Source organism: Thunnus albacares, chromosome 3 (genome assembly GCF_914725855.1).
Source record: "Thunnus albacares chromosome 3, fThuAlb1.1, whole genome shotgun sequence".
Lineage (NCBI taxonomy): Eukaryota > Metazoa > Chordata > Actinopteri > Scombriformes > Scombridae > Thunnus > Thunnus albacares.
Window position 1 is genome coordinate 19,779,547 of NC_058108.1, and position 144,179 is coordinate 19,923,725.

A 144,179-nucleotide genomic window follows, 5' to 3' on the forward strand; every position below is an offset into this window, starting at 1 on the left:
TATTGGACCCTGATTGGCTTCCAAACTAGTTGTGATGTCACAAATCATGCTCATAGACCCACCCATGAGCGCAGAGAAACTTTCCCCCTTTGGCAGATAAATGTGAAAACAACCTTCTAGTGTCAAACTCTGCACATACATCATTCTGCACAGCGAAGCTCAAACATCCAACTGAAGGAACAATAAGCAAAACACATTTTTGAGTGGAGAAAAAACAGTCTTTATGTTATCGGCCCTGTGAGGCTCTAATGTTAAAGTATGTATCCATCCACTTTCTGGAGAAAATATGCAAGGAACAATACAGATGTGCTATTTTATCACAAAGATTCAACAAGCTAAATACACTTATACAGTGACACCAAAATGTAGGAGAGGATGTAGTGAGAGCTATGCCTCTTACAGTCATATTTTTTGGTTTTACTCAATATTGAAAACATTCTGGGAAACAATATTTTCAGAAATTTTGAATTAGAGTTTGTGTTAACGGACAGAATACTAACTGAAATTTGTTTAAGAATGATACTTAAAGTTTTACAGATTTCTACTATGAAACTGATAACTAAATAAAGGTTACAAAAAAGAATTGCCAAGCATCCAAGATGGAGAAAGTGGTTTAATTATTCGAAACAAACAGGTGTCTGAACCACCCTCAGACATAACAGCTCTATTATGAATTAAGGTGTATCAGACTTTCGGCATCATCTCCTTTTTTTTTCCTTTTCAGTGTTGTAAATGTAAATGATATTGTAAACTGTGTTGTGTTATTTTGGTCTTTTTTAAATGTGTTGTTTGTTTGTTTATTCTCATTTTAACATGTATGTTTTCATAAAAGGTCGTCTTTGAACTCATGTGTATTGCCATAAAGAATGCTTTTGTTTCTCTTTTTCTTCAAGATGACAATAATTCTTTTTTTAAAAGTACATATAAACTAATATGTTCATGGGTTTAAGAGGTACATACTCATGAACTCAAGTAACTGAACATTTTGGCTGGTCAATAGCACCACCAGGATTCATCCTTCGAGGACTTCAAGATGTCTGCAAATTCCATGGCAATCTGTGACGAAGCTGTAAAGATATTTTTCAAGTTTCTGTAATCTGTTATGTGTCTTTAAGGCACATGATGGCTGTTTGTGCTTTTGTAATGTCCCACCTTTCATTGACCCAGCTGAACCCTCTTTGCCTTCAGTCCAAACTGGACTCTATCAATTCACATTTCAACAAGTTTAAAGAGTTATTACTTTGCGGTTTTGCTCATTTAGACTAATAACAACAACAAATTATGTATACAGTGTTACCAATTATTTTTCACAGCAGAAGCATGGTTGACAATTTGTTTAATTGCTTTCCTTCCTTCCAGGCACCAGTTGCTCCCCATTCATTTCTGTATGCTATTAAAATCAACTTGCAGAGACTTGAAAGTTGCTCAAAGGTAATCTAATTATCTATCTCATTTGTAACTCCAGAATAGCCAATAATAAAATGCTTTACACCGTTTAAGTGTTCTGGGACTCTATCCTGGTGGGATCTGATGCAACACTATATTCAGCAAGAGGAAAGGACGACCTCGAATGTGTTTTTTCATTATAAGTTAAGACCATTTTATTCAGTCTAGCACTCTCTTAACCTCTCTGCCACTACAACACTGCAGTACATGTCTTTAGAAAGTCAGTCTGACTCTTTACATTAAGTTATCATTACACTCTGGTCGTGATGTATTTCTGTTGGCTGATATTTTGTCAGGTTCCTCCACAAGTGTTAATTAATTGATGGCAGCACTTTGGCTTTTGTACGTGACAATAATAATAATAATAATGACATTGTCATATTTATTCATCTTATTGTGTTTTTATAAAAACCCACTTTGAATGTTTTGATTTAGGAAACAATGAATGACGAAAGAAATTTCAATCTGACATCTGGCAGATCATTGACTACTACTAGTGGTTCTCTGGATATTTTGAAGCACATTTTGTTAAAAGATGCAGAATATAGCAACATTATTAGACATCACTGTTCTTATGGCAGCTGATCAGTAAATGCATAACTACTCTACTACCCCACTGTGTACAAGTATTATTTTTATACTACTGCAGTACTAATATATGCTGATGCTACTGTGACTTATGCTGTATTCTGTTATTTTTAATATATTGCACATATCAAAATTTTAAAATTTCGTAATATTATATTTATATCATTTTAACATTATGTTTGCTTATCGTTATTATGCATAAATACAACTTTATACATATTTTAAGGAATCAAAGAGGAAATTTATAATAAGCCAAAATTAAGAAATTACATTCAAATCAAAGAAGATTATCACACAGAAATTTAAATGTACATAGAAAGCAAAGGTCCTTGTGTGCTTAGTTAAGAACTGGTTCTTTACCAGCAGATTTGAATGTTGTAAGTCTGAAGAGCAACATCTATGCGTTTTTGTGACCTTGGTGTTGTTGAAGGTGAATTTCATTTTGTATTACGTTGCCCTTTTGTTTAGTGACTTGAGGAATCATTAGATTTGAAGTGATTCAATCGAAGAATCCTGATTTGTTTTGGTTGTCTGAAGATGATATGTTGAGTTGACTTTTTTTTTTAAATGTGGAGATTTTTGTTCAGGCGAGATTTATAGAACAATGCATGAGACAGAAAACACTGTATCCATCACAACAGGACACTGCTGTCATGTAAACTGAATATTTTGAAATGTAGCCTATACTCATCTTGAATTTGTGGAACTGTAACTTTGTCATATGGCCATCCTGGTTATTGTTGATGTTTAGTATCTTGTAAGCCCATATGGACTGGGCACCAGAGAAGATGCAGGACACTGAAATAAACAAATCAAATCAAGTTATCTACTATGTCACTTTGATCTGTAATATCAGGGAACTGCACTATTGAATTTTGCACATATAGTAGTCTACATTTCATTCATACAGACCGGTCTAAGATAGGCTATTGTAGCTTTCTGACTAGATTAATCTGCTATATTTTTTCTAGACATTTGTATCTTGTTCCTTCTTGTCTGATTTGTTTCTTGTGCTGATGTAGTGCCAAATTTCCCTCATGTAGATCAATACAGTTTATCATCCTCTTTTGTATATAATAGCAACTAGGAAATTATTGTCATTAAACTCCATATAACAGGTGATGAAAATCTAGGTTAAAAAATGGTTATTTTTCCTGGGAAAAAACACATTGTAGTGTGCAAATAACTTCCTGCAATATAATGACAATTTGCTGTAAGATCTAAGTTAAAGCTGTGACTAGAGCACCGCTGGTTAAAGAGTAGGTCTATTACTTTATCATTATTCATTAACAGTAAAAGGAGTTTTTAAAAAAAATCACAGCAACGGAGTGTTTGCTTCCGGAGCAGCGTCCCCCCGTTCCCCCTGTCGGAGAACAGCGGCATCTGGGAGGGAGGAGAAAAGGAACAAGCAGAGAGAAAACGGAGGGGAGGAGAGAGAGAGAGAAAAAAAAAAACAAGACAGGAGCGCAGCGAGAAGGACGTGAACACACTGGAAGAGGAGGTGAGTGATGTGGTATACCGAGCATTTTGGCTTGAATACGGGGCGCAAGTGGCCGCCGCGGTGCCGTTATAGTTTCCCTCAGCCTTTAAACGACTGCGGACGTGAGTAACTTTCCATATTGTTCTGGGCGACGCGTTGCTTTGGCATCTCAGGGGCCCGCTGTGTTGCGAACAAGTCGGGAAGGTGGGGGAGAGGAGACTGGGAGGCTGTGGCGGCAGATGGGGGGACATTTACGGGACCCAGCGTGTGTCCCTTTGAAGCTTTTTGACACTGATTTTCGTTGTGCCTGCGATGACCGTTGAATGACTTCTGACGTGGTGTCAGGAGAAGCAACGGTTGTTTACGAAAACAGCCGTTAATGGAGCGTTGTCGTCAGGAGACAGCCGTTGACCACCGCTTTGCTTTAAGGTTAGCTACTGCTGCTGCTGCTATGGTCGGGTTTTTATGGGGGAAACGCATAAATATGGACACGACAAGGCTGTAAAATAACATATCTCAAACCATAACACTGTTAAACTTGTGGTATATTTATGTAGAAGGCCTAGGAGTGACTGGTAAACTGACCACCAGTCAACTATTCATCAGAAGTTAACCAACCAGGCAAAGCAAAAATCTTGTAGAAAAGCGTTAAAGTATTGCTCATCCCATTTAATCTCATTAACTAATCAGTTTGTTACGTCTTTCTGTTCTGTCAGCTAATAATTCATGTCAAAATGTCTAAAATCCCATCCATCTCCACCAAGTTTCTGCCAGTTCTTACAAAATACAGTAAAAACTGAACAGACTGGTGACACCAACATCACCATGACTTGGCACTAAGTAGGGTCATGAATTTGTAAAACATGCTGAACTGTTAAAGTATGCTGATTTTTATTATTGAGTAATATTATATTATAATTATATTTCTGGTTAATCATTGAAAGTAGTTAGTAGTGAAAAAAATGCCCATTGCACATCCCCAGAGCCCAAGTTGACATCTTCAAGTTAGTTGTTCTGTCTGACTAACAAACAAAACTCAAGCATATTACAGTTTACAATGATATAAAACAGAGAAAAGCAACAAATCCCTTAAATGTGAGAATCTGGAACCGGTAAATGTTTGGCTTTTTTGCTTGATAAATGACAATTAATACAATGAAATCACGTATCAAAATTGTTGTCTATTCATCTCTGTTGATTAACTGATCTATTAGGGGATTAATCATTTCAGCACTAGAAGCCTGACAGGTCAGTACATCCAATCCTTTAGTTCCTATCCAGAGATGCTCCAGTAGGGCCTGACTTGCGGTTGTATGCTGTGTCCTGTGTCTTGTCTCATGCAAATGAAAGTAATAAAGAGGTTCCTTGTGAAACAAACAGGCAACAGAGGGTATTCTCTTGACTTGTGCACATTATGTGGAACAGTCTGCAGCTATAGGGTATGCAGGCCCCTTGGGTGGGGGGTGGGGGGGGGGTGAGGCTGAGACCTGTATCGGTGCACGGTGCTGGCTGGACACAACCAGCTAATCGTTTGCAGCCTTTCTCTGCTCGTTTCTGCCAGGCCCTTGAGATAATACGCCTGTTTGTTTTACACAAACATGGAGCCATTTAATTGCTTGTTTATGTTGTGTGATTTTTAAGGGAACTAGAGAATGATGTTGAATAACTTTCCTGTTTTTATTTCTCGGAGGTAGGGCAGGGCAGCGATAGAGTTCAGATATGTTATGATTGTGCAAAGAGGAAGAAATACTGTTGACTTTGCCTTTGAGAACCGTTCATTCAGGTGAGTACTGTGTGCCTGGATTTCTGGTTGCGTAATTGCGAATGTAAGAATTTGTGAAACAGGTCATAGAGGTGCTCTGGAGAGAGAAGGGACACTGAAGTTGTTGACAATAACATGAATTACCAAAGGACCCGTCGGCTGTTTTTGGAGTGCACCACTGAGGTTTCCGTCCCTCTCACTCTACCCCAGTCTCCCTGCCTGTCTCTCCTGGTGACACAGCCTCTCACGCATTTGTTTTGCATTGCATTTTAACGACACGTGCTTTCCTTTTTCTCTCTTTTTCCTTATGCACATTTCGAAGGTGTGCTCGTAAAACAGCATAACCTGTGGGTGAAACTCAGGAGAACGTCATGTTTTACAATGAAAGCCATTATATTTAACTATTTTTGTGTGCACGCTTTGATAGTAAACACTCACTATTTTAAGGAAGTGGTTATGCTGGCTTTATAAGGTTTACAGTGCAAGCATCGGTTCTGGTGAGTTTATTTGTGTAAAACCACAAGAGTGAATGTGTCACTGACTGTACCACCATAGATGAAATGGTGCACTGTCATCCTCTCTGCTTCTCCGTCACTCCCTGCCTCCCTCCCCTCCCTCTCTATCCCTCCAGCACCCTTGCCCAGCCTGGCTTGATCCAGACCTGCCCCTAGCCTGCAGTGTGTGTGTGTGTGTAGGAACATGATGTCATTGCTAATTGCTCAGGAGTCTTGGGCTGTTAAGTTATATTCTGCCCCTCTCCCCCTTTTTTTGCTCCATCCCTCTTTCCCTTCTTCGTTTACTCTCTCTCCCTCGCTCTCTCTGTAGCATTTCTATACAACACCGGAGTTGCTGAGTGTGGAAAAAGTGACTCGGAACATTTATGGGCTGAGTTTCGGGCCAAGCACCGCAGGCTGTTCTTGTGCGCTTGTCTGTGTGTTTGTTTTGCTTTGGTATCTTTATGAAAGTGCCTCAGTTTCAAGATGGCCCCTCCTCGGCTTAAGGTAGCTTCTGTCACTTCTTCTGAGAGGTAAAATAAAAAGGGAAGGGAGTCAACAGACATGGCATTCACACATACTGCTCACTGTATGGACAAAAATAGCAATTCGGTAATGTAAGCAGTCACCTTGTGGAGCTGGGAGCACTCGAGACACCCAAAATACTCCCTGATATCTTCGCTAGCCCTGAAGTACCCTGCAGACTGGATGTAATTATGTTGGCCAGGCTATAATGTGTGTGCCTGTGTGTGTGTGTGTGTGTGTGTGTGTGTGTGTGTGTGTGTGTGGTGTTGGGACTTTCTTGCCTTGCAGCACCAACCTGTTAGTCTGTGTGTGGTCGAGGTCACGCACAACAGCTGATGAGAAAGGATGGTGAAAGTGTGCATGTGCGTACATGCTCGTTTCTGCGTGTGTGTGTGTGTGTGTGTGTGTGTGTATGTGTGAGCAATCAGATAAAGAGTAGGGAGATCTGCTATCGCCAGCCTGCTTCCCCTGTGAAACAATACCACTGGTCCGCCCTTGACCAAACAAGTGTGTGTGTGTGCGCAGGCATGTGCAAGTTTGTGTGTGTGTGTGTGTGTGACCAGATTGGACAGATGAATGATGAATTAAGGACAACAGAGAGTAGATTCATCCCAGGCTGTCAAGTTGGCAACATCACCACAATGCGGTTTGTTTGTGTGTATTTATGTGTGGAGGTGGTCGGGCAGCATGTACGTGTTTATGTGTGTGTTTTGTCAATCTTTTTCTCCATCTCATTCTCTTCACTTTCTCTGTGAGCCCCCCTATCGATGCCTCTCAATAGGGTTATTGTGCCCACTGTTAGGCAGGCTGCAGTGTGTGTGTGTGTGTGTGTGTGTATGTGTGTATGCATTGTTGTTGCAGGGAGCAGACAGCCGTGAGGTGTGTTTGAACAGAGAAGGAGCACAGAGGCCCTGTTCATCCTGTAGGGTGTGAAACTGAATGATAGGGCCCCCTTTCTCTCTTTCCATCTGTCCCTCTGTCTATCTGTCTGTCTCTCCTCTTTCTGACAGTTGTTCACCCACACACTCCTTTCTCACCCCCCCCCCCCCCCCCCCCTTTGCTCAGTTGTACTTTGCGTCTTTGTTTTCTTTTTTTGTGTGTGTGTGTGTGTGTGTATGTGTCAGCTCCTGGCAGCCCTCACTGATCGGCTGTCTTCTCGCTGTCAAGTCTGCCTTGTGATTGGCTCGTCAGTATGCATGTTATTCTGCCTACAAATTACCTGTGTAAGTTTTCCACATTTAATGGAAACTTTGCTCGCAGATACATGAGCTTGAGTTCACGCACACACACACACACTTTCCCACTCTTTTGTTTATATGTTTCTGTTTCTGATGTTGTCTTTTCCACATCACTGCACATTCACACGTATACCCCCATCACTCCCAGTTCAGCTGCATAAGGGTTTTCTGCTTCTCTCTTTGACCTTCCTCTCTCACCCTCTCTCTCTCTCTCTCTTGACTTTCAAACACATCGTCATACTCCATGAAAGCCAGAACGTGATGAAAGAGACTGTAAAGGCCAGAGCCTCAGGTGCCTCTGCAAACTGGCCTTTTTACGGCGAGTTCAAGGATTTCTGCTGCACTGTCTCAAAACAAGGATGGACTCTTATCCTCCATCCTTGCTGCATTCAGCAGGAACACTTGAGCAGATATGCAGATGTTCAACTCTTAACAGGCTACTCTAATACAGAAGGAGGAACTATGGTAGCAGAACATGCTTAGTGATTTGCTGATAATTAGAAAACATACAGGATGCTATTTAAACCATCTGACACGCAGTTACTGTCATGCTGTTAAGGATTAACGTCTGGCTGATGTATGGCAACATATCTGCACATATTCTGCTGATAATAGACAATAATCAGCACCAGAACATGTTAGAATGCATAAACCTTAATTGTGATGCTCTTCATTCCTCACATTTATCTTTGGACTTATATTTTGGGTGTTACTTTTGTACTGTAGCTACTTTTGGTGTTCCTTTGTAGTCTAAATAAGGCGATGATTGTCTCAAACCTTTCATGTTGACATTGTCTTCAGCTCACTTTCATTTGCCATTGCTTAGATTTTGTGAGGAGTACAAGCTTGCAGGATAATTTTCTCATAGGCATCATAAGACATTAGGGCTGCAACTTATGATTATTTTAATTATTGATTAATCTGTCAATTATTCTCTTGATTAAATGATTACTCGCTTGTTGATCACCATTTCCCATATCCCAAGATTCAACCTAAAATGTCTTATTTTGTCCTGACCAGCAGTCTACAACCCAAAGATATTCAGTTTATTATCATAGAGGACTAAAGAAACCAGAAAATATTCACATTTAAGAAGCTGGAACCAAAGAATTTCAGCATTACTTGCCAATTAATTTTCTGTCGTTCGACTAATCAAATAAACAACTAATCATTGCAACCCTATAAGATATACTGTACATAAGTGCATTTTGTTTTTCATCGGTGACGTCAATTCTCACCAATTCAGACACAGTATTTAAGGCCTCTGATGTGTGACTGACATCAAAAGTGATGTTAAAGCCATTTTAAAAAAAAAAGAAACCTAAAGCTCAGATGTAAAAGATGAGAACTAGCTGTATAGTCTAGTTGACGTAGCACAAATAAGTGATTCAGTGTATCACTACTCGATCACTGGTCTCCTGCAATACAGTATCAATACTCTGGCACTAATGCAGATTGCAGCTTACTTTACTGCATACATTTTAAATCAGGAACTGTTCTGCTTTCTGCCTGGTCAGCATTTCTGCCACTTTATGGCTGTTTTTACATTTGGATGGCAGCACACTTATACATGTTACTATATATTTATGTTAGAAAGGGTTAGACTAATGCATTTTTACATATTTGTTTGTCTAAAAGTGAAAGCACTTCCTACTGCAGTAAATATATTTAGTATATGATTGACTTACACATTCATTTGTTGTTTCCAAAGATATTATGATGTATTGTTTGTAGGTGACTGACTGCCATGTAATTACTCCGAAAATGAAGAAATGACCGCATGTGTCACCATTATCATTACCTTCTTATTGTGGTAGAAAGATTGGTTTCCATGTGATTCCCAATCCAATGTCCTAGCATTGAGTTACCTTTTCCTGCTATGCTTGACTATAGCTTATAGGCTGACAGCTTCCCCACCCTTCCTTCTGTTGTAACTATTAACCGTCACAGACCAGAGTGAATTGTATAAAACACATTCCTGTTTGATGAATGCACAGGATGACAGGTGATGGGAATGTTGAAATCATGTTCACAGTCATTGTGGTTAATTTGGGCTCCTGACTAGTTTAGACTAGATTCTTGCATTTACATCATATCCTGTGGGAGAGGGGGGGGGAGTAATAATAAGTTAACATCTGTGGTTAGGATGCGATGAGGACACCAACCTTGTCTTCATTTTTTTGTCTATGATTCATAACCCCCCCCCCCCCCACTTTAAATGGTTTATTAGGACTTTGTATTAAAATAAATTGAACACTCTTACTTTGATAAACCATGCAGTGGTGGAATTTGCCTCTTGGCTTTGCCACTGACTTGGCAAAGCATGTGGGGAGGCAATCTTGGCCCTGTGTGTGTGTTTGCTCCAAACAGTGGCGGTGCAGTGCTGGTCCACCATCCGTGGTCAGCTTTGCTTTATCATCTCCGTCCAAAACCAATGTCCTGTCAGAGAAGAATGCTCCGCTAATGGTTGGGGAAACAACAATGATAACTTCCACTGGTAGAAAAAGGAGGGAGATAGAGGGAGAAAGAGATGGCCATTGTATGAGAAGAAGAGAGGACAAGAGCGAGGGAGAGGATGATTTAAAGTGTTGGAAAGGGAGCAATCATTGCAGTGGTGTCTGTGGTCCCTCTGGCAGCGATGGGACATTCCTTTTCTGATGAGTCACTCTCTCGCTCTGATCCACTTTCTTTCCTCACATCTCTTGTTCTTGCACTGGTACCCTTTTTTTACCTCCCCTCTCATTTTCTAAGTGTCTCTTTTTCCATGGTCATTTCTGGCTGACAAATGAAAGCCTCCAACCAATCAGATCAGACTAGGCTGTGATATCAATACAATCTTGTGACATTACCGTGGAGCAGCTCGCCACAGGCGTTCTAATGAAATGTGAAATCACAAGGCTGTGTTGAATGTACAGACACACAGTCTGAGTAAGAGCTGCATCGTTTTTTGTCTAGACTTCCTTGTCCTCTCGGATGTCCTGTCACATCTCAGCTATATATAGGGTACCCAGTCTCTCCGCCGCTTCTGCCCTAGCCTTAGAGCCGACAGGCCTTTTGTGCATGTCTGTCTGCCTGTCTGTCTGTGTGTTCTCACTGAGAGAGAGTGAGAGCTTTTTTTATATACATGGCTTGCCTCCATCTCTACTGAAATAGAAAAAAAGATAAAAAGGGCTGTAATGCAAGCTATCAAGCAGAAGAGAAGCAGAAGCTCTAATAAGAATAACTATGAATCATGCAAGTAGAACTTTCTTTGCTAATGAAAAAGAATGGGAGCACGTAGTCTAATAGTAAAAATAAAATCCTCACCAAAAATATGCATATAACAATTTTATTTTCTTGTCTGATCACAAGAACTTAACTGCCTTAACAACATTTGAAAGTGCAAAGCAAACAGTTGCTTAACTACATATCCAGAGGTTACGTAGCAACATTATTTATTTGGTCTGTCCACTTGATGCATGTGAGTCTGATATTCACTCTCTTTTAGCTCTGTCTTCTATCAACTATCTATCAACTCCTGAGAGAAATATCTGGCTCTTAGGCCGCTAAATGATCCACTATGTTCACTAGCTAGTCATGAACTCTGTCTGTTTGCTCTTTGCTGTTGGATTTTTAGGGTTTTTTTCTCTGAAAAAATCTGCCTGCAGTGGCCAAAACAGATACTATGAGAGCATTTGATACATTATTATTTTTATGCCTCAGTGCCAGCAACAGCTGCGGCCAGAGGCATTGTGTTTTCAGGTTGTCCATCCGTACGTCCATCTGTATGTCTGTCCCATTCTCATGAACATATGTCAGGAACACCTTGAGGGAATTACTTCAAGTTTGGCACAAATGTTCACTTGGACTCAAGGATGAACTTATTAGAATTTGGTGGTCAAAGTTCAAGGTCACTGTGACCTCACAAAACACATTTTTGGCCATAACTTAAGAATTCATACGCTAATTATAACACATTTTCACAGTCTAAGTGAAGACAGCATGTTTTCACTGGAAATGATTTACTGGAATCATACATGTCGATATAGTGATCTTCTATTTATTCAAAAACACTTAAAAGACTCGTATATGAGTCTGGACAGACAGAGAGACATGGACGTAAACTGCAACTTGACTGCTTGGCAGAGGCATACAACTGCAACACAGTATTTCTAGTTAAAATTATTGGTTATAGCTTTCAGAGCTTTGAAGCTTATCACCTTAAAAGCTCTGAATGTTGTTTTACATCGTGCAGGATTCGGGGTTGTGAAGCAGTTCACCTTGTCAGTTGCTAAAAGCTAATGGCAGCTCAAGCAGCAAAAGAGCTGTCAGCAGTATCATTATGTCAGAAACCTTTACACTGTCTGACATGTCTTGCCAGCAGTTTGTCATTACCATAAGCTGACAACAAAGTAACACTATTAGTCCGAAAAATTTTCAGTTATTTTTCCTAAATTGTGGCTTTACTTGTTGTTCTCTGACTCTGCGCCTGTCTTTTCTTGTTGCCTTCAACGTCGCGTCCTCATGTGTGTTCCGCAAGGGAGTAGGCTTAAAGAGGTGAAACGGGACTTCCCTCCTCTCAGTGTGTTTAGCTTGGTGTCAGTGTGTTCGCGGTGTACTTTTTCTCCCCTCCCTCCACCTCCCCTCACCCACAGGAAAGAGGGACTGGGTGAAGCAGGGAGGAAGAGAGGGAGGTGGGGAGGGGTGGGGGGTGGGGGGGGGATCTGGGAATGGGGGAGGGGTTACAGCACACTCGCTCCCAAGTTTCCAAAATCCAGGAAACCATCTCTTGGCTTCTGTTTCAGAAATGTTTCTTTTCCACGTCACAGGATTTCAGAGTCCGTGAATGCGTGTGCGCGGCGATATTTCTGAGTCTGTTACAAAACTCTTTAACCTCTTTCACCCGGGCGTGTTAGCTGGTGTGAATTTATCAGGAATAATTACTCACAGTTGCTCTCCCTTCTTACTCAACAACTTCCTACGTCCCACTCATGGCAGGGCTGAGATTGTTGCATGTAAAGAAGTAACTTTATCTGTGTTTTCTGTCATAGTTGACACATCAGGTATATGCAGTACATAAAGGCCTTTCACTCTAAACCTCAGTTTGTATTTTATTTGCCCTCTGACTGTTACAGACCTTTTTCTCCAGGTTAATGAATGGAACGTGTACACACACATGTGCTCACAAATGGCCATCACTCACCTCTATTCCCATGGTGTATATCTGTGTTGTGTCTGCTCCTTTTGTTGCCTAATTAGAGCTTTTTTTGCCCCCCAGTCGCCCTGACCCACCCACCCAAAAAAGAGACATGCCTGAGATTCTTTGGCACACCCTGAAAATTCCTCACTGCTTTCTTTTCTTTTGTGGTCATTTTCTTCTCTCGCTCATGGAAACCACACCCGCGGGAAAATGACACATTATGAGCTGTACGTACACTGTACATTGAGACATTCATAAATTCACACACACACACACACACACACACAAACAAGGAGACTCTGTAAGTCTCGGAGTGTACTTTTAAGTGTGACTGTACAAGTAGAATTATGGTGGAGCTATTTCAGTCCGTCCTTCACACTCACTATACACTGCTGCTGCAAGGACGATGTATGACCATGGGAACACGCTCAACCCACAGAGCTCTCTGCAAGAAATCCCTGTGTGTGTGTGTGTGTGTGTGTATGTGTATGTGTAAATGTGTGTGTGTGTGTGGGGGGGGGGCACGCGCATCCTCGTATTGTCAATAACGGGAAATAACTGAGACAATGTAACACTTTGACCGAAACTTCAGCCTAAACAAACAGTCTTGTGTACAGACAAACAAACACACTCACATACACATGCGCGCACACGCACACACACACACACACATATTGGGCCTCCTTGGCTTCCGTTGGTATTCTGGAACCAGATCCTGTAGATGGCCATTGTTTCCTTGCCTGCGTCTTCCTTGTTTTAGTGGACACACACACACACACACACACACACACACTCACACACACACACACACTGAGCTTGGAGTCAGGAGAATCTGGACCAGTCATCAGCCTTATGTTGGCTTTGTGCAGGGTTGATTGATGCATCCTGATTTTGTGTTGTGTTGTTGACTGTAGCCACATTCATTCATGACTAGTGCAGTGCCCGTTCAAAATGTGCCAGTTTGGAACGAGCCGATTGCTTGACCTTTGGCTGCTACTTCAACACTTAAAAAAATAATAGAGTTGATGTGAGGTGTGAATGAGTGTATATACACCAACAACACGAAAGAAACTAACATTCTATTATACACAGATGATATAAATAATAGACTAAGTAATCTAATAGTTGTTGTGGAATTTTCCATCTTTAGAGGTTACAAATTGGCTTATATTGGGTCAAGCTTGGCTTTGAGGTCACATTGTAATCAGGGATTAAGATATCTTCTTGAGATTTCAGCTGTCTGTGATGTCTTAGGGAAGGCAGAAACCTCTTTGATAGAGGGTATATCAGCATTTCCATGGTTACCAAGGTCAGAGGAGGCTTCCCTAAACAACACAGATGGGTGGATGACACAGTCAGACACTCAAACCGAAACTGCTGAAATTACACGCAACGTGACTTAAACTGTCACGGGTAAAGTGCAGTCCCTTGTTTAGAAACTAGTGAACCGATCAGACTAATTTTTCATATTGTAGGCTGATAAAGACTAGGACTCAGACCTTCAGAGGGCAGAACAGAAAGAGATAGCATCAGAGCAAAACACTCTGGTGTTTACTGTTTGTGGTTCTTCACTTGGCCAAGTGCTTCAATAAACATTTTCAGCATTAAGACATCAAAAGTCTAGTGTGCACCTTTCTCCATTGCTCAAAATATCCACAATAATTGTAAATAAATGGTCTTTTCTCATTTCAAATAAAAAAAGGGCTGCATTTAAAAATAAGATAATGTGCTTCCTAAAATAAAGTTCTTATTTTTATTGCCTTCAGGTAGGATTTGAGTGAGTATGTTTGCTCCAAAGATTTGTGCTTTGTCTGTAGTGGCGCTTCACAATTACCATGGTTTCCAAGCATATGAGACAAACTGGTTTCAAACTGCCTGTGGAAAGTATTTCCTTCGCGTAACTACAGTCATTGTTTATTGGCTCTGAGCACCTCCAAAACACATGTGACCTACGCTCAACAATGTACCTGAACGCCTCCTGTGTAGTCACCTATATCTGCTAATCGTGCTGCTAACACTACGCTTTCTGTCTAGACACGGGGTAGTAAAAATAGACATGTTTAAAAAAACAAACAAAATATATGCTCTCTGAGATTTCCAGTTTAGGTTTAGTAGCAGGTTGTAATTTAAAAAAAAAAAAAAAAAAAAAGCTGCATCCCCCTTTTTATGACTGTTGTTTTGATCATCTAAAAATCCTGCAGTGGAGAATCTGAATGAACGTGAAGGCACATAAAACAACATGGACTCTGCAATGCTGCTTGGTCCTAAGACATTTATTGCTTTAAATACAATCAAAAGGACCTAAAAATCAATTCTAATTAATACAGCGTTGTTCAGCTAAATATTCTCTCTGTTTTTAGCTGTGGTCAAGAGTTTAGCAGCAGGATTTTGAAAAAAGTTGTAGCCTCTCAAAAGTGCATTACTAAGGATTATATAGTAGTTTATATAGTAGAAAAGATTAAGTTTGACAGAGCTGTCCATCTTTGGTGACATACATCCACCTTTAGCAATGTTGCTAATTTCCCAGCCTTGTAGTGGAAGTTGTGTTCAGCTAAATGTGGAGGGCCTGGCTTATTCTGCAGCCAATGAAAATAAGGCCAAGAAAGCTCTGGGAAGATTGCCTGCTATTGTGCAGCTGGCTTACACGTTCACGTCCTAATCCAAAAGTTAGAAAAACACCCAGTTGCGTTTTTGTATTCTGCATGCCTTGCCTTGTTGACATGAATCCATCCATTTTGTTTTCTATGGCCCGGCCTCTAACGGCGACAGTTTTGCTTTCTTGTCAGTCTTTTTTGGTTAACAGATGGGGTTTCTCACGAGGCGAGGGGTACAAGAGAAGAGGAGGGGAGGAGTGGCTGTAAATCAGGGTTGTAGCGAGAAACGGGTGGTTTTATGAGAGTTTACAGACCTTCTTCACTTTTAATGAGAAAAGACAGCCATTCTCTCCGAGACGAAGGGAAGAGGGAGAGAGGGAGGTGAGAGGTAGAAGATGAATGTAGTGGAAGCCAGGAGAGGAAGAGGAGAGGAAACGGGATAAAGGAAAGAGGTAAAAGTCAAGTGGGATTAGCAGAGGAACTGGAATGGCTTGAAACTTTGAGAGGGGAAGGGCAGGAAGGAAAGATGAGAGGCCTATCAAACTGTTGGCAGGCATCCACTTGGCATATGAATTTAAAAGCAATCTGCATTGCTTTCGTCCAGAGTCTGGTAAACGAGGGTGGTTACATGCGGCACGCACGCAAAAAGAAACAAAGATAGAGAGAGAGGTGGAGTGGTTGCAGCTGCTCCTTTCACTCTTGCCCGAGTCAGACCCCCCAACATACCTATGACACTTGCACACACACATACAACAGCACACACCCGTTGGGTTGGCCAGTGGGTCAGAAGTCATGGTCTTGCTGTGACACATCCTAGATCTGATTACCTACCCCACCCCCCCAACATGTTTGTTTGTCTGTGTGTGTGTGTGTGTGTGTGTGTGTGTGTGTGTGTGTGTGTGTGTTGCTATAAGTGTGTGTCAGTCTGTCTGTCTCAGTTTGTGCCTGTGCATTTAACTGTTAACAAGCGAGTCCATGTGGAAGGTTCACCCTCATATTTACTACGCTTGAGTGTGTTCGTGAATGTGTTTGTGTGTCAGTTCCAGTGCCTCCCTGCCCACAGAAGCGGCCCTGTAATTATGCCTAGACCCCCTCGTCCGCAGCAGAGGACTGCAGGGAGCCCTTCAAGGGTGCTGAGGCCCGACCCAGAACAGCCACTATCACCATCATCCAATTAGAAGCCATATCCAGATAAAGTTAGAGTTTTAGTGCTGCTGAACTGTAGCTCCGCCCAAGTGTGGAGACTTTTTTTTTTTTTTTTTTTTTTTTTTTTTTTGCATTTCATGTCTGTCTGAAAGTTAGAGGAATGATGTGGAAACTACTGTGCAATCTGCAAGTATTCTTTTGGTTTTGCTTTGCTCAAGCACTCTGTATTTGGATTTTCACCACAAAGTGTGGCCATTCAGCCTTAAATTGAAGTTGTTTACATTCATATTGGTTGAACAGCGTAGGAACTTTTATTCTCCTAATTTGATGGGACAAAAACTGGACAAATTGAAATAAAGTAGAAATAAAGTTTGATTTATTTATTTTTTAAAAAATATTTCATTGTAAATCCTTTGTATTCTGCTCTACTGGGCCCAAACTGCAACTTATTGCATGTTCTGGAGGATTTTTGCTTTGATTCTAGTTTTCAGTCAGTTCGATTGGGGTTCAGTGACTGATTGACCAGTCAAGAACATTTTACTGTCTGGCCCCAAATAACTCCTAGTAGCTTTGTCTATATGTTCGGTGAGAGACCATGATTCAATATACTGTTCACTCAATATGAATGTAAACACAGTGTAACAAACTTATCGCTGAAATTCAGCACTTAAACCTCAAAGCCACATTTTCATTTTAAATCCAATCTGTATAGATCCAAAACAACAAAAAATAAATCATAGTCTCAATACATAAACTGCATTGACTGTGCACCAAATTAGTTTCTCTTAACAATAAAGACACATTGCAATGACTCTTGTTCTAATGCTGGAAAGATTGAGGTAGGCCTTTATTACATATACCACATCCAACCTGTAAAGCCAGGTCAGCAGCAACATTTTATGGGGAATGAATGAGTCATACATTTTTTGTGTAGTCAACCATACATACGATACTTTCTCACACACACACACACACACACACACATATTCCCTGGTATGCAGACTTGTTGCAGCAGGATTCAAGGAACTGAGCATACCTTGTAATTTTAATCCCAGAATGCGACATTCTTTTATTGCTATTTTATGATGCACTTTTATACATCACCCATCCTTCCTCGTCTCTATCCTTGGCATACTTTTATACTCTTTATATGTCTATTTGTGTGTGTGTGTGTGCGTGTTTTTTCTTTATGCACATACATTCAGTGGCACCTACGACCAATCTGTGCCTTTACACATCAGTGATTCCTGAAGACTGATGACTGCCAGAATTTCTCACACTTATGATATGTCTTTACATGTCTCTTGATCTTATTGATCTTATGCCTCTTGGTTAGAGAAGACATTACAGTATGTACAGCTGCATTGAGGTCAAAATTATACAGCAGCTCTTCAGATGTTTTTTTTTACCACCATCAGTGTAAGACCTAGTGTTGCCAGATAAACCAGATGTTGTCCCTCTGTTGTCATGTCAGTAAACAGTATTGGCTCAGTGCAGGGCTGGTCCACTGTTTTGTGGCAGATCAGATGCTATTAAGTAGGATAGATACAAGCACCGGTCATATGATTCAGCATTTTTAGTAGTAAGCACTATTCATAACTGTGGCCAGTTACATAAACCTGTGTAAAGATGTTACGCAAGCCTGGAGATTCATTGTTATTTATTGTATCTTAACTGTTTTTGCAAGTTGGGAAGACGAGCGTTATGCATGTTGATGTGTCTGTTGTTCCTGTTTATCTCATTTCTTAATGCCCACATCTTGATGTGGGGCTGCACAGTGGCTCAGTGGTTAGCACTGTTGCCTCACAGCAAGAGGGTCCTTGGTTCCCATGTCCTTCCTGTGTGGAGTTTGCATGTTCTTCCCATGTTTGCGTGGGTTTCTGCTGAGTGCTCCGGTTTCCTCCCACCATCAAAGACATGTATGTAAGGGTTAATACTCCTGTCAGCGCCCCTGACCAAAGCACTGGCAAAAGAACTGGAGTTGGAACTCCTAGTGAGTGCGTATAGGATGGGTCAAATGCAGAGGATCAATTTCCCCACGGCGATCAATAAAGTACTACTTCTTCTTGACTGCCTGACTCATGGCTTGATGTTGCAATTTCCCCACAGGCTTGAAATGGTGTCTTAGAGTTCCTGGCTTGATAGCTTTCAGATGGCCTTTATTTAGTCAGTTTAGTTAATAAATAATATGGCAGATTTGTGACCTTGTTGGAAAATTAACTCTGCCCTGCAAAAATGGGCAGACTCCAGTTAGCTTTAGTAGATATAAGACTAGAATGGTTTCTCTATGCAGAAGATACCGTCCATTGACTAGAACCTGTCTCTCCATCCACAGCTGTATTTACCTTCTGCTCCCTCTATTTTATACAAATTACAACACAAACCCAGCTGCAAACTGTATGTGCTCAATGTTTACTAGGCAATTACTGGGAAAATACATTTTGTAATTTTCAAAAACTGCCTCTATGTTTGTGCACCAATGCAAAGGATGATGCTTAAAAATCTGCAAATGTCATTTGATGAATGTGTGCTGATCAGTTGTTTAAGACTGAAAAAAAAAGAAATATATTTAAGGCTACGACAGCATCATTGAATGAAAAGCAGAGGGAGAAAAAGAGAGAAGATGAAGACAAGTTGAAGCTCTGCCGGCCAAAATGGTGGTGGGTTAGACCTTATGCTGGGAATTGAGGACAGCTGCAAAATCTGCAGAGAAATCTCACACTATGCCAACAAATGAACAGAATCACAGTAGAATAAAATGAACATAAAGAACATGTCAAAAGTGATGCATTTTTGGATGGAGCCCAACAACGTGGCCGGGGTTGGGGGGTTTGTGCTGAGCCAAACTCAGCAGCCAGACGTTTCCTCATTCTCAGTTTACAGTAGGAGTGGCTGAGAATGACACTAAACACTAAAATGAGAATAGCTGGTCCACCTTAAAAGTCATTCCACCTAAAGTGAGCCTGGTCAGATTAGGCTAACCCATTGTCGCTAACTTCAGGGCTAACCCCCTTCCAGCAGTTTGGGAAACAACAGACGTGACTTTTCTTGGTCTTGAGAAGCTGCAGCATTTATTAACTGACACACTTTAGTCTGTACTGTACATTTACTGCCAGGTTGACAACTTACTGCTAACCTTTTCCTCTGCTCCACTCGCATTCACGTCACTACTCTGCCGCTCGCTCTCTGCACTTGCTCAACCACACACTATGTACACCCATTACTCACTGCCCTATTTCTCAAAGCAGCTATACTACTCTTATAATAGTACCTTTCATGTAGATGTCCTTTGAAGAATGAGGAGAGGGAGGATTGTGGCATTTGATGCACTAGTTGATGACTCAAAACAATTCCACAATACATAAGGTGTTATAGTTTTCGCACAGTGTTGAAGTGAAAATCATTAGTACCCAGTGATACTAATGATGGTGTCAAATTTTAGCATGAATATAGGGGAAACACTGGACTGAGTGATGAAGTTACACCATTGGTCGGTCAAATGCCACCACTTCCTATATCTGTTTCAAATTAAAACTCTTCTAGCGTTTTGTACACGGTCCTGCCATATACTAGGTTTTGACCTAGTCTTGTTAAACACACTAATCAGCCAGTTTCAGCGTCTAGGCCAATAACTTTGAAAACCCACCGGCTACTGTTGCCATTTGTGGATTTGCTGCTGACAGTTTGTTACTGATCATCATGCTCTAAAAAAAATGTCAGAATGTTCTTTCAGCCATGAGCACGCTTTTGCCTTTTTTATCCCTGCAGCTGATAGTTAGTGCAAGAGATTGTCTGACTATACTAACAATGTGATTGAGTCAATCTGTTATTATTATGTTAATATTTGTTATCTCTTTGCCAGGGTCATTGATAGTTGTTAGTTGGGGTAAAAGATCTAAATGATGAGATAACAACACTTCATTCAGTTCTTACAATTTTATTCCCCAAAATCATTCCTGGTGTTTTTCCAGCACCTCAGTTAGGGATTAGTGGGATTTTATGGATCAATCTAACTATGCTTATTATCTTTCTCTCCACCACATGTAGAGGTTGTGTGTTGGTGAGAACTGTCCCTAAGTCCTGACTGCATTATGCAGTAATGTGTGTGTGTTGGTTGTTGGAGAGCAGGATGGGGGGACAAGTCTCAAGTCTTACAGGTCTCCTGTGGCATTAAGTTTATGATGGTTCCAGTCAGTGAAGGGTTGGCAAGACTGCACCAAAGAAAGAAATATGAGCTTTATACAAAATGAGCCTTATGTTCTCTCACATGCACACACGTACAAACACATACACCTTGTGTATTAATGTTTGATCGAGGTTGTGAATAATTGATGTATCTTTATTATTTGTCCCTCTGGTGTCCTGCAGTCTTCTTTCTCTCTCTGTACACCCCCCTCCCCTTTCTCTCTATCATTAATCCTGTTTTATGTTTGTCTCTCCCTCAGGACTCTGCTGCCTCAGTAAAGCCCTTGTGATTGGATGAAGAGAGAACCACTGACTACCAGTATGGACGCGCTCCATCCTGGAGTTTCCCATAATCCATAGGTCTCTGGTAAGTAGCAACTGTAAAAGGCTCCTTTCAAGTGGGTATGTTTTTAGCATAAAAATGGATTCTTGTAAACCCTCCCAGCCTTTAGAAATGTGTTGTTCTTCTTGTCATAACTGCAAATGTACTGTAGGTCTAGTTCTGCTTTCATTATTTACAAGCACTGCTAATGGTGTTGTTCTTATTAGAGATGGTATAGGGATGGTAGATAAATTTAGTACATCTTTTCACATTGTCTAAAATCTAAGCAACCTATGCTATGCCAAGGTAAGCTTAGCAACCTCAAGTGCATACAACTTAACAACACTTCCTGTAAATGCTTCATAACAAAAGGCATAATGATTATTCTCTTTTACTGTGAAGTAGCTAAAGCAGAGTTTCCCCTGCGTATCTAAATCTAAAGCGGACAACCTAAGCCAAATTGGAACCTTATTGTTGTTTGAATGAACTTAAAACCCACTAAACAAAGTATCATATCCTTGTAAACAACACCTTTCTGTGTGCCTCGGTCCCTCCATCTGTTAGGCACCACTCTAGCTTTATTGTGAAACATGGAAACACTTCCCTGTAAAGGAAGTGTTTGATTTGTATTAACAGCTGATAAACATCACAAGAATAACTTGTGTCTGCTTCCCAGGCACTGCTTTGACACTGTTGTGCATCGTGTTTTTTTTGTTTTTTTTTTTTACATGGACTTTTTGGCATTCAAAAAATGCTCTGGAGATAAACCTTAGCTTTTGATTGGTAGGGAAAACATTGTCCTCTGTACATCAGGAGCTGTAATTGATGTGCATGGAAGGATTACTTCTTCCTCTACTGCTCTACAGTGCTATGTTGTCTCCACAGAAACCAGCAGTAGTTAGGTACCTTATAGATGAATGTGGTCTCTGAGGGCAACCCAAGAAGTTCTCAAATTCTTTGCATTCTTCTTCTGATCATTGTTTCACTTTTTTTCCTCACAGATCTGCAGCTGAGTCTACTGAACCCTGAACCGTGACCAACACCGGTCTATGACTGACCTCCTGTCAGGTACAAAATACACACAAATGCTTGCACGCACGCTGGCACACATAGTTTCACACATGTTGTGTTTGTGTTCAGGGTTGAGTTGAAATGAAAACCTCCATACTCACACCTCTCCCTGCTGAGAGGTTCCCCATCCCTGCTCTGCACTAGCCTGCATTTTTGTAATCTCTGTAAACCAGACTATAATCCACAGTAATGTCTAATAAGAATGTCTAAAATAAGGCTTACAATATTCTATATTTTTGTTATTTTCAACAAATCCCTTGAGAAGACCAAAACCAACCTTGTGTTAGTCCTCTCAATTGGTTCAGGCTTCTCTACCTTGTCTGTGGCTCTCCCAAAACATCTGGGCACTACAGTTTTTAGCAAATGTTACTCAAACTGGAGTAAATGGTGCATTTGCTGGTAACTATTTTCAGCTGCAGATTTGATGCTCTTGGAAGTATTGATAGCAGCAGGAAAGTGTATGTGACTCAACAAAATAACATAAAAAACATGTCACAATGCAATGGTTTGATTCGTTGTTGTGTTTTTATTAATTTGGAGGTCTGTGGCACAGAGGATTAAGCTACTTGGTAAATAAGGCATTTGCTACACAGACCATACTTGTTAGCAGGATCATTGTTGATTTTGGTCTTTGTATAGAATTTGTTGTCAATTAGCAAAATATAGAATATCACCAGACTTATCTTTTAAGGGGGTTGTGATGCATTCAGTAGGCTCATTTGTTTTGTAACTCTACTCCTGATGAGCCAGTGAACATTTACACACTCATGGACAATATTTATTCAAATCTGTCATTAGTCCATTTGATGCCATTTCTTTATTAGTTATATGTTTAACTTCATTTGTTGCAGTTCTGTTTCAACATTGTTTGTTGGTGCAACGAGGTTGTTTGTGGAACCATTTATTCATCATTCATCCTTATGCACAGCATCTGTCTTTTACATTACAATGCAAGAGTGTAGTTGGTACAATGCCAGTGGCAGTAGTAAGTAAGCAAAGGGACACCCATTCTTTAAAGACATAAAATGTAACTTTTTCTTCATTAAAATGTCTAAAAACAACTAGACTTATGTTATTTATTTTGTTGAGTTGTGTACTTGCATTATCCCAAACATTTCCAACAATGTTCAAACCCATAGAAATGCGTAATTTTAATCAAGGTAACAGTCCGTTTCATTTGTTCGTCTGTAAATGTAATTTCCCCTTTACCGTCCCTCACACCTGCTATAACTTTTGGGCAAACTCTATTGTTGACTACTGTTTGTATTGCTCACTCGTGATGGAGCACACATGATTGCCATTTGCTGCGCGTTCTGTCGCCAAAGCTGTCCCTGTAAAGTGCAAATGTATGGGTGAACCAAACAATCCAAAAAGATTATTCATTAGTATTCATTAGAATGAAATGACATAACGTGAATATAACTTTAATACATTACCTTGTCCATGAACATGATCTTGCCTCTTTTCTTTTCTTCTGTCTGAGTCACGTCAGATCGATTTTCATCGGCAGTGGTGGTTGTTTAACAATAAAGACAACAACTCCCATGATCCCACACTACTTCATGATGTCATCAAACTCCGTCTTTTGTTATTGTTTTGATTGAGAGACCTCTTGCAGCAGAAATTACATACTGTGTGTTTAAGCTAATGCCCTTATTGCTTGCATGTCAATCCACATATGGATTTATATTTATTCCCTTCTTGTTCCCCTTCTCCTCTTTTTAGTTGATCTGTCTTGTGCCATGATGATGTCAGTAGATGTGACCAATCACAATGGCCCCACTGCCACGCCTCCCACTTCACTCAGCCTGCGCTCCTCCCACAACCAGCTGCTCAGCAGTGATGTCATCAAACAGGGCTCTGCCACGCCTCCCAAGTGTCGCAAAAAGTATGCACTTACGAGCATCCAGGCTGCCATGGGCCTTGGAGAAGCGGTGCCATCTTCATCATCACCATCATCATCGCCATCGCAGTCGTCAACCCCCAACAATCCCAAACTAGCCAAGAACGGAGTCAATCAGCTCCGTAAAGCTGGTCAGGATCACAACAAAAACACAACTGACCTGACTGACCTTGAGTGTAATTCAGAAACTATAGCAGACGACCTCAGTGTCAACACACCTGAGGAGCCTGATGGTCACACTCTCTCCAGTAACGAACAAGAGGATGATGTCACAAAGCTAGATTTCGAATTGCAACCAGACAGTAGTACAGATGCAGAGCCCGAGCAGAACACAGAATCAGATATAGACTGTAATATCAACACGACTGTGGAGCTCAAACTGAACAGCAACACAACAGGTTTTGACTTGAACATAGAGACAGAGGAGAGCGACGACATCAGCATTCTGTCCGAGAAGGATATTGTGTCAAAGATGAAGACCGAGGAAGACGGAGATGAGGAGGCGGTGGTGGAGGAGAAGCAGGAAGAAGACGAGGAGAAGAAACCTTTACTGATGATAAAGAGCGAGTCTCCCGTGAAGAGCCTCAAAGTTTCTTCAGGCCTGGAACTCATCTCTGACCTCCACTCAAACCTCAAGCTCCTCAAATCAGGCAAGGACTCTCCTGTGCCTCCTCCCCCCTCGCCACCCAAGCAGGCAAGCCCAGAGGACACACCCCTGCTCTCCGTGGCCTCCTGCTCCTCCTCTTCTTCCTCCTCACCAGAGACTAAGAAGGACAGAAGGACTGGCGCAAAGACAGACTGCGCTTTGAACCGCATCCAGAATCTGAACCCCAGTGACGAAGAATTGAGCTGGACCACACTGTCCCAGGAGAGCAACTCCCCTGAGGAGACAGGTACACACACAAACACACACAAAACATGCTGCAAGGCTGTTATTTAAGCAAACTTTACAGCCACTGACATTTACAGATGTTTGGCATAGTTCTTATATGAGTGTCAGCTACTCTGGTGTGTTTTCTTTTTCTTTTGTGTGCTATGTAGTGGTTTTACTGTCCTCTCTCTGCTGATGACATGTTTCCATTTAGGGTGACCAAGTGTGTGTATGTGTGTGCACGTATGCTGAACTCAGACATTGCTAGAACAGAATAACAAACACTCCGGCCTCCAGTAAATCTCCCAGAATCCCTCTGGGACAGGAAGTGCCCTTGTAACCTCATGGGTGGTTAGCAAGCTAGATCAGCTGCATCCTGTTTCAAGCTTTGTCCTGTACGTGTGCGTGTGCGTGTGCGTGTGCGTGTGCGTGTGCGTGTGCGTGTGTGTGTGTGTGTGTGTGGACAGGGGCTTGCGGGCTAGTCATGAGTTAAACTGAAATCTGTAGCAGCCATTACATCTCTCTTTCTCTTTCTTTTATTTTTTCTCGACCACCATGTGCTCTTTTGTTGTGTCATACTCAGGAGAGAGGAGCTGTTATAGCTGCTTATTATAATCTTCTGTGTGTTCCTTTCTACCCTAATACTTCATCCCTGTTCTTTTTATGAGAATATAAAGGGTTGTACTCTGCAGATATTCGCTATAGGAAGCAGTCTGCAGGCACAGAAACACAGGCATGGAGGATTGCAGACCTTGTAGCATTATAGTTGAGCTCCTCCATATGTACTTGTGGCTGTCTGTGTCATAAGAAGAGCTTTATTTTTATCTTACTCTGAGCCATGAGTATGTGAAAATTGACTGAGTTTCTTAGCTGTTCGTTATGTCCAGGGTTATATGTTTAAAGTTACTCTGTACAGCAGTGGTTCTCAACTGCTCTGTCCTCAGGACCCGCATTTTTCCTTAGTCATTAAGCTGTGACCCATTTTTTAAAAATTTTTGAGCCACTCAGATTTATATTACAGAGAAATATTGCATAAATAACGTTTCATTCCTCTCATTCACTGGCTTTCAAACTACCACTGCTCACTGTCTTCATTTACTCTCTAGCTCCCTCGACCACCGCTGCTCTCTCTCTCTCTCTCTCTCCTCTTCCTAGTAACGTCTTTGTCCTCCCTCATGGCAGGGTTGTTCAGCACTGATCAGTCTGATCGCTGGCTGTGATTTTCCACCACAGCATGACGTTGGGTTGCATTTCTCCAAAAGTTGATTCTGGTTCAACATTCTTGCCGCAGGCTGCTGCAGCACCTCTGCAATTAATCTGCAGATTATTTTGTTCACTTGATCCATAAAATGTCAGGAAATAGTTAAACATTGTGATGTCTAAATTAAATTGCATGTTTTGTCTAACAGTCCAAAAATCAAATATATTTAGTTTACTCTCTAGAGGCAAAGAAAGCAGCAAATCCTCAAAAATGAGAAGCAGAAACTAGAGAATGTAATGAAAAATATCTTAAACAGTTAATTAATTATCAAAAAAGTTGAAGATCTGTTGATCAACTTCTGAATTAATCGACACATTTTAGGTAGTGTTCAGTAATTAGGAATCTTGTATAATTTTTTTTCATAATACCGAATATGCCTTAACTTAAATATCTGTATTCACAGTTTTCATTAAATTAACTCATATTACCGCCCTAATACTTTTTCAGTATTACATGCTACATGACAATCAGGATAAATATAACTTAAGGTGTTTTTATCACTTATTATGTACTATTTGTTGTGATGTAGAGTAAGACAGAACTTTGGGATGTTTCTTAACTTTTTACTAAAGTTAAAGGGGACCTATTATGCTTTTCCTTATTTTCAGTCATATATATACAATGTTACAATGTCGGATGTTCATATTAAACGTAGCCAAAGTGTGAAATAGGTAGTAAGTAGAAGTAATCCCTGTGAGCAAAAAGCAACAGCTTCAGACTGCTCTGAATGATCAGTTTCCAATAGTTTTTTTTTCTACTTCTTTATTTCTTTATATTGAAATCCGTTCACTGCTCAGCTACGCTCACATTATGGCGTTTTTTTTTTTTCCATTGTTTTGGGGTTAGTCACGCCAAGCTATGACTTGAGTCAAGCTGGCAAGCTGTGAGTGTTTTCCATTACACAACAGAGCAAAGTAAAATAAGTTCTTTAACTGTTAGAGGTGTGCTGGTCGTCTGCAGCTCCTCATCAAACATCATAATCACTGTGGTTGTTTCTGCTTGTACTATTCCTCCCTGCATATCCCTGCAACTGATCCGCTGAACAAAGAGCTCCAAATATCTCCATATGTTGTTGTGTTGACCGGTTTTTAGTGCTGCTAACGAAGCTATGCTAATTCAGTGAGAAACATGTTTCATTTCCTGTAAATTCTTCACAATTAAAGTCTCACATTATTTAGTCATTGAAAAGCTTTTAATATAAAGCAGCAAAGCAGGAAATGTCGGGTTTGCATCAGTTGTAACGGCTCTCATACAGCTGCCCCTCGGCAGCCTCTGGAAAGCTAGCCATTCAGAACAGAGTGGGCTCATCAGGATGGGGGGCCCTTAAATAGACAGGAGCTAAGACTGCCTGTGAAGAGACATAGGCTGAACTGAAGGGCTGCATAAAGGGCCAGTGTGAGATGAATAAGGAGTTCTTTTGAACTGTAAATCATGCAAAGCTACGCTAGTGGAATCCAAAAATAAAAATATAGAGCTGGAAATGAGCATAATAGGTCCCCTTTAAGAGATTCTTATGAGTCATCAACTCTGTCGTGGGCCTTCACTGTCTTACACTTACTTGCTGCCTACCTCTGCAGAAGGTCTGTTCGAGTCAATGTATTTCTTTGTCAGCATTATGAAAAGAAGAAATCTGGGTGCTCAATTTAATTGGGCTCTTAAAACCCCTCCGCCCTGTCTTTGTTGCAAGACATCCATCTCCTCTAGAGCGGCAGCCCCGACCTCTGACATGAGCTCAGCTGTAAACCATCCTTTCTGAGAGTGGCTCTACTCCGAGTTGTTGAGCTGTTTTTTTCTCCCAGAGTGCTTTTTCTTCTCCTAGCTCTCTGATGACTCATTGTCCCTCACGGGTTTGAGGCTCAGAGCATCTGTGTATTTCATCTCTCTAAAAGTATGATTATCAGCAGCTTGTCCTTCTGAATTCTTGTGTGTTTCACCATTTTTGCTGTGCTCTCCAGTGGTCCGAAACTGAGTCATTATAGGAGAATTTACTTTCCACATGTTCTTTTGTCCTGATTTCCTTTTGCTCGTCTTCGTCTACATTGACATCCCACAGTGATAATTCTCTCATGGGATGGCCTATGTTTTGTGTAGATCAATGTGTGTATTGATGAGCCGTGGAAAGAGGGCAAACGGTCGACATTGGTGGTATTGTAGACTCTAGTTAAGACATATTGTCCTCTGAGGGTTTGCTGAAGAGTCGATTATCATGATTTAGGCATCCTTCATGTTTAGTTGTCCATACGTCCGTGTCCTCCTGTCTGCCTCTCTCTCTCATATTGACAAAGCCGTGTTGTTTTCCCAGGTGTGTGTCAGATTCCTCTGTGGATGTTGTGGGTTAGAGGGCTAGTGCGACACTGCTTTCACACAGAGGAGCCAAAACACACACTCACACACATGCAGAGTTGAGCAAAGTCCCTCACATTCTCACACAGCAACATGCATTGTAACACTTGCAAGAGAACATTAGTTGAATGTAGATGAGTGCAGTACAGCAACTTGTGCTGCCCAAAATGTTTGATATTTCTTCCTCTTACTCAAAAAATCTTTCCACTCTCATTATATCAGGGTCCTCCCCTTTACATTTTTTCAGCATTTATCAGTCCTATTTTTTGTCCCTCTCTGCTGCTCCTCCTCCTCCTCCTTGCTCCTCCACTGGATATGATACTGAATGAAAGATAATCCAGGGGTTGCCAGGACAACCAAAAGAGGCTAAGAGGAAGATGGGAGGGAGGGAGAGAGAGAGAGCGATAAACATATTGAGACAGACATTTGATGAGGATGAGTTTGTCAAATTTTTAGTTTCTTTCCATGTGCCTGTGCAAATACGTGCGTATGTTTGTTTATAGTACAGGAAAAGGGAGGGCAGGCGTACTTGAGCTGTTGATGTTGTTGATGCTCCAGATAGAGGACGGAGAGACAACAGCAAACATAGCTCAGCTGCAAGTGAAACACAACCTCCCTCTCTCCTCTCTCTATCTTTACCTCTCTTGTTTCTGTACCTCTGTCTCCGTTCTCCCTGCCTCTCTGCCTCGATGTGTCTCCGTGTCCCTTTCTCTCCTCTCTCTTTCTCCTCACCCCCTCTCTTGCAGTCCCCCCCCCCCCGCCCCCCCCTCTCTCCTCTCTCTCTCTTTCTTCCTCTCTCTGTCTGGGGTTCTGGCTTTGGTTACAGCATTAGGTTTTGCTGTATGTGAGAGGCAGCTAGCTAACTATGATGCTGGGGAAAGACTACATGCTGGCCATTGTGATTGTCAATTATGAGGGTAGGTGCATCTGTCGGAGTCCACTTGAAACTACACTGTGGGTTTAGAGTTTGAAAGCTGTGTATGTGTGTGTGTGTGTGTGTGAGAGAGAGAGAGAGAGCACTTTGAGTTTCACTATGAATGAAAGGTGCGGTACAAATTAAATATTATTTTATTATTATGATGTGTATTCGTGCGTGTCTTTGCCCACACAGGGATGAAGTTTATCTCTAATGGTAGTGGACTGTTTTCTAAATGTCTGCAATAGGACTCTTTGGTCTACGCATGCTTTATTTGTGGGTGTGTAGTGAGTAGAAGTGTGTTTCAGCCTCACCATGGTGGTGTGCATGTGTGGTGTTGTTTTCCAAAGAGAACATGTGTGTGTGTTTTGCTACAGAAGCTCACTGCTCTCCCCTCCCCCTCTGCTCAACTCTGTTCTGGCATGGAGCTGCATGCTAACTGAGGCTATGACAGGCTAACTGCTACGTAGCTCTGCTATGGCACATTTCTACAAGCTGCATAGGTGCCTGCTTATGTTTAGCCTTAGTGTCATCATGCTAAGACTTTGCATTGTGATTCCCCACTTGCACCAGTGCTTTCAGAGGGTGACATTGCTAACTTCGAAGCATGACATAGCCCCCCGAGCCAAGCCAGCCAGAGCTCTCTCTCTGTTTCTGCCAGTGTCTCTCTCTCCCTCTTTCTTCTTGTGTACGTGCATGCTTTAATCCACATCCAGTGGTCTGTTCATCTCATACTGACACCCATTCTCTGAGTCACCATCTTCCCTCTCACTCATAGCAGACAGAGACACTCAGGTTCTTTCTTTTGTAGTTTTATTGGCTCTGACCTATTTTTTATTTTGCTCATAAAAGACTGCAACTCCCAGAAGGCACTGCTTCACAGCTTCTTGCTCTAAAGCACAGTCTTAAGTCCCAGGGGATGGTGCTTGTGGCAAGAGCGTTTGTGCACATTTTGCTAAGCTTTACGAATGATTTCTGTTGCATTAAATACACTGAAGCTTTAATAACTTATCGGTGCTTGCCTGTCTGTGTGACTCAGTGTGTGTGTGTGTGTGTGTGTGTGTGTGTGTGTGTGTGTCTGTGTCTGAATTCCATCTCAATCCGGACCGACCCAGTCGTCATGATGACATATGGCCTGCTGTCGTGGCGACAAGCCCATGGGCTGTGTTTCATCAGCATGGTCAGCACTTCGAGAACTCTTTGTGCAATTACACACACACACACACACACACTCACACACACACACACTCACACAGCTCCAGCTGACCACGTCAGAGCTTATATCACCTTTATGAGTTGCTACACCACCTAATGCAGTTTCGGATCATCTTTACTACCTCTGCCAGTATGTCAACTTCACACACACAAGATGCTATCACTAGTTGTGTATGTGTGTGTGTGTATGTGTGTGTGGGTCTGACTTATCCTACTTCTGGGGACACATTTTAGATTAAAGACCAGTTAATTGGGGACGGCTTTGGGGAAAAAAGCCATGTCTCCAATTGGTAAAAAGCTGATTTTGGGGTCAGTGGTTAAGGTTAGGGTTGGAGTTATGCAAGTTGTGGTTAGGGTTAGGGTAAGTCTTTAGGAAATGAATGTAAGTCTTTCTAATGTTCCCAAAAGTGACCTAAGTAAACGTGTGTGAGTGTGTGTGTGTGTGTGTGTTTGAGCTTGATTGCTGCAACCTTGAGATGAGATGACATTTAGTACAGAAGTGAGAGAAAGAACAGTGATATAAGTACTCTGATTCCGTCTTCACACAGAGTCTGTGTGAGTGTATGTGTGTCTTAACTGGTAACTGCTGTATTTCCTCCTAAATGTATTGCTGTCAAATAAATTACGGTAACAGCCATCTGCTCTATGTGCTCTTGCTGTGTTCTGTTAGGTACTGGAAAGTTTAAATCTTTATGTTAGTACGTACATACTGAGTTCATTGAATAATGAATCAAACGTTTTTTTTTCTGCTTAAAGTTGTTCTGGTTTCTGAGTCAGTCAAAAACAATGAGGCAATTTGATTTAAGGTTATTATTCCTCATTTTCACATTTCATTTAGTTGTACATGGAGCCATGGACAGTTTTTTGTATAAAGTTTAAATTGTGTAAGTTTCACTGCCATATTTTAAATTCATAAATTAGTAAATTAGAAGAAGAAAGAAGAAAGAAGAAAAATTTATAGTCAAACTCAGAGTGGAGGCCACTGAAGACCAGGAGCCTGTTTCACCAAATTTGCAACATGGCATCATTTCCCTTTTGCTTATTTTGACACGTTTCACTAATCAAAACAAACAGCTTGTGATCCATGCATGAAGATGTGAGAACCTTTTAAAACACACAAACGTATCTACAATTTGCAAGCAACAATCTTTTGTGAAACATGATGCTGCCACTATTTGCACTCTGCATGTAAGCAGTGCTCACTCATCGCTTTGTTGTTATCACTGTTCTGATGTTGAAGTCAGTGGTTTAACTTTCAACATAGAAAGCATTTCTTGTGACGGGGAGTTGTTAATTTCTTGCCCATGTTAATGTGTGTGTGCTGATATAAAAAGCCGAATATTTCAGTCAATATGGCTTGTCGCATCATTACAGACAGCTGGTGGTCCACCCATTTCCTGATTATAAGTCTTGTATTTAGGACATAACTTCTGATTTATGAACTCATTAAACAAACAAACAAGTATCTATAATTGAACATACACCCATGGTCCTTATCGTGATATGAAACTGTATTCCAAGAAGAAGCTAATGAAATTACTTGAAACAGATATAATAAGCCCTCATTTGTGTCATGTGGAATAAATCATATTATGTTTAAATTCTGCTTTTGGCTCAATCATTGGGACTGCATCTGACATCTGTTATACTGTTCTAAATGTGACAGGAATGCTTGGGTCTGTGTGTGTGTGTATATATTTGGAGGAGTGTGATTTCTTTCATTTAAGAATATGACAAAAAAGCTACAGAATGTGCGTGGGTTTGTTACAGAAATATAACACCAGTGCTTAACAAGTTTTTCTCAGTTGTTGTCCAAGGAAAGACATGGGTTGTTAAATAACAGCTGCAGCAGATGTTGGTAATTCCAGTCAGCTGTTGATGTTGCTTAGTATATGAGCTTGGAGGTGTTCACTTCCACTAATTTGATCATATGGAAGAAAAAACAATATTCTATGTTTTGGTGTAGTCACAGAGATGTGTTTATATGCTTTTTCATGTACAGATGTCTGTCAATTTGTCTAATTTCTGCTTATTTTTTTCCGTTTCATATAAATCATCCAAATGTGTGTTTTTCCAACAGATATTTGGAGTGAGCAGTCGTTCCAGACAGACCCTGACCTGCCTCCAGGATGGAAGAAGATCACAGACATGGCTGGTATCTACTACTGGCACATTCCTACAGGCACCACCCAGTGGGAGAGGCCTGCCACCCGCCCTGCACCCTCTGGACAGACAGAGTCCCAGGCCCTGAGTGACCACACAGCCTCAACACCGCGTAAACACTCCCTGGGCTCACTCAGCCCCTCACCCACTCCTGACCAAGAGGTGAGACACAGAATGACAAACACATATTTTAGGTCTCACACATTATGTTTTTGCTGTAACTGTCAGTTGATTTTGGCTACATTTGCAGATGTTCCCATTAAACATAATCACTTCAAAATGTTCAAAGTAATGGTGAAGAGATTTTTTTTGTGGCTCTGGCAGCGGTCAGGCTCAAATTGTGGTTGAAGCTTGAAGACAATCCAGCCACAGAATGAAGAGGAACAGTCGGAAAAATAATGAAGTCACAGACTTGAATTAATACAAAAAGTATTGAAGACAGATTCAGACTGAACCACAAACAAATATTATATAATAGGCAAGTGTGGATGAAATATAACTTATATTGTCTAATGACTTTGCAATTTATTTGAAAATTAAAGTCCTCATTGTCACTCTAGATTGTGTCATAATAATAATTAGCATGAATACAATTGGAAGCTCCTTAATTGTAGGAAAAAATAAAAATGTTCATTTGAAGTCTCTGATGGCCATAAATCAACAAAACAACATACAGCACAGTGTGAATACAAGAGTGGCTGTAATAAAACACAGATGCTGTATGTGGGAAATACATTTTCTTCTTCAGGCAGAATTATAATCTCCATGATTTGAGAAACTTCAACAGTAAGTGCTATTGTGGCACAACCTCAGTATTATTGTTAACAATATAAATCACATTATGTGACACATGATTTTAAACAAATAATTGTGCAACACAGCATAAAATTGTTATGCTCAGGAAAGAAGAACCATGTGTTGCACCTCCACAAGATGTTTCATGACATCTGGAGCAAACTGTGCCTCTTATAATATCACTGTCCAACATTCAGTATTAGTCGTAACAGAGGAAATCAACCATTTCCTTGTTTCCTGAATAGCTGCTAATTTCTATGCTAAGAGTCAATGACAGGTTGCACCAATGAAGACAGATTAAATAAAGCAGTTTCTCATCACTTTTGCTTGCTTGTGTGTGTGTGTGTGTGTGTGTGTGTGTGTGTGTGTGTGTGTGTGTAGTCGTGCCAGGCAGAGGTCTTCTACAGGGCGTCTACTCGCTCGGGCAGTACCACCTCCGACAGCTCAGTGGAGCCTCTCTCAACACACGAACCTAACCTCCCCACATGTGGATTTGTCAACAGCTGTTACTTTGTGAGTAACTGACATGCTCTGTTTTTCTGTGGAAGAATCTCTGTTTTACTGCACTGTCAGTGATAACCTCTACATTTTGTGAGAATTCATTTGAAGCCTCCATGTGTTCATTTCAGAGGGGGAAGTGTTTTTGTCTGATTGTATATATGTTTTATCTAGTCCTGATTAAGATAAGTGGAAGATTGGCAGAAATATGCAACAAGACAGCTGGATCGAGAGATAGAGAGAGAGAGAGGGAGAGAGAGGACCGTCAATATTCCAGTCGAGCAGCAGAATACAGGAATACAAGAACACTGAGTCAATCAATCAGTCAATCATGCGCAATGATGGAGGGAAACAGAGAGAGGAAAGGAGATTGATAGAGAGGAGCATGGTGTAGATAAAATATTGATCCAGATAGAATGGACTGATGTTGACAGATGGACGTGCCAGAATCTTATTCTAGCACGTCCATCTGGAGTATCTGACTGGCAGACTTCTAATGTATTAGCCGGTGACACAGGAGCCAAAATGGCAGACAGACAAACATGTCCTCTGAATTCTTATTATGGAGGCTTAAGTCATTTTTGTATTTTTGTATCCGTCTCTTTCTTTTTTTTAGCCTCGTTCCACATCTCTGCAGGGAGCGCCTGATCAAGAGTGTCGCTCTCAGCATCACGACGATGAGGAGAAGGTGGGACACTTTACAACTTTCCACACCCTGTCCCCTTCCTCACCCACCACTCTTCTAGTTGCTCTTTGGCTCGATAGCCTTGAGCTGTGCCTTTAGTATTTCTTTGTAATTATGTGTAATAGTCAGTGTGTGTGTGTGGTGCAGATAGAAAAAATTGATTCCTGCGACATCTGTATGTGTGTGTATGTTATCATATGCGTTACCTGTATCACATACAGTGCAGTCAGTAAGTATTTGTTTAGGGACACATTTTCATTTGGTTTGGCTTTGTACTCTAGTGCATTGGAGTAGAATAGGAAACAATGACTATCAGGTTAAAGTAATACTTTGCACACTGGGGACAAAGAGTTTTTTGTGCAATAATATTACAATATCATACAATAGGTGTGCAATATAACAAAATGTTTTCGTCACACAATCCACTTGCATATATATTTTTATAATTCTGCGCTGGTGACAGCCGTGGCCAGAAGCATTATGTTTTCAGGTTGTCCATCTGTCTGTCCCATTTTCATGAACGTGATATCTCAGGAACACCAAGAGGGAATTTCATTACATCTGGCACAAACGTCCACTTGGCCTCAAGGATGAGCTGATTAGAATTTTGTGGTCAAAGGTCAAGGTCACTGTGACCTCACAAAACACGTTTTTGGCCATAACTCAAGAATTCATACACGTATTATGGCAAAGTTTTACACAAATGTCAAAGAGGATAAAATAATGAATAATGACACTTTATATCCAAAAGGTCAAAGGTCAACTTCACTGTAACATCATAATGTTTTGCAAAAACACTTTTCTGGCCATTATTTAACACTAAAACTCAGGAACATAAGGGGAGATTGTGACCATATTTCACATTTGGTCGGATACTGAATTGTTGACATTAATCTTGGGTGCCCACCTTGAAACTGTGGTGCTTTTATCAAATTCCTTCAAAGTCTTCACTACAAATATTATGAGTCTGGACAGACACGGATGTAAACTGCAGCTTGACTGTTTGGCAGAGGTATACAACTGCGAGGCCGTATTTCTAGTTATAAATTACTTCTATTTATTTACTACTGTATTTCAATATGTGTTGTTTTTGACTCTTTATTGATTTTTTTTTTTTACCTTTCCTGGTAGTTTTTCTTTTTTATTGGCTTTCTCTCTTACTTATATTGGTACTCTTGTATTTTTGTTATCTCTCAGCTGACTTGATGCCTGACTGGATTTCCAACTGTAATTTTACTTTACTTTCAGAATTAAAGCTGAAAGTTAGCACATCACCATAATAATCATTTCAGATCCAAAGTGTTGGAGTAGAGAGCCAAAACAACAGAAAAATGTCATAATATTTTCTGACTGTTATGTATTTCTTGTATTGTTCATACTCTACTAATCGAGAATCAATAGATTCTCAGTAGTGAGGTGAATGTTCAATAGGAGCAAGAAACATTTGAGGAAAGAAAGAAAAACAAAGCCTTTATTGATGATCTTGGGCTTTTTGTTGGAGAAATGTTTTTGCTGGGTTGCTCCTTATTGTAACAGGCACCAGTGTGGAGTGAGCTAGTTAGCTAACAGCCTTGTTCTGTCTTTCTCCCCTCGCTCCCCTCCCACCCTTGACCCACAACTTTGTGTGTACATGTGTTTTAAACGCCGTATGTAGAAACAGATGTGGAGTGATTTTGGCGGAAAGATTGATAGTGAAGTGTGGAAGGCAAGTATAATGCACTCAGAGAAACACACACAGAGTCACTGTGTCTTGTTCGTGGTCTAACTTTGTCCACTCTTTGAGTGTGTGCATTTATGCATTACATGCTAGAAATTCACTGCCTGGGCAAAAGCATGTGTGGCTGATGCTTCAACATAAATGTAACTGTACCAACCACAGCAGAAACATCTGTTATTTGGCTGCAGCAACACGCTCAACAAGTTGTTTCTTTCTTTACTTACATGGTTTACTCGCTAAAATATTTTCACCTTTCTTCCTGCTGGCACAGATCTGAATGTTCACATACACAAGTTTGTGTACATACTACATGTCACCTTTCTTTCCTTGATACAGCATGCCCCATTACACATAACACACCAACGCCATTTCTCCATCCAGCGAGGCCACTCTGCCTGCACTTGGATGCATGCTGGCATATACTGTGTGGGGTCAAAACATTTACACTTGGTTTCTGCCAGGTTTGTGTCCTTTTAGCCCCTCTCCCACATGCTCTGTAACCAGTGAATGTTATGGTAGATACACAAATCTGTGTCATGTTGGAACAGGAGTCAAAGTGATATTTGCTTAAGTTGCTCAGGCAGTTAGGTTGTTCATGCCCTGGTAAGATTTCTGCCACAGCTCCAACATTCCTGGGAAAGCATGCCATTTCTGGGGAGTTCTTATACACTATATGACAGCGTCAATAAGCAATGCAACCATCTGAATTTTTCTGTAATAGTAGGAAGCTCTCTCATCTGAAAAGCACCACTGCATTCACATGTTATTTTACAGGAAAATTAAAAAGGCAAGCAATAAGAATACATTGATGCTGTGTGAACAATAATATGAATTTGACATCCTCTTGCATTAAAGGTTAAAAACATAAATGTATACATTCAGATCACTTTCAAATACATTACCATGCAACTGTAGAGGAACTAAAAAATAAAAACAAATATTGCAAATAGATGCCAAGTGTATTTTTTAGGCCAGTCATGTCTGCTTGACAAAAGCAGACAATATTACAAATTACATGTGTGAAAGGGGCTTTAAGGTGGATGTCTTTTGGTCATTTTGCTCACTCTGATGATGTCATCTATGTGCACCAGGACCTGCAGGCAGCCACGGTGAACCCAGACCCCAGTCTGAAGGAGTTTGAGGGTGCTACACTTCGCTACGCATCACTCAAGCTAAGGTGAAATACCTGTACACACACAAACCAAACCACCTCTGTGCATTGCACGCTACCAAAGTTGCAAATGTTTAGCAAAAGTGTTTTTCTTTCTCTTTCTTGCTACTCAAATATCCCTCTCTCGCTCTGTCTCTTCCCCAGTATTGTGTGGTTAGTTTCTCTAATCTTGTGCTCAATCAGTGTCCGACTTAAATGATATCAGACAAAGCAGGAAGTTAGTCCTTACACTCAGGAAATGGCTCCGTGTTATTAGTGTAATGACTGCCTGTTGCCATGGTAAATTCACACAGGACAGGGACCTTGTTAACAAAGCAGCTATTTGTTGCAACAATAATTAAACACTGCTAATCTTATAATCTTATAAAAACATCATGTGTTCCATATTTTATAAACCTTTTTCTTTTTTTTTAAACAATTTTCAGGAACCGTCCAACAGTGGAAGAAGAAGAGTCCAGCAGTATCAACAGTGATCCAGAAGCAAAGGTAAGAAGCCTTTTCCTAAACCGGACTTCAGTTCAGAACCTGCCGAGTCATAAATCACCTCTGATTATTGTAGATACAGTACAGTAACAGTACCTTTTAAAAATTTGAGAATGGTTTACGCTACAGCTTGCAATAACAATACTTAACAGTGCTTAAAATACACTTTGGAATATTTTTTTATGTGTCAGACCAGCAAAAAACCAATAAATATGGTTCTGTGGCTGGAAGAATAGCTCAACTTGTGGAAAATATGTATACTGATCCTAAATGCTGTTAAATAAACAAAACTTGGCAACCCACATCTGAATATAAAGTGTGTTAAGGTGATGATGTTTTTGAATCTGTTTCTCACTCTGAAAATGAGGATTTTTATTTTAGTGATATCTTTGCCAGACTCTGAAGTAACATACTTCAGTCTTGTATTTATGTGATATCTAACCTAACTTTTAAACACTGCAGATTATAATCACCATCTGCAGCACACATGGTGTTGAAATGATTTTTTTTGTTTTTGTCTGTTGATGTCAGCCTGTTTGTTTACCAGTGGTATTTATGTTGATCATGTTATGTCAAAACAATACTGCCACAGAGTGGTGAGACTAAGAAGTACAGTTCCATGCAGCACATTGGTGCATTAATTATCAAGGCCTCTTAAACATCCAAACATAAAGATTCAAATGAGACATTTAAGCTTTTTTAATCAATGAGTCAAGCTCAATAAAACATTAGTCAGGCGCCCATTCGGCTGATATCAGCAAATGTCAGCGCAAGGTATAAATTCAATTTAGAATTGAACTAATTGCACTGAGAAATAAGTGAATTATTTATTAGACATGATACAGAGTCATTGCATTCTGTCAGAAACCACAGCGGATGGCAGCAAGGCTGAAATACGTTCCAAGGTGTGTATGTGTGGTGTTTCCACGGATGGCTGAATAGATCTAAAGCATTGCAGATTAGAGTTTAAAGCCAACACTCATCTTGATGATGTGGTGCTGATTTGGCTGTCTAGAGTCTGTTTCCCTCTGTGTGTTTGTCTGGCAGAAATTTACAATCCTTAGCAACAGTGACATTGTGATGAATACCAGACACAAACACAGACCTACAGTCAGGGCATCTGGTACGGTATTACACTCTGACACGCACACACGCAAACAGCCTGCTGCAGTATCTGCCACTCACATAAATGAACCTGGATTTATTATTGTTATCTAAAATCCAAGCACACCTAATAAGGACAAATATTTATGGTTATTTACAGACGATTTCTACTGCATTAGGTCATTGTTATGCACAAAGAACACATCAGGATGAGCTCAGGTTTTATAGTTTACATTAAATAAATTAAGGCCGCACAGTTTGTTTGCCATGTAGCTGCTACCACCTACTGGTCTTGATCAGCAACACAACTTACAACAGACTCCTTGCAGTAGGGAGGGAGGCACTGTGTGAGAAGTCTGTGTACGCATGTTCACACAAGTGTGTGGATCCATGTTTATTGTGAGAGTGAGCTAGACACTCGTCAGCTTCCAGTCAGCAGTATGAATCCCCACATAGAAGACATCATGTTATGTCTGGCTGTGGATAACTTTAAACTGTGTGTGTGAACATAAATTCAAAAAGGGCAATAAGCAGATAGATCTATTTTTTTTTAACAATACATGCGCACATACAATGCATGTATACTTCCTCTATGCATGCAACAGCATCTGTTTGATCCACATATGAACAAATTTTCCCCCAACAAACTATGATCCCATTAGTTTGTAGGATAGTGACTCACTATATTTACTGTCTGTCTCCTTTGTCTCTGTCCGTCTGGCCTCTTTCATCATGGCTCTCTGTTGTCTGCAAAGTACTTTCAGAATGGTCTGCTGAGGTCAAATGAATACTTGATGAGGACAGATGGATGGGTCTCTCTCCTCTCTTTGTCTCTTTTTATCTACCAAGATGCATTTTTGTCTTCATCTGTTTATTTTTTCATCCTTGTGAAATTCAAATTGTTTGGCTTTACCCCCAAAATCTTTCCAGTTCAAAACCCCCTGTGTGTCATTTTGGCCTTTAAGCCTTAATAGAGCCTTAAAGCAAAAACCTACTTGTCAGTTTACTAAAAGTCTTTAAGTAATGTGCTGTATACATAAAAGTATCCTCACTTTTTGGTGTCTTTCAGTGTTTTGCTGTACGATCTCTGGGATGGGTGGAGATGGCTGAGGAGGACTTGGCTCCGGGGAAGAGCAGCGTTGCTGTTAACAACTGCATCCGACAGCTATCCTACTGCAAGAATGACATCCGGGACACCGTCGGCATCTGGGGAGAGGTGAGTAAGAGATTACAGCGATGTTGTGTTATTCTGGAAGTGAGGAGTTCATAGTTGTTGGAAGTGAAGGGTTTGGAAAGGAGGAGTGCTTGTACAGAGTTAAGAAGATGAATAATAGGTGAGGGCGGAGCAAAGAAAAGAGCAACAGAAATTAGCTGGGGTAACAGTCTCCTGAAATATGTTTCAAAAGATGGAGGGAGGTGGGAGGAATGAAGAGAGAAAAGTAGAGCGATGTTATGAAGCCTCCTCCTCTCTCTGCGGTGGTTGTGTTTAATGTGAAGCGACAGAACAGAGAGAGAGAGAGCTTCATCCCTCTTTCAATAACCTTTCATCTCCCACCCCCTCTTTTTGGGGTTTGATAATTTATTTAGATGCCTTCAAAGTCAGAGGACACATGCAGACTCACACACGCATTATACCTGCACACGTGGGCACATATACTGTATAAGAAAGTAACATAAAGCACCTGACCTTTAAAAGGATCACTTTTATGCAACATCTTCAGCTGCAGGAAATGAGGATTGCATGTTTCTGTGATGAGATTTGAAGGACCTCTGTCTGTGTGTGTGTGTGTGTGTGTGTGTGTGTGTGTGTGTGTGTGTGTGTGTGTGTGTGTGTGTGTGTGTGTGTGTGTGTGTGTGTGTGTGTGTGTGTGTGTGTGTGTGTGTGTGTGTGTGTGCATGTGTTGGTCTAGGGGAAGGACATGTACCTGGTGCTGGAGAATAATATGTTAAACCTTGTCGACCCCATGGACCGCAGTGTGCTTCATTCTCAGCCAATCGCAAGCATCCGGGTGTGGGGTGTTGGCCGGGACAATGGCAGGTTAGTCGCTGTGGCAACCCACACTCCTTTTATTGTTTTCAAAATTGATTAATTTCCTTTTTGTGTCTGATTGATCGATTGTGAGTGTGCACGATGTCATGTTGTGGTTTTCTCAGAAAGCATACTGTGCTCTGTATCTCTGTAATAAAAAAAGTTCTGAGTGATTCCAGCGTTAAATATTGATCATTCAGGTCATGACTCATTGAGGTCATTGTTCTGCAATTATTCAGTTGTTTAGGTTTAAATTCTTCAATTATTACATAAGTTATGTGTGTAAATGAAATCAATGGTGCATCACACACACACACACTCAGTAAAAGGTCAGGGTAACAATTGAGGGCACCAGGCGGGTGGTGTGGTGACAGGCAGAAGAGAAGAGTTAATGATTGATGATGAAGGGATGCTAATGAAAGATTAATTCATCAGTACAAAGGAGAGGATGAAAGGCAAGAATGGCCTTTATTCTCTTTCATCACAAATCCCCACCTGACTATCTGTCCCTCACTTTCACCTAAGCTTAGCTCAGCACAGCGAGGTCCACTAAAGACAAATTCACTTTGTCACTGTGCTTCTAGGTTTTGGCAGCTTCTTAGGTTTGATGTTCCAAAAATGTAAGAAATGTGAAGGAAAAACAAAAAGCAAACGAGAGTCACAAACCTTTCCTGGATACATGAAGGTCAAAATTAAACTTTAAACCAACACAATGTGGTGGTGGTGCTGCTGCTGCTGGATGACCAGCAGAGGGCGCTGTGCAGCGCTGCTGCATGCACACAAAGATACCGAATGTAGGTTATCACCATCAGGCACAGTCGGGTGATGGGGATTGGAGAGGTTGGTAGCTGCTTTCGAGCTGGCACGTGCCTGCACACACACACACACACACTCACACCTACATAGTAGCACGAGTGCACTCAGGGAAAAGGGGAAGGCTAAAAGCTCTTGGCATATGCAGAACTGCAGAATTCTGTTGCCTCAGGGATCTCTCTCCCTCTATCTTTATAACACACACACACACACACATACACACACACACATGCATGGGTGTATGTTACAGTATATTTACAACTATTAGGATCATCCTGCCAGATAAAACAAACGTGTGTTTTCTGCTTACTTAACCTTAATTTCTGCCATCCACATCAACATATAGTGGGAGAGACAGAGCAGTGGGAATACAGCAGAGGGAGGAGGAGAGGAGATGGTTATAGAGAGGGAAAGGGAGGGGAGAGGGGGAGGTTGGCAGGGGAAAGGGAGAGGGGGATGAGCCTGACAGAGGGGGAGGTATGGTTAGTGCTCACAGGGTGTGGAGCGGACAGGTTGAGGAGTGTGTACTTGCATGCAGCATCACCAGGAATAGATGGTGTGAGTGCCTAAAGACGCTCCCGTGCACAGGATTACCTGCTAAAATAGGAGAACAAACCACTGTGAGTATATTTATATAAATTTCTCCATCACTTCTGCTTTTTTTTTTTTCATTATTAAAGAGGAGACAAGAGTGATGAGGCCTCAGTCTGTAGGGGATGTCGCTGAGCACATAGTTTGTGGGTTTGATTTTTACAACCAGTGTGAGGTGTTCACGAGGTGTTCATGTCACAATTTTATAGGAGCTCAGGTGGCCTGTAAAATATCTGATGTCTGAGTGTGTTTATTGGTTTGCATGTGGATGACTAAATTAGGGTAGCACTGCTGATAGATTACCTGATAAATTACTTGCTTTAATCTGAATCTCTTTTTTTTGAGAATCTCTGAACTGAGTGCACAGCTGTTCAACACATTTTCTTTATCATAGGAAACGGGCATCAAAAATTCACTCACAAGCTCATCTTTTAAATATTTATTTTTATTTTTTTTTTAAATACAATTTTCCTGTTATTTTACTTCCTTGTTGGTAGTCAGACTAGTCAGTTTGAAGATATGAGCTGCTGTGGAATTTGAAACCTGGTTGGAGCAGGGATTTTTTTCTTTTATCTCTTTCTCTCTCACACACACTCTTGTACCCTTGCAAATGATTGGAGTGGTTGTGTCAGTACAGGAACAATACCCCAGTGCCTCCTACTCTCTCCCATGTGCCACGAAACTCATTATCACCACAGAGTACAAGATTCCCACAGCAACCTTGACATTTTCAGGGGCATTCCCCCCATCCTCTCCCCCTTCCTCTCTTTCTTCTGACTTTTATCTTTACAACTCATCTGGGTTTTTCATTCTGCCCTCATCTTTACGCTTTTATCTTTATCATGTACATTGTTGCAGTTCACTTCCAATTTCCCTCTCCCAGTATTTAACTTTTTTTTCTCTCATTATATTCGTCACGCTTCCCACTCACTCTCTCAGTAACTTCTTTATTTATGTGGCTCTTAGAAACTCCCAGCCTATTTCCTTTATTTCCTTTAAGAAACACAAACCATCAGCAGCCAATTAAAGCTAATTACTCCCACGTAGAACATCACTGTCCCAGTGTTCACCCCTTCTCTCTTTTCCCTTTTACCGTATTCATTTTCTGTCCATTATTCATATTTGACTTCAAGGTTAAGTATGCATGAAAATTACCTGCAGTGCTGCTTTGACCTGTTCTACACCCCTTCAACCCACACACACACACACACACACACACACACACGTTTCCAATACTACTATTAAGGCTTTTTTCTAGAGGAGGTGACAGAAGGACTGAATGTTTATCTTTATGTTAATTCTGTGTTTGCCACTTTTTCCTGTTGTCCCCAGTAGGGGGTTAATCTGATGGATTTTTTGTCTCTTTTCTAACTGTTTTCCTTTCTTCCCTGGCTTCCTTGGACACAGAGAGAGGTAAACACATTCCTTCCTTTCATCCCCCCCCGACCCTCCTACGGTATCTCTCCATCATTTTTGTCATTCCTTATTGTTTAATTTCCTCTGCGTCTCATTTTTATGCTCTTCAAAGTGACTCTCTATGTACTGTACCGCTGTGCGCACACACTTAGAGACGTAGGAAATGAAGGTGACCTCCTCTGTCTTTCTCTGTCTACAAGCATTTTTTTTTTTGAAGTATGCACAATAGGAATGTTTTGTGGAAAGTTTTCCTGAGGGGCTGGGCTCTGAAATCTTGTTAACTCTCAGGCCCGTGTTTCCTGTTGCATTGCATGGCATATTGAAGGGCACAGCTTGAAGGAAGTTATTTAGTTTTTGTGCATTTCTGAATGACGTAAATCGACATGTGTGCGTGTCCTGGTTGGCTGGTTTAATTTGGTGCAGCTGTATTTCTTCTGCAGAGTGTTTTATGTTACGTCCTCATTCCTCAGTCCCTCCTTTTCTCTTTTCCGTCTTCTTTTCATTCCTTCTATTCAGCGGTGTTAAATTGTTTTCGGCTTCAGTGGGCCCAGGGGAAAGTTCTTCCCCCACTGTCACTCTATTCAACTCCCTCTTGCATCACGCTGCTCTATTGATCTCTGGGGTCCATCGACCTGAGTGTGTGTATGTGTGTGTGTGTCCTGTAGTCATCAGACTGATAAAGGTCAGTTCATCTCTCATCTGTCTCCAAGTGCTGTCAGTCTAAAAAAACTGGACACATACACACATCATCATTTATCTTTCTTGTCTCCAGGTAGAACCAAAAATAGTCCAACAAACCCTCCTCTAGTCTTCACCCCCGTTGTCAGTCTCCTCCTCTTAATCCTGTGTTTTTTTTTTTTCGTTTTTAGGGACTTTGCATATGTGGCACGGGATAAAAACACAAGGATCCTGAAATGTCATGTGTTCCGCTGTGACACGCCAGCCAAAGCCATCGCCACCAGCCTGCATGAGATCTGCTCCCGGGTAAGTGGTTCAGGCTGGGGGAGTGTCCAGACACAAGGCCAAGTTAGGATTTGGCATGTAGACTCAGATGAATTCCAAACCAGACAGACACTTGATGGAAAAAATGTTGCTCTTAGCAAACAAGCAGTCTGGGAGAGATGAAAATTTAGTGCTGATGTCATGACCACAATTAATTGTAAAAACAAACTGCACTAAAATACCAAGAAACAAAAGAATATATCACCCACTCCCAAAGCAAAAAACAACACATTTATACTGAACATTTACTTGCGCTTATCCTGTGTGGTGCCTGAGAAAAAAATATATTCACACAACTACAAATTGAAATGCCCAACTTCAACAGTGCTTGTATTGTTTCATCATCTTTACTATTCCACTTTCTAGGCACACATTTTTATCTTTGCACAGGGTATCTGCAGTCCTCAAAAAGTCCAAAAACAAGATTAAACTCCCTACATAGTTATCAGAGTGCTTTCTCTGCACTGCATGTCCGCTCTTGGATGAATACAGATGAATGCAAACAGGGTTAGCAGGACAGTATTCAAACCACGTTTTTATTGTGTCGGTTTAATTTACTAAACTCACTCTGAATTAATGGGCTTTTGCTTTTGCAGTTGTCCTAATAAAACAACATTTATAGCTTTAGAACTTTGATTTCATTTTGGAAACGGAATAAAAATGCTTACATTATTTATGTAGACTCATAATTTGGTGTGGAATCCAATTATAGGTAAACTTTTATAATGTCTTTTAAAGTGTTTAAGTCTTCAAAAGTTTCTTTCTGGTCCCCACAGATGCCCTGTTCCGACTATTAAGTTGAAAATGTCATTTGTTAGAGGGGGGAAAAAGAGAGGAGATGGAGCCATTTGTCCTTCATATTAATATTAAATGTCCCACATTTTACAGTCAGCCTATATTATAGAACATCGAGTCTTTCTAATACAGACTTGTCACAGATAAAAGGATAAATAAGAAAAGAGAGAATTGGTCACAGCAGGATTTGCTGAGATGCAGAATTGCTGTGACAAACTCTCTGATTAAGGACATGTATAATTTATATGTGGTGTTGGTTTGTGTGTGTGTGTGTGTGTGTGTGTGTGTGTGTGTGTGTGTGTGTGTGTAAGTGATTTTGCATGTCTTCATCTGTCTGGTTCTGCATTTGTACATATGTGTTTCTCCCTGTGAGTTGTACTGCAGGAAAGGCTTGTACCCTGCTTTGCAAAGAGGAGTGTGACCTGGTTAATGCATACATGTGTGTGTTTGTGCACCCCAGGTGAAATTGGGAGACGGTATGACAGTATCAGGGGTGATGCTGTTCTAGGTTTTCTGAGCTCCTTTGTTTTGACTCTTTCATCTTTTTTTTTTTCTCCCTCATCCTCTTTCACTTTCACACATCTTTCTCTTTGTCTCTTTGCCCTCCTCCCCTGTGTCTTTGCCACGGTATACTAATTCTGCTCTGTTTTTACACGCCATTTCCTCATACTCTCTATCTGTGTGTCTGCTTTTGTGACCCCCGCCCTCCATCTCTTTCTTCACCCCCCCCCCCCCCACTCTCTTTCTCTCTCCTCCAGATAATGACGGAGCGAAAGAATGCCAAAGCAATGGCAGGAGGCTCTCTCCACGACAGAATGCAGGCAGGACTAGATCTCCCTTTGCAAGGTAGGCTTCATACATATAGTATCTCACTCAGCGTGTGTGTGTGTGTGTCTGTGAGAGGATAATGAATATGAGAGTTGTTATGCATCAATTGACACATGTCAGTCATCACTTCTGTTGGACGCTGCTTACATTCAAAGTGGTCCTTTGCGAGAGCGCAACATCCCCAAAAATAACTGTGTTTTGGGTACAGGGTTGTCTTGGCTAATGCTCCAAAATCAGAACAAGGTTGGAACAGGAGCATCAATGCAGTTTGATTCCTAAATAAGTAGTTCAAGTTTTGGTACACAGTTTTGGAGCCATTAAAATCAATGGATGTATTTCAAAAGATCCATATCTGTCACTTTGGATAGGTTTTAACAGCAGTTTACAGTTCACAGTTTTATTGGTTATTGGTCCAGTGCAAAGGCATAATGTGCCTATGTTCATTATTTGACTCATTTTATCAAATTTACAGAATAGGTGTGGAGGGAGTTGCTCAATTTTTAAGTTAAAGTTGAAGTAAATTTATTTGTATAGCACTTTTCATACAGTGGTTGTAATTAAAAATAAGGAAAACGTTAAACGACATTAAATAAGTAAATAAATAGTCAGTCAAATGGGAAAAGTCGCCAGCTAAGGGATGTTGGTGGTAGCAAGACAAACTTTCTTATACTCTGGAGAGACAAAGAGATAGGAATGCTAAAAGATGTATTTTTAAACGCACAGCTGTTTCTTTAAAAAAAAAAAAAAAAAGGAACGTTGGTGTGCATCTTTGACTGGTTCTGTCATACAGTCATAAACTTGATAACAACAAGCAGGGTCCAACATAACTGCTGGCCCAGGTCCAGTAAAAGTTTATGCAGGCTAATCAGAGTCATGGGTAAGTCCCTTTCAACAAAGTCTTCCCTGCAGTAGCATCTTTCATCATACTCATTCTATTATCGTATAGGTTTCACCCCATAAGAGCCGTCGCCGTTGGGTTTATCCCCATGCGCATGTGCAGTCGTGAAGATTTCTGTCATGCCATTGTGCCCCACTTTTGCCCCTCTCAGGTCCGCATCTCTGGTATATCAGACCGGCTTGACCTGAGATCTGCTCCCATTTTTTTTTCTTCAATGTTGGATGCAGTCACCTGTGAAGAAAGAAGATACGTCTTTGATTCAGCACCTTGCTGAAGTGGTCTGCCTTTGTCCCAACTGTGAAAGAGCTACATAATGCCTTTCCAACCTCCATGCTTGCTGCGCTGTCTCGGTCATGAGCACACCAGGATAGCTCTCACCCCCTGTGCCGCGTGCGCCTTCTGTGTTCGCCTGCCCAGACTTTGCGGTGCTGCGAATGGAAGGCTATGGATACGGCAGCTGGGCTGACCGTGCAAGTTTCACGGTTGAAGAAGCACTGGACATTTTTGACCGACCCGGCCCAGGAGGTGTGCACGATGCTAGGCACGAGTCCGATGACTCAGCTCCCTCAATCGCTGGCACTCCCCCCCGGCTCTCCCCTCTCTTTAATGCTCTACCTGGAGTTTGACGGTGAGAAGGAGGCCCTGCATGTGCAGCTGTCTCCCACCTCGCCATGGCCTGCCAGGCACCTGCCTGCCAGCATCCCCATGCCGTCTTACAGGGAGACGTCTATGTCCTGGAACCAATGTCCAGGCGCCTCTCAATGTGGCTGTGCTTCTCCATGCTTCGGTCCTTCATCGACGCAACGTTTTCTGACCCCGGAAAGCTGAAGGCACCAGTTGCTTGTTATAATCCCTTTACCAGGAGATACAGAGCATGGGTTTCCTGCCATCCCACTGCTAGAAGAGAGTCTAGCCATCATTTGCTGCCAAAAGCAACATTCTTCAGCAGGCGCAAACCTACGCTGCCTTTTCCTTGTGATCGAGTCACCGACCGCCTCACTGACTGCACTCGTCAGTGTGCCACCCAGACAGCAGCAGCTATTAATAACATTGTGTTGCTGTCCTCCACTGTCTCCACCATGGCTGCACAGCCCAGAACATTTCCTCTGGAGCGACGGACATCGGGAAAGCGATGACAGCTGTCCTGACCCTCTCCACATTGACGCAGGCCAAGATCATGGTGCGGCTGACAGTGCTGCAACGCAACATGTGGCGCCACATGTCCCAGCGCTCAGAACAGATCAGCCCCCAACGGGCTCTTTGGGCCACTCCTTCAGAGCGCCAACACTCACCTCCTTCCCTCCAGTGAGATCTGACATATTGAAAACACCTCGCATTCTGTTGACGGGGGTTCCCCATCAGGAGCGCTGCGTCACTCGTTTCACTGTACAGAGATACAAACTGCCTGGAGCTGTCCACAGTGGTGAAAGTGCTGAAACACTTCGCACCATCGCTGACAGACAAGCATGTGGTGGTACGGACAGACAACATGACAACAGCGGCAAATATACATAGCCAGGGCAGTGTTCAATCAGCTTCAACACTTTTCCCCTGGTCTCCCTGATTCCTCGCCTTTCTAGCGCACATTCAGGAGCAGAGTTTCACAGGCATTCTGGTGGCCTCAGGATACACAAGCGTGTCATGGTTCCTGACTATGATACAGCTGCTACTGGGGAAGCCATGACAACTCCCGTGGCGCAGGGACGTGCTCTCACAGCTTGATGGCTCAATCCTACACTTCTTCCCAGTGATAGGCCAGCAGTTATGGGCATGGCCCCTGAACGGGAGCACAGCCACTCTATGGCTGAATCCCATGTTCATGCCCAAAGTCATAACCAGGTCTTTTTAGATCAAGAGATATTTCCCTGGAAGGTTTCTTCCCTCCTCCTCACAGGAGTGAAAGAGAAGAAACGTCACATTGACTCTGCCTGGTGGGCGTGTTGTCTCACTATGTGGCACACACTCAGACAGACACAACAGCTGTTTGTACATTACAGGGAGCATTCACAAGGGAAGCCCCCGACAAAAAAGCACTTGGCCCACTGGCTGTGTGACGCTATCACACAGGCATATGTCGCAGTTGGGGAAGACCCCCACCAGGCGTCCTCCACAGCTCTTCTCAGAGGAACAGCAGTGGCAGACATTTGTGCAGCAGCATCATGGGCTTCACTGTGTCGGTTTTTTTCGGTTCTACCTGCGACATGTCTGAGTCCTCTCTGACTCATTCAGTATTGAACATGCTCGACTATCGGAGACACACTGTCAGCTCTGGGCACGTTGCGCACACACAATCATCTTGGTAGAGAGCCATTATATGTGCTACAAGCTGGCATATACTGAAACTCTCTTTAAACTTATTTGTACAGGTCTCTGGGACTGCCACAGTGCATAACTGTGGTCCCTTTATGCATCCAACACAAGTTCATTGTGTGTGAAATGTGTGTCTGTGCACTAGCAGTGTGCACCTGCACGTGCAATGGGGTATCCTCTTCTACACACGTCATTGGGGATTGATGAACTGTTTCGCCCTTTCGTCCCTGCTCTGCTTGCGTTTGGGACTCTTTCTCTATGTGATTCTCTCTCACAGCAGCAGGTGTGTCATGTGAATGGAGTATAATGCTTCACTCTGACCATTCACACAGGGCCTAGAACAGAGTTGGGCCATGGCACAGCTTATGTGTTTTTATGTTATTGTGCCCTGCACTTATGGAGTTGTGAAATGGTGTGTGTTAGATGCTTGTAGACCACATCCAGTTTCACCCTTAGAGGGCGAAGTCTGTATGATAATAGAACATTGGTTACATGCTGTAATCCAGATTCTATGAGTATTGGTGTAGCCCTCTAAGGTCCAGGCCCCACTGCTCCACCAACATCAGCTGAAGAAAAAGCTGGCTCATTTTGGAGCAGATCTCTGGTCAAACCAGTCTGATATACTGGAGATGCGGATGTAAGAGCTGCAATCGTGTGGGGCACAATGGCACGAAAGAAATCTTCACGACTGGGATAAACCCAATAGCTCATAGAATCTGGGTTACAGTGCATAACCAACATTGTCATACTTACCCGTACTCAAAAAAATGTCCGTGAAAGAAACATATGAGGCTACGAAAAGAAAGAGGGGCTTTCTACTTTGTTACCCTGGTGAGGAGAGAATGGGAGTTTTGCTTCTCTGTCTCTCTCCTCTGCTCTCTGTATGTGCCAGTATGCAGGAGGGCGGGGCTGAGCTACACACACACACACACAGAGCAGACAGCAAAGTACAGAGTCCACAGTGGAGAATGAAACGGACTTGAGGTTTTAATTTACTCAAGTCAACTACGACTGCTCGCTGCTGTAGGTGCAACAAAATCCAGCAGTAAGGTCTTCCATTTCCAGCAGTCGATTCCTGCTCTCCTCGCATCTGCAGCTGCTATATTTAACAGACGTGATGCTAATAGTGAACTGTTATGAACAAGCTCAAAACAGACGTTCACTGTATGTAACTGCGTTGACTAAGTATCTTAAAATAAGTTGAATTCTTGTAGACTTAAGGCTGACCCTCCTCTCTGCCAGCAGTACCTACAGCAGTGAGTCTCTGACCAGCAGCAGCAGAGGGAGAACAGAGGAGAGGATGAATGATGGCACAGAGATGTTAACCAGTTTATTGTTATTGAGTTTATTATCAAGGTCATCCATACCTCGTTGAAATGTCATCATCATAAATTCTCTTCTCTTCTCCCTATCTATTCCATACTGTCTGGCTTTACACAAAATAAGGAGAAACCTACATTTATACATCATTCATTTGCTGATCCAATATGTGCCTAATTTTATATTTTGCATATTTGTTTAATAAATAAACATTACATATCCATAAATAAAGGAAAACAACCAAATCTAAAGTGAGCTTCACTGTTTCATGTATTATGTATACGATGAATAAATCACCAAAATTATGGAAAAAAGAGTTATTTTCATTTTTTGGCTGCTGGGCCAGTGAAAATATACAAGGGGGCAGTAAAACTCTGATCTCTCTGTCGGGGAGACACAATGATTGGCTGCGCTCTATGTCGCACTATGTCATTTATATACACACAAATGATTGGACAAGATTCAGCAACAGCCAAGCAGACTGACAACTATCCAGCCTGCTGCTGACAGCTTGCCAAATCTAACAGCTGCATTGTCTGTCTCTGCCTAAAATAATAAAAATGATAAACTTTTCAAACATGAAAAACAGGAGATTAAGCGTGAATGTATGATTACGGTCTACTTAGTAAACATTGTTCAGTCAAAATCCCCCAACAAATCTTTTTGTTGTGACATTTAAATATAATAGAAGCCAGTGACACTAAGGTGAATATCCAGCTCTTGGGGAAACTCTGTAAATGTGTATTGTTAATTGTTCATATAAATGTTTATTCTTATGAAGACATATTAAATGAATATGTGGTGGCTTCTCCCCAGCAGAGTTTCCCACACCAAAGACAGAACTGGTTCAGAAGTTTCAGGTGCTCTATCTTGGGATGTTGCCTGTGGCCAGACCAATAGGTGAGTTTGACACCTACACTGTAATGAGATGCAAAGTACATGATTTAGATTAATGCTGATAGTGTAACTTCAGGCATGATTTAATTGTTTTTGGGGGTTTTTTAACCCTTTTTTCCAGGCATGGACATACTGAATGGAGCCATAGACAGTCTAATTGGTTCTTCCAACAGAGAAGACTGGACTCCAGTAGCCCTCAATGTGGCTGATGCTACTGTCACCATCAGCAAGGAGAAGGTGTCTTATGATGTCTTATTAATGTGTTATTTCTGTTTTGGTTAAATCCTAAAAAATATATTTAAATTTTACATGTATGTACTGTACATTGTCTGTAACTTACTTGTCACACTTTAATGTTTCTGACCAGGATGAAGAGGAAGTGCTGGTGGAGTGTCGCGTGCGTTTCCTGTCTTTCATGGGTGTCGGGCATGACGTGCACACATTTGCCTTCATCATGGATGCTGGTGGCCATCGTTTCGACTGTCACGTCTTCTGGTGTGAGCCCAATGCTGGGAATGTGTCCGAGGCTGTACAGGCAGCCTGTATGGTGAGTCACACAATACACAATACAACGCAATAGTCTGGTGCAGAGCTGACAACACAACTCAAATACTCTGAGCCAACTCCGACTACGTTAGTTTAAATGAATGTAACAACAGTGCACATTGATGCATGCTCGAATTTCAAATTACAGTTGAAGTGTAGTGTGGAGTTGTTAATGAGGCTGTGGGAAATGGAGCGTGCATAGTTTTAATTTAACCATGAATACTAATATAATTTGAAATTTATTTTGTAGAAATGAAGTACTTTGGTCTTTAGACTGATGGGAAATTATAAAGTAAACAAGTCTACTACACTCATTCTGTGGATAAAAACATTGAGTGTCTTGTCTTTTTTTTTTTTGTCTTCAGCTATAATGAAGAATTGCATTCAGGACGTGTGTGCGTTCACCTCAGAATTACAAAGTTATCAAGCATAAAACACAAATGACTTTATATGCATTGCCTTACTATAACCAGCTAGCCTTGAATTAAAGTCACTGTATTGGGCCTTGTTTAAAAGGTTCCCTTATTCTTAACCTGCAGTGCGGAACTTTTACATATAAATGAACGTCTGTTACGTTCAAGCCCTTGCCAAGCGAGTTCATACAATGCTGATTAAGCCGATCACCACCAGATAAATCTCTCTGTATTTCACAGTATACCAGTGTTTTTAATCAGGTGTTGGGTTTTACATTTGTGCGCTGGCCGGATGAATGCATACTGTGCATGTTCTGTGGGCAGAGCATGAGCACTTAAGACTTCTGCTGGTTGAGCCGACTTACTTCTGGTTAGCCGTCTGCTAGCTTGAATGGGGATAAAATTCAGCTCTTCTAGACTTTCCAAATGTTATCGCACCGAATGGATCAAATTCTGATAGCGAAATGAGTCATTTCACAGGCGTTGTGTGATGTTTTAAAACAATTTATCCAGCCGCAACATTAGCGACGGAGTAGGTTAATAGTAGGTGTTGTTGTAATTACTCTCACCGCCAGAAGGGAGAGACAAAAACCCCCACGCGCCATCTTCAAGTTCTCTAATATTAATGTACCAAATGTAAAATGTTTCCGTATTGCAATTTTAAACTGAGGTCATCTACTTAAAGTAGAGAGAGGGAGGCATTGACATTTAGAGCCTCTCTTTCTGAGAGTGATTGTCCTTGTCAGTAGTTTAGTTTGGGTATAGTTTTTTCACTCTTGACAGATGGGTGTTTTACTGTCCAACACAAATGCTTTATTCAGGATTTAATGGGGCCTTCTGTCAAAGTGCTGTTGGTGTAAAACACATATTCAAATGAAGAGAAGCCACCTAAAATTAAAATATTAGGTGTATACAACATCAGTTGCCATTGACAGAGGACGTCCTTACAAGTTATCTCGTATACATTTTCTGTTTAACTCTATGTTTTCAATTGCATCCCACTTTGGAACTTTTTGAAGATATCTGCATGATATTAGTAACCATTGTTTTAAAGCTATAGTAGTTTTATTGTATTTTTATTTTATCATAATCACAGCTGAGAATGCCCTCTGTGGTGTTTCTGCTATAATGCAGCCTATTAGTGTTACTCATCTTCCTCTGCAGCCTCTCAGCTGTGTGTGAGTCAGAAGATTAGTCGACTGCTAGCTGTGCTATCGATCACACATCAGAACTTTGGATATATGGACATAAGGGCTCTCACACACACACACACACACTTACACACACTAAAACTGATTCACGATGACAAGAGTCATCAGTCATTACTATTGATCACAGCTTTGACCCTGCACCAGTCCAGCTTTCCCTCCTCTCTGTCTCACACACACACACACACACACACACACACCTCCACAGTTGTGCACTCAGCAGCTGTGACTAGAGGTCGACCGATAGTGGGCTTTTAAAGGCAGATATAATAACAATAGTTTGGAGCAGGAAGAAGGTAATAGCAGATTAACTAGCTAACCAGTTTTTTTTTTCAATTATCATTTTTAAAAAAGAATGAATTCAGAACAGGATTACAAGTGATTGATGTTTTAAATACAACTAAATACTGTTTCTAGAGCAGCAACAGTAATGTTCACAACAGCAAAGTCACAATATAAATTCAATTATATCTCACTGGAAACAAATATAACATGTCAGTAAAACAAATATTTCTGACATCAAAATACTGCATGAAGTTTAGAAAGCATGAAGAACACAAACATCAGTCAGTATCAGTCTTTCCTCCTGTCCTCTGTCCTCCTCCCTCTGCTGCTGCTGTGATTCACTGCTGGTAGAGAGAGGAGGGACTGGTTTGTCTTAGCCAGTGGCTAAGTGTTCAAGAATTTGCCAGATTTTAAGATAACAAGCGCTCTGTGGTTGTGTAAAACATGCCGGGAGCCTGCAGGCAAAGCAGTTGAAAATATTGCTTTTCCACATGTTTATGCTTGTTGAACAAGTGGTTTGATAAATTACATTGATTGGCTTTTTACTCACAAAGGTTTTATTGAACTTACAGTAACAAGTGTAGATGTTGTCAACTCGAGTAATCTTCTAGTTATCTTCACTTCATTGTGTCCTCCGTAGCCTCTCTGCTCTGCTGTTGGCTGTGTGTGAGTGTGCTCGTGGTTTTGTTACCTCATTGGGACCTTTTCCGGTATAAATACTGACTTTGTAGGATCCAGTAGTCCTCGAGGTTTGGAGTAAGGTGTGTATTGAGGTTAGGTTAAGGTTAGGGTTTGGGTTAGGCTTTCCACAATGAATGGAAGTCAATGCAATGTCCTATCAAGGATAGCTGTGCAAACAAACTGTATGTGTGTGTGAGTGACCCCACCCTTGGTGAAACACAGAGAGCAGAGGAGAGGACAGAGAAGGGGTGCAGCCATAAAAATGACCACATAACATGGTAGAGAACTCTCAACATAGTTTTTTTTCTTTTAACTCGGCGTAGGAGCTGTGAAAAAACACTTAGCTGCTGCACCTAAGTCTTATAATAGTAGGTAAAACCCTGATTAACTTGACTTTGTGTGGAGCCTCCATGCAAAACAGTGATGTATGTCCCCGCATGAATGGTGGAGGCTGTGCTGCCATAGGCCACTATTGGAGCCAAGATCCACCATTTCCGCTAGTTTTTAAACGTCTTATTGGCACCAGTTAATCAGCAATATGTCTCTCTCTCTTTCTCTCTCTCGCTCTCTCTCTTTCTCTCTCTCGCTCTCTCTCTTTCTCTCTCAGCTGCGGTACCAGAAGTGTTTGGTGGCTCGACCTCCCTCCCAGAAGGCCTGTGGCTCGTCGCCCCCCGGCGACTCCGTGTCCCGTCGGGTCTCAACCAGCGTAAAGAAAGGCGTCCTGTCCCTCATTGACACCCTCAAACAGAAGAGACCCGTCACAGAGTTGCCGCAGTAACCACGGTTAAGCACTACCGACTTGACTCCCTGCCACAACCCCCAGTCACCATGGTAACTAGTCGCATTGCTGCCAAAACCTGTCGCTACCACAGACCCCTGTAACCATGGAAACACAGTAAATCCCCAGGGTTTGGGAAATCCTGTCATGATTTTTGCTTTCTGGAGCAAATTGGAATTCCACCTCAAGAGTTGATCCGCTCTTGAGCAGCAATTCAAGTCCGTTTCCTCCAAAATAACTGAGCTGGATCAAGACTAATCCCACATCAAGAAGGAACAACCACGAGAAACACCTGAACGGTGACAGTGTACATAGAAGTTAACTCTCATTCCCCCTCAGCACAGAGAAAGAGTGAGGACAGAGAGCAACAATGAAGAACAAAGAAGTAGGAAGTGCTCCTTCAAGCACAGAAACGTGTGACGAGCGAGCTCATCGCCTCCCAAACTGCTGATCTCTCCATGCTCTTGTTGTATTTGTGTCTGTGCCTGTGCTGCCAGCATGACCTTGCACACCTGGCCACACCCCCTCGTCATTCACCTGGTTGTCCTGTTAGTCTGTAGTGGCTTTTTCCCCCCTCTGTCTCTCTTATCCACGGTAGACTGTTGCGTAAAGTGAACGGAAGGAAGGAGTTATGAAAGCCATGGTGTCTGATTTTCGTATCAGTGAGTAACGAATCGAAGAAATAAGGAAGCTACCACAGGATAAAGAGATTCGGGCTTTGTCGTCTACAGCACACTCTAACCTGTTCAACTGATCCTGCATGAACTTTTTATATAAAAGTGACACATTCTAGACAATATCAATACACTGCTGCTGCTTTCAGAGACTGAAGGGATGAGAAATCAGAAGCCACATTGTTTTTCCTGTCTACTTCTTAGCTCTTTGTTTCTCGTCAACTGTGCAAGAATCAGCCAGACTGGACTGGGACGGTCTAAACGAGTGGTGACCTTTCACCCGAAACATCCTTCATGTGCTTCCTGTTTACGTCTTGTTTTTACTCTTTTTGTTACCCCTCGGAAAATGACAGACGATAGCCATAACGGAGGAGGAGGTACGGGGGATGAACGGAGTGATACTCCCTCACTTATTTGCTCCCCCCGCTCTCTGGTGACCAGTACTCATTGCTGCTCCAAACACAGGAGACATCAGCATGCTGCTGCTCTTTGATACACATGCTGGAGGAAATTTGACTGATGATTCCTTTAAATCCCACCTCAGTATGAATCCTCTGAGACTTCATGTCCATAAATATAAAAAGGTCCTGGAGACACGAGAAAGCCTGGAGGAGGCGGAGGAAGAAGAAGAAGACTGGAGGAATGTGCTTTTATACCTGGGTATGGTTGTGATGATTTTGTTCACAGCTGTGATTTGAACTACGAGGAAGTGAGAAGGAAAAAGACTGATTTCATCTCCAGCCTCAGCTGTTTTTTAAGAGGAAAACCAACCGTGACATGTTGACTCAAACTAACAGGACTTTCCTGGGCTGCTATCTATCTGTCTCCAGGGTTCTGTTCACTTGAATGCGCCTTTTCTGTTTTTTCCATTTCCTACTTACTTACAGTACAGTAGGTCTGTTTTCATCAGTGCCACGAGATTACTAGCGTTTGGTCTGTTTTTGATGATTTATTCTCACAGAAATCTCAAGTCAACACTACTAGCTCCTTATTATGCTATATCTGACTGGATTGGATATATGATGATAATGAAGTCCTTTATTGCAACTAAAGTCATCAACATTTCTCGGATAGTTATCTTGGATGTAGGACAGCACGTAAATACAATACATTTGACCGTTCTCTAATTTCTGCCACCAAACAGGAACTGTCCAATCATAGCTAAGTAACTGTAACCAATCACAGCATGTCTGTCAGTGTCGATCACTGTTTGCATTTCTACACACGATCAAATTGTGGGCTTTTTTTTTTTTTTTTTTTTTACACAAAACCAAAAACGTAAAAGAACAAGTGTAAGAGAATGATTAAACAGTTTATCTGCTCTAACAGAAGCTGCAAGCTGCACGACTGGATAACTAGCTGACTACTACAGTAGTGATCTGTTTCCAAAGGCAAGAAGCGTGTCATAAGCTAACTGCATTATGTTGTAGGGTTACAGGTTACATTAGAAAAATGCCTGTTAAGGGCTTTAACATCCAACCTGTGAGATCCACAATGCTAGTATATGAGAGTCAAGATTAGAGCTGCAACTAATGATTATTTTCATCATCGATTAATCTGTCGTTTATTCTCTCAATGAATCCATTAGTTGTTTGGTGTCGATCACTGTTTCCCAGAGCCCAAGGTGACATTTTCAAATGTCTAAAGAAACCAGAAAATATTCACGTTTCAGATGCTGGAACCAGAGAATTTAGATTTTTTTTTTTCTTCTGAAAAATTGACTCAAAATGAGTAATCAATTATCAATATAGCGATTAACTTAATAGTCGACAACTCATTGATTAATCGACTAATCGTTGCAGCTCTAGTTAGCAGCAGCTCTGTATTACTGTTTATTGGGTTCAAGGAAGTTTACAGTCACTACACTAATTTCAGCTTTACAAACTCGTCAGTTCTGTTTACATGAAAGCATAACCGTTAAATGGCTTGTCACAGTATTTTTTCTATAGTAAGCATCCAAGCCATCCAAGAGTTATGTTACAACGAATAACACTTTTATTCATAGTACTGTATGAAAACTGCAATACACAAACATCTGCTGCTGCTCTATTTCCATGTACACTTGATGGGTCATCAGCTGGGATGTGTAGCTTTAGCCTCAATCTTTTAGCAAGATACCATGAATGTATCTAACGTGCATATTTAAGAACCTTTTATAGACTTCTTATTTTAATAGGAATCATCTGGAAACAAAAAATGATTAGAGGCAGAGTTTTAGCCTTATTAGCATTAGCTTCAGCTTCGGCCATAGACTGTATGATTTTGGCCGACAAAATCGATGGTTGTTGGTGAAAAATGAGAAGCTGCTTTTTTGTCTACCTCTGTCTTAAATCAAGAATCCAATGCTTCAAAAATGATTAAAGATCCCCTCCAGACTTGTATTGAGACATATAAAAATACTCTGCTTGGAACAATAATTTGTGCCTGATGTGGTTTTTCCACAAAAAAAAGTATAATCACCGCGTTAAAATCCTTAAAATCACATCTACTCCTTCTTTAGTGTAACCTCTGGACACAAGATGTCTCCTACTTCTCTGTAAAGTCTATTCTCGGTGTTTGTGCACTGGAGGCTTCAAATTTCCACATCATACTCCAAACTCGCTGTGATGTCACAAATCCTGCACATACGCACACCCCTGAAAAAAATCTGCTTTTCAATGAAGCTGAAACATCCAACTGAAGGAAGAAAAACAGATTTTTGACTGGAGGGGGACTTTTAAAAATTTTGAGCGGTAAATCTGCCACCATTATCATATGGCACGTAGCTTATGTATAAACAGAAAGCTTGACAGGCATAGCAACAGTAACTAGGGGGCGGGACGTAGAGAACGGTCATTTATTATGTCTGTGGGTGCTTCTTGCTCGTCAACGTTAACATGCAGGTTGCAGGAACTAGCAGTGTTATTGAGATTCGGTAGAGAAAATTCAGCCACATCACCTTCTTTTGTCACAAGGATGTTGAAATGTGAATGAGATGACAGATTTGTGTGTACATAATATCCATTTAATGTAACATTTGGCATTAATCATTGTTATAAGCTATCGTTTCATTTTGAATGTCTTTTAGTTTTCTATTATTTTCTTGTAATGAAATGCCTTTTTTTTTTTTTTTGATTGCTCACCAAATGGCCAAAGTGTAAAATATTGATATACATTGTTGTAGATAAGAAAAATACGAGAGCAAATAATGAAAAAAGGAGAGGTGATTGGAAATTTTCACAGTCGTCAATTAAGTTGATACTGAATTTAACTGAGCAATTATCTATGCATTCTTTTGATCTTGAGAAATGGAAAGTCGTGAAAAGCCTTGCATGCCCTTGGACGGTTGAAAGAACGACTGTATGTACTGAACAGAAATATTTTTTATTTTATTTATTCTATTTTATAAAGGTATATACTGATTTTATTAGTTGAGGCAAGTAAAGTCTCTTGACTCTGTGTCATTGTCTCAGTCCCTGGTTAACTCACAATGCTACAACAGGCTCCGCTTTGCAGAAGAAGGCAGATAAAGGAATATATCTTCACCTTGTACAGTGCACCGAGAGCTGGGAGTCCACTGCCGACAGGAGGAGTGAAGAGGAGGAAGAGGAAGAAGATGAAGGCAACAGCAATGGACTCCCAGCGTCTCCGTCAGGCTCACACACATAAACAACAACAAACAAACACACATACACACACACACACACACACACACTCCATTTCCCACAGATGGATGTGTTGGCTTCCGTTTGCTGCTCACTGATTTGTACACTTTATCAATGTAACCAATTGTGAGAATAAACAGCATTATAAAATAGACCCACTGGCTTTTTTGTGTGTCTGTGTGTGCATTAGTGCTACAACTAATGATTATTTCATTGATTATTCTTTTTTATTATTTCTTTAAACCTGAGTTTTATTAATTCAGTCCAACATTTTCGTCACGTGACCCTTTAAAATGAAGGAATCTCAGCTTGTGACTCCCTGAGCAGTTAAACCAAAGTGATTTTTTTTTCCTTCTGAAAGTGTTTCATTTGAATAATTTATCAGAGGTCTGAAGAGGTGATGGAAACAAAAGTCTAAAAGATAAATGTGTATAATAGAGTTATTATATTTCTTTTCTCATATGGCTTCTTCTTCATCTTGTGCCACCATAGATTTCTCTTTTTAATTTAGTCTTATTTAATATGAAAATGCCAATTACATGTTCCAAAGACAACCTCAGCCTGCTTATTTTGTCGGAATAAGGGACTGTGTAAAAGTTACTCAGGTAGGGAGGGGGGCTTAAAGACAACTTTTTCAATAAGTCTTACAGGGGAAAAATGAAAAAATAGAGACCTTCTCCTGCTCCCTTAATAAATGTAGTCTACCCTCCCTAAAGTAAAAAATACATAGCCCCCTCCCCTGTCTGAGCCCCATCCTCCATCTTAATAATTTACATACTGTCCCTAACTGTTAAAAATCTTATTTGTAGTAAAACAGCTGAATTCAGACACACATTTTTTTTATTATTTCTTAGTTACCTTTTATAATCTGCCACCTTCACATTTAAATACATTCCAGCACACAAAATTAAGCAGATTGGAAACAGCAAAAATATGTTTCACTATAAATAATATAAATGCAATATTTTTTGGGGGGGTTGTTCATTTTATGATCATTACTGACTGGTGGAGTGTCAGTTTGCTGATAATCTCATTAACCCCATCAGTGAGCCTAAACCCCAACTTTATCTAAACTAGGCAGAGACACTGAGGAGGAGGATGCAGACGTAATGGTGTGCTGGGTGTGGGGGGTCGTGGATGGAGGCTGCGAGGGAGAAGCACCGTTGCTGCTGCTCAGAGAGCTGGAGGTCGAGGAGGAAATGGGTGGAAGAACAAAACCTGCGGGCTTCAACTCTTTCTCTGGTCTGACCACCTTCATGTGGCCCTTAAACAGGCTTCCTGGTTTAACGGTGTCCTTCGGTGTTTTCTCGGCACGTTCAGGCTCTGTGTTTTGTTTCTGCACCTGCTGCTTGGAGGATGTGTGGAGAGCAGTAAGTGGAGCAGGGCGACCAGGGGAGGGGTGTTTTCCAGCAGAGGTGAGAGTGCCAGATTTGTCCTGGGCCGTGATCGGAGACAAGTGTGTGGAAGGTTTTGCTGAGGAGGATATGAATGTCAGTGTAAGACGAGGTATCCTTCTTGGTTTACTTTTCGTTGGACCTTGCAGATGCCATTTGTGATGTGCCTGTTTTTTCTTTTTTGGTTTCTTCTTGTGGCTTTTAGGAAGATACTTGGAGACTGTGGGAATCCTGTTCGAGCGCCGTTTGAGCTTGCGCTTGCGTCCTTTAAGCCCTCTTCTCTTCCTTTCTCCATTCCCCCCCTTATCCTCAGTGTTTCCCTCCTCCTCTTCCTCCACGCTACACTTGACGTCTCCCTCACCTTTCTCTTCTTCATGGTCTGAATGTGCAACTGGATCTTGTCCACTCTCAAGCTCACTTCCTGTCTGTGCTGGCCCCTCTTGGCTGGAGGGGGACGAATGTTTACTGGTGGCTGAAGCTGCCCGATTCTTCTTACTTTTCCCCTTTTTACCAGCTTTTGATTGATCGGGAATTATTCCACCCAGGAGGCCCTTCGCTGCTGCCCTCGCCAGCACATCCTGGACTGTTTCTACCTTAGTGGGATCCGCCTGAAAAAGCAAAGGCAGTTTAAAGATTTGATGTGAAGATACAACACATTAAAACTACAAGTCTCCTGGGTAACATTACACCAAGGAGATCTATACAACATAACACAACGCTGTAGAAATGAGCTATAAACTGAACCTGCAGGGGAGGAGGAGGAGAGGGGAGTGGTCGCAGGAGGTTTGATGACTTTCACACCTTCACAGACAGAGTGTGGGACATCATTTTGAAAGGAATCACTGTCCCCAGCCACTTATCTTGTTCCCTCTCTGGTTAAGTGCTCCTTTCCTGTCTGTGCTGGCCTCTCTATAGTATACTGTGTTATCATGCTAACATTTACTGATTGCTACTAAACAAAAAGTACATCTGAGTCTGATGGGAATGTTGTTAGTTAAGCAAGTAGGCTATTTGCTCTTAAACCGAGGTTTGGACAAAATGAAAATTTATGATAACGCTCAATGAAAAGTTATAATTCATCTTGCGGGAAGATGAATGTCTGTACAAAAATTTCATGCCACTAGATCTTTTTCACTGCAGACATTTTGAGCTGTCAAAGCAGGAAAAGCACAGGTGTAAATAATAATAGTAACGATGGCTCCATCCTATTAATCGTCCCAGTAAGCTGCGTCAGTGAGTGAGCATGCACAGTACCTCATCTAAATGCAATGCAACCATCGTTAATGTTATTAATTCCACCTGTCCTTGTTTAGACAAGTCCAAATGTCTACTGTGAAAAGAGTCTCTCCAAAGTGGTGAACTGACCAACATTCATGGCTAAAAAGAGAAAGAACCAGGGAGAGATTATTATGTCTGTTCTACAGGGAGCTCAATATTATTATCTATTGATTCAGGGTGGAAACAAAGCACACAGGCAGCAATCATCCACAACACCAAAACACACAATAATTTTGTGCATATGCACGAGAGGAAAATGGTGTCTGTATCTTAAGTGACATTTAAACAGTAGAAATCCCTTTGGATCTCTTCTTCTTGGCTTTTGCCTCCTCCTCCTCCTCTTCCATCTCCACACTTTCTCTTGTCTAATGAAAGTTGAATGATGTTCAGCACACTGCTCAAAATGCTGCAAATGTATATTTTATACACTCTTCAGTGTTTAATCTGCCTTTACATGTTTTTTTTAATTTTTCTAACTTTGATTGTAATACATGCTTTGAGTCATAAACCTCATACCTTTTATTATGCTGCCAAAATGTGGATTTGAATTTGTAAATTTGAAATAAAATTTGTGAATTTGCAATAAAATATGGCAAGTAATTCGATAAGTACACTAGAGAGAGGCATGAATGATGGATCAGATGTGTTCAAAATATTAAAATATTAAAGTTTTTTTCAGCTGTTCTTAGACAGAAAAATCACATTTCTAATGAAGATGTATTATGTCTCCCTTTGATTTTCAGCCATGCAGCGGTGTGGTTCTAGGTCCCACTTTTGGTCCAGAAACATCTCAACAGCTGCTGGATGGATGTCATAAAGGTTTCTGCAGATATTCATGGTTCCCAGACATGTATCCTATTGACTTTGGTGATCCTCTGACTCTTCCTTTAGTGCAACATGAGGTTGACGTTTATGGTTTTGAGCGAAATGTCTTGACAACCTTTGGAAAGATAACCATTTAGTTTGCTATACATTCATGTTCCCCTCAAGATGAATTGTAATTACTGTGGTGATCCCTTAATTTTCCATCTAACACCACTAACAGGTCCAAATTTCAATTTGTCCAATATTTTGGTTTATGATCAAATACCAAACTAATAACATTCCTGTTCAGCTGTATTTACTGTTTAGTGCCAATTAGCATGTCAGGATGCTAACATCTTAAACTAAGATGGTGAACATAGTAAACATTATATCTGCTTAACCTTACCATGTTGTCATTGTGATAATATTAGCATGCTGAAATTAGCATTTAGCTCAAAGCAAGTACAGTCTCAAAGAGTCTTATTTTTCTTACTTCAACAGCAGAAAATATAATTTGCAAACCTCAAAGGTTTAATTATGGTGCCAAATGTACATTTTATGATGAAATATTGAAGACAACAGTAGCCTACTAGAGATAGGCATGAATGATGGCAGCCTGTCAGATGTGTTTTCAACAAATTACATTTTTTTCAGGCTTTTTTTCACCAGAGGCTTTTGGACACATAACACCCATCTGTTTCTGATCAATATGTCTGTTTTCTGACTTTTTAAAAGAACAATTCAAAGGACACTTCTTGCCTCACCCCTACTTGATGTGTCTCTTTCTGTCTCTCTAGGCTGCCATGTGTCTGTTTCAGATCCTTCCTTCAGATCCCTTTAAATCGTCCCCGAGCACAGTTTGACTGGTGTGGAGTCATTCATCTGAGCCGCGCTGAACCACCTCAGAAGTGTCAGTGAAATGAAATCTGCAGCCGCAGCTCTGATGTGATGTGACTCACCATGAGAGTGAGCGTCAATCTAATTAGACACAGTGATCATTAGATTTTAAATTACTGCACTGCCACCAGACAGGTGAGCAAGACCTGCCTCTGTACACGTGTGTGTGTGTGTGTGTGTGTATTATAAGGAAACAAACACACACACACACACACACACACACACACACACACACACATACACACACACACACACACACACAGAGGCACAGTCCCCTCCCTGCACCATTTTTTCGAGCTGCAGGAGATCAAAGGAGCAGCATCTCATTTCCTTCTGTTGTATTTTTTCTTCTTTTTATGAGTGGAGCGAAGGGAAAGAAAGAGGAGGGGGCAAATAGATGGAGCAACGAGGTGATGCAACAACACTGGAGGGGTGGAGGGCGGGCTGGAAGAACGATACAGAGAATTATCCATTCATCTTTGCTCCAAAGTACTGAAATGTTTCAGCGGCTCAGGCGTATTTCATCTTTAACGCGTCTCTTTTTATGGAGTATTGAAATAATGCTGCAGTGTTTCAGGGAGCGATAGTATGTGTGTGTGTGTGTGTGTGTGTGTGTGCGCAGACAAGCAGAGCGGACCGACCTCCCAGCAGACAGACAGTAAAAGAGTGCAGCCTCAGCATTATTGGAAGGTCTCGTCGCAAAGCAACGAGACACACACACACACACAGACACTCAAACACACACCACAAAAATCTCTATCCACCCTCAATCTTCATACACACAACCTTGCTCTCTACATTTCTCTCACTTTTCTCTCTCTCTATCTCCACATCTCACACAGTTTCTGCCTCCTGTCTCTCACCTGTCGGGACAGTCGAGCCACGAAGCAGCCATTGGTGAACTGAGACGATTCGAGCCTGAAGAACTTGGAGTCTGTTGTGTCTCCTGACTGGGTGTCATCTGGGAAAATTGGCCCGTTCACCCTGAGAGAGCAGATGTGCTGTGAAAGGTGCTATGTTGAGCTTTAACATTAATTCATCACTGCCACATTAATTCGGAGAGCTTTGACTGTAATCTAATGGGAGTATTGCACACAAGATTTGGCAGAATCAGGAAATTATATATTACATACATACATACACATGAGGTACATTAAATAATTTTGACAACCAAATACACCTTTAATATTTTGTCTCTGAGTGTTTTCAGGCAGGTGGGAAAAGGCACAATAATCACTCATAATAGTATTTCTTGAACAGTAGTTCAAGGTCGACATTAGTGCAAAAGTATACATGCACAACTGTTTACTGTAGATGTGGGTTTACTCAGTGTTATCTCCAGACAGATTGTCCCGTTCAGAGCCTCAGGACAAGCATGTTTATAGGCCTCAACGCCAGCTGTCACTGCTGGTTCCTGTATTTTGTACATCTGGCGTAAGAATCCTCAGCATTAGATATGTTAGCAAATGTTGGTTAACAGTCCTCAGTGGACCAAACACTGTCTAAATCCTGTTAAAATATGGAGATGATGTGCTGATATGACCTTTATTCACATTGAAATTCTCAGTGAAAAGCTGTTTTTGGAGGTGAGGTACATACATTTGCACTCACTGCCATTTTAGCTGGGTGGTGACCATTCGTCCACAGCCAAAAAAATATTTAACATTTAGGCCCAGAACTATATTCTTTCAGGAGGCCCAGAATTTGTACTTGTGAGGCTGATTTAATTAGTGAAGTTCTGATATTTGAAAGAAAATTAAAATAATAAAAAGAAAAAGGCTGAAAAACAGATTTGCATTGCCTGCTGTGATTGAAAGTTTTTTGCACTCCTGACCAGCATAGACGTAATCAGAAGTGCTGCATAACCACATCCAACGGTGATGTAATGGTGTACTGACCACGCCCTGGAGAACATTTCAGAAAGTTCACTACAGGAAGTTAAATCTCTGGAGAGCTGCCCTTTAAACTTACATTTTTTAGAATAATTTCCTAAAGCATCACAAGTTTACAGTAAACTAACATGGAAATATCACACATATGCAAAAACTAAACTAAAATCTGTAAAACCTACACAACCTAAAAGTCAGAGGGAGCTTTATGTCTATAGATACAAGCTGTATCTTTACACAGACCTTGATGCCCTTTTTTGGTAAAACAGGCTTGTCACAAAGAGTTTCCCACCATATATTGAGCATATAGCTTGAAGAAACTAAAATAGAGGCAATGTGTGTCAAGGAGACATAAAATTGTTCATAAAAACAACTGAGCAGTTTACTGTGTGTAGAGACATAGAGTGTGTAATGTTTGTTTTACTAGTTCCTCCCCACCAAATTATTTCTTATTAAGGGGATAAAAGTCATAGGATTTTTTTTTTTTTAGAAATTTATAGGAATCCTAAGGGATTTTATTGGAACCAATAGAAAAAATACAGATTTCCAATAGGACTGTGAACATCATAAAAGAACCAAAACTTTTTCCTACAGAATTCCTAAAGGATTTTTAGAAATTTATGGGAATCCTAAAGGATTCTAATCCTATAGGACTTTTTGACTATGATTCTCTCCTGATCTCTACTGTAAAAATCACTTTCAAGAATTAAGAAATCACTTCTCTTTTATGTTTTAATTGTTGATGGAAAACAAGGTTTTTATATACAAGAAAAACAGTTTGGAAGATTAGCATTTGTCCAGTTTTATGGTTCTGTGGTGCAAACTAGTGCCACGTCTTCTGAAAACAACACATTCAGCACGGTGCTGGATCTGTGTTTTCTTTGTAAACACAGAGGCACTGATGGACTCATCGCACTTTGGTAAGTTGATAAAACAGTTTATGTGACCGAATATAATAACATTTGGATTTCTTTAAGAGGATGAATGATAGGAAATGAGTTGTGTGGAGCAGCAGGCACGAAACAGACTCTGAAATCTTCTCCACCCCATTCACCCCAACTGTAGGATTAACTGCTGTCCCCACGGCAACCGCAGCTGATCCTTTCATCAGCCTGCTGACTGTGACCTCTCAGTCTGTCTCTCACTCTCACACACACAGTCTTACGTATACAGTAAAATACATACAATCTGTGGAGATATGTGACTATATCTGTTATACTTACACTAGACAAACATTACTTACTCTCTCACTCTGTGTGTCTCTCGTACATTCTTCCCTGCAGTCTGTAATTCTCAGAGATGAAGCTCACAGTAATTGCGTTTTGCATTTAGATACGAATGCAGAATGCAGATGTTGTGTGAGCAGCTTGAGCTGAGCTATTTGTTATGAAACTGGAGGGTGAGCTCATATATTCTCTGTACTTTTAATATATTCTCAGTCAGTCAAGTCAAACTGATGTCTACGGGTGCATGTTATGCTAACAAGACTGTAGTTTACCATCTAAAACAAATTTGAGGCCAGTACAAAGATTTTACAACGGATCTTTTTCTCATAATGCATCATAAGACAACGAAAGTTACTTTTGGCTCTGCTCAGTATTCTTCAAGTCCATCTGAAATCACACTTAATCATCCCTCTTTGCAGTCAAAAATAATGTCAACATGCTTTTTAAAATGTATTATTAATATTTTTGTATTATTAAAAGGAAAAGGTCTTTGGAAAAATATCAGAAATACTGGCTGGGGGTTTGTTTGTTTGACATTAGCTGGCAGGCTACCAGTGTCACACTGTACTGAACTGAGACAAAGTAAACAAACTGCTGTAGCTCCAAGTCTTGGACAGCTAGTGTGTCATTAACAGAGATTTTGAAGAGCAAAGACCAAACCAGCATCTAACAGGGCAAAAGTGACATTTGCAGGTATTTTTACATGCTGTTTAATGTGCTGCAGCTGAGCAGCAAGTTGGCTACCTAGCTTGCTAACTGACATTAGCGGTGCTCTTTTCCCTGGTGAATGTTTGTTTGGATGCTGAGTTGCAGGACAAGACATGTTCATGTTTGTCAGTTAGATAAGAAGGAGACTTAAGCAGGAGGGTGGGTTGTTCAGAGTCTGTGACTCTTGTGTTGTGTAGCAGGATGCTATCAGGCTCAGTGTGACCATCTGCTCTGCTGATTGAACACCATTATTCTTTATTCAAGATTTAATTAACTGTGTTGAAATAAGGTCTCCAGCTACGTAAGTGGATTGCAGAACCATATTTAATCAAAATAATGTACAACTAGGGGGCACCATCATGAAATCAAAGAATTTAAAATATAAATTTCTCATTTTTGGTTACTGATTCTTTTTCTCAAAGGATAAAAGAGCAGATATGTATGCTGTAGTAGACATGAAAAGGCAATTTAATTTCAGTTGGACTTAGGTTAACCGCTGTACAACACTTAAAAGTTGACATCTCGTTCAAACTCAGAGAAAATAATCACCTGGATGGACAGAGTCTAGCTTGTTTATGTGTGTGTGCATGTGTGTGTGTGTACCTGAAGGGCAGCAGTCTGGGGTGAGTGTGTGCTTTCTCTAACATTCTTTTCACCAGCTGTTCATTTTCCTCGGGATACACTGAGCGTGTGCAGTAGACCACCGTCTGAACCTTTGGGACTGACGGATGAAGTAAAGGAGAGAACAAAATGTACATGTGTCTTGTATTCTGTAGACTTTTGTTAGCCTTAACTCAATATATTGTATTTTTATTGCTTATGTAAGCTATACCTGGGTTTGTGTGTGTGTGTGTGTGTGTGTGTGTGTGTGTGTGTGTGCTGTATACTCACAGGTGAGAGCGTGGGCTAGTAGCCGCGCCTGCTGATTGGTCAGAGTCTGCATTTTGCTCTGGGATACAGAACCGTGAGACAAGTCCTGCAGCAGATCCCAGTCTGTCAAGAGAATGTTTGCATTTGTTTACATTTTTTAATGATATATATAAAGAGACAGTTCTTTATATTCCCATCAAAACTACAACATAATGTTTCCATTCTGTTATTAGACAGTTTCACTCTCAAATTCACTCTTTCTGTTACTTTTTCCATCCCCTCCCTCTCATCTCCATTCATCCACCTCATGCTACATCTCCCTTCTTCCTTGCTTGTTCCCACCACCCTCTGACTCTGGTTACAGGCTCTTTGTCAGCATGAAATATCATCCGAGCCATGTTAGAGGTTTGTAGAATAAGGAAGTCATATTTCTTTGTCAGAGGCAGAAAAATGGTGACAGAAAAATTGCCACAAAATAAAAAAAGCAACAAGTGTGGATGAGATTGATGCAGCTGTGCAGGTTGTTGTAAGTTGACTTACAGAAATAAAAACAATTTCTTTGATTGTCATGAAAAAACATTAATTGCTACTGGCAACCACCACCACAGCTTCCAGCAAACAGGAACATGATCTCAGACTGGATAATAAAGTGAAACAAAAAGGTAATTCTGTCTTGATGGTCAGGCTCTACTTTCTCCCATGTTACATACCTCCATGTTCACAGTGGATGGTGGGCACTGGGTCATTTAGGGCTGAGGACGAGCACTGAGGAAGCACTATGATGACCTTTAAACGCTGGACAGCGGCATCCCATTCATCCAGACTACAGAACGCTTCTGACAACACTCTTACATCTGCATGGGACATGAATGAGCATCAGGAAAGAAATGCACATGTATACATGAACATTAATTATTAACATTTTACAACAATGTATTTATGTAAAATAACAAAACAAAGCAAAACCCTAAAACTTACTCAAGGCACATCATTTAACAACAATGTGTAAACCCAACAGATGTTGTGGGGAACACCTGTACATCACTAAAGCAAGGTGAGAAGTTTCACTAAAGCAAAAACAAGATCTTTCAAGGGGTGTTAAGTTACTTTAAATATGATTTTGACTCTTTAATGTCTTTTTTATCACTTACTTTTAATGTCCATTTGTGTGAGCAGTTCCTGTATCTCTTCCACCTGTGAAGGTGTGTGATCAGCACCACATACCAACACGCGGCCTGAGTGAGCAGCCCCGAGGGCTATGTGAGCCACAGTCATGGCTGAGAAGGACCCCACTACCAGGACATCACTGTTATCAAACAGCAGGGGGCGCAACACGGTCACTGCAACACACACACTCCTGTCCTGCAAAGCAATGAAGTTGCACACACACACACGTATTATTCACACATTAAGGAGAACTTTCTTCTCAGGGTTTATTTGTTGACTCAGCTGTACCCGTCAGCATTACAGACCGCTGTGCTGCTAAACGAGCTAATTCGGAGGCAAACTTACTCCTTTAACTCAGTTAAACTCACAAAGTAAACTAACTTTAAATTTCACATCACAACAGGGAATCATCTGCAGTAATGTGAAGCTCTGACAAAGAATTTATAGCCAGCAGCTGAAGTGATTAATCATATTTTGTCCTGTAGACTTTATTAAATATATTATAGTGCATTTTTGGGGACTTTATGTAGTGTTTCTCTGAAGTCAGTAATTTTGCTTTCACTTAACCTATTGAGGTAGCGTAGAATATAAATGTTATTGATGCTCCTTAATGCAGGAACCATGAGGATTGAGGTCGTGTGTGATGAATGGTTTGCCAGCAAAGATAACAAGAGAAATCTGGCTTTGCTTTGTTTGTGCACTTTATTTAGTAATTTCAATTTTGTCCCCACTGAAAACAATCCTCCCTCCTCTCAGCCTTTTGACACCTTTAAGATCATATCTAACAATATTCACCCCTTTAAAAAGTTTTTTATTTTTACTCAAGTATATCTATAAACCAGTACTTCTGCTTAACTAAAGAATCATTAAAAAGACAACACTTCTACTTCATTGGGACACTGTTGTACTCAGACAGTCTCATTCTTCTAAAATTATCTTCAAAAGCATGTTCCTGAGAGAGGAAAGCATGTTTCTCTTCAGTGATTTATATCTATATTTGGCTGAATGACTCACTTCACTACACACACAGAGTCCCACCTGTATGTTGAGACCATGTGTCATTGTGAGGCTGCTGTGCTGGAGCAGAGCGTGACGATGTTGGGAGAAGATGAGTGTGTCTGGACAGAGAGGGTCCCTGCAGAATGTCAATTCGCTGATGTCAGACATGTTCCGTACTTCACGCAAGCCGTCGCTTCGCAACGCCTCACATACTTCTTCAACACTACAAATGACAAAGGAGAGCTGTTGGATCAAAATGTTGGAGCTTTGTTCGAGAAATCAGTCATTTTTTCACATATTTACAACAAACATTGTTAATATAACCGTTTATTCCAGTGTTTTGAACAGTATGTTATCATTCAGCTTTATAACCACAGGAACAGATACGCCCCAGTTACCTTCACTGACCATTAACCTCGTACTGCAATAACCCCCAAACAGAACCTGTCACTTTAAAGTCACAGTCTTTTCATAAACAGCCACCCTGTTAAACTTTAACACTTGTCTTTAAACTGACATCCTGTGCTCCCTCATGCCAGGTAATCCCTGCTGATTCACACCCAAATACTCTGGAGAGTGAGACACAGAAGAAAGGTGGGGAGCAATTGAATACAATAAGAATTTAATATGCTCACTTTGTTCCCAAATGTCTAATTGCACAACACATAAAGGCGTTGAATGGCAGCATCTTTTGCAGTGCGCCACCAGAATGATTACAGACGTTTTCAACTATATTTGACTGAAAATTGAAAATTGGAAAATAAGAGCAGAATAAATGTGTTTGCGTACCTGGTTTTGAGAGTATTGACCCATGCGTAAAGTGGCAGAACTTTTGCTCGGTGCTGTTTAGTCCTCACAGGAGGAGACAGAATACAGGAAACACTCTGCAGATTCTGTTTCACCCTGCAGCGAGCGAGAGACGCTGCAAGCTTGGTCTTACACCTGTAATGAACACCCACCATACCACAGCTAGTTTCATCATTAACATACTGCAAATCTTTTGTGGGATTGTTTCTTCAATAATTGTGGTTCAAGAATTTCAAAGGTGCATTAGCTTTATATCTACACACACCTGTACAGACTGCTTTCCAGATCCCTCACTTCATGATGAGGCTCCTCCCCTTCTGTTGTTGAACGTTCACGCAGCAAAAACCTTCGGTCCTGGAAGTCAAACAGCATCACCAGCGCCAATGGCAACATGTTGCCGGACTGCAAAACAGGACCACTTTCATCATCATTATTGTAAGGATCATTATTATAATCATTATCAGTATTGTAATAATCTTCAGTGGTATTATCATCATGTTTCATCTTAAAGGGGATGTATCATGCACAATCCCAGGCCCCTCTCCCGATGATCCCACTCTGTTCTGATTGGCCAGTTCTTTGAAGCCACCCCTCAGCAGATATCAGCTGGCTGCGGAGACCACGTCAACAAACCATGAAACAAACTATAGTTGTAGGATTTCACCATTTTTTCTTGTTCTTTACTCAAAATGGAAACTTCTCAAATACACCCGTACATGTTCGAGCTGAAATCTGATCCAAAATATCAGAGTGGACAATGCAAAGAACACATGGAAAAACCTTAGCAACAAAGACCAGGGAAAGGACAGCCATTTATGGGCATGCGCGACGAGCTCAGCTTGTTGGCAAGTTAGAAAAAACCATTGCAAAGGAAGCATTCAGAGCAGGTTGAAGCCTGAACTTTTGACTTGCACAAAGCATTTATACATACGTTGACCTCAAGTTTTGGAACTTTGACCATGTTTAGCATTGATATCCAACATCATGACAGTATATAAATGACAGAAAACCAGAAAAATATAATACGTCCCCTTTAAACCTGCATGAATGGTCACTTGGGGGCAGCAGAAACAATCTGTAAACACCACTGACATATCACTTTTTAAGTTGTTGTGGCGAACAGTCGCTTATTTGCAGATCCAGGGCAACATCATCATTCATTTGGACTTTCTGGCCACCTGATGAATGTAAATCCAACATTCACTCTCTTTTTACTGCTAGATCTTTGGCCGCTAAATACTCTGCTATGTTTACCAGCTAAACAGTAGGTTTAGGTAGAGTATTTTTGCTGAAATCAGTTATAAACAACACTGATGAACAGTGAGAGTGAAGCAAAACAGTAAAGCTGCAGGCCAGAAAACCAAAACAATAAGCTGAAAGATGCTAAAAGGCTCCACAGAACTGAGCAGATCTGCACATTCAGGTGTAAGTTCTTTGTGGATTCGTTATATCAGTGACTCCTTTCACATACACAAGTAGTCATGTTATAAGCAGGTCCTTTCTCACTCTTCCTTTTCTTTCCTTTATGGCTGTGTACACACTATATTTCCCCTCATCTCCTTTTCTCATGGTGTGTGTGTGTGTGTATATGTGTGTTAGAGTCAGAATATGTATGTAGCAGCAAAGAGGTGTGTGGAATTTCAAAGAACTGTGTCAGAGCTTTTATAGTCATACTTGCTGACTAACGACCTGTCAGCCTATTCTCTATGTTTTACCCATCCCTCAATAAAGTCATCATTTACACACCCACACACAGACTATGTGTGTTTCTTTGTCCACGTATGTGTCATTGCACAGTGTTTTATAGTGTCATTTACAGTCTCACAGTTGGAGAGCGCGTCTGCCTCACTCCTGTATGCATCATTTGCCGCCTGTAACGGGCCCAACTACGTACAGATCTGAATACAAATGGCCTTTAACTGCATCCCTCACCACCATTTTACCATATTCTGGTGCAGCACAGTCAAATAGACAGAGAGATCACAACCAATCTGAATATTGAGAACAACTTCCAGAGACAGTTCAACGGTCAGTGAGTGAGTGGTGAGGTTTTGTTTATTAAGTTGGTCATGTCAAATTCTGATGGGACTCACAATATGCTGAGAAATGTGGAAGCAGCTGTCCATCATGATGTCTTCAAGTAAATCTTGGTCTAAGGGGAAAACAATATTGTTGATAGATTAAAAATGAAACTGTCTGTTGGGTTTCATATATATAAGACACACTAAAGCTAATCAAGATATACATAATATATACATAAGAATAGAAACTACAAATTACAAATAAATTACTTAGCAATGCAGATAGGCTTAGTTTTATCAGGACATGTTTGAACATATTCATCTCTGAGATGCTTCTGATCACCCCAAAAGAAAGGTTAAAGGTTAACATAATTTTGTTTTGTTCATGCAATAACGAAAATTTACATTTAAAAGGTATGTAGCAACATTTCTTTAGAAAAATGGTGTCTTAGTTACTCTAGATAATCCACAGACTTCCCTGCCAACAGGTTTCGTAGGGACTATTTCTTCTGCAGAAAGTAGTTACAATGAAAATGAAAAAAAAAAAAAAGTAAAAAATGAATGTATTAGGAAACGTGTCATTTTGTGGGGTTTGTGTGATGCTTGCGGGAATTTATCCACCATTTTACAGCTGTAACATTAGCAACGTAGTAGGCTACGGCGGAGTCTATAATGTAAGCATGTGTTGACATTGTTTTTGTAATTACTCTCACTGCCAGAAGGGGGAGACAAAAGTCCTGCACTCTAGCTTTAATATGACGATTGTGTTCAAGATTCATCCAGAATCCAGGATTCATGAAGCAACATTATAATTCATTTGGAGCTGTGTTTCTGTCCACCTGACGAATCTGAGTCCAATGTTTATTCTGGTTTTAGCTTTATTTTGGTTGTCACAGGCTCCTGAGGGAAATATTTGGCTCTTTAGCTGCTTAATCCTCCACTATGTTCACCAGCTAGATGCTAATTTTGTCTGTCTGCTGTTTGTACAGTTTATCAGAGCTTTTTTTCTCTGCAGCCCAAAACAAGTTTGATAAGAACAGTGAGAGAGAATCAAAACAGTAAAATTGCAAGCTAGAAAATCAAAACAATGAGCTGAAAGGCACCAAAACACTCCATAGAGTGTAATAATTCTCCATGGATTTCTCACTAGAGACATGTTTCACATTATGTGTAGTTTTTTTAAAGCTTAAATATGTTTTTTTTTTTAATACTTTGGGTGAACCTAATGCCACACCCTACATGAGAGGTCACATATATGTAAAACTGTGTGTGCATGTGGTTTTGTTTGTGTGTGTGCTCATGGTATGCTGCCTCCTCTTATCTCCTCCCCTACAGACATCTGCTGCACCTCCGGCTCAAGTAATTTGCAGTCACATGGAGAAATGAAATGTATGACTATGTACTGTTTAATCTACAGTATGCGGTTGAAGCTGCTATTCAGAAGTGAATATTGGAGTTGACACATACTGCAGCTCCACCACTATTCATTATAGAGATAAGGCTTCCTTATAGGGGGTGGGTGAGGTCCGCTGAGGTAGCAGTAGAGTAGATCAAATTAATTTCTCTCTGACTTTATGTTCAACCATCATCCCATTCTTTCCAGGCAGAGTGTGCGCTTCTACTTAAATCTCAAAAACTAAATTTGGTAAAAGGATGATGAGATTATCCTAATTTGCTCACTTCAGAAATTCATACACACAGTAATTAGACTGACACGCTGGCATACATTTGAGTGTGTTGAAGGCCAGTTGGTAGGCCTGTCTCTGTGTGGTCTTGTCTCCGCTCTCTGGTAGCGGTGTGTCCGTCTTCTTCGCATAATGCAGAACTTGATGTGTGACCTGCTTCTCCGTACGCAGCCGCTGGAAAATGCCTGCTGCCTGCAGGTAGGCTTCATCTGACAGAGAAGAGACTGTGGGGAGACGGAGGGTGAAGAATAGAAGAACAGCATGAAGTGGTGAAATAGGAAAGGGAAGGAGGAAAAAGAGGGGAGGTTGATATATTGTTGAAGAAGTGAAATGGAGGGAGGATAAATGTAATGAAAGGAAGGGAGAGATGTTAAAGGAGGAAAGAAAATAGTGATGTCATGGAAAAACATGGAAAATGTATAAGTTACAGTGCGTACCCTGAGAAGTGATACTGTTTATTGATACTGTAGGTGCTCTTTTCAAAACAGTATAAGGTTTACATTCTGGTAATATGGGTTGGCAGCAGACTTTTTTCACAGCAGACATTTTGACTTGTGATAGCAGGAAAGGGTTTTACTAGTAACATTAACAATGCCTCTGTTCAATTAAAGTGTCTCAGTCAGCCATGACAATGTGACAGTGAGCCAGCATGCACAGTATCAGGACACTGAAGCTGAAGCAGCTAATCATTGTTCAACAGCCATCATTAATTTTTATTATGTACACTTATGCTTTTCCTATTGTGAAATGCCAATATATCCCAAAAGAACTGAAACTTTATGGATAAAGTTTCAACATTTGGATTCCTGAAAGTACTGAGGTGGCTTCATCTGGCTCAAACAGCTCAGCTATAGGTAATTGTAAGCTGAGGCCACGCACAGCTGTATCTCAGTGTCTGAGTGTCTTTCTTTTTTAAATTAAAGCCCCAGGCCATTATTCCATGTATAACTGTTGCTCTTATCATCATATGATTGATTAGTGTTCGACCACACTTCTCACACTCACCTGCTTTATAGATGTTAAAATCTGAAGAACCCTTACAGTGTACTTTGAAATAAGTCTATTTGAATATCTACAGTATGACATAAAACAATGAAAGATTCAGGATCTCACCCGGGGAAAGAGAAGATGAATGAACATGGGGAAGAGGAGGAAACGGAGAGGAGAGAGGCTCCTTGTCTGTCTGATGACTTTGGTCTTGATGTGAGATGAACATCTCCTCTGTCACAGAGCTGCTTTTCACATCCTTGCTGGAGCCCACTGATAGACAGAGGGAGGCGGATTAAGGATGAGTGTGATTATGTGCTTTTTGCTCATGTTACCGGACAGAACAGCAGCATGAAGACCTTACCTTTGCCTGCCATGATCACAGCAACAAAACCAAATACTTGTCAAACACTCCTGTGAACAATCCTTCTGTCTCTTTCTCTGTCATGTTCGCTCCAGCCTCCATAACACCAACTAGCATCTGACCAGTTAGAAATATAGTTTGTTTACACAGCTGAAATTGAGCTCTGCAAATGTAAATAAGACGCATAGCGTCAGTCGTGGCTGATATGTGATCCCCACCTTCCAGTTTCTGTGAATGTGAGACAGTGCCGCTGTGGGCCGCTGTGGATAATTGGGCTCCTCCTGGTTCAATTAGGTGGCCACTCAGATACATTAGCATTAATAAATAATAAGCTGCTGTCCGACCCTGGACAAAGGTCCACCTCTCACTGACCTGCTTCACTCATCCCTGTGCAGCTGCTTCTGGGCTACACACACACACACACACACACACACACACACACACACACACACACACACACATCCATACACACACACATGTGTGTGCACACACACACACACAAAGTTTTGCAGGACATGGTTTAAACCAGTCATGTGGGTGTTGCAGGTGACATCACCTGACTTGACAATAAGAGTTTGCACATAAGGATCCAAAAGTTCAGGGGCCACTGGATTAATAGAGAGAAACACTGACAGAGTGTAATCGGCTTTTACAGCACTCATCAATGTTTAAGCACAAAGATGGAATTGACCAGAAATGTGCAACGTGTCCAATAAGGCCATGTCAGTGCAAATGGAATAAATTAATGAATATCAAACAGCAGTGATTTAATGAGTATGAAGCAGTTTCTATCCGTCGCAGGAGAAACTTTAAGTCCACTTTAGAGGAGCAGCGCTGGAAGAAAAGGCTACAGCAGCTTAGTGTAATCTGCATAGACGATGATAGGCTGTTTAAAATTGCATAGCAGGTCTTACCTTTGTCATTCAGAATCCTCCTCACGGGAGCAACGCAGTTCATCATCTGAAATATGCAGCCTGAGCAAGAATCCAGACTCTAACTATGAACCACAAACCAGCACTCCTCTGTCTAAAAGTGTTTCCTGCTCCACATCACACAGTGTCCCTCTTCATACACTCATCACCTCTCTGTCATGCATGGTTTTGCATGCCCGTCCTGAGTTTGAAATACCATGGCAACAATATGATAATGAAGGAGGCTCTTCCTCTCTGTGACATATGGACAGTAAAATATAAAATATATACCCTGTATAAGACATTTTTTATTATTTAGAGGTTATCATCACATATTATAACTCTTAGACCTCTTTTAAAGACTGACCACTTTAATTGACTGCTTTATTGGTTGATGCTCTTTATAGATCTATTTATCAGAAGAGATAAATAAATAAAAATGAACAAACACATATCATCTGTACTGAGAGGCAGTGATGGAAATTGAATGTATTTGTACAGTACATGTGTGTTTGTGTGTAGGGGCAATGAGTTGGCAAATGCATTAAATAGCATGTGATACATGCCAGTATACAGTATCAAGCCTGACCAGTTGGACCCGTTGTGAACTTCATTCATACTGCACTGTCCTCTAATGAGTGGCTGCAAGGAGGCATCAGACAGGCAGATCAGACTGAGGCTGCTCCCTGCTGGCCACCGTACTGCAGTGCAGCACAACTCAAAGTGTGGTTGAAATGGATCTGACAACTTCTTCTTACTACAACTACTAATAATAATTATAATGCACATGAAAAACATACAGATACACACAACATACACTGTACACATGGTCATATATGCACAAATACATTCATACCCTACACTCACCTGCTACTTTATTTGGCACACCTACAGTAGCTAAAACTAAACCAGTCTAATACAACAAATCTGCAATAAATCCTACCTTCATGAATGTTATAATGTTCAGTTTTTATTAATCTCTTTTAGAGAGGGGTTGATTTATTTTTTTATAATATTATGTCAATATCTTATAATTCATAGAGTATAAAGGGGATGGACAAAGTATTAGAAATACTTCAAAGTACAACCCCATAAAGTTCAACAGCTCCACAAACTAAAGCCTCCAAAATGACCATAAATCATAAATCAACTGCTCTCTAAAACATTATAACCTTCATGACGGTTGGATTTATGGGCTGTTGTATAATACTGTATTAGTTTAATCTAGGTACCCAATAAACTGGCAAATGAGTGTATATTTCATAGTGAATTTGCACTTTCTTTTTCTTTATACTCCTAATCTACCTCACTGCATTTTTAAAATGTGTAAAACTTCAACAACTTTGCACACTTGTCTAATGTATATCTATCTATCTATCTATCTATCTATCTATCTATCTATCTATCTATCTATCTATCTATCTATCTATCTATATCCTCACATATACTTCCACACATGCATACATCGTGTTCTTTTAGGTATTTTATTTAAGACTACAACAGAAGGACAAAACTCCTGCCAAAGTGCATCTTCCTAATGACAATGAAACCCGTGAGATACAAGCATGTGTGCATCAATTTGCAGGAAAAAAAGTGTTGCATTGGTTTCCATCATGTTGCCACATTCTTTCCCACACAGTATTTACTATGTATCAGTCAAGCACTGCATGAGCAAACATGCTCTAATTTAGTTAACCTTTTACTCCTGACAAATCAAATGAAGGAAATGTCATCTTGCATACCACAAAAATGTTGGGAGACAAAAAGATGATCATTTGTTATGTTCTGAGTTTAGTTATGTACAAAGCTCTGGTGGTGGAGACCTGTGATGACCCCTGCCTAACCTACCTGAAGTGTATTGATGTTGGTGTGGTAATGCGTTATTGTTTTATTCTTGTGTGTCCATAAAGGTATCTGGGAGAATGTGGGTGTGGCAGCTAACCTAATGCTCTCATAGAGTAAAAGAACAACTCCCAGCATTGGTCATGCTCTCGCTCTCACCTTGACTCATCCCAGCCAGCAGCTGCAGGCTTTTGCTTTTAGTTTGACTTTAGTTTTGTTTTTACTCCACAACACCTTACACTTCTTTGTTCATGGATTCACACCTACATTACTAATGTTACTGACTGACACACTCTATATTTGTAATTATTTCTTCAGTTGTTTACTTTATTATAATAAATATCCTTAATTTACTGCCATCAAAGAATTTGTTTTGCTGCCTGACCTTAATCCTAACCTCGAAAGCATTCCTCTGAAAGGTTTGTGTATGGAGTGTTACAGTAGACATTACATAATATAATAGTTGCCCACACAGGCTGCATTATCCACTCTTTACACATTTTATTTGCATATGGCAGCATGAGTCAGTACATCTATCAGCAGCTTATGTAGACTTGTGATTTACAAGTTTAGACTGGTCTGTTCAATGAAAACTAACTAAACAAGGAACACCACAGATTTGAATTTGAATTGCAATTCATTCAATTCAATTCAATTGTTGTTTTGTTGTTGTACATACTGTACCGGACTGAAATATTGTCCAATACAATTTCAATAAAAATAATTTAGTAAAAAGGGATTTTAATCATGTATTGGGTTTTGTTTTCCATTACATCTTATTTAACAGTTGAAGGCCAAAGTTTTATTTACATTTTACATTACATTTTGTCATTTGGCAGATGACTTTATCCAAAGTGGCAAAGTGGCAAAACAATCAAGCATTAGAGGAAAGTGACTCTAAAAGAGCTGTGGTGCAAATTCTCAAGTAGCTGACCAGGTACAAATACAATAAGAAAGAGCGTTAGACAGAAGTAATACAAAAAAATCAAAGTAATGTATGACTGGAAGTAGATAAGTGCATAAGAAATACCATAAACAACAAGAAAGTATTGCAACAATAAAAAGTGTCAAGGTGTTCAGAGCTGAGTTTTCAGGTGTTTCTTGAACACACCAAGGTAGTGCTTCATCAATAAAAAAGATTTATTGTTATGACACCAAGCAAGTTGTTTAGCTTTGGAAAAGAGTTACTTATAGTACCAATAGTTAGATATTACCTTGCACTTGCTGTAAAGACAGCACATCAGACTCCCTTTAATCTGATGCCCTAAATGAAAGTGTTTCTATCAGACCAACAGGGGGAGACATTTTCCTGGGTGCTGTTTTATTCTTGCAGTGAATGACCGATTTCAAAGCAACTTTCTGGCCTCTGTTTGATCGGAGTACTTGACCATTAAGAATGTATGAACCTGACTCTTCACATCAATCTTTGTGCTGCAGTTTTGAAAAATAGCAAGGTGCAGGCTGAGCTCAGCACCCACACTAGCATAGATGAATCCAGTGTCTTATTTTAATTGTGATAAACCCTGAAGGCTCAAAGAAAGTTGGTGTTTGTAGTTTACTAAAGCTTTGTAAGTTAGAGTACTTGTCTGAAGAAGGCAGGAGGGGGGTTTATCAGTGTGTGGAAAAACCACAGTGAGCTTTTTGGGGCCAAATGAGCCTCACTTCTCTGCGGGTGAGAGTACAGCTGGAGAGATTATCCCATCCAACACGCGTCATCAATGTCGCCTCACAACAGGGCTCCAGTTGCTCTGTATGTGTTGTGTGTGTGTTTGTGTGTGTAACAGCGTATTCAATAATCGGCCCGGTTGGAGACGGCGGGTCGTGCGGCTGTAAGCCGACCTGGAATTTTCTCAATAAAGGTCTAATCTTTACGGGAAGCTGTACAATGCTGGAAAGGAGTTTCTCTCTTTTTGTCCCCCCCCCCCCCCCCACTCTCTTTAATCAATTCACCTACACACTCACACCATCCAACCTCTCAATCACACTGATCATACACTCACTATTTTACTCCTTTCTTTTATGTGTGTGTGTATTGTCTATCTGAGTGACCTTGAGTTGATCTACTAGGGGTCACGTATGCTACACTCAATCATCAAAACTATGTGGACATTGGGGCATTACACTCATACGAGCTTTATGAACATCTCGCCCCAAAACCTGCTATTACAGCCTTCAGTCTTCTGGGGAGGTTTTCCACAAGATTTTGGAACATGGCTGCAGGTATTTGCTCCCATTCGGCCACAAGCATATTAGTGAGGTTGACCGCTAATAAGGCCTGGCTCACAGTCGGCGTTTCAGTTCATCCCAAAGGTGACGGATGGGGTTGAGGTCAGGAATCAGTGCAGGCCAGTCAAGTTCTTCCACACTAAACTGAGGAAAATCATTTATTTTCGGGCCTCGCTGTGGGCACAGAGGCATGCTGAAACAGAAAACTGTTGCCACAAAGTTGGAAACAGACTAATGTATAATAATTGTGTGCTGTAGCACCAACATTTCCCCTACAGCAAGAGTTTTATGTTTTCCTTGTTATTGCGAAAGTTGGACGAGAAGATTAATACCACTCTATGAAGCTACAGCCAGGAGATGATTAGCTTACTTTAGCTTAGCTTAGCATAAAGATTGGAAACAGGGGGGAAAAACTAGCCTAGCTCTGTACAAAAATCTAAAATCTGCCTATCAGTAACACATTATAGCTTGTGTGTTTATCTTTGGCCCCTTGGGAGCAGCGGAAGTTGTGAAAATCTATCATATCACCTTTTAAGTTGTTGAACTTGTTAGCAACAATTGCTTATTTACACATCCAGCAGTCACAGAGCAACGTCATTATTCATTTGGAGTCTTGTTTCTGTCCACCTAATGAATGTAAGTCCAATATTCACTCTCTTATAGCTGTTTTTGGGACAAACTCCTGAAAGAAATATGTGTCTTTAGCATGCTCCACTATGTTCACCAGCTAGTCGCTAACTGTGTCTAACGGTGTCAGTTTGGTGATAAGCAGGTGGTGTACAGTTGGTTTTTAGAGCTTTTTCTCAAAAACAGTTGTCTGCTGTGGCCGAAAGCGACGCTACGAGAGCAGTGAGTGTGAACAATAGTAAAATTGCAGCCGGACAGCTAAACAATGAGCTGAAACGTGCTGTAAAACTCCATAAAGCTGAGCGGAGTTGCTCAGTCAAGTGATAATTTTCTGGAGGTTAATCACTATGAGTGACGCCTCTCACATTACACACTGTCATTTCATACATTGTTATGAAAAATATATGTTATAGTAGCTTTATATATATAAATGACCAGTTATGGTCAGCTGTGTTTGGAGTTTTGTGTGTGACTATTTATTGGTTGGGTGTAATGAAGTATTGCTGTCACCACGAGGTTGCTAAGCAAGCGACTCCAGTTAATCACTGCATCCAGCCAAGAAATAGTCCCACAGATAAACACCCATAGAATCATAAATTGTTCTTTTAAAGTTTGTTTTTGTATTGATTAAAGAAGATATAAGGTATTGATTAATGAATATTTTGTTTCCATTAGACAATACCAGGCTAGCTGTTCTAGTCTTTATGCTAAGCTAAGCTAATTAGCTACTTTACAAGTGGATCCACATACTTTTGGCCATATAGTGCATTTAATGTGGTTGTCTGTGAGGGAGAGGGTTAGTGGTGCTCATCAGGTTGGGTTTGATCTCACTCACTCATCAAGACCCAATTAGAATCTATTAGACCCACACACACACATATGCACACAGTCCTCCAGATAAGGCTTGTCTGTAACTATTGTTGCAAAGTGGAGAATGCAGCTGTTGTGCAAAGTACAAGATCAGAACGTGACACAAAACGCTACATCACAGCCAATTTCTGTAAGCAATCTTATTTGTGTCACATGAGAGAGAAAGAGAAAGAGGAGGAAAGCAAGAGAGAGAAACTGAGAGTTTGGGAAATGTTACACTGTGTTACAGATTGACATTACGCACACATCATACAATCTGACATCATAAATCCAGTTCAGCAGCAGATATAATAGTAACATGATCTACATTTTCCTCCTTTCTCAGTTTTCCTTGTGGTTTATTATGGTTTGATTGGACCCACTTGTTGCAGGTGAATGGATACACGGCCCTGACTCTTTGTGTGTCATTGTCAGGCATTTGGAGTATCAGCGGAGTGTTTTCCTGGGAATCTCCGCTCTCTGTGTCTCAGGTCTCTCTGTCTATTGTGTTGCAACCAGGGCAGGGTCTGAGCTGCTTATTGTGGGAAGAGTTTGCTTTTGTTTACACCCTGTGAAAAGGCTGCATGTGCACGTCTGCAAGTGTGTGTGTGTAAACTAAAAGTTCATGAAGCCATCATTAAAGGATAATTCCTGTTTATTACAATTTGGCTCATAGTTTCATAGTTTTGTTAGTTTTCACATGCCACAGTAGGAAAAGCACAGGTGTAAATAATAAAAATTCCATTTAACTGCTTCAGTTTCCTGATACTAAACATCAAAATCACAGTTTTACTACCTGATAAACTTTGTACCTTTATCAGTGATCGCATACTGCGACAATAGGTGGAAATAGAAACTCAAACTAATAAAACCATCATAATTTTTTTTAACAATCCTGCACCTCCCATCAAATAAAAACTACCTTTATCTCTTTCACTGATATCCCACTGGTTAGTTGATGATTCCTCCATTACAGGAAACCAACAGGAAATATACACTCCAAACTCCTCCTATGTCATGTTGCTGTGACTTTAACACTGATAGGAAACCAGTGATATCTTCATGAAATGCAGTCTTGCTGCAATATAGATTTTTTTTTTTATCTTATCAGAGAAAATTTCCTAAGCTTTCTTTGGACCAGAAGAGTTTGGTGATGTGACTATACTCAAACAGTGTTACAGTTGGCCTATAACATTATACTGCACCAATATAACAGACTAAACACAACCATAGACTGTAAAAAAAATAATGGCCACAGCCACCATGACGTCACTCATTAGTTTGTGTACTCCTGTTTTGAAGCCTTGAATTTGCATTTTGACCGTCGCCATCTTGGATTTTTGGAGCCAGAAGTGACCATATTTGGATGACAGGGTGGAACTGACCCTAAAGCTAGCTGCTAGCTTGGTTAGCGTGGTGCATTTACCGTCTATGGTGAACTGTTATAATGCTAAAGCAAAAAACAGGCTTAAAACCATTAAATCAAAATGTACTTACTGGAAAAACTGAACATCTGACTCCTTAGAGGGTCTTTTAATACAACCAAACACTTTTTTGTAAAAAAACAAAATGTTTTACAGTTAACTTTCATGAACTGAAAACACACTGAAATAGCGACAGCTACAACTATGCCTATACTCTGTGAATCTGGAGTTACGCAATGGTTATGTTACCTAACCAAGGTTGTTGTCGTGGCAGCGACTTGCTTGTGACAGCACCCATCTGTCACTCAAAGCGGCCACGCCCTTAATTATGCATAACTTTAAGCCTTAATAAAATTTAATCAGGTGAGTTATATAAAAATTCACCATCCATACAGTTGTCATGAAAGGGGAAATTAGCTATAGAGACCAAAACCGTTTTTTGTACCAGACTGTAAACATGTTTATTTCTGCTGTAAATTTGGGCATTTTAACATGGGGATCTATGGGAATTGACTTGCTTTTGGAGCCAGCCTCAGGTGGACATTTGAGGAAGTGCAGTGTTTGGCACTTACACGTTGGCCTCATTTTTCAGACCCAGAGGTTGCTGCTGAAACACAACACGTACACTGTAAAAAGTGTTACTTTGGTAAAACTCAAAGAAATGAGGCAACATTTTCCAAGCATTTTTTGTTAGTTTAGTGAACTTCTTGGTATTTTGAGTATGACAAACTCAATAATATACAGTAACTGTAAGACTGAAAACTGTGTAGAACCTAAAAGAAAAAGCAAAGAAAAAGTCAGACTTGATTAAATTGATTACAATTTTAATAGAATTTCAATAAAAATTGAGTTGTATCAACTGTAATAGTCACTGTTAAACATTTTTACCAGCTTTTTTGGGCATGATCTCAAATCTACTTTGAATAATTAGTTAGGATAAAGACAATTCATATTTTAACAACAAACATCTCACATTACTGTTAAATGTTTTTATTCGACATCATAAACATCACTTCCACCTTCTCAGACTATTGTTAAAGGACAAGAAGTAGAAATTGTAGAGCGCTACAGGTACCTGATAAGAACCGTGAACACTGAGGCGAAGGAACAACAAAGGCTGTATTTTCTGCAGAGGTTAAATGTTTTTAATGTATTTTACAGATCCATCATAGAATCAATCCTTACCTTCTCTCTGATCTGTTGGTATGGGAATGTAAATGTGCGAAACAGGAATCAATCAGGAAACACTGTTGAGTCAGCAAGTAAACTCAATGCTGAAAAGCAGACTTCATCTGTCAGACATCTATAACAGACAAATCACACAGGAAGCTAAATCCATCCTATCAAATCCAGACCATCCTCTGTTTAAGAATTTGACATCCTGCCCTCTATAGGTTTCCAAAAACTGTGCAACAGGTTCAAGTTTACATTTATCCCAATAAGCAATGAGTGTTTTTATCTCTAACACATTATGAACTGCCTCTTAATTTCTCACACAGCTGATCACTTTATCTTTTTCTTGTCCTTATTCTTCTGGTTACTGTTTGCCTTGCTTTTAACCTAAATCCTTACTGTCTGAATTGTGTGTATGGCACTGGCACTTTTAATGTCTTTTATTGTCTTGTGTTTATGTTTTCATAGTTTTGTGTTTTTATGTTGCCTTGACGCTAAAAGAATTTCCTCTTGTGGGAAAATAAAGATCTGATCTGAACTGAACTGAGCAATGATTGCGCCAGATGTTAAAGGACAACACCAGATTTTTTTGTTGTTGTTGTTGCATCATATTTTAGTCCTTTTAGTGTAAACCCATTCATATATACAGTATTCTACACTACTGATAATTGTTCTGCAGTGTCTTTTGGACATTTGAAAGGTCTTTCAGGAAGTTCCTGGTTTCCCTTTGTGTCACATCAAAGTTAGGCTATCATCAGTGGCAAGGCAGTTTTCAGTGCAGATCATGTTAAACTGTTTGCACCATATCAACATGCAACAACAACGGACATAACTTTGACATATATAAAAGTGGGCGTGATCCTCTCTGTGATGGATCACGAAACTAAAGCAAGTCTCTGCAAGTGGAATTTCATACTGTTAGGAAATGATTTAAAACCAGTGTTAATACATGTGTGAAATTCTGTGTTACTGTGGTAACATAAGATAAAGAAATATATCAAAAAAATAAAAAATTGTCAGCAGTAATAATGAAATGAGCTAAAATAAACAGAAAATACTTGCATGTTCCTTTAAGGTAGAGGGATGATTCTGTAAATATAAATATATGCTGTATCTGCCTTCATCTGCCCTCTGTTACTATATCATCAAATGATGATGATTAAACACCAATAAACAACTTTACTACATCCACCTGTGATGATAATAAAGCATTTGGATTGTTTTAAGCCATGAACTATACAGTGTACTTGTAGCAGTACATACTGTATATAGTAACTTTATTCAGTATTGTATATGCTTCTGTATTTGTGCACTTTATGCGAGGCTTATGAGATCTGTTAAGTAAGCATTAAAGTAAAACATATTGAGCAACACGTCCAACGGCCTGGGCCTCCTCCCAGCCAGAGTTCAGCTGTTGTGTTGAAACGTTATTTCTCTGTGTGAGCACGTCTGACTCAATCTCAGTTTCCTATACACACAAGTTCCCTACTGTGTGTGCAGGAGTGTGTGAAAGTGCACAACGACTTTATCTGTATGTATGCATTTGTGTGTGATTGTGTGTGTGATTGTGTGTGTGCGTGTGTGTTGTTACTCTAAACAGAAATCCAGCTTCCTCACTTCTCCCTCATGTCAGTTGACTGAACACGGTTGTTAGTGTTCACTACAGCTCTCTCTCTCTCTTTCTCTTTCTGTCTCCATGACGACAGGCTGTCACGAAGACGTCGCACCTGAGAGCAGGAAGAAGGAAGTGTCTGGGCCAGCCCACGCCACTTTCTGAAAGGAGTTCAGGTAGGCAAACACACACACACACACACACACACACACACACACACACACACAAACACAACCAGTGTTTAATGAGAAGTGAAATAGTTGAAACTGCTCTACAAGATCAAACAAGTAACATATTGTCAAAAAAGAAAGGGAATAAAGAATGGGTGGGGATGGAGAAGAAGGAAAGAAATATGAAGGAGGAGAATAAGAAACACTAGTTTAGCCGGTATTTGAGATAAACTTCACTGTTTTACTTTCAGTTCAGGTTCAGAGCAGGAACTTCTCCAAACAAACCATTTATATCAGACATTTAAAGTTTCAGATCTGCCCTTCAGGAGTCAGCGGTGTCTTCTGTCATCTTCACGCTGACAGTTCAGCAGCAGAAATCTGAGAGAGCTGTGAGTTGTTATTACTGAGAGCTGTCATTACAGAGGGATCTACGTCAAGGGAATGAACGCTCTTAACGTAAAGACAGCGTGTCATCATGATCTCAGAGGTGCATACATTTGTGAATGAGCAAAGGTGTGCTGATCATCAGTAATAAGCATGCGGTGGATGTGATCATGTGTGGGGTTTTTTTTTTTTTTTGAACTAGGCGTGCAGGAAACTCCTTTAGAGGAATGCTGCTCTGGCTGCAATGATTCAGGTCTGGCTGTTTGGACACACACACACACACACACACACACACACACAAAGATTGGCCAGGGCCACAGGAGGATAGCATTTCCCATCCGGAATGATAGCAGGGAGGGAGGGAGGTAGGTGTGTTGGGGGTTTGGGCAGTCAGATTCTGGTTTGGTGAGTTTTGGAAGGAGGCAGTGTGTACACCATACACAGATCCAGAGAGAGAAAGAGAGAGAGAGAGAGAGATTCTCTCAAATGAAAAGACACGGAAGAGAAGACTGAACACTTGCGAGATAGTGTTTGGAGAGTTTAGATGACGGACAGCGAAGCTCCAGCTACTGCACCTTCATCATCTAACATCATGCAGCCTTGACGTGAGCGACGTGTTAGCTATGGTGTGCTCTAAGGAAGATAGTTGTTTTTATCTTCTTCTTCTTTTTGGGTGGCGAGGGTATTCTCTGATGTGTTTGCTGGGATCATTAGTGTGTTGGTGTGTGTGTGTGTGTGTGTGTTAAGAACTTTTTTCCTTTCTTTTCTTCTCCCTCCCTCCTTCGTCTCTCCCCCTCCTCGGCACTGAGGAATGTGGGGCTTATGTCAGTGAGAGTCAGGTACAGACTCACTAATTACCACTGCCCTTCCTCCCTCCATCTCTCCCTCCCTCCCTCCTTCTCTCACCCCTTCCCTCCCTCCCTCTCTCTTGGTTTTTCATGCAACTTGTGCTCTCCCTCTCTCCTCTCTCCTCCACTTGGAGACCTTGTGCGCTCCCCCTCCTCTTGTCTCCCACTGTTGCGTCTAGAAGCGCTGTCGTGACTGGAGGAGAGGAGAGGACAAACAGAGAGGATCTGAGTCAGAATCCAAAAAAACACCAAAAGGAGAACAGAAACTCTGACTTGTCTTCTCTCAGTGTGTGTGTGTGTGTGTGTGTGTGTGTTTGTTAGATGTGTCTGAGCTCTCTTCTGATTGTGCTCTGGGGGACCTGTCATTGAAGACAGGAGGCGCCTTGACAGCGAACGCGAGGCCGGAGAGAACCTGACAGACAGCGCAAAGGAGGAGAGGAAGAGGAGGGGAAGATGAGAAAGTGACAAGCTGGATTGTTGGTTTGAACGGTGGCAGACGAACCTTACAGCGACTACGTGACTACACGTTCCATCATCCTACAGGTTGGCTGGGAACTTGTCATGTATCTCTTTTTCTTTCCCTGTCTGCTTTTCATTTTAATATCAACATTTTAATGTTCTGCTGTAAGGCTCATTATGGGGACTTGGTGTGTTTTCTCACCTGGAAGATTAAGAACACACACACACATGCACACATGCACATGCAAACACTCATAGACACACAGGCACACGCAGTGGGTATCTGGAAGGACATTTCTTCAGCTGGTCCAGTGTTCACACTGACCCAGCTGACTGCTGTAACCTTCACTACAAGGTTATGGGACAGGGACTTGATGTTTATTTGTGTGGGGATGTGTGTGTGATCAGTTGCTGTCTTGTCTAGTCGTGTGTGTGTGTGTGTGTGTGTGTGTGTGTGTGTGTGTGTGTGTCAGAAACTGGTTGAGCCGGGCGCCAGTTAGCCTTGGGTGTCCTGTTGTTGTACAAATGAGATTTGGTTGGGTGAGGATATATGTGTATTTGCGCGTGTGGATGCACGTGTCTTAACGTATGCTGTACATTTGTTAGCATGTGTTTTTGGTATAAAGGAGCATGTTCAGCTGATTCCCCCACACTTTTTACAAAACAAACAAGACAAATTCTAGTTTAGAAGATTAGAATATTAAATTTATAGAATCTAATTTCTTTAACTATAAGTTAGACACTCATGTTTTGGAAAAGTTCATGTATGAAATACAGAAGCATTGTATCGTAATGAGTTTGCTCCTTCCTGGGCCTAATTTTAGCAGACATAAAAGGATGCCAGGAATTGGAAAGCGTTCTAGCGTGAAAGAAAAGTTAACATGACTATCTTGACAGACGACCGGCTTCCTTGTGAGTACTGTAAATACTTCCACAGGTTTAAAGTGTGTGTGAGAGGTGTGTGCCTGTTGAAGTGCTTGTCAGACCTGATGAAGCGATGACACATGGATTCTTCAAAATGCAAAACCAAAACCAAAAATAGATACCAGTTGAATGCTATTACATGATAGTTATTATTCAAATGGGCCTGCTTGTCTGTCTGTCCGTCCATCTCTGAGACAGTGGCTGTGGCTTCATGACTGATTGTGCAAGGAGGTTCAAGAGGTGAACCATTTTTCAGGATACTTATCTCTCAACTCACTGTATCACATTCCACGATTGCAAAAGGGACAGACAGTCGTCCAAGACAGGAATTTATATCTAGGCCTTTTTTTTCTTTTTCTATCTTGACTTCAGTGGTATCAGCGCTGGTGTTTGGGCCTGCTCTAGTTTCAGGAAGGCAACAGGAAGTAAAATAAAAGGGGAGGACATGAGTTTTGTTTTTTAACCAAACAAACTGATTTTTAAAAGCAGGAGGCTTAAGTAAAAGGAACAGAAGCAGTGTAAATCACACAAACACACACACACATAGTATATGGTCTTGTCACATGACTGTCACATGATCATCTCATGCTCATGATGGGGAAGCACAGCACTGAGTCTAGTGTGTGTGTACGTGTGTGTGTGTGTGTGAGTGTGTGTGTGTGTGACAAAGCCATAAGCCTAATCCAGCAGCAGAAATGTGAAGCTGTAGAGTAAAGAGACTAATGCAGCTGAGAGAGAGAAAGAGTGAGTGGAGGGAACCTGTTAGCACTATTGTGTTGTTTATGAAACACCTGTAACAAGATCTGATCACCCTCACTCTCCTCTCTCTCTCTCCCTCTCTCCCTCACTCTCTTTCTATTTGTCACAAACACACACATACCTGGAAAGCACAATGGCTGCATTCTTCCCCTTCGATCGCCTCCCCATCCACCTCCCTCTATAGCTCCCCCCTGATCAGACCAAACACTGAACAGCAGCAGGACGAGGGGGAGTTCAGACAGGTAAAAATAAGGCAAAGAAATTTACAGTAAGATGTAAGGAAACTGTGACAGAGTTCTGTGGAAAAAAAACTAAGAGTTTGTACATTTAATCGGTCCAGGACTGTAGTTGCATTTAAGTATCGTAGCATTATTTTTCTCCTTGTGTTAAAGGGTCAGTTCACCCTAATTATAAAAAACATACATATATTTTTTTGATTCTGTTGGTATTAAGTCATGCAATTTTGGTTTAATTAGTAAAGTCCTCAAAATTAAACAGTAAAATAAGCCGTTTTACTATTACTTGTCATTAAATATGACCCACATTAGTGGGAAGACGTGTCTTCTTTAACCATTTAAAGGACCAGTGTTTAAGATTTAGGGGGATCTATTGGTAGAAATATTGGCAGAAATGGAATATAGTATCCACAAGTATGTTTTAATTAGTGTATAATCATCTGAAAATAAGAACTGTTGTGTTTTTGTTACCTTAGAATGAGCCCTGTATATCTACATGGGGAGTGGGTCCTCTTCTACGCAGCCCGTGATGTTGCACCACCATGTTTCTATAGTAGCCCAGAATGGACAAACCAAACACTGGCTCTAGAGAGGGCCTTTCACGTTTTTCAATAGTTTTGGGTCCACCATAGGTTCTCCAAAACTATGCTTTGAAGGGAAAGGTGAAGGGTATTCAATTGGTTGCAACCTCACTGCTAGCTAAGGAAAGGCAAAGATCGTGGTCAAAAGGATACAACTCTTTGTGTCAAAATCACATACTTTGTTGACTCAACCATCATCTTTGACCTCCTCCTTGAGAGGTTTTGTGGTGGTGTAACAACGTCATGCTACTTCTGCCTTTGCTTGTGACTGACAACAGTCATTATTACCTCATTTGGTAAATGCAAGCATTCGTCATTTTAGGTATATGAAGAAATGACAAATACTGTCAGTAATACTGTCTAAATTGTCCAGGTTTTGAGATCTCTTATATTTATACCTTCACCCAAATACAATGGGGTTGGAGGGAATTTTGTGGCGCATACAGCAAAATTCAAAAAGAAATTAAGTTTGTACGCTACTAATTTGCAGCAGCAAATATGTTTTGAAAGAATAATAAACACTCCTGGATTATATTTGTAACATCACTAGTGTGTCTGCCAAGCTGCAAAATGTTGACACTGAATGTATCCACAAAATGTTTACTGATAACATATTTCATTTGTTTCCCTACAATATTCATTGGTACCAACTTAAAGCATTATTAAAAGTTATTAAACTTTTTATGGTTATGTTCAGGCTCTCAGAACACTTGGTTGAAGTTTAGGGGCAAAGACTCTGGTCTTAGTTTATGACTGAAAAAGTTTGCAGTCACTTGAAGCATGAGACACAACGTGTTTACTGTAATAACATGTAATCAAAACAACAATCTTTCCATAACCCTATAACCAAAGTGCAAAGGACTCAGGATGCCACAATCGCAACGATGTCACAATCCTGTGCTTTCTCATCAATTGGGACAACAAATTAGTACTATATTAACATAATCTCTACGGAGCTGAACAGACTTCACTGTAAACTGTTCTCATAGGGAGTATTTCTTAGTATTTACAGCAATTACCCAGAGTAACAGGGAGACGAGTGTAAATGTCAGTCTTTAATGCTGTTAGCACCTCAAGCAGAATTTCATTCACCTCCATTGTTTTGGGGAAATCTCAGAAACAGATCCTGCAAAACCTGAATAAATTAAACCAAAACTATCTGCATGGCACGATACAACTAAGAGAGAAAATGTGCTTTTCTTTATAATCAGTCTGAGCCGATCAGATGAGACATTGTGCAACCGTCTCTGTTCTGAGAACGTGGCAGGAAAGACGCGCACTGTTGATTGTGTAAACAGGTGACATCCACTCACTGGGAAGGCTGGATCAACACTCCTCCTCCCCCTCTCCCTCTCCCTCCGCCCTCCATCATCCAACCTTTGACCCCTGCGTAACCTCTCCAACCCCCCCTGTGTGGTGACACTGCTGAACCCTCCATCCTCTTCTCCTTTCCTGCTCCGTCTTCCAAGCTGCTCATACGCTTAATGCTGTTATTATGCTTCATTTCACTGCTAGTTTCTTCCTCCTCCTGCCTCCTTTTGCCTCCTTTTGCTGGGTGGTGCTTTTTTTTAAAAGATTTTTGTGTCCAGCGAGGACATATAAACTTGCTGACACACACACACACACACACACACACACACACACACACACACACACACACACACACACACACACACACACACACACACACACACACACATGTACAAAGCATCCAATTGCCTGATCTCAAACAGGCTCTTCTCTGCATACCTGTTGCTACACACAATGGGGTGGTTGTCTGGACAGCAGGCCAAGAGGCAAGGTGTGTGTGTGTGTGTGTGTGTGTGTGTGTGTGTGTGTGTGTGTGTGCAGTGGGTGATTTGATTCTGGCAGAGAAGGCAACCAAAGTTGGACGGTGTTGAGGACTGTGTGTTTGGATGTGAGTAGGTTTCAGGAAAGAAACAATTGGAATTACACTGCATGTCATGATAAAATCCAACCCCAAAGGCACACACACGCTCACACACACACACACACACAAACTTGTACTTTGCCCCCCGCCCTAGCAGAATGGAATGTTCCATGGGCCGAGACTGACTCTGTGCATCCATTCACAAAACTGACACAAAGTAGCCACACTCAAGCCACACACATACACACACGCACACACACACATAATCTTGCATGTGCAGACAATCAGGCTCATCCCTCTCTCATCTGTCCTTCACGCATCTTACGTTCTCATACACTCCCTGTTTTCCTCCCTCTTTGTTTCCTGAACAGTTTCATGCCGTCATTCAGTGCGAGAGCAGGTTGATCACGTTGAGTTTCTCAGGACGATTTCTTTTCGCGTCATAAAACCCCTGTTGCATGACACTGTTTAGCAGCTTAGCTATTGTGTGTTTAGGGATCTTTATTTAGGGGGGGCGTTAGCTGGAGTTGGCCGACGCTGAATTCCACCAGCTTTTCATTCAGCTCTTATCTGCCTGTTTTACTTTCCCTTCTCACTTTTCCTGTGTGTGTGTGTGTGTGTGTGTGCGCGCGCGTGTGTGTGCGTGTGTGCGTGCGCTTGTTTAGGTGTGTAGTTAGGTGTGTGTGTGTGCTGGAAGAACAATTAGTCTTTCCAGGAAATGAGGGATGGTGAAAATTGCAGGATTAAGATTGCAAAAGATAAAGCGTCAGTACATCAAGAACACATTCTAATTACAGAAACTAGTCGATACTTTATGATGTACTTTTTTTGTCATATAAACACTTACAGTAAGTTGGGTTATCAGCTGCTATTTAATAAATGAAATGCAAAGGAAAAAGCTTTAGTTGATCTACTTTCACTCATGTGTTTACAGTAGTTATTATATGACAAGCTGTGATAGTGTCATCTGATCACAGCTAAAGGCAAAATGGTTTATAGCTTTTCCGAATGGCCACACTTAAAGGCGGAGTGTAAAGCCTGCTGTCATAGAGAGGAAGGAGACGCCAAGAATTGTTCAAATGGGGACAATGGCGCAACAATTTTGGACATTCTCTCCTTGGAGGCTTTTATGATATTACAGTTGGTTGTACAACCAAGGGTTAGAAATAGAACTGTAAACGATGAAAAAGAGAGCTTGAGAAAGCAGTTCAGATTTTGCTGACTCTCTCACCTTGAGGTTTGGGTGGAGGGAGTTTCAGAAGTTGACGCCTTTAGACTAGTGAAAGTCAGAAATTTTGTTTTTAACATATTGAGGAAGGCTCAGGATTAGTTTGATGACAAAACAAGTGTAAATGTGTCCATTGAAATTGTTCAGAATACCCCAAAGAACAGGGAAAATATACCTTTGATACTAGGAACTTATTTATGTAGCTGTGGACATCATTCATCTATGATCTATCTTGTTAGTATAACATTTCACTCAGCAGTGATGAAATATGATGTAGGAGCGGTCAGATGATCAGAAAGGTTAACGAATCCAAAGTTCAGCCATATTATTTAAACCAAATCCTTTAGAAGCAAAAGAAACACACCTGAAATTACTGTGAAATTACAACTGTCCACTGCTTGGTGTCTTTATTAAGTGTAGTCAGTGGATGAAATCTACTGTAGTTGCAGTTGAATTTGAATGGACACTTACAATGGATAGGCTGGCTTCACAACATCAATACAATGGTCACCTTTGTATTCATTTGCAAATAAATGATTTCCATATTGTGGCTGAATTGTGGGTTAAGCGGTGGTTTTCTTTACAAGCTGTCAGACTGTCCGGACTAGTGAGGCTGTTTATTTTCTATCCGTGTGGCAACAAATGGCACCAAAACTACAAAAACAAGACCAAATATGTAAAAATCTGGCATTTTCCTGCGCAGATGTCATCTCACATCTGCTTACATTTTACTTTGTTTTTTCATCTGCATGCTGCTTATGCTTTATCACATGATAGTTAGTGTTTTTCCACAGTCATCAGTCATTGACGTTACAGTGGTTACTGGTCACTGGTCAGATAATGAGTGGCTTTAGTGTGGTTAGAAGTCATAAGGATGACTACTTTTCTGCTGTGCCTCTAGTTTTCTAGCTCCTTCAAATCTTTTCCTCATATCTCTCTAACATTGTCTCTCTCCTTTCCCCCCCGTCTCCTTGACCTTGGCAGTGATTGTAGCACCTAAACACATGCTGCACCCTGCTCTGCTATAGGTTAGTGACAAGCCACATGACTGCAGTGTCAGCTGACCAAATTCTAGGCAAAAGGGGAAATGTCTTTCATCAGGGTGGAAGAAAAAAAAAAGTAGAACTTTAATGTCAGATCCTGTGTATGTGTGTGTGTGTGCGGTTAGAGGGCAGAAAGGTTCTCTTATTGTGCTGAGTCATTTTTGTTAATCATAAGTGGGACAGTAGGATTGGTTGACGGTTGTTACAGGATGTGAGGTGACCCTTTGAATGAGGAAGTGTTACGACTGAACAGACAGTTTCCCTGTTGACAGAGATGTTGTCTTATGGTTTGAGGATTGTTTGGCAGAGCAGCTTTTTAACACTTTAGATACTTTAGATCTTTCTGTACTTTAACACACACTCAAGAAACACACCCTTACCTCCAAGTTGTGTGTGTTAATGTGTATGCGAGTGTGTTGTCTGGAGGGTCGGCTGAGGTTGAGGACCCAGAGGAAACTATGAGGAGGATCAGATAGTTTTGCAGTCTTTACATTTCAATGCATGTGCTCAGTGAATGACATTAATCATTAAATATTTATTCTAGTTCACTGGTGACACTGGAATGAATTAAAATATTTTGATCATGTGGAGCAGCGCACTGACAGTTTTATTATTTTAGTTGTGTGTGTTCTCACTTAGATTTAAATTTCATTTCTTTTATGGTGACAAGTTTCAGTTAACTTTCAATTTACAGGAAATTAACAGTTTTAGTTTCATTTTTTATTTTCGGGAAATAAAAGTGCTCCTCCCTCATTTTGTTTCAGTATTCTTTATAGTTTTATTGGCATTGTTAAAAGGTTTCTGAGGCCTCCGTCTAAATTCATTTAAACATCTGGGCAAAAATCTTGCATTAAAAGACACTTTTTTGTATTAAATGTGATATTATTTCTGTAATTTCATGTTGTGTGAGTCTTGAATTCTCTCTATCTCTCTAACAAAAAGGTCTTTTTTAGCATTATAATTACATTATAATAATAAGAGTACAGTGGAAGGAGAAAAAAGAAAAGTAAGTAAATGGGACAATAACAGGCTAGTAGAGACAGACAGCTCATTGTCAAAATCATCAAGACTTCTTGAGACACTTTTAGGCAGCCAGTCACACACAGATGCTTGTATTAGAGGTGTTGCAGACTGTTGTGAAGGTGTAATCTGCTCCCTGTTGGAAGTATTATCTTGACAAACAAGCACTTTGTTCTGCTGAGACACTTCAGCTGTCTCACATGGCCCCGAGGGGTTGACACACAACTCAGGACGTTAATGTTCATGTTCAGGTTCAGTTAAGACTGTTAATATTATATACAATGGAGTTTTATTCAGGATGTCTGCCAACACCTATGTTGACATTTGCTTGCATGTTCTGAAAATGTGTGCCTTCATGTTTTCCGGTTCTGTCAGGAACAGCCTTGTGGAATATAATTAAATGTTTTGGTAACACGGAGCACATTTCATCAACCTTGTGTATTGAAGTTAAAGTCTGCTCAGTCAAGGTATCTGTGATCCAAATCTTAATCATTTTCTAAACAGAATTATCAGGTTGAAAGGCTACTGATACCAAATGGAAACTGACACACAATATAGTGTGTGAATGTGTGTGTGTGTGCTTGAGTGTGTGGGCATGCATGTGTATCTAAGAACAAATCAGTCAAAAATATATTGGACAATATGAATTATATATATATATAAACATCATACATCATGATAAACATATTATATAAATCATAAACAGATATTGTGTGATAAAGATCTCTGTTAATACATTCAATTTACTTATAGCTTTAAAGGTTTTAGTGACAGTAAACATAAGATAAGAGAACATTTTCAACAGTCAACATCTTTAAGATTTAAGATATCTAAACAAATAATATTCACATTATCCTATTATATTCAACGATAGACTATAACAAGACTAGCTATATTAAGCTCGAACTGAGAAATATACATAAAACACTGCCATTAAAACATATGTTGCTGTAATGAGCTGCTCCATAATCTTTTTTTATGACTGTGCCAATACACACAGCGATATGATATATGTGTAATAACCCATATCAGCTGAAAATACTGGTCTTGGTTGCGCTTTAATGTATATGTGAGTGTGTATTTGTGTTGTCTTTGAGGCACCAGTGTCTCCGTTATTGTCAGTTTGGTTGGCAACAAACACACACACACACACACACACGCACATACTAAAGATGCTTTAAACCACCTTCCCCGCCCCCACTCATTTGTCTCAGTGACCGTTGTAAAGCTGTTTGTGTAGGTCTTCTTGAAGTCGTGTACGGGTTCATATCAGACCAGTAGGGCCAGTTCCCTCATGTCTCCCTCTGTCTCTATTAGCACTGATGATAGCTGACGGCTGATGGCTATCACCTCTGCACCCCAGGCACACGTCTGTCTGTCTTTTGATTTGCTAGGTACAGACATGCAGGTGTGTATCATGGACATATATATTGTAGTATTGGTTATTACAGTTATTATAATTATAATCCTTCTGTTGGATTTTTTGTCGAACTGTTATAAGTTATTCTATTTTTAATGATTGTCATGTTCTCACATTTTTCTCTGTTGCAAAATCAGTCATCCAAGGAGCAGAATCTCTCTTTGAGTTTAAGCTTTTCCTTGTCTTAAACCAGGTTGAGAATTGGGTTATGAACCGTTGATGTGAGCTTGTGAACGCTGTTGAGAGACATTGCATGTGATATTAGTCTATACAAATAAAACTGTCTTGACTTGACTCAGTGTGTGTGTGAGAGAGTGTGTGTCTGTGCGATACAGTGTGCTGGTAATAAAGTCATCCTGGCGTTTGAATCACGCTCTCCTCCACCTTTAAAATGGCTTTATGGCTCTGTATGGCCTTCACTTCAACCTTATTACACCCTGTTGGGGAGAGAATAGATTTCTACACCTGTAAACTTTGTACTGGCTATCTACATACACCGTGAGCCAAAAAGGCGAGAATCAGTGATTACATGTCCTTCATTAACAGAGTCATTGGTTAATGTGTCACTTGTACAATGGCAATTGCACACAAATACACACATACGGTACACACAGTTGCTTTGAAATAGAACAGCACCCCATCTGATAAGAGCAGCTATAGGCCCCGTTCTCTTTCAGGGTTGTTTAAGGTTATGTACACTTCCACACATTGTCACCGTGGTCTCCTTCCTATTACCTCTGACCCTCTCTGTGTTTCTGACAAATATGACTGGAATGTGATGGCTTTAGTCTGGTTTTGTAGTCTCTTTAACTCTGTTGTGTTTCTAAGTGTGTCACCAGTAAAGTGACTGTCATTTCAGACTTAATGCAACCCGCAAAAGTGTATTAGCACTGACCGCTGAAACTTCTGCTCTTAAATACTGTGATTACCATGCAAAACCAGCATAGCTGAAAAATCGGATGTGATCATGGTTAAACTTGCCAAATTCAGCCCTCAACAAGTTTATCCTAACATGCCCCAGGCCTTTACTAAAAGGTGAAAGGTGATTTCTCTTGATCTACAGTACTGTTTGAATTTTTTGAATCTCTATCGACCTACAAATTATTTTCTAAGTGGTTCTCTCTCTAAAAGTGTTCTCCAGTAGACATTTTCAGTGACTTCTGATCCTGTAAATTTGATTAACTCCAGCCATTTTTAAAACTTTTTTTTATGTTTATCTGTAATTTAGTTTGATGCAGGATGAAGTGGTGCCACTTGTTAATGTGCAAACGAATATGTTTAGCTGTGCTAGCTTCATGGTTTTGGGGATGGCAATGTCAGACGGTCTGTTGGTGGATTCATTGGTCCACCACTTTGGTCCAGACTGAAATATCTCATCAGTTTAAAGGATTTCAATGAAATTTTGTACAGAAATTCATGGTCCACAGACGGTGAATCCTAATGACTTGGGTGATCCCCTGACATTTTTCCTCTAGCGCCACCATAAAGTTGACATGTGAGTGATATGTCTTGACATCAACTGAATGGACAGCCATGAAAGTTGGTACACACATTCGTATCTCCCTTAGGATGAATTATAATAACTTTGGTAGATTTTAATCTAGCGCCATCATCATGTTAAAATTTGAATTTGTCCAGTATACTTAGGTTTGTGAAATACCTACAAAACTATTGACATGTCTAACAATCTCAGTCATAACTTGTGTTTAGTGCTAATTAGCAAATGTTAACACGCTAACACACTAAACTACAATGGTAAACATGGTAAACATTACCTGCTAAATATCAGCATGTTAGCATTTTCATTGTGAGCATGGCAGCAGGCTGATGTCAGCATTTAACTCAAAGCATGACTATGCTTGAGTGCAATCTCACAGAACTGCTAACATGACTGTGAACCTGCAATTGTTGCTTTGATTAATGAACATGTGGTCACCAGCTTCTGTTTTCATTTTGAACAAGAAAGCTGGAACTTGTAAAATGTCTTGTGGGTGTCATTGAGAAGAAACAACGGTAAATTCCAACGACTTTCTGCAGAATTCTTCTGTGTTTGGATTCTGACTAATTTACCAACAAGACTTTTTTTTTTTTTTTAAATGGATGGTCCCTTTTATCCAATAATGAGAGACAAATGCACAAAATACTACTGTGAATCCATCAGCACACTCACACACAAACTCATGACTTTTCCCTAATTATTGTCAATCATCACCTTTCGTCACACCCTCTGCCCTTTTATCCCTTGCCTTCCCTTTTGTCTCATTCCTTATCAGCTGAGAGAGAGAGAGCAAGCGAGAGAGAGACTGAGGGAGGAAGAAAAAAAGGTGGGGGGGTTACCTGTACTGAGTGGCCCCACCTCTCTCTTCTGGTCTTTGAGAATGAGTAAACACTAAATCACCTTTACTTACCTCTTACTGCTGGAGACTCTCTTACTGCCACGGCCTGTCAACACCAAAGGAGAGTGAATGGACAGAGAGAGAGAGTTTTAGACAAGTGTGAAGGTGCAAAGTGACTCCTAATAGCAAAACAGCTGTATCTTCTTGTCCTGCTCGTCGATATATCTGCGCTTCTCAGTTTGGGACACAGGTACAGTGTTTGACATTCACCCTAAAGTGTGTTGTCTTGTTTTTTTTTTTTTCAGAGTCTAGCATCTCTTGTTGTTGTGTCTCTCTGTGAAAAGGCTTAATTTCAATTTTGAATAATCGCTTGAACAAAAAACATCTTAATCAGGTAGCCTTGAAAAATGAGTTTCGAGACTGTCTGCTCCTGTATGATAGATGACCTCAACACCTGGTAGTAATTTGGGACTTCCATGAGTAAAGGTTTGACTGGTTGAGGCTCTCCATGACCAACCCTTACAGTATTCTAATGGAAACAGCTTGGCAGTTTTTTTTTCTCTCATCTCATGTAGGTACGGTATTCTGCTTTGTGCGGATAGATTTACAGTTTACCAGAATTCCCTGTTTCACCACTTTGTCAGAGCCAAAATGATTGGAAAAAGCCAACAAAGGCTTTTAAACCAATCAGTGATTGGAATGAAGATCGTGATGTCTTTACAATGAAACCAGTGGAACCAGTGGAGTGGCATGACAGTGTATGTGTATATGTGTGTGTGTGTGTGTGTGTGTGTGTGTGTGTGTGTGTGTGTATTTAAGGTGGGGGATAAAAATGCTTCAGTGACTACATGGAGAGGCTGGTATTATTACTTATAGACTTCCTGGTTCTTCGTCATATAATATGTGGACTTTTACCCTGGCAAGGTGAGCTGTTTGTTGTGTGCATGTGTGCGTGCATGTGTGTGTGTGTGTGTGAAAGAGACAGAGAGAGAGAGAGAGAGAGAGAGACTGGGATAGAAAATCCGGTGATCAAGTGTCAACATCAACAAATGTTCTTGAAACAAAAGGATTGTATTGACAGAAATATTATTTCAGGTTGCACGTTTCTGTAATTATGAGTCTGACACACGCTCTTTTAACTGTGTTTGTCGACAGGGTGGGCCCTTGTTTGAGTATAAAAGTATGTGTGAAGGTTACCTCTTTTGTAAGTCTTTGTAGTAATTGTGAGTGTGAAGGACGTTGACAAAACAAAAATGATGTTATACGCAAATATTTGGGTGTTTTAGTGTCAAATATCACCAACTCTCCAGCTTTAAATCTTGATGATTTCCTCCCTCATACACACACACACTCACTCACCGAGTGCCACTAAAGCCTTTATCACGAGTGTGTGATATTGTCAACGTCAGTAGTAATTGTCTGAAACAATGTCTGCTATGGCCTTGAACAGGCTAGCTGATTAGCCTGAGGAATGTGTTTGCCTAAGGAAGCAAAGCCCCTTTCAGCTATTGCTAAAGCTAAAGCAGCTCTTATGATTAGTAATGACTATGTAGCCGTATGAGGGGACATGTGTGTCAATTTTGGTTGTAGCTGACCTTTCTAAGCTTTTCTGTATTACGAATTACTGTGTAATCTATAATTGATGCTACAATTAAAGTTTGAATAAGTCATTTAAAACAAAATTGTCAAGTTATGGTTAAACTTTCAACTGAATCTCTGCCATTAAGACTTGAAAAGAGAAGGTTAAGGTACAGGCTCTTTGTTGTATTGCTTAGAAATGGCCTGTTTGTGTAAAATCGTAGTGTTTTGAGTGGACAAATGTGAAGGTCCTGAAGGCAGGGGGGCCATCAGAGTAAATGAACTGGAATCATCCCTCCGTGGTGAAGTTGGGGTGGGCTGGAGGCAGTCACTTACGCACTCCGTCTGACCTGAAATTCTTCAGGCCAGTTTCACTTTGAAGGGCTTTCTAGCGCTGAGGGAGGCCTGAAGAGATCGCAGAGGGAGCATTTTGGTCCCCTCCTCTCTGTTCGTTAGCCTCTCTCGCTCCTCTCCATCTGGTCTTTTCCTCTTCAGACCCCCTCCCACGCACTCTCTCTCTCTCTCTCTCTCTCTCTCTGTCTCTCTCTCTCTCTCTCTCTCTCTCCCTCTCTTTCTCCTCTCTTAGCTGCATTTCTTCCCTCTACGCACACTTCTTCTTCTCTGTGCACCCTCCTCTCCGCACCTTCCTCCTTTCTCCTTCCTCCCCCCTCCCCGCTGCTCGTCTTTGAGCTTGAGTGAACCAGAGGAATGAGGGTGACAGGTACATGGATGGGAGGAAGGAAAAAAAAGAGTGAAGAAAAGCAAAGAGAAGGAGGCAAAACAGAGGCAGAGATATAAATGAACTATGGATAATGTGTAGATCAGATTGTAATGTGTAAAAGAAGATGTTGTTGGACCTTGGTTAGAGCTGAAACACAATACTTCTTTAACCAACGACAGAAAATGAATTCAACAATTTTGTCAATTTTGAGCAAAAATGCACAAGAGCTTGCATACCCATAATTTAACACACCATTCCTCACACACTGAAGAAAGCAGATCCCAAAAAATGAGAAGTATCACATTGAAAAGGAAAAATCTAACTGATTTGTATGTGCAAACCCCTTTTTAGACTTTGGTTACTGTATATGCACAAAAAAGCAGAGTGTCCACACACTAGATTGTAGCTCCCAAAGTGTTTTTATTACTGACTGACTGAAAAAGGAAGTAATAAGACTTTGGGAGCTACAATCCAGTGTGTGGACACTCTGCTTTTTTCCTTTATTTCCTTTGTTGTCCTGCACCTGACGTAAAAATATAGTATGGGATGTGCACACACTATCTCATTACTGTACATGCACCGCAGCTCTCTTTTTTTCTCTTTGGTTGAGCACCATGTTTTTGTTTTTTCAAGTTGAGCTGAAATGCCAAATTAATTAACTGCAGCTTCTCAAATGTGTATATTTGCTGGTTTTCTTACCCCTCTGTGATAGTAATTTAATCTCTTTAGGTTTTGAACTGTTAATCAAACAAATGAAGCAATTTGAAGAAGTCATCTTGGGCTCTGGGAAGTTTTTTTTTCTGCCATTTTATAGACAAAATGGTTGATCAGTTAATTGACAAGATAATCTACAGATAATGAAAATAACCATTACTTGCAGCCCTAATGTTGTTCACTAAGTACTATATCTGTACAGGATCGTCTCTTGGTGATATCCATAATACATAGTGTAAAGACAACAGGTTCTCAAAATCAATGCACAAGCACAGAAAACAGATATCTAAAGACACCAAGATAGCACAGCTTCCTCCTCCTCATTCAGCAGTGTGACTTAATTCTCCATCCTGCTGGATCCTGTTGAAGTCAGCATGCTGACAGATGAGCTGGGTAAACCGCAGTGTGTGGACATCATGTGTCCTGAAGGGTCAGCCACAGTTCTCACTTCTCTTTCATCAAGTTCGTTGTTTCACTCGGTTGTGGTCATTTGCAGCAGCTGACTTTGACAATGAAAGTGTGCAGTGGAGTGCAGACACTGGGACAAAGTTTCTCCTTTGCGTTGACTTTTATTTAACAAACCTTTATCCTCTGTCTGATGATTCCTGCTTGGCGTTTTCAAGGATGATAATCATGTAAGCAAGTAATTCTTTTGGACGCTGTTAAGTTGCGAAAACTACCTGAAACAATTATTAAGCTGTTGGACGTAACAGAAATCACAGCAGGAAGCTTTTTTTTTTTACATCCTGAAGCTGTTTGTCTGTTTCTGCACTTGACTTTGGAGGAACTGCTTCCAGGAAAGCACAGTGTGAGTCTAAACACTGCACTCCTACAGGTCGTATCACTCTACACAAATAAGCAGCGGGACCTCTGGTCTTGTGACACGCTACTCATTTACTTATATGGATGACTTGTAATAATAGATGGCAGTCGTACAGGCTCTCTGGCCGAGATACTGATTACCAGCGCTGCTTTATTGCTGCTTTTTGCCTGTGTTGCAGATTCCAGTGTATATGTGTGTGTGTGTGTGTGTGTATGTGTGTGTGTGTGTGTGTGTGTGTGTGTGTGTGTGTGTGTGTGTGTGCGTGTGTGTGTGTGTGAATGACCCTGGCCTTAATAAAGAAACTACTTATCAGAGATACAGTAAAACAAAGTCTATAAGCACTCTCTTAGGTGATTACTTGCTTAACAAATAAGTGTTAGGTGAATGTCAGCAGCAGTGATGTAATAAAAAAGTTGGTAAAGTATGATATTGACTCCACCATCATAAACAAAATTTAATTATGACCCCAAATGCATATTTTAACTTTAATACACCCTGCCCCTGTGTACTTTATATCTGTTTAAACAATAAGGCTGTTGTTTTCTATAATTTTCTTACTGTCAACAACCAGCAATGCAGTAGTAGTAATAATCCTTCATTTTTGTCCCAAAACTATTAAAAAACACATTAATAAGCCACATTGTTGCACTAGCTGCCACGGTCCTTCATTACCATGAACATGAGCACTGTAGTTTTTTTTTTTTTTTTTATTCCTGCTGCCGCAACACTCACTAGTGCACCAAATGCATATTAATCCGCAGCTGAAAATAATCCCAAGCCAATGCAGTATTTACTCCCATTTAAGTAACATTTGTGACCCCTTTTTAAAGATTTTCATCTTCAGTAGCAACCAATTGGGGTTGAGGCTAAGAGTTACAGACAGGATTGAAAGGTGGAAAGTACTGAAAGATGGACTAACACATTGTTAGTTTGGGCTTTTTCATGGGATTCGTTGACAAGGAGACAAATATAAAATAATACCAGCCTTTAATACTAGTTTATTTAATGTATTATTTGAATTTAAAACACTTAAAAACATGAACTGTTTGACCCTGTGTGTGTGTCAGTGGTGTGATAGTTTATATGTTTCTGTCTTTGTGCCTGAGAAATGATTCAGTGAACTTGATGCAATGATTGAATGAGGGACAGTAAATGTTTTTCGTCCATCTCTCGGGTCTTCCTGTGGGGTTTAACGGTTAACCGTTGACCTGATGGGGTGATGGTCCCGCTGTGCGGTCACCAGAACACCTGAGTCCTCTGAGGCATGTCCTGATTGGCTCTTGCTAATGACTGACAGTTAATCTTTGATTTAGATTGACCCCTTCGCTTAGAGAAAGACCTGGTTTTACTGATCTGTAACCCTACTCTTCAATCCTCTTTCTAGCTTTTGCACACATGCCAAAAGATTACAAATGTGCCCACCAAGACACACACACACCCTCAGCACACACCTTGTAGCTATATTTTACATCTGTCAACTGTGTGACAGATGATTTTGATAGTTTTAAAATTGGTGGTTGATTAAGCAAACAAATTAAAGGTGTTACAGGGCATATAAAGGTCTCTGATCATTTCTCTTCTTTTGTCCATCCATTCATCTGAGGTCTTTATGCTAAATAGACTTTCTTCTAGCCTGTTTGCTCAGTCGTTAAGGAGTGGGGCTGGTTTCAATAGCAGCTGAAACTCAACACACTGTTGACCACACACTGTGACTTTCATCTCTCTCTCCTCCTTTCACCCCATCTGCTCTCTGTCCCTCTACTCCCTCTCTTCTTGCTCCCCTTGCACTGAGAGGAGTTTTTAGACAGAAACTCTCTAAAAGAGAGTGACGTCCTCTTATTGGGCTGTTTGTCTCTCTATCTGCTCTCTTGACTGCCCAGGAAGGTGTGTGTTGTTTGCTTAAGTTAAGCTGTGCTAGGAACATGTTCGCCGTTGTTATGTACAAGAAACACACACGTATGCCCAAAGACACACACACACACACACACACACACACACACTCACACACAGTTGTAGTCTTGTGCTGACGTGACATAAATCAGTCTAGTGGTAACTCCCAGTCAGAATTTCCAAATATCCTTTCTCAGTTAGACAACATGAGGAAGTATTCAAACCCCAGTTTGAATGTTTCCTGCCGTTTGTCAATTTCTGCAACTCTAAGCAGAAAACGCTTAAAACTGAATTTCCCATCAGCCACCTCTCCTCCCACTAACAGCACCTTCTCTGTCTTCGTTTGTTGCAGAGTCAGTAAAAGTAACAGGTTTGTGCAACAGGTGCTTCAATGTGTGTATTTTTAAAAAAAGAACCACACACTAATTTTCTGCAAAAGTAGAGCTGGGATCCGCCCACACACACACACACACACACACACACACACACACACACACACACACACACACACACACATATGTACCTGTTAAAGCTCCACCCTCATTGGCTTGCAGCTTTGGCTCAGTGTGTGTGTGTGTGTGTGTGTAGAGGAGGCCGGCCCCTGTGCTCAGTGCCCTGCTGTACCTGTCTCTCATGGAGGTGGACAAAAACTCCCAGAGCAGGCAGCCAAGCAGCGGAGCGCTGTGAAGCAACAGGGGTAGCTATCTTCCCATCTCACCACTCTCTGCTTCTCCTTCCTCTTCTCTTTTCCTCCACCATCCCTCTGCTGTGATATCTTTCTCAAGATTTCTGCTCTGTCTCACTGCCATCTGTCATTACTGTCTTTGGTTTTAAAGGGATTCCTCATCCTTTAATGAAAATGAAGTTTTTGTGACTTGAGACTATCTGCAGGTTGTTTTTGAGCAGTTGTGTGTATGATTTGGAGGCAGCCTTTAATGGTATTTGCATGACTCATGTGCTGTGCTGTTATCTATTGGGTGTGTGTTTTAAAATAGCAGAAATGGAGCGTTTGTAAGCGTTGGTCCCACTGTACTGACCCTGTTTTTGGGGGCTGCTGGGTGGACGCTGTGAGTGAGTCACCTCCTCTTTTTAATGTGTGTGTGTGCATACAGCTAAGATGGCGGCTTCCTTAGACCTGTTTTCTTCAGTACACTGGATCAGTGTCACTCAGGATAGAACTGCCAACTGAGAGACGCATTGTTCCTTATTGTACACACACACACACACACACACACACACACACACAGGTTTACTTTGCTCCATAATCTGCAATAAATTGGGAGCCAAAAGAGAGGCTGTGGGCTTACAAACATCTGAACAAGACCTGCAAATTCTCATGTGAAGAACACATGACAGCAGTATTGATTTAATGTCAGGTCAGTGACATGAAGAATAACATTTTTCTTCCTCTTTCTAGTTGTGAGGAACTACACTTTAATGTCATGCCTCATTTACTTATTTGAGGAAAAAAAGATGGATTTTGCCAGCAGTAGCCAGTCTGTGTTTATGGTATGATCCGGAGGAAGCCTGTAAAAGCTTTTTTTCCGCTCATAAAACAATCCGGTCCCTTAAAACATGCTGTTAATACGTAGGGAATCAGGCGCTTCTATCAATTATAAACACGATGTAATGACCAATCTCCAAAGCAATAACTGGAACACTTTAACCCCGGCAGGTTGGCACTGTTAGCCAATCAAATGCTTGCTCTCTAACTTTCTTGCTGTGCTCCTTCCACCCTGTGTTTCTCTGAGTTCACAACCTTTGACCAGGTAAACTCTGTCTCCGAGCCTTTAAATATCTCCGTAGGTTTTCCATGATAGCTGTTCCTGTTGTGCTGCAAAGAGGTAAAATCAGGATAGATGAAGCACGCATTAGTGTTCAAAATTTTGTTGTAATGTTTCTTTGAAAACTACAGTTTTGCACTTTTATACTGAGACAGCATCTGTAAATCTTTGTGCTCTTTTTGAGTGAAGGCTGTGATTTGTGTTAATCATCTACCTGTTGCTGCTCGCTCTCTCTCTCTCTCTTTCTCTCTCTCTCTCACACACACACACACACACACACATACACACACATACATACCCTACTTTTTCTTTACTTTGTCAATGGCACACTTACGCCCTCATTTTCTCATATTTTTATAAAGCAAAGGACAAGAAACAAGTCCTCAAAACAGAAGTTTCGCTTTACTTCTGACACACTGATTACTGTGATTTCCAGAGTCTCTCCTTTAAAAGGAAAACCTCAGCATAACTGTGTGGTCAGCACTGAGGAAGTGTTCTCCGAGTGTTTTAAAAGCAGGAAGTAGATTACTCCACTTTAAGAGTGAGCACTGAATATATCATATTTTTGACACACACAAAATATCCAGCTAAGGGAGTTTTTCAAAACACTATCACCCTGACTACTGTATGTTATGAGTGTTGACCTCATAGTGTCACATTGCTTCTTTTTTTTTTTTTTAATGACCGAGCAGAACTCCCAAAGTGAATATTGTCCTCCCTTTGTCATCATTCTGGCAAGATAAGGCTGATAAGAGTGATGAGATGGAGTCATGTTAGCACTTCACATGATAGCAGGAACAGAGGGAGGGCACGTCGAGCTGTGGAAGTAGAAAGAAAAACAACAAAGAAACAAATAATAGAGATGTTTTAATGTCACCGGCTACTGGAAAAACCTTGAGTGATGTTTTTTTCTGTGTCCTGAGAAGGGAACTGCATCCTCATTGAGCAGAAATACTTGATGTCTCCATAACTTCGACTAAAACAGTGTTTTTACAACATTTAATGTCATCTTGACCTATGTCAACATGCAGCAGCCAACTAAAGATAGAAGTAGGAAAGAACATCCTGTCTTTTGTCACTATTTGTTTTTGCTGTCTGCATCTATCTTTGATTTTTTAAATTTACAACAACTTTTTCTTTACATTTTCTATGAAAAATGGAAAATAGCTGAAAATAGCTCTCTTTTTTTTATCAAACTGACATTTGCATCATTTCCATTCCTCTGTGGACGAGGTGTTAGCTGGTTTGCAGGTAATTCTAAGCCCTCCAGCCTTGGGCGAACTAACAAGTGAACAGGTGTGTGTGTGTGTGTGTGGCTGTGGGAGAGTGGGATATTGGGTCAGGTCAAATGAGTGTGTGCGTTACCATGGTTGCTTGGCTTTGTAGTGTTTTACCTTTGTTGACTGCCTCACCTATTGCCATCAAAGTCCAGGCAATCTTGTGACGCACAAAAACGCACACACACGCTGACTGACTAACTAACAAGAGGTTGTTTCTTTTTATTCGGCCTATTTGCTTACATGACACAAAGTAGTTTGCTTTGTAGTCTGCTGTGATTGGTTGCCTCCGTGTTGTATGCAGCGTGGCGATTTGGGGATTTAAAACGCTGTGGATTTTTCCGTGCTGAATGCTGGCAGTGTTGGAAAATAACAGAGTAAGAGGTTTATGCTTGGGAAGCCGATTTCTGATTGTTCTCTGTTCCTCTTATAGGGCTGCAGTGCTTAATGAAGTGGCGCACACACAAAAATACAGAAACACACACACACACACATACACACACACACACACACAAAAGCTGCACCCACGCACTGTATCACATTCATATTGAAAAGGAGGCTTAAAGACCAACACCCTCTCGTGGCGACTGTGTGTCAAACAAGTCTAATATAAATTATTGTGCACAGCTTTTTGTCACAGTATGGAGTTATATTTCACACACTATTCCTCATAAAGCGTAACTCAAACTTGTCTAACTTACTTCTGACACACACATGCACACATACATACACATACTCTCACACACACACACACACATAATGAGCATGTGACCTAGTCGTACTCAATGAACCTTGAGCTGGAGTTTTCAGGGTTTACAGCCCTTCATTCCTTCTGATAGGGGTCAGAGGTCAGCAAGGGATCTGAGGAACTCAACAAAACAAGGTTGTAAAACCACTGATAGGGGAAGGCGTCCTGGGGATTTATAGATGCTGTATATTCACTGTCTTGGTTAACCTGTTTTTTGTGTAATCTTGCATGCAAATTGGTAATCGTTTAGGTTTTTTTTTATCTCAATCAGAAGCCATATCATGGGATTTGTTTAAATGAAAACACGTTTTATAGGGCCTGCTGAGGGTTTCCCTGTTCTTCTGTTTTTCACTCTTGGATAGCATCTGTGGTTCACACTATTTGACGTTGACTGAAAAACTACATTTTATAAACCTTGCAATCTCTTTGCCCTCCTCAGGCCCCAGATCTGATTGGATGGTTTTGTCAGAATGACAGCTGAAGATCCTGCTTCCTCCTCGACCATGAGCAACAACGCTGCCGCCTCCAAACCCCCCAAACCCTCTGGTGCCTCCCACCATTCTCTCCATGGACAGATCTCCATCCCTGAGGGTGTTGCAGGTGCTCCAAATGAGGCCGCACTGGTGGCTCTGATGGAGCGCACTGGCTACACGATGGTCCAGGAAAATGGTCAGCGTAAATATGGCCCTCCTCCTGGTTGGAATGGCCAATCTCCACCACGAGGATGTGAAATCTTTGTGGGCAAGATCCCACGGGACGTTTATGAGGATGAGCTTGTCCCAGTGTTTGAGTCCGTAGGTCGCATCTATGAGATGCGCCTGATGATGGACTTTGATGGGAAGAACCGAGGGTATGCATTTGTGATGTACACAGAGAAACATGAAGCCAAACGAGCCGTGCGGGAGCTCAACAACTATGAGGTGCGGCCTGGACGGCTGCTGGGGGTCTGCTCCTCTGTGGACAACTGCCGTCTTTTCATTGGTGGCATCCCTAAGACCAAAAAGCGTGAGGAGATCCTGGAGGAGGTCTCCAAGGTGACAGAGGGTGTGCTAGATGTGATTGTTTATGCCAGCGCTGCAGACAAGATGAAGAACCGTGGCTTTGCCTTTGTAGAGTATGAGTCGCACCGTGCAGCTGCCATGGCCCGCAGGAAGTTGATGCCTGGACGTATTCAACTGTGGGGCCACCAGATCGCAGTAGACTGGGCTGAGCCAGAGATCGATGTGGACGAAGATGTGATGGAGACAGTGAAGATCCTTTACGTCAGGAATCTTATGATGGAAACCAGTGAGGAGACAATTAGACAGGTAACTGACTGTTCAACTTACAGGTTTAGAATGTCTGCTTTCATTGGGTAAAAAAAGGTAACTGCTTAGCAACCACATTGGTTTAGTGTTTGGGCAAAACAAGCAGAAATCACCCATCTTTTATCTGTCAAACAGGTGTTTAGCCAGTGGAACCCCGGTTGTGTAGAGCGTGTGAAGAAAATCCGTGACTACGCCTTCGTCCACTTTACCTCTCGGGACGATGCTGTCCTGGCCATGGACCACCTTAACGGCACAGAGGTGGAAGGGTCCTGCATTGAGGTGACACTCGCCAAGCCCGTTGATAAAGAGCAGTACTCGCGCCAGAAGGCCTCTAAGGGAGCTTCTGCCACTCCAGAGGCTACCCAGCAGAATTACGTTTACCAGTGTGATCCCTACACATTGGCCTACTACGGTTATCCCTACAACACCCTCATTGGACCTAACAGGGACTACTTTGTCAAAGGTTAGAATTTATTTTTTCTGTTTTAGTACCAGTTTTGATCAGTTGCAAATACCATAGTGTTTCTCTTAAAGCCAACAGTTTATATACATTTTTGTAAATGTTGGTAACAGCAGAAACTCTCTGGACCAATGCACTGCTAAAGATCCAAAAGATACCTTTGTAGGAGCAATGACGAACACGCCCCATCAGTAGTGATTTTTAAATGGACATGATGACTAGATAATAATGATTTAATCTTTGATGACTAGAATTCCATTTGATGAAAGTTTATTAAAATCTTTAACTTGATGAGGGTTTGTGGCTTAAAATCAGAAACATGTTAAATGTAAAAGACAAAACAAGGTGATGGACCAATGAATGCTAATCCCATTACCTTTGATGATTGACTGAATATGGTCTTTGGGTGGTAGCAGGAAAATCAATTTGACTTTCAACAATCATTGTGTTTTGGTTTTCTCTCCAAAGGATCCCCAATGATACAGAACAATGGTAATCTCTCACATCCTTATTCCTACTTATTCCTTCAATGAACAATGAGCTTTCTTGCCATATGACAAACTATACATTTTCTAACACCATCCTTTTCCTGCTGTGCTATCACCTCCCATTTCATGCTGGGTTATTGTTACAAAGCAGAGGACATCCAAAAACACCACTTCACAGTGCCATGAACTTGTATACCTTCATCCAAATACAATTAGGGAGTCAAAACAGTGCTTAAGAAAGGCCAAACTGGACCCAAAGAACTACAGACACAAAATACTGAGCTCAAACAGAGATTTCCTGTAGCAACTGGACAGGATTAGAGCTAAACGACTCTCCTTGCTACCCAACTTCTAAACTCACCGTTAAATCTTGCCTTACATGTTGCCCTACTCAACTTTCAGTACAGTTTGCCCCCTGCTACTCGAGTCCTAAACCACAACCCCTGTCATCATATTACTTATTGTATTTTAAGCAGGTACTGTGCGAGGTCGTGGTCGTGCTGCTGCAGGTAACCGTACCCCTGGACCTCGGGGGTCGTACCTGGGGGGTTACTCTGCTGGTCGTGGCATCTACAGCCGCTACCATGAGGGCAAGACCAAGCAGCCCGAAAAGCCCTATGAGCTGATGCCCAGTCTGGAGCTTGCTGCCTCCGTCAACCCAGTTGGCATCAAACCTGGCACAAGTCAGTGAGATAGACATATCCATCCATATCCTCGCCCATCTCAAAAGCCTTTACTAAACCTTCCAGCCTATCATTTTCTTTCTCTCTCTCGTGTGGTTTGAGGAACCTTTTCGTAAATCAAAATGATAGTTGTTGCTGGATGGTCATGTGCAAAAGGACTGCCTTTATCTTTACAGTAAAATCTAATGACACAAAATATCTGTCTTTTCCAGCATGACCAGAAAGTTACTGCTATGTTTTGTTCCTCATTCTTTCTTTTTTCCTCTACATCAGAAATTTGCCTCACCAGCTGTTTAGACTAAAACAGCATTACATTAAAAGAACACAAGGTGGCTGCATTGTTGGGGGCGTATTGGTGAGATGATAATACGATCCAGGAAGACCAGCAATACATCCGTGAGTTCAAAGGATGCCAAAACACTGAACAGTGGTTTCAAATACTATCAGAAAGGATTCTGGAAGATCTCTGGAAAGTTATCATGACAGCAATCACTTTATCCTCTGTCATGATTACCATCAGTCGAAATACAATCACAAAGTAATCTACCTGGAACGTGTCTGACCAGCCAACACAGTGCTTTGCCAAAAGACATTGCATTGCGCTGATGCAACAGTTGAGCCAGACTCATCTTTTCTGCAGGATCATACTGTGCTCTCTGATTCAGCCCCGTGCAACGCAGTGGTCTAATTGAAATGAATGAAGAAGCCTTGTTTTTTTTGCTGTTGTCTGAACATGGCCGTAGTTATGTGGGTGCCGGTGCTTCCACAGTCTGCCTTTACAAATGCACTCAACTCCAGCTTTTGACTGAAATGTGTTCTTTTTCTTTAAGTCAGACCAGTCAAATAAAGACGTAAAACAAAGAAGTATCTCAGAATATATTTACCTTTTGTATTGACTATATTAATTGTTTTTTGTTTTATTTTTTTATGTCAATTGAATTCATGAGCAGCAGCAGTAGCTGCTTTAGCTCTACTGCTTTACTGGGGATTAGCCTACAACCGTTTCAGTCAAGAGCGGAGTTGAAATGCAAGTGCCCTCTCAAAAACTAAAGATTATTTATCTCTTCTCTACTAATATGTCCACTTCTCTGATCTCTAAAAGGGTAATACCAGTGTTACGTAGAGTTATATCCCATCTACTGTTGTATACATTAAGTCTACATGATAATGATCAATATTTACATTCACTCTTTTTTGGTTTTGTTTTGAAAATATGACGTCTACAGTGTAAAACATAAACTGAAATAAGCTCCTTTACTAACAAAGAAAAATGTGGCTCTAAATTTGCAACTTGCTTGGTGGTTTTTTAAGGATTTTTTCCCTGTGCAAAATTCCCTTTTCTGTATTCCTTCTTTCTTGATAGTAAGCAGAAGGAATGACAGATAAAAACGCAACTAGGACGGAAAATGAGGTTTCATGTTTATGTGGGTGGATCGTCTAAATTCAAAATTTCAAGAAAATTTGAAGAGTGAAAGGAAGAAATGCAAAATGTAAAATAAAAATGCACACACTGGTATTATTCTTTAATCTTCAAGTTTATTACTAAACACAAAAGTTACTAAACCTACCAGATTGGCTAATGGTTTTTTCAACATAAACTTTTTTTGTAATTTCATTATTAATGTCACATTTTTGCTGATCAGAGTTCCATTTTGTAAAGTGATTTGACCCCAATCTGGAGCTCGGTCTCAGTCCCACTCTGTGTGGAATCACAGGATCAGCACCAGATTGAAAAGACTTTTGTCCATCTGAAACAAAGACTGACGTTGTGTTCACTCCATGGGTGTGTGTGTGTGTGTGTATGTTTGTGTGTGTGTGTGTGTGTGTGTGCGTGTGTGTGTGTGTGTGTGTGTATGTGTCGGAGCATTGGGGTTAATCCACAGTTGAGCACCATCATAATCCGAATCACACTCCAATGCCAACTTGTGTAACTTATTATTTTTTCTCTTCTTGCGTAAATTGTGTCCTTCAAGCTTTCTCTTGGTGTTTTTTCTTCATGTCTTTAGTTTTTCATTCTGTTCTGTTCTTTTTTCTAAATTACCCTCAGATCTAACTGTGCTTGTGTTTGTTTGAGTATGGGTGCCTGTATGTGCTTGTCTTTCAGCTATTGTTCACTATATTTTGTGTGCTATCCAGGCTCTCATTCTTGTGTCTCTCTATGAACAGTGGCATTGCCGACTCTAGGTGGGCAGTACCCAGTGTTCAGTGCGGCTCCCACAGCCAAGCTGATGGAGGAGGGGAAGGTGCACACAGTGGAGCACCTCATCAACCCTCTGGCCATGCAACACCCTGAACACACCAACGCTTCTGCTGCTGCTGCTACTGTCCTACCTGCCGTCTCTACTCCTCCACCGTTTCAGGTGTGCATTATAGCTCTGTTATATGCTTCAGACACATAAAATTGTTTGAATGATTCATGCTGATAAAGATGTAGAATGTCCAGAACCATTTCACAGCTGTTTTAATCTGGACTGTATGTTTGTAGTTTTGAGGATCATTTCTTAGCATTACTATATTTCACTCACCAACTAAATTTTTGTGATACGGGGCCATAAAAACAACACAACAACTTACTGTAGACCTTATCAAAATGTCTCCCTCAGAAGTGAAAATTTAAACTGATTAAAGGTGATTGTGTGCACAATCATTACAGAGAACTGATCATGATAATGGTTATAAAGGACATGTTAGGTTCATTTCTTCTAAGTAAGGTGTTTAGACAACATGGTTAAAAACATTTCAACCTGACTGATGCCTCGTAAAGTTGCTCCAAGTGATCTGTAGTGATATGTACTGTAATTGGTGAAGATTTCGGTCCTATTAGGTGGTTTTCTTAGTTTAATGTAAAACTAAATGTCTGGTTAAGTCCACACAGTCATATATGACACACGTTGCTTGGTGGTACTCTGGGAAGTTTATGTTCCTTATGTAGGTTAAGTAAAAACAACTCACAACTGAGTGGATTCATTCAATTAATGGGCAATAAATATACTCACTGTAGATTGAGGACATGCTTTAGAAATCCTCTTATTAACTGTATGCTGTATACTCCTTCTCTTTCTCCTACATTTCCCAGGGACGACCAATCACTCCTGTCTATGCCATGGCCCACAACGTACAGCGCATCCCAGCAGCCGGCGGCCTGTATGGAGCTGGATACGTCCCCATCACAAACTACGCTGCCAACTCAGCAGCTCTGGCTGCTCTGCAGAAGAACGCAGCTGTGGCAGCTGCAGCATATGGAGGATACACCGGCTACGCTGTGCCACAGGCCTTCCCTGCAGCAGCCTTCCAGCTGCCCATCCATGACGTCTACCAGACATACTGATTCTGAAGGATCGGACCACATGAAACAACAAGAGCATTATTCTGCCTGTGACTGAACAACCTCTGCAACATCTCAACAGTGTGCATGATATGAAAACATCTCTCGAACTTGTGAACCTCCAAGCACTCCAAAGGAATGCCGTTTGAAATAAACATTCAGAACACAGACAGTAAAGCCATCACAACCTGACATCTCACATCTCTCCCACCTATTAGCCTCAGTATATCCCAGACCCACGGCAACCATATGACAGGCTTAATTATGCAAAATTATAACAGACATAGAAGACAGTCCATTCACTGAGGAAACCTACGTGCATGTGGTGACAACCTTCCCCCAACAATGAGCGTAACACGGTCACAACTCTATGTCTCTATCTCTTTCCCTGACCCTCGCCACCTTGTTGCTATAGCAACAAGAACACTGAAGGTACATTCAAGTATTTATGAAGAGAAGATACATATTTAAAGTTGTATTCTCTGTAGGTTTCTCTGTGTATTTTAGATATAAATTAGACAAGACAGACCGTGTCTAATTTTGTGCAAAAGTGTAAAAACATGGGGGAAACAAAGAAAAAAGTTAATTGAAAGGAACAGGAACTACTGACATGAGAGGATACCACTGAAGCCAACTGTTTTGGATATAGCCTACTAATGTCTTGTTTTAGTTTTTTTTTTTCATTAGTATATAGTGTTTTAGTCAATTCTACATGCTGTAGGTGAAGCTGTCCGTCCATGCTGGTTGAATGTGTACGCTTCAAACATACCTGTTTGGTACTTTTTGGTTTATTTAGTTTTATTTGTGTTTTTTGGTTGTTTTAAATGAAGGTTCTATTGTGTTGTGTTTATTTGCCTATAATTTCTTTACTTGTTTCTATGTTTCTCCTTTAACTTTTTGAAACATATACAGTATCTTGGTTTGCTTGAAGAAACGTTCCCAGCTAAATAATATTTTTGTGACAGATTCCTTGGGGAACAAATAATGCAAGAAAGAAAACTGGAAAGCTTTTTTTTCAAAGATGGGCAACACGTTTCTATCTGCCAGCCTGATAAATGGTGATATCATGTTCATGGAGATGTTTTCCATCCAGGGGAAATGCGCTGACAGGGGACTAAGACTGAACAGATATTAGTTGTTGTTTTTTTCTCATTTATGTATGTCTTTATTATTGCTTTTTGAATTATTTGAGTCTTGAAAGGTGAACAAATATGGACAGAAATGAGAGACATTTTTCTATATGGACTGGAGCACTCTGTCGTTAAGCGCTCCTGCATTTGCTAATGCTAACCAAAAACCTAATGCTACATACACTCCAGTCTCACGACATTAGAAAGATGCCTCACTACAGTGCCTTACATCTGCATACTGTTACGTGCTACTCTGGGCTTTATATCTTTCACTGTGCCTTTTGTGACAAAGCTAAGCCCGCGTGGTCGGCACGAAGAGGAGCGACTTCTGCCTGTGCATGGCGCTGGAGTCTTATCCATTCATTTTTCCATTGAACCAGATTTGTGGTATTACTGTATTATAGTGAGACGAGTAGGTTTCAGTCTCTGCAGTCAGATGTGACAAGGCTACCTCTCTCTTGTAGTCTCTTCTCTGAATGTCCTGCAGTAACACTCCATATGTTTATATCCTTATTTCTCGTCCTCTAAACTGTGCTTGACCGAGGTGCACTTAAACATATTTATAAAGGGCAAGAGATTGCCGCTTTCAGATGAAGAGATATTAAATGCTAAGCGTGAATTCATATGTGAACTGGGCTACTTGGCATTTGCCACCGTCTGTGTTATCTGGCAGAGTTTTCCCTCCCTGATAAAGTATAAAACATAAAATAACACTTATGAATGTGTAGTAGGCACTTTTTAAACTCAGCAGTGTGTTGTAAAACAAGTGTAATATTGAACTGGGAATAACTGGAGCAATACCTCACGCTGAAGTGTGCAAGTAGCCGAGCGATGTACTGCAGCACACAAACATAACGGATGCAAGCAGCTGCTGATCATGAAGTCATGCAACAGAACAGACATCTTTATGTAAAAACATGCAAAACACGTTTGTATGCTTGCATTCATTAACCAGTTGACATAGTTAATTGTTCTAAATTTTAAACTCTAAACTTCTTTTTGTTCCCTGTGTTTGAGGGATTTTATTTGCTCATTTTCCATCATCTCCTCAGATGTTCAATTAAATTTTACACACAAAACAATAAGATGAGTTTGACTTTGAGGAAGGCCTGGATTTTGACATTCTGTTAAGTTAAATGAAGAGAATGATTATTCACAACATATTTGCTCTATCTCACTCCATTTTCTACTTATTACTACATCTCTTCTCTCTGAAACTGGACTTAGAAAACAAACTGGCGACAGCTTTTTATTATTTTCTTGTATGATGACAATAAGTCAGGATATATTTAATATATGCATTACGTATATTGTGTATGAAGTGAGAAGAAAAGGTATAATATATTCTACAACATATTTCTTTTCATTATTTACACCTTGCTTAGGGATAAAAAGTCAGAGTAACAAAAGTAGAAAAACTTTTTTTTGCCAAAGTGTCCAATAGTTTTTAAACATTCAAGGTTATTGTGTTTTTGTTATGTGTAATGTTATTTTTTTGTTGTTGCTATTTTTAACTGCATTTAGTGTTATGAGTGGGAACACAAAGGCATTCTCTTTCAGCCACATGTTATCAGTTTCAACAGCCAAGACTGAAACTGTTCAAACCATCAGTCCTTTGAGTTGCAGCTCCGCTTAAACAAATGGACTCAGTTTGTCAGTTCTGGCTAAACTATTAAAGGTCTAATTGTCTAACAGCCATCAAAACATCTTTGTGTGTTTGACAGCAGACCAACTGTCACTTTCTGGTTCTGCCTCCCACTCAAAACACCTTGCTTTACTTTCTATTGCCTGCATTTCACCCACACTACATCAGCAGGACGAACTCCTCCTGCTCCGTGTTTCAGTGGTGTGTGGAGCTATATGCCTAGTTTAATATAGGTGTTACCATTTAAACTCTTCCTAGTGTGTGCCTTAATGCCAAGATGTGCCCTGTGCTGTATATCTTTGTAGACCTGCAGACTGTTTTCTATCAGAAGGTTTGTTTAAAAAAAAAAAAAGAAGCTTATTTGGCATTGTTATATTTATAGTGACAAAATAGATAAATAAAGCATTTTCAAAAGCATGTGATGCTGTGTCATTCTTTTTGTCCTCCCGCCACACTGGTTATATATAACGTGTGAACCATAACAGTCTAAACCGGTGGTTCCCTAACTGTGGAACGGGACCTCGTAATGGGTCACAGGATAAATCTGATGGGTCACAAGAAATGACAGAAAAAAAACATTTATGTTATACAAAATTATATATTTTTATTTTATTTTTGCTTTTTCTTGTATAGGACTGATGCTAAAATAATCCTTCAAATGAAACAGTTGGGAATTTACTCTTTGGTTGAACTCGCATCCATACTAAGACCATAACTTGTGATTAGGGATCACAAGTGGACGTGCTTCATTTGAGGGACTCACAAGCAAAAAAAAAAGGTTGGGAAACACTTAGTCTAAACCATCTCAGCTAGGCTTTGTTTTAGATTAAACTGCTTAACTGTGGAAAGCACTAAGAGGGGTCATAAATGTCTTGAAAGGTTCTGAGACAGAGGACTTTGACTACAACCTCTGTGAATGGAAACCCATCCCCGACCTCATACATCAGCTATTATTAAGAAATGTGTCATGGTGCAGAGAGGAGAGAGAGCGCAGTGGAGAATGTTTCATAAACTCAACTTTACTCTAGAAACATGTTGTACCCCAGTGAGGAGTCCATAGAGGACTTTAAAAAAAAAAAAAAAAAAAGAACAGAAGTAGCCTTCATTATGCTGTATAATATGAGCAGGAGGACAATTACTGGTACAGGCTGTTTTTCTACATTGTCACCACCTTTGAGCCAAAGGACACCTGTTTTACCATTGAGATGTAGGTACAGATAACAGGAAAAACAACCTTCTTGGCTATTATTACTTAAATTAATACATATAACAAATACAAAATCCTATTTTGATATCAAAATATGAATTTGCCTCAGGTTAGATCATGTTCTCTGATGAAAACATTTATGGAGGGGATATTTAATATTTGGCAAATCACTCAGTGGTACTGAAAGAAGGGGCCTATTAATGATTGATTATCATCATAAATCATGATAATAGTTCAATTCCCATTTCCAATTTTTATTTATATAGTGCCAAATCATAACAAAAGTTATCTCAGGGCACTTAAGTCTTGTCCTTAGCTGCTTTTCATGATAAAAAAAAAAGTGTCCACAAGGAAGGGGGAATTAATTTCCCAAAAAGTCAAGGCACACTGCTCTCTCATGGTATGAAACCTAATTTTGTGGTTTCACCCTCCCCATTATCTATCACTCCAATCCCACATGGTGGTTTGTGTATACACAAAGCTGTGATCAGAATAGGATTAATAACATCTTTACAGGTTCTACCAGATAAGAGGCAAGAGTGAGTTTATGACTCAAGAAAATTATCTCCAACATACTGTCATAATAAACTCATCACCACACCTTCTTTATGAGAGAAAATTTAGATTTTAAACTTGGTTAAGGAGGCTATAGATACAGTATATACACATATATTGGCTAGACTTCATGTTATCAGAGGAGGTTTAACATTTAGGACAATGTTGCCATCTGGTGGTTAAAACCCTTCATCAGCGCAGCCTGCAGCAGAGTTGTACTGCTCAGACCAGACAGTGCAGGTTTTCAGCGGCAGCCATGTTAGCGCTACAGTCATCAATGAAGGATATTGTAGAGAACAAAAACCACATTTAGTATTTCTTTAGGATGAATTCAACAGATGCAAGTAGATGTTTATCATACAGACTGAGTAAAATATTGTCACTCATTAAATCATTTAGCAGAGAATAGAAACACAGTGTAGGCCAGGGAATAAAATACACTGAACATAATTTCACCTGCTTTTATGTGTGTTCATGTGTGACGCAGGGGAAAAATTGTACATGCATGGAACATTTTCCCATAATTGCATTAATATTGTATTATTTTATGTTATTCATCATGCAATCGAGATGAATATACATAACAAATCTTACGCATGGATTATATACCTATTTTATATTCAAAAGAGCTAAACAGACACGACAAAAAAGAGAAACATATCATTAAAACAAAGTCAAAGTTTTACTGTTATCTCACATGCACTACAATTCCCGTAATGCACCTGCAGCCGTTCCTGTGCGTGTTGCTTTTGCGCGGCTGCTGCTGTCTTTGCAGATTTATAAACAATACACACAGGCTGAGCAGGTCTGCTACAAAACACAGAGGGAAATCCAGATGATTTATGCAGCTGCTAAAACGCGCTGCCGCTCTTGAATGTAACCTCAGTTTATATTTGGCTTAAAGGAGACGCAACAAAGCGCACAAAATGGTTGCGCTCCAGGCCCGGGCGAATAAGTAGGTTTACTATAGCTTTAAGAACGCGAAAATAGTGGCTGCTTCTTTAAAAATATATCGGTTTATTGCTGAATAGATAATTAAGAAAAGTTTTCAATTTCTAATCAATAAATTGATGCATATAATCTGCGGCGAACCCAACGCACTCACAGAAAATGCCCCACTGTTGGATAAAGGCCTCTTGCAATCAAAACGTCTTTAAACCAGATGTGGTGCGTTTCTCCTCAATTTGCAAGTGAACCTGCTTGGCTTTCTGCGGATTTACAGACGGGCTGAAGTGTCCTCAAGGTGATGGAACCGACCGGCGAGCGAACCGGGGATGTAAATAAAGGCGAAGAGCCGGTGGAGGACAAGGCCGCAGAGCAGACCCCGGCCACCAGTACGACCGTTACCCCGCGGAGGGGGCTCAGGGAGCGGGGAGCGGGCCGCCCGAGGTCTGGCGTCTCCTCCGCTTCATTAACGGACGTCAACGGGACTGCGCAGAGCTCGGGACGGGTTTTGAGAGACCGGTCAACGAGGGCAGTACCGGCTTGGCTGAAGGACACCAAAAGCGACGACGACGAAGACGAACCGAGTCCGGACACCGGCGCGACCAAGCGGAGGAAAGTTTCCAACTCCCGGCGGAAGAAACACTCAGAGTCTGCGGGTTCGGCTGAGCCTGGAGGGGGGGTCGCAGGTGACAGCCGTCAAGCCACAGAGTAAGTTTTGAACTGAGCACTTCTAACTGTTAGACAGCTGCATTTGTTTATAATGGGCCTGTCTCAACTTCTAACGTGTGTGTGTTTATGTCGGTGGGGTCAGTTCCTGTCAAAAAGCACGCCTTCAGCCGAGCGCGTCCCCTTCCTGCAGCTCCGCATAGGGAGGGAGGAGTGAAACTTACCTGGCTTTACAATTTCTCATATTTCGACTTCATGCAGCAACTTAAGGATGATAATTGAGGGCATGTCTTTCTGTAAAGAGAGAAAGAAACAGATCTCAGTATGTATTTTTCTCCTTCTGCAGGTCAGAGGACCCCAAGAAACCTGCCACAGATGCTCAAGGTAATTAGTGAAATGCTAGATAGAGACCTTTTGGTGTGTCTGGTGCCGAATTGAAATTAAATCTCATGATGTAAATGGACTGCATGTATATAGCACCTTTCTAGTCTTCTGACCGGCTTTATACTGCATGTCAACATTCACCCATTCACACACATATTCATGCACTGATGACAGAGGCTGCCATGCAAAGTGCCAACCTGCTCATCAGGAGATCTAATCTAATACTCATTCACACACACATACACACACACACAGATGGCACAGCTCCGGGAGCAATTTGGGGTTCAGTATCTTGCCCAAGGACACTTCAACATGCGGACTGGAGAAGCTGGGGATTGAACCATCGATCTTTCAATTAGTAGATGATCCATTCTTCCTCCTGAGCCACAGCCGTCCCTAAAATGCTTTTGTATATGCGCAGTTGGATCATGTGTGTATGTGTGGTTGTGTCTCTGCTCATACAATATGTTTAATGGCATCCTCCTGCTCCCTCTCTACAGCTCTGCCCTCCAGACGCCCCCCAGCCCAGGCCGGAGCCAAGCCCCCGTCTGGCAGGGCCGTCCGCGGCTCTGCCAAGCCTGTGTGTAAGACAGAACCTGGAATGGAGATTCAATCTGGTGAGCAACCTGTTGACAATGAGCGGCTATGGTTCAACATGTTGGCCTCTGATTGATAAATCAAATCATACACAGAAGCACTAAAACACGGTGCTAACTGCTGTTCTTCAGGATATTATTCACGCTGTAGAAAACCTTCACTAACATCTTGTGTAGACCTGGTTATGGATTAGTTGTGATCATGGATTGCTTCCAATATTTTCACATACGGCAGAACGCAGTAGAGTGGTTGAGCTGTGGCAATTAGTCAATTAACTTATTAGTGGATTGACAGAAAATTAATGGGAAATCATCTTCTTGTCTCATATATGAAGGTTTTAATGTTTTGGTGAACTGAATATCTTTGGGTCTTGGTTGAATAAAGTAAACATTTGAATGCACATCACTGGGTTGTGGGAAATTATAACAAGCAGTTTTCACTCTTTTCTGACATTTTATAGATCAAACAATAAGATTAATTGAGGAAACGATTGCCCAGTAAATTGACACTTATAAATTGTTTGTTGCAGCCATATGGACTGCAGTAAAATGATTTTGTGTTATGCAGTCATGTGTTTTCACATTGCATCATTTATACAAAATCGTACATGTATCTAAAAACGGAGGTTGTGGTGACTAAGGGCTCTCTTTTGTTGCCTTTCTCATTGTCATGATGTCTTTCTTCCTCTGTTTGTTGTGCAGCAGCAGAAGGGGAGCTGAACAATAAAGAGAAGTATGAAATGTGAGTATATTTTTGGCCCTGAGGGTAAAGCATTAAATCAACGTGACAAGTGTTATGGGTTTTACCGAAGTGTATTGTTTTACAAAATGGCAAAATATATATGGTTAAAGTCTAAAATTAAGAGAGTCAGTGCATCTAAAATGCAAAACAATCCAGTTTATTCCCAGTGGTATCCAGCCATGCAAATTGTTTCAGTTTTATTAAGTAAGTAACTGGGAAAATATGTTTTTGTGTGTGTGTGTGTGTGTGTGTGTGTGTGTGTGTGTGTGTGTGTGTGTGTGTGTAATTTGGGTGAACTGACCCTTTAAAGATGTGATTTTTTTTTTTTTTTTTTAAACAGTCTATCTTTGATACGCTCACATCTTGGAGAGACTATGTGTGGTTATGCAGTGTCATTTTGAAATATGGATAATAATGGAGGCTGCATAGCATATATTACAAAATATAATTTGTTTTGATATTTATGGCCCACTGAGCTCATAGCTTTTTAAGTATACTCTCTTTTTTATATATGTATTACGCAAGTGTGTGAGAGTGAGAGATTTGTGCTGTGTTTTGATGACTGCTGTGTTTCACACTTCTGCTGTCTCAGTAAAAAGAAAGAGGAGGAAAGTGAGGATGTTGCTGAACCAGTCCTGGAAGACAAAGACCCTCCGTTTCAGGACGACCCACATGACTTCAACTATCAGCCGCAGAGTCAGAGGTAAAGGTGACTCAAGCGCATCACTTGACCCCTTGCAAGTGAAAATGTAAAATCCTTTTTTTTTTTTTTTTTTTAAAGTGTTTTTTTTTCTTTTCAGTGGTGCAGAGGAAGAAGAGGGCCTCAGCAGTGATGATGATGTTCCTTTTAGAGATGATTTAAACGATCAGAGCTATGACCCCAAGGCTGAAAGGTTTGTGTGTATGTGTAGGGGAGCGTGGCGGAGTCACACCTCTGGCCCTGTTTACACCTGGCATTAACATGCGTCTCCACATACGTCTTGAGTGACGACTTCTGATCGCATTTCACTTTATATGCAAATATGCAAAATTTGCTCTATATGCAAATAACCACGCACATCAATTCCCTTTGCAAAGACCAAATTCGTTGTTGTTTTTAACTGACGGGAGGACCGCTGTGTTCAACTTGTTTGATAACAGGATAAACAAATATACAATGCATTGTCTGCCCCCTCACAAACATTAAATGCCTGTCCTATAGCTCCATTATGTCGAGCAGCGCAGCAAATCTAAGATCTGTAGTTCTTTTAATTCACATGAAAATCAGAAAAAACAAAATAATGCCTTTCTTTATCCTGTTATTAAACAAGTTGAACAAAGGAGGCAGCAATTCAGTTCCTGTGCCTAGTCTGCCGGAAAATTGAGGACGTCAGTTGAGTAGGAGGTCCTTCAGTGTGGCCCAGGACACATTGCGTTTACACTGCTAAATGAATGTGGCCACATGTGGCCCAGACCACCTCCGAATGTGGTCTTATATATATATATATATATATATAGATATATATATACACACATAGACGGAGCGCTAGAGCGAATCAATAGGGCGGCATTTGATTTTCGTGAGGGGACACAATGCATTGTATATTTGTTTATCCTGTTATCAAACAAGTTGAACACAGCTTTGGACGGAGCGGACCCCGGTCCGGTCCTCCCACTGGTTAATAACAAACAAATTTTGTCTTTGCAAACGGAAATGATGTCCGTGTTTATCTGCATATAGAGCAGAGAAGTGAGATCTGATCACAAGTGGTCACTCAGGATGCATGTGGAGATGCATGTTAATACCAGGTGTAAACAGGGCCTCTGCTTGCATTTGTTGCAATATTCTCCACACTGCGTTATTATACAGATCAGTTTTATTCAGTCCTATGATATCTCTCCCTTGTCCTTTCAGGGATGCCCCTAAACCAAAGCGCAGAGCTCCTCCTAGACAGAAGGAGAAGAAAGAAAAAGAGAAAGCGCCTAAAAAAGAGAAAGAGGTTGCTGAAATAAAGATAGAAGGTTCAGACAACTTGGAGAGAGTGGAAGAGGAAGTGAAGCTGGAGGAAGAAATAGTGGAGGACCCTGACGGACCCAGGAAGTAAGCACATCCCTTGTAAATATGTGACAAATGTGAAATGTTATCAGTAGGACATATTCACATTAAATGTACGTCTAATGAGAAGTGCATGTGAAATACTAATTGTCCTGCCTGTGACTGTATTACATTCAGCTTCAATCTGAATGTAACGTGTGTGGTTACAAACCAAACTCTGATTTCATAGTAGCGTTGTGTTCACAGTAGTGTCTGCATTTTCCATTCCCAGTCAGTTATGTAATTTCCTTTTGTTCTTTCTGTGTTAGGAGAGGCCGGCGGAAAAAAGATGACAAAACCCCACGGCTGCCAAAAAGAAGGTGAAGTTGATGTTTGTTCTGGGGCGTCATAATATTAACTTTATAATATGACTCCATGTATCATCATGTCACCATTTTATGCAGAAATAACTGATATGATGGTGACTGATGATGAATTTGGATTTGTGGGATATGAATAAAGACTTTGAGGTCTATTTAATTACACTGTATTGACATGTGCTTTGCCCACACAGGAAGAAGCCCCCGGTGCAGTATGTGCGCTGTGAGATAGAGGGATGTGGCACAGTTCTGGCTCATCCTCGCTACCTGCAGGTCTGTCTCTTTGCTGTTGACCATTTCATTTCCAATCATGTTATTTCCAAAAAGCTGCAATTAACAATTATTTTCATTATTGATTCAATTACTGACAGTCAGCTTATCATTTAATCAACAAATCATCTCAGCTCTTAACAAGGTCCAAAGGTACCTCCTGTGGTAGTGTTTCATTATATCTGTAGGTGAAGGGAGGTAAACTTTTTTTAATGAAATGTTCAACACAGAAGGACTAAATGGGGTCTACAGAACATGTTCACATAGTCCAAATAAATAAAATGTTCACTTGATTGACAGTTTAGCCACACACTATTGTCAAGGTTGATCACTTACAACAGTAGCAAATAACTTTTCTATCTTGACCTCCATCCAACTGTTTCTGATATGCTGTTGTTCCATATCTGCTCTGTTTTGCACACCAGCATCACATAAAGTACCAGCACTTGCTCAAGAAGAAGTACGTATGTCCTCATCCTTCTTGTGGAAGGCTTTTCCGACTACAGAAGCAGCTGCTTCGTCATGCGAAACACCATACAGGTACACATATGTACATAAACTATGCATTGGGTTAGATCTATGTGTGGTCATTTCTTGTTATAATCAATAAAGAAAGTATATTTTTTGTGTTGTGTGATTTTTTTTTTTCTTTTAGACCAGAGAGACTACATCTGTGAGTTCTGTGCTCGTGCCTTCAAGAGCTCCCACAACCTGGCTGTGCACCGCATGATCCACACCGGAGAGAAGCCCCTCCAGTTAGTGCCTCCCTGTTCACACTTTTTGATTGTTTTAGCTTGTAAATACATTAATTCTATTAAATTTCCCCAGATTACTGTGTATTTCCTCTCAATTTATTGATTTCTTGTATTAATAGGTGTGAAATCTGTGGCTTCACCTGTCGCCAGAAGGCGTCTCTCAACTGGCACATGAAGAAGCATGATGCCGATGCCACCTATCAGTTTTCCTGCTCCATTTGTGGCAAGAAGTTTGAGAAGAAGGACTGCGTGGTGGCCCATAAGGCCAAGAGTCACCCAGAGGTGCTAATTGCTGAGGCACTTGCAGCCAATGCTGGCGCCCTCATCACAACCCCTGCATCCTTGCTGGAGCTGCCAGGAAACCCCATGCAAGCAGAAGTCACCAGCCTGGAAATGAGCCAAATAGGGCAGGAGGGGCAGGTGGAACCGCTGAGCCAGGAAGGTCAAGTTGGGCAGCAAGTGGCTCAGGTGTCTCAGATGGGTCATGTGACCCAACAAGTGAGTCACCAGGTGGTTTTACTGGGACAAGACCAGAGCCTCCATACCATGCAGGTGCCGGTGACAATCGCCCTGTCCCCCATTGACCCCCCTTCGCCAGCTGACAACCAGCAGCAGACTCACCTCCAGCTACAGATGCCCGTCCAGTTCGTGCAACCACAGCAACCCCAAATCCAACAACTGACCCTCCATTCTGGCGCGGTGGTGACCCAGCACCAACCCCAGCTTCATCCCCTTCAGTCCTATTCCTCCCAGCAGCACAGTCACGGGCAGACACAAATCCTACAAATGACCTTCCAGCCGGTCAGCCAGTCCCAGACCCATATTCAGCAGATCCCCATCCTAGCGACCTCTCAGCAGCTTCAGACCCTGCAGACAGCCGCCCCGAGCCCTCCTCTCCTGTCCCCGTCCCAACCCCAGTCCCAGGATCCAGCCTGCACCAATGGGGACAGCTTTATTCTGGACAATCCGGTGCTCTCTTCCTCCTCTCCATCAGTCAACTCCCTTCAGCAGACAGAGGCGGTGGGGGAAGACAGCGTGGTCTGGGAGCAGACAGGACAAGGGGATGTTCTGTCTGACAGCACTGAGAGACATGTGCAGCAGGCCCTCATGTAAAACAAGGATGGTGCACTCAAAGCAGAAAAAATAGTGGCAAATTATGTCATCAGTGAGCTAATATACTGTATTGCAACGTTTGAGGTAAATGTAGGATCACAAATATAATATGTACTGTTCACTCATAGTCATCTTTGGTAGCTTTTTAGAATATCTGTATCAGGGAAAGATATGTATGTGTCTATATGTGTAAGTTGTTGCCTTTGTACATAAGTCCTGTAAACTTCACTAGCCTTTTATTTGAGTGTGTGTGTGTGTGTGTGTGTGTGTGTGTGTACTGATGCAGAAAATGACTTCTAAAAGATGTTGCAAAGCTATTGCTGTTATGCAATAATATAGCATACCTCTAAGTAATAGACAGCACTTCAAATGCCTTGTGTGTGGCATTATCAAGGTTCCTACTGGATTAAAGCAACTTTATTTATATACTGAATTAAACACAAAACACACATTAGAAAGCTACAAACCTCCTCAATATGTGTGCGTTCAACAAATTCAGTTTAAATGAATTGTCAGCCAGTTGTTCATTTATTGTCCAGAGCTACACAAAACTTTTACTCGACCAGGTTAAAAGAAAAATGTAACATAAATCTAAATAAACTCACAAAGAGAGAAATATCTTAAAACCTGGAAGGACATAGACAGAAAGGTGTTACACAGGGCTGTAAAAAGTCACAAAACATACATATTTAGAAGATTTTTGGCAGTGTCATTAAACCAGTTTAAATGACATTTGTGCAGATTTGTTAAGCTTGGCTGTGGGTAGACTGAAGGAATAATAACCCGTATAATTTATTTACTGCTCACAAACGTCCTTAGTCATTGTAGCCAGCCAGAAGATGACATTGGACACTATTAATCACATTATGAATCCTGCAAGCACAGTCACTGAATTAAAATATTAAAACTAATATTCTGTCACTGAATAGTGTTTGAAACATCATGTAAATTCATAACCAGAACTATGTAGAAACCTTTGAACACGTGTCGATACTAAAGTTGCACCAGTCTGATGCAAATTTAGTATGTGTGACATAGGATGTGTGGTAGAGCAGGCACAACAACTGTTCATTTATATGATGTAAATAAATGTCTTAACATTTAGCCTAAGTGTATTCATTGACACAATTTCCAACATTTTAAACACAGAGTATGCCTGAGTTATTATTTGTACACTAACATTATAGACAAAGATACACACAGGCATCCGCTGCATACTATTGCTTGGTGACAGCAAACTGTCATTGCTAATAAAACACCCATCAGGACATATTGATCCGTTCTCTGTCCCTCTGCATGGCAAACTGCTTCATAGCCCGTTTAGGAGGAATCAAAGTGTTACTCAGTCCAACCCTCCTCTTCTTCACTTGCTGCCCCTCTGACTCTTCCTCCTCCGTCTCCTGGGAGCCGCTTGCACGGGTCTCAACCTGAGCTGATGCCGGTGCTTCGTCACTCACAGGTGGATGACAGTCAGAGGGTGTAACTGCAGTCTGAAGATCACTATCATGAGCAAACTTGCATTTGATCCCGAACCTGCATCTGCCGTCTTTCCTGTATGACACACACATCCTTTTACCTCCAATCTGGGAGGGTTTGGCCTGCATTGTGAGGGGGACATGTTTCTGCAAGGCGCTGAGCTTCTGGTCTGCCTGAGCCTTGAAGGGGTTGGCAAACACACTGCTGTCAGAGCAGGCGTTTAGAGGAGGAGGAGGCAGTTTGTTAGGGGTGAGGGAGCCCAGGGAAGGTGCAGGCAGGGTGGGCTGGCATGCAGCAGTAGGTGCCTTTGCTGGATGTTGTTGTGGTGGTGGTGATGAAGAGGGCTCTGAGTCCTCTTCCTCTTGTTCTGACTCACTGGAAGCTGAACCAGACTCCAGCAAGAAGTTGCGGGTCTTTTTAACAGCTGTCGTCTCATTTCCGACATCCTTGCCAAAACTTGATAATGAAAAATTAGCAGAGAGAAAAGAGAAGAAAAAAAGTTGCACGGTTCGCTTTATGATAACAACATTGAGACACGAATAAGCTAGCGTCATACACGTTTCTATCACTGTGAAAAATGATGCAAAATATTCATAAGGGGTTTAATTACCGAGCTCCACCGTTGTTTACATCCTCTACATCTCCATCGCTGTCAGACTCCGAGGACACTCCGTATCCGACGAGAGAGTTCATGCCGCTAATATCAACTGAAGCTAAGCTACTTGGCTTGTTAGCTTGGTCTCAAAGGTGAAGGAGCTAAAAGTGTCCCTGGACAGCTCGACAGCTACAGTAGATAGTTAAACATGTTAAAATAATACGGTGATAAAATCTTAAATCACTCCCATTTCTTTTTTGAATTAAACACCCAGGTGTCCACTAACGTTAGCTGCGGTCATTTAGCTGCTGCTCTGTTTATATTGCAGCTGCCTGCAGTGACACCCAGAGGAAAGGCGTGGTGCTGCACCCTTAAACCCCAACCCACAAATCACAAACACGGATCCATGTCGCATATGACCCCTTTGACCATCAAAATATTATCTTCTTTGTACAATCATGTAATATATTGTTATTAAAGTTTTTTTTTTTAAATCATTAGAGTTATTTTCACACCATTAGAGGTAGTTAATTTAACGCCGTTTACACACCACTGTATTTTCAGAATTAATTTAGGCCTATATAAACTGAAATTAGTATCATCCTCATAAGTGTAATAAAATTTTGGTAATGCATTGTGGAATAGGCCTATTTCAAACACTGTACTGTGAGATTACATTGCAGAATATACCAGATCTGGCTGCTTATATTGTAAGCATAAAAATGAATGGAATGCTATATAAATTAAAGCTGCAAGCAGCGTTGAACGGGCCCTCACGCCGCCGTGCACGTCGGGCCGCGGCGCAGTCGAAGGGCTTCTGTCACGGGCATGTAGATGACTTCAGACCCGAGCTGTTTTCAGACAGTGCAAGACGGATAAACATCACTTCCTTTGTCCGCTATTTTGCCTGCTGCGGGGGCTGCTTTGCTGCAATTTCGTGGGGGGAGCTATTCAGCCAGTTTGCATCACTGATGGAATATTGTCATGCACACTTGTTCAGGCCAGAAGTCTTATCAAACATGTAAAGTTCGGTGCAGACTGGAGCATGTGCAATAAAGTTATACCAACTTCCTCTGTCATGGCGAAACATCAAATCTCAACGGTGTGAGGATGAGAATTTTCTGCAGGGTGAGACATGTCTGTCTTGCTCACACCTGTGTCATCAAAACTATGCAAGTTTTGGGCCCTTTCATTGTAATTTCAATTAATAATTTGAAAACTTTTGATGAGTTTGTGTGTAAAAGAAATTCAGACCACTTTCAAACCTTAATTTTCATCAAGTCTATTTTTAGAAAAGACTTTTAACCCACATGACCTGGTCAAAGTTTGATTGACATGTGTACTGTCAGGTGTGTCGAGACAAAAAGTAACTGCAGCTGGACACAGAAAAATACTCATATATTTGAAGGGAGAGTTTGAGCGAACCGCTGGGTGCTCGGGCCTTAATAAAGGAAAAACTGCAGTACAGAGATACAAAATTTAGTTATGATTTTATTTTTCTACTGCACTTTATCACTTAACAGTCACTCTCACTCCATTTTTTCCCTTCCCCTCGTAGGTCATCCCCACTACTGATTATACATATAAGACCTACAATTATTGTAAAATAAATGATAATAACCCCAAACTTCATACAAACTTTGTATATAGGCTAATGTACTGTAAGTAGATAGACCTTTCTGCTATATCCTATAAAACTGCACTATATTCAACTGTCACACCCAACCCCGCCTTTCTTCCCTCCTTCTCCCTGTCAGATTGAATTTCAGAGCAGTCTTCTAGTGTAAATATCTTCATAAGTCCCATGACTTTGGCCAAATCTTACATTAAAAACCACATTGTAGTAGGAATTTTCGTCGCGAATCCATTGATACAGGTTTGAAAGTGGTCTGACTTAAAGTTTAGACGTCAGACGCCTCAGTTCGGCACAAAGTCCATGCCCATAGATTGCCTCCCCATTGGTGTACATTGTAAGAGTGATGTGGCACTCCAACTTTCGGGACTTATAACATCTAAACCGTTCGAGTTATTACAAAGTTTTTAATAACTTTTGTTCAGCACAGTGTGATAAGTCATGTAATAAAGTTTGAAGCCGATACCATTAACGCCCTCGGAGGAGATAGCGTTTATTCAAGGTCCAAAATTGGTGCAAAGTCGTACTTTGATGGGCATATTGCGGACTTCCTGTTGGATTTAGGTCAGGGGTGTCAGTGTATGATTTGTAGGTCTTGATGAGACGAATAATTGAGTTTTGGATCGATCTTTCTACAACATTCCTACGGCCCGTGGCAGCCATATTAGATACATAGGTGGCGCTCTCGAGCACATTTTGGCACTTTGGGGGTTAATTTTTATATTTTATCAATTTTTTCACTAGACCTGATGTGCGTGCCAAATCTGGTGAGTTTTTGAGCATGTTTAGGCGGTCAAATTTAGGGTGGCGCATTAATCAAGAAAGAATAAGAAAGAAACAAACACACGAAATACAATAGGGTCTTCGCCCCTTTGGGGCTCAGGCCATAAATATTAGTATATAAAAGTTTATACCAATATCATGTTGTATCTATGATTGTGGAAAAAAGAAAACAAATAGTACTGTATATTTTACCATCGAGCTTATTTGTAAATAATAGAAACATAAGTGGTGAATAGTCATCATATTTTGTAACATATTCTCTAGAAATATATCAAACAGTCAATCAAAATATATGTATATTAACAAGAATCTCTTTAAAAGCACATGTAAAATGTATCTTTTCACATGTCACAAATGTCAGAAAACCATATGTGACTTTGTGGCTTCATCACATATGAAATTCTTTTTCATGTGATATTATGTGTGAAACTGGTGCTTTTGCATGTGTTTTCTCATGTGAATGATCTGAAAATCACATATGTCTACATGATGGGATTTTTTCTAATACAAAATTGTGTTTTAAATATGTGAAATATGTTTCACATGTGATAAATTCACATGCGCTTGTAAATGTATTTCTATAGTTTTAAATATCCAGATTTGGCTGTTACAAGAAGGAATCCTGTGAAGTTAAAATTAAAGCACCCAAATTAATAAATAACTTGTTTGTTTGTGTCTTGTAAAATAGTGATTGTGTAAGATGCAGTTGTAACATGTGAAAGTTCACACTACAGAACACTCTAAAAGATGCAACGATGTCTATATAAACTCCCCATTTTAACTCCACTGTGAATAAAAGGCTAATTAAATATATAATTCAATTATTTAATATTTTTTCTGTGTGTTTTTCCTCAAGATTCCCTCACAGATTAGTTGGCTCATTCCATTCATTTTTCCTACTTTAAATCACAATTATCACCTTGTTGAATTCATTAACTCTGTAAGATCATAAAGTTATCATAAATTGTTTAGTATAAGTTTCAAATCCAAATGAACCTTCTCTAGGATAGTATTTCAACAGGTGTAAATACTAACAGCAGCTGGGTCCCGGTATTGTGCATGCTGGCTCACTGACAGGACTTACTGGCAGTCTAAAGGGAACAAAGCCACCATTATTGTCATTAATGTCGTTAGTAATGCACCTGTGTTTTTTTCTGCAATGCCAAGTAAAAATACTGACATAAGACATGACATGATACATTTATTTATTCCAAATTATAGGCCAGATTTCAGACAGATTTCTTATCTTTGCTGAACTGCACAGTGAGACTTATTTTAATTACTTTAAATCACCATAAATACCTCCTTACTTTTACTTGCAGTTTGTTAACAACTGTGGAAGTATTCAGATCATTTTATTAAAAAAAAGTTGCAATACAACATTATAAAACACAACATTAGAAGTGAAAGCCCTACATTTAAAATTCACAAACACACACACACACACACACACACACACACACAGAATGCAGAAGTATTTTTTTAATCAAAATGTACTTAAAGGATCAAAAGTACACATTTAGCAGAATGGCCCATGTTATATTATTATATTATTGGATCATTATCATTAAAGCCATTAACACGTGGCTTTACTTTAATGTTATAGTTAATTTGGGATTAAGCTTTGTGCTTTAACTGCTTTATGTGGGAGACTGAATCTACAACAATGCATGATATTTTTAAAACTGAAATGTCATAAAATGTCTAATTGTACAGTATTTTTGCAGCAGCTTTGTGTTTTTGTTGTTGGGATTGACAATTTTTTATCTTAAGGGGGCCACAACAGAACAGAGAAGCAAACTGAAATAGTCCAAGAAACATCCTGCTTAAATTTAGACCATTTTGCTGTTGTCATTACCAGTAAATCAGATAAGCTCCTATGAATAACTTGATGAGCTCCTCCTTCTCCTCCTCCTCTTTGGCGGCTCTCCGCCCCTGCTTGTCCCGTTAAATTCCTCCCGCCTGGCATCGGGTTCCTGGGGGAAAGGGCGGAGAGTTGGCCGCAAACTTTGTAACATAAGTAACAGTAAGCAGACAAGGTCGGACATACGGGGAAACTCGGTTTACCGAAACCTTAGAGAAGGCTGGGTCTAATTAACACGGCGCTGGCTGAGTTTCAGTAGAGGGGAACGGAAGGGCAGCCTGAAGTGAACCATGAACGGGAATCCGGTGTTGTCGGGATGAGGCAGGCGCACACGGGTGTATAATAGCGGACTTCCAAGTGCGCATTAGAGTGTCTTCCCGGCAGAGACAGCTGAGGGCCAATGGCTGACAGGCGGACTAGAGGTATGACCGGGTCGGATCAGAGCAGGAGCACGGCGGCCCGGGCTGCAGCTATAGCCGAGCAGCTGCACTATGAGTGCTCCATCTTACTGGAACTTTATGTGAGTTGAAGAGCTTGTTTTTTCCACTGGCTGCAACTTGCCAGACAGAGATCATAGTATGATTTCAGAGCCTGGGAGAAAGGTGTGTGTGTGTGTATGTGTGTGTGTGTGAGAGAGAGAGAGAGTGAGGGAGACAGAGAAATAGGCCAAGGTTAAATGGAAAATTAATAGACTTTCTGTGTGTGTGAGTGCATGTGTGTCATGAGTGTCCTCTGTGCATACATGTCTGTAACTTAATGTGTGTGTGTGTGTGTGTGTGTGTGCGCGCGAGAGAGAGAGAGAGAGACAGAGAGAAAAAGAAAGACAGAACAAGAAAGAACGATGAAAAGGATGTGTGCAAAAGAGAGATAAGAGGGAGTGTATGTGTCTCCCCCCTCTCTCTCTCTCTCTCTCTGTGCGTGTGTGTGTGTGTGTGTGTGTGTGTGTGTGTGTGTGTATGGAGAGAGAAAGAGAAAGACATTATGTCAAGGACAGCAGGGGGTAGGAATGCAGAGTGGAGGGTAAGGAGGGGGGGACTCAGTTGGAATGACAGAGGTGGGCGTTTTTTCTGGCACAAGCTCATCGATGCCTGGGCAAGAAGCCTTCATCTCTTCTCCACAAGCCTGCGTCTCTCTGCCTACAGGTGTGAGAGCTACCAGTTATTAAAACTTCTTGGTCTCCTGCCAGCTCACTACCTCATCCTTCCTTTCATGTGTCTCGCTAGAAGCAAGGTAGCAGCCTGGCTTATTACTTCATCCACTTCACTCCCAGAATTTTGACCGTTCCTCCCTTTATCCTTCATGTCCTCTTCAATTTTTCTTCTTCCTGACATAGTTTTGTGTCATCACTTAATTTGTGGGTATAGTTTGTTTCTTTTTAAACATTGCTGTAGCCCTAAAGCTCAAGCAGATTCCTGTGAGCACACCATGAAGTGATTAGTTATGTCTTAGCCCTGTCATACAGAAATTTATGTACATTTGTGTCTCCTGTGCTTTATCTCTTTGACTGTGAGGGATTGTCTCTGAAACAGGATTTAGTTTAGTCTTTGGCTCACAAATCTCAGATAATTTCCATTGCAGACTGAATATTTTTCAGGGAGTGAGCATATTTTGTTCCAGACAGGATGTCCCTTGCCAATTAATTGGGTGGGAAAACAGTCATTTACAACATCCGTTTGATACCCTTTAAATCATTTTTACAGCCTACCACGTTATCGCAGTTCTTGATGATCCATGAAAATATTGTTTCTGGCTGCACTATCGCTTCCTGAGGTATCCATAACCACCTGAATCACATTTCCTCTGCAGTCTGAACAGTAAGCATTCTTTCCGCCCCCCCGACTCTCCATAGACCATATAGGTCACATCAGTTCACTTTGTCACACTGGTACTAACTTGCACGCAGGTTTCAACATTAACGCCTCGGTATAATGTCACAAGGAGGCCTCCGGGATTCACAACTCATTTAAGTACCAAAGCTGATGCCAATTACAATCATGCTTGAGAAATGATGTCAGCACACTGCATCATCAGCCAGATCATAATATTTGTCAAAATGGAGCTTTGAAAGTCTTTTGTTGTATGCTCTTTATTAAAATCAGATAGATGGATTTATATTAAAGGAATATTGACAACTTTGGAGATACACATAATTCTTTCTTGCTGTAATTGAGAATATTGATACCACTTTCATGTCTGTACGGTAAATATGAATCTACCTCCAGCAGCTGGTTAGCTTAGCTTTGCACAAAGACTGGACACAGCAGGGAAACAGGTAGCCTGGGCTCTGTCCGGAGATAAAATCCACTTCTGAATTTCACTTATTATATATATTATAACTTATTTTGTTTGTTTAACCTGAACAAAAAACAAAGAGTAAAAAAACAAGGTTAGCCAGAGTTTCTGTTTCCAGTCTCTATGCCAAGCTAAGCTAACTGGCTAGCTTCATATATAGCGTCAGTATATAGACATGAGAGTATAGTGGTTCTCTAATCTAGCAAATAAAAGCAAATAAGCGTATTTCCCAAAATGCCAAACCATTTCTTTAATGTCTATATGGTGTGTTAATGATTTTGGGTTTCAGATGTTGACTCTAACAAGAAAGTTGCATCATATTAGAACAGCAAAGATTAGTCGATTGAAAGAAAATGAATCAGCAACTATTTTGATAATAATTGATTATGCAAGTAATTCTTTAAGCAAAAGTGCCAAAAATTTGATGGTCTGGGGTTCTCAAATGTGAGAATTTGTTGCTTTTCTTGGTTTTATATGATATTAAATAGAAGATGTTTGGTTTTCGGACTGTTGGTTGGACAAAACGAGACATTTAATGATGTCACCTTGTGCTCTAGCATATTGTGATGGATATTTTTCACTATTTTCTGATGACTTATAGACCTACAATCAGTCGATTAATCAAGAAAATAATAGGCAGATTAATTGATATTAAAAATAATCGTTAGTTGGAGCTCTACATCATATCACATCATACAGTATTGTATGGTACAGTATGGTTTCATTTTGTTGTGTATTTGTAGCAAACACACAAAGTACTCCTTCCTTGTTTCTGTCATGCGTTGGCGTTATTATGTTAGCTCAGTTTACCCTTTTTCTTTTTGACTTAATAAATCCTTACTGGATTTGGGCTGAACACAAATTCCTCCTCAGAGGGAGACCTCTGATGGAAAGTCTGTTTTATTGTTAGAAGGAATGTGAATCTGTGTGAACAAATTCCCATTGTGTCAAGAGAAAATCCATCTTGCCTATAGCCAATAGTCTTCAACATGGTGCCAAATTACTGTCAAAAAGTGGCGTCATTGTGGTTAGTACTTAAAAAATAAACACTCTTCAGTCTTCCAACTCCTCCACCTCTTTCTTTTCCTCATTAATGTCTTCCCAAAATCTTGCTTCTGTTCCTAATTTTCACCCTCTTTGTTTTCTACCCTTCCTCCTCAAGAGAAAGAAGGAGACCTTTTCTCCAGATGTTACAGTGGCTGACGGCCGTCTGGTGTCCGTCCCACCTCCTTCCTCCCAGCTGGACACCAGGGACAAGCTCTGGCGTCTCCACTCGGCTCTGCTACAGTGCCGCAGCTTGTTGGAGAGAGCGATTGCCAAAGAGGAAGAGGAACTGGGAGGTCAGAAGAAGGGTGAGTACGAGACCCAGAGGAAGACGGTAAAGGACAGGCTCTCGCTTCTCATAATCAACACTGGAGAACTTCTCAAAGCTGTAGATGGCCCGGCGGTCCTGACACCCAGCTTGGACGGATTGGAGGTAGGCAATGATGTCGACAGACGTGTTATGATGATGATGATGATGGTGGTGAAAGTGCTGGATAGAAATTGAGGCAGAGCTTGGTGATCTCTCCCCTTCTCATTGGCAGTTAGACGGCCCGACCATGTTTGAGCTGAAGCTTTGGGTATACCGGATCTTCAAAGAGGTAGACTACTGGACCAAGACGGCCATCACCACCTTGCAAGCCCTGCCCTCGGTGACAGCCAAGGAGCGAGCGAGGACCACAAGAAGCGTCAGGAGCACGAGAAGTGTCCGCAGATGAGACGTGTGTGTGTGTGGGTGAAGAGGAATAATGAGAGAGAGAGAAAAGAGGTTAGGGGCAGAGAGGGAGGAGGGTAAAGGGACGAAAACAATGAGAAGAGTGGAGCGAGGTGTTCGAGGTGGGAAACTGACTGATATGGAGAGGAAAAAGAAAGAGATGAGTGATAATAGCCAGCCGAGAGAGATACACAGATCCCTAGAGACACAGGGAGATGAGTGGGTTGGGCTATTTTTAGGGCATGAAGCCCCATATACATGAACGGAGGCCTCAGACAGAGAGGAATGGGGGACAATAACCATAACCAATATAGCTAATATAGCTAATAACAGCGTTTGTTGGAACTAGTTAATTTTATGGCAGACTCTAATACAAACTTAATATTTATTTATATTATAAGATGAAATCTAACAAAGTATCTATATTCAGAGGTGAGACAGAGTTTCTTTCTTTTTTTCTTTCTTTCACATTTTGATATCAAGGCAACTAAACGTGATTGACGCCTGTAAACACAACACACAACTCACTGTTGTGGTTTCCCTCGTGCATGCATCACTCCTTGGATACAGCTGAAGTTATTATTTTAGATATACTGCCGGGATCCACTGCAGCTGACAAAGGCAGTAGTCAGCAAGGGGCACATTCTGAGTAAAATGAGACCATTTGAATTCATGCCATCAGCACAATGTAGCTTTGATATGTGTAGTTTTGAACACTGTGGCTATAAATCATTCCATATAGATTATTATCTGGAGGAGGTTCAGTGCATGAAGGAAAAAAATGTAACATCACCCTCTAGTGTTTATATGTTGTTATTACATAGATTTATTCCTTCTTTCTTTATTTCTTTCTTGATTTTCCTCAATAATGGGAAGAGAGATTATACTATTTTCCAATCATTTCGTTATCTTTTGTGGCACTTTAGTAGCAATGAAATCATGTGCAACCATGACGTAAGACTTGGGAAGCAGGAAGCAACAAGTGTGTTGCAACCATAACATCAGTAGTCCAAACTCATGGGTGTACAGATGAGCACGTACATGACAGCCTGATTTTGTTTTCTGTGATTCTGATTTTGATTATTGTTTAAAATAGCAGAACATTTTTAATGATTTTAACAACAGGTCATGATTTATAGCCCAAAAAGTGAGGCCCCAAAATTATGCTCTTCATCACAATGGTTAATATGTACAAAAGTATCAAGACACATATCTGATCCCATTTTGACTGGAAAAGAATCAATAATCAACATATAGCTAAACTACAATGGGCTAACAGAGAAATTAATCAAAAATGACCCTGGACACGCTCCACTCTGTCAGTCCAACCTGGGCTGCGTTGCCAATTAAATTAGCATCAGCTGTAGACTCAGATTGTCTTAAATGATGCATGAAGCTTCAGGCAAGAAAAAGAAAAGATACTGTAAATGGGATCGGATCGTACGTGAAGAATCATGATAATGTGGAGCGCACGGCAGACATGGGAGTGTTTGAAGTTAATATTAAGTATATTTAGAGGCTTTTTCAGTAACCTTTGCAGTGTTGCCATCTTTAGGTTTAGGGGACCATTTGATCATTTTACAGTTTAAATTTTGTTTAATTCAAAGGTTGCAGATTGTGTGTAGTTAATGTTTGCCTTGTCACATGCTGTATTTAGTATTTGTGGGCCGATAAACTGTTGGTAGGTGCACTGGGAGTATAATCAAACCTGTGTGATATGTGAATGATAAAGGTTACTCCAAAATGTCTTTCAGGCCTCTGAAAACTGAATGTTACTGGAAGGCAACACAGATGTATTTTGTCATTTGATCTAAGTCGGTATGATGCATTTGAAAAAAAGAAATGTGATCCCTATGAAAAGAAGAGCTACTGTACATGGGAAAAGTTATGCCATCTGTCTGGAGGATGAAAATACGAAATACAGCACAATGCATCTTAAATATCCAATAATACTTTGGAGTGCAGTACTTTTTAATGCGATGCACTGCAAATGCAATATTACACATATTGCATTTGCAGTCCTTTTCAATGGATTGGGGATGTATAATCTTTCCTCGTGCTTTACTCTGATGATAAACTATCTGCTGCACTACACAGGACATAAATCTTCTTTGTTTTTTTCCAAAAGGATTTTCTGGCTCAGTTCTGTTTTTAACTGATTGATATGTTGGTCTGGTTGGTCCCAGATCAGGAATCAGGAATGGGCAAAGACTAGAGAAATAAGACTAGACTTGAGATTTTTTTTTGGCCACAGGATTAAAAAATATGCAAGTATGTTGCTACAGGTGCTGCAGCAGAATATTAATATGAGCTGAGACGTCCAGTCTGAATAACACATCCATGAGTTTAAAGGCGACTGGGTAGCTACAAGTTCAGCCCATCCTCACGTTATAAACGACAGTGCAGGTCTAAAATTCAGGCCGGAAAAAACGACCTATAGTTACGTTTATGCCATCTAGCGTAGTAACTATGACCTGGGGAAGTGACGCAGTTCAGATGACGTCAATATAAGGTGGCATGATAAGATGATTTTGACTTGATTAGGAGGAGGCGGGTTGGGTGAATGGCTAGAAGAATGGCAAAAAGTGGACTTTGCTGCAGGACGCTTCATGCTTCCAACCTTAAGTTGGGACATTTTTTAAAAGCCATAATGTTGTGGTGTTTACTGTTGCCATGATGACGAATGTAACATAACTTTAAGGAAGTATAAACCACATTTCAAGTGATCGTTTTAACCCAAACCGCGGTCTTTCCCTCACCCTAACCAAGTGTGTTTTGTGCTTAAACCTAACCAGACCCAGACCTTAACCACAGCGTTGTCACACCATAAAACATAATTATTTCCTTAATAGTGACTTGAAACGGTTTTGGAAAGCTGCATATTATGGTCCTGTGGGTTGTTCTGGAGTGCATTACTATGGCCGCTAGATGGCGTTATCGTAACTATAGGTTGTTTTTTGCCAGCTGAATTTTAGACCTATACTGTCGTTTAATTATGAGGATGTGTTGAAAGGTTCCAATGACTTTATATTATAGCCTCCCGCTCTTCTGTTTGCGTCACACATATCATCTGGCAGTCATGGACCGACTTATACAACCATTTTTAGTCTGTCCAAGCTCTTCCTACAGACCACAAGAAGTAAAGCACTGTGGTTACATTCCTGCCAAACAAAACTGTTTGTTTGTTTGTGCTAGATTGATTCATTGTCTATATTTCTTGTTACACCATTATTGTGTGTGTGTTTTTTTTTTATGAATGTAACACCACCGAGTGCCCTCTCTTTTGACCGCTGGTGTGGAGGGAGCTAGCTGTAGACAAATGGCTCAAAGCACAAAGAGAGGATTAGGTTACCATCGCATCTGTCTATAAGCAGAAATCATAGGAAACCGGCACATTTATTAGAGTTGTCACGACAGTTGTGGGATTTTCACATGACAAAGACTATGATTAATAGCCTTATCATAAATAATGTTTGATTATGAATTGTTTCAGTGTTATTGCCGTTAATCTTTTTGAGTTTACGTTCATGCAGCAGTAATCCCTGTCCTGCAAATGTGGCTTTATCTGTGCATTGACTGTCTTGCTAGCTGCACTTTTGGCCTCGATAAAATGTTAACACAAGAGAGACCAGACACCAAAGCTAGATTTAATCTTTGGGCTGACAAATTTGTTTTGTATTCCGCTACATCACTGTAGTCCAGAGGTCTCCTCGGTGTCTAAAATTAAATCTATATTTTAAATGAATACAATTTCCTCTGAACTGTTCATGTGAAGGCCCTTTAAGACATAAAATCTGTGACATTGCTGGGTTCAAGTGTCCGTTAAAGTCGTGGGTTTTGGGCTTTTAAACACACATGAACCGTTCTTATGGAAAAGTTTTAGGTTGAGTCTGTTCACAGGTGACAGGATAGTTATGTATAGAGATATTTGACATCTGGGATGCAATACTAATCAATATAGTAGCACTGCAACTCATTTATTTTTGTTTGTTTTTTAATTATTGATTTTCTACCAATTATTGGTCTATAAAATAGTGATACATGCCAACTACATTTTCCAAGAGCCCAAGTTTACATATTTAAATTTGTTTAAATGTAATTTAAATTTGCTTGTTTTGTCCAAATAACAGTTCAAAACCAAAGATTTGCAGTTTATTATCACAGGAGACTAAAAAAACAATAATTATTTACAATTTAGAGACTTGAACCTGGTTCATCAGGACTCAGGTCCTTTTCAA

The 144,179-nt window shown here is 40.8% G+C and overlaps 6 protein-coding genes across 24 annotated transcripts in view; 4 read left to right on the top strand and 2 right to left on the bottom strand.

The window, feature by feature from the left end:
• Positions 1-3,405: 3,405 nt before the first annotated feature.
• On the top strand, positions 3,406-57,937 carry apbb2b (amyloid beta (A4) precursor protein-binding, family B, member 2b). Of its 7 annotated transcripts, none has more exons than XM_044346878.1 (18): positions 3,406-3,535; positions 20,898-21,004; positions 21,961-22,027; positions 23,756-24,826; positions 32,620-32,864; positions 33,879-34,010; positions 34,612-34,683; positions 36,335-36,385; positions 37,489-37,574; positions 37,994-38,054; positions 40,225-40,371; positions 41,066-41,193; positions 44,874-44,988; positions 46,560-46,647; positions 51,974-52,057; positions 52,176-52,291; positions 52,422-52,601; positions 55,795-57,937. In XM_044346878.1, the coding sequence occupies exons 3-18, from the start codon at positions 22,009-22,011 to the stop codon at positions 55,963-55,965; spliced, it is 2,766 nt and encodes a 921-aa protein (XP_044202813.1). In that variant the 5' UTR covers positions 3,406-3,535; positions 20,898-21,004; positions 21,961-22,008; the 3' UTR covers positions 55,966-57,937. The 7 variants fall into 7 exon arrangements, with proteins under 7 accessions (XP_044202813.1, XP_044202816.1, XP_044202819.1 ...); XM_044346881.1 differs by having other exon boundaries at positions 51,977-52,057; XM_044346883.1 differs by having other exon boundaries at positions 3,409-3,535; positions 36,341-36,385.
• A 3,168-nt stretch (positions 57,938-61,105) lies between these two features.
• Positions 61,106-78,410, bottom strand: LOC122977244 (putative methyltransferase NSUN7). Its single transcript, XM_044345521.1, has 13 exons — positions 78,294-78,410; positions 77,142-77,288; positions 76,070-76,252; positions 74,416-74,474; positions 72,588-72,724; positions 72,305-72,457; positions 71,555-71,738; positions 70,501-70,711; positions 70,060-70,203; positions 69,371-69,472; positions 69,083-69,200; positions 65,520-65,640; positions 61,106-62,285 (listed from the first exon to the last, which is right to left on the bottom strand). Exons 1-13 carry the CDS (start codon positions 78,337-78,339, stop codon positions 61,335-61,337), a joined length of 2,556 nt encoding a protein of 851 aa, XP_044201456.1. The 5' UTR covers positions 78,340-78,410; the 3' UTR covers positions 61,106-61,334.
• A 10,596-nt stretch (positions 78,411-89,006) lies between these two features.
• On the top strand, positions 89,007-117,685 carry rbm47 (RNA binding motif protein 47). 12 transcript variants are annotated; one of them, XM_044346888.1, is made up of 8 exons: positions 89,007-89,223; positions 89,817-89,988; positions 111,317-112,184; positions 112,320-112,647; positions 113,113-113,136; positions 113,606-113,815; positions 115,982-116,175; positions 116,892-117,685. In XM_044346888.1, exons 3-8 carry the CDS (start codon positions 111,348-111,350, stop codon positions 117,141-117,143), a joined length of 1,845 nt encoding a protein of 614 aa, XP_044202823.1. In that variant the 5' UTR covers positions 89,007-89,223; positions 89,817-89,988; positions 111,317-111,347; the 3' UTR covers positions 117,144-117,685. The 12 variants fall into 12 exon arrangements, with proteins under 12 accessions (XP_044202823.1, XP_044202826.1, XP_044202825.1 ...); XM_044346891.1 differs by having other exon boundaries at positions 89,007-89,202; XM_044346890.1 differs by having other exon boundaries at positions 89,007-89,202; positions 89,821-89,988.
• Positions 117,686-122,399: 4,714 nt separating this feature from the next.
• zfp91 (ZFP91 zinc finger protein, atypical E3 ubiquitin ligase) lies at positions 122,400-130,646 on the top strand. Of its 2 annotated transcripts, XM_044346898.1 has the most exons (13): positions 122,401-122,632; positions 122,900-123,330; positions 123,635-123,672; positions 124,173-124,289; positions 124,971-125,010; positions 125,603-125,713; positions 125,811-125,903; positions 126,905-127,090; positions 127,354-127,404; positions 127,599-127,677; positions 128,100-128,214; positions 128,330-128,429; positions 128,549-130,646. In XM_044346898.1, exons 2-13 carry the CDS (start codon positions 122,924-122,926, stop codon positions 129,540-129,542), a joined length of 2,331 nt encoding a protein of 776 aa, XP_044202833.1. In that variant the 5' UTR covers positions 122,401-122,632; positions 122,900-122,923; the 3' UTR covers positions 129,543-130,646. The 2 variants fall into 2 exon arrangements, with proteins under 2 accessions (XP_044202834.1, XP_044202833.1); XM_044346899.1 differs by having other exon boundaries at positions 122,400-123,330; positions 124,974-125,010.
• si:ch211-113e8.11 lies at positions 130,052-131,971 on the bottom strand. Its single transcript, XM_044346900.1, has 2 exons — positions 131,629-131,971; positions 130,052-131,474 (listed from the first exon to the last, which is right to left on the bottom strand). The coding sequence occupies exons 1-2, from the start codon at positions 131,709-131,711 to the stop codon at positions 130,805-130,807; spliced, it is 753 nt and encodes a 250-aa protein (XP_044202835.1). The 5' UTR covers positions 131,712-131,971; the 3' UTR covers positions 130,052-130,804.
• Positions 131,972-135,985: 4,014 nt separating this feature from the next.
• Positions 135,986-144,179, top strand: part of cntf (ciliary neurotrophic factor) — an 8,513-nt gene continuing 319 nt past the window's right edge. Inside the window, exons 1-3 of the mRNA XM_044346901.1 lie at positions 135,986-136,413; positions 139,348-139,662; positions 139,772-144,179. The exon at positions 139,772-144,179 is cut by the window's right edge and continues 319 nt beyond it. Of these exons, the coding sequence (XP_044202836.1) occupies positions 136,294-136,413; positions 139,348-139,662; positions 139,772-139,945 (609 nt within the window). The 5' untranslated portion in view covers positions 135,986-136,293 and the 3' untranslated portion in view covers positions 139,946-144,179. The remainder of the gene's footprint in view (positions 136,414-139,347; positions 139,663-139,771) is intronic.

Excerpts from the sequence above, each read along its gene's own strand:
- apbb2b (XM_044346878.1), top strand. Across the intron at positions 34,011-34,611 it reads TTGTCAACAGCTGTTACTTT|CCTCGTTCCACATCTCTGCA; the intron begins GTGAGTAACTGA and ends TCTTTTTTTTAG. Across the intron at positions 44,989-46,559 it reads TGCATGAGATCTGCTCCCGG|ATAATGACGGAGCGAAAGAA; the intron begins GTAAGTGGTTCA and ends TCTCTCCTCCAG.
- LOC122977244 (XM_044345521.1), bottom strand. The coding sequence starts at position 78,339 with ATGATGAACTGCGTTGCTCCCGTGAGGAGGATTCTGAATGACAAAG. Across the intron at positions 72,458-72,587 it reads CTGGAAAGCAGTCTGTACAG|GTGTAAGACCAAGCTTGCAG; the intron begins GTGTGTGTAGAT and ends TGTTCATTACAG. Across the intron at positions 69,473-70,059 it reads CATCCACTGTGAACATGGAG|ACTGGGATCTGCTGCAGGAC; the intron begins GTATGTAACATG and ends TTCTCTTGACAG.
- rbm47 (XM_044346888.1), top strand. The coding sequence starts at position 111,348 with ATGACAGCTGAAGATCCTGCTTCCTCCTCGACCATGAGCAACAACGCT. Across the intron at positions 113,816-115,981 it reads TGGCATCAAACCTGGCACAA|TGGCATTGCCGACTCTAGGT; the intron begins GTCAGTGAGATA and ends CTCTATGAACAG. Across the intron at positions 116,176-116,891 it reads CTACTCCTCCACCGTTTCAG|GGACGACCAATCACTCCTGT; the intron begins GTGTGCATTATA and ends TACATTTCCCAG.
- zfp91 (XM_044346898.1), top strand. The coding sequence starts at position 122,924 with ATGGAACCGACCGGCGAGCGAACCGGGGATGTAAATAAAGGCGAAGAG. Across the intron at positions 123,331-123,634 it reads GACAGCCGTCAAGCCACAGA|GTCAGAGGACCCCAAGAAAC; the intron begins GTAAGTTTTGAA and ends CTCCTTCTGCAG. Across the intron at positions 128,430-128,548 it reads ACCGGAGAGAAGCCCCTCCA|GTGTGAAATCTGTGGCTTCA; the intron begins GTTAGTGCCTCC and ends TTGTATTAATAG.
- si:ch211-113e8.11 (XM_044346900.1), bottom strand. The coding sequence starts at position 131,711 with ATGAACTCTCTCGTCGGATACGGAGTGTCCTCGGAGTCTGACAGCGAT. Across the intron at positions 131,475-131,628 it reads GTAAACAACGGTGGAGCTCG|TTTTGGCAAGGATGTCGGAA; the intron begins GTAATTAAACCC and ends TTCATTATCAAG.